Consider the following 130,384-nt stretch of genomic DNA (forward strand, 5'->3'; position numbering starts at 1 on the left):
ATAAAAGGTTATTCTGGAGGGAGAAAAGTTTAACATTGATGCTGTTCATTTATTGGCAAATGTTGGAAAGGGGAATCCTGCCATTATCCAAGATGGCAGTGAACACAACTGGAGAAAGTCCATCACCATTTCGAGATGTCTGCTACTCTAGTTACATATTTGTCTTTTGTGATGGATGTTAGCACAGAGTATGCTGAAATAAAACTTGCTGCACGGTGACTGATGAAAATTGACTCCAATGGATGTGTGCATGCAACACATGGAGTTCATTTTTACCACACGTATAATGACGCGTTTCCATTAGTACCTACTCAGCACGGCTCGACTCAGCACATGGACAGACGCAAGGATATTGTTGGTTGCACCTTCATGCAGTACAGAGGGGATATGTAGAGCACAAAACACAATAAGACAGCTGTTTCATACCCAAGGCATTTTGTAGAGGGTATAGCAGCCATGGCAGTTGCTTGACTTGAAATGATGACTTTTTTCTTGAAATAGTATTTTGACTTTTTTCTCAAAATAATATTTCTACTTTTTTCTCAAAACTTTGACTTTATTCTCAAAATGAACAATTTATTTCTTTTTTTCTTAGTGTGGCCCTAATACTCTGTCGTACAAAGTGTTTCGATATTGGGCATTTATTGATGGCTGTGGCTCAGGAGGTAGAGCAGGTCACCTACTAATGGGAAGGTTGGCGTTTTGATTCCTGGCTGCTCCGGGCTGCATGCCAAAGTATCCTTGGTCAAGACACCAAACCCCAAGTTGCGCTCTGACGCAAGAGTTGGAGTGTGAATGTGTCTGAATATTAGACAGTAAGTGCTTAGCTACACATGGAAGTGCTTGTGTGAATGGGTGAATGCAAACGTGTTGTATAAGCACTTTAAGTGCTCAGTTAGAGCAGAAAAGTGGAATATAAGAGCAAGTCCATTTATTTAAGTTCTTATGAGAATTCTGCCCCAATCTGATCCAAGAGGACCCAGAGCATCAGACGGAGAGGTAACAACAGCATTTGTACAATCCCTCATGTTTTTTGGTGCAAAATTGACCACAGCACTTCACATTACAGTGCTGCTGAAAACATTATGTGGCTACTGGCCCGACTCTCTCTTTAAAAAAAGAAAGAAAAAAGGGAGGGGGGGATTTAGCTGTTACACCCGCTGAAAACATTTGCCTTTTGTCACACCCATTGAAAACATTTGCCTTTTGTCACACCCACTGAAAAGTTTTTTTTTTGTCACACGCGCTGCAAACATTTGCCTTTTCATATAAAGAGCATTCATGCATAACCCATAGCCTGTACGTTTTGTACTCATGAGTCATGAAATATGTGATTTCAGCTGTTGACTGACATTTGTCATGTTTAATCAAGGGAGATGAACTGCAGCAGACAGAGAATTTAAAGACAGTTTTACAGATTACACAAGTTTGCTAGTTGTGTTTGATTTAAAATCATACTTATTTTAATGTGAATGCAAAGAAAAAGAAGAATGCCCTTAAATATTTTTGCAGGATAATATCAAGTAGTTTTCATTTATGCAATTTGATCATTTGAGTTATTTGATTAGATGTGCGTGGATTGTGATACCAAAAATAACTTACATTATATGTAAAGGCTCAAAGGCCTTCACAAGCATGAAAACAAATTTTAAAAAAGAAATTAATTAACATAATAAAACAGCTACAAGCAAACAATCAGAAACTTAAAAATTTTTTTTTATAAATTTGTTATATAAAACAAAACCTACTTACCCTCCAAATTTCTTTTAAACTTCCACATGTTTTTGTTCCAACTATCTGTAAATAAATCAATCTGAAAAGACAATAAATTCTGTAAATTCTTCTAGAAATTAAAATCTTTTTTGTGGACACGTCCAAACCAGGTTGTAGAGATGAGTCAGTCAGACCAAACCCAAAACATTTTGTCTGCCTGCCTATATAGATAGAAGGCACTTGAACTATCTGATAATAGGCCTTTAATCGTGGGTTTTCTACAGTATTGAATTTAAACACAGTGTTAGCGTACCTGACTGTCCAGTTGTGTTGTGAAGTAGGTGTCTCTCTGCTGTTGTCTCCACTGATGGAGATTGTGTGTGACATTATAAACATACTTTCAGTTTTCTTTGGGTCATGTGATTTTTATGAACGTCCCTATATCTAGTTTGCATAGCATCTTAATTTGCATATGCCACATACACATATTTCTTAAATAAAAATATTGATTAAACACTGGCTCCACAGACATGCAGTAATAAATGACTAATGCAAAGAATTACTATGCTGTATAGAATGCCTGGTTCTAAATTGTCAAAAGTAAAAGAAATCATATGTAAACATGAGTTGTTTGTAATTCAGTGTTTGCATATGTAGTCTGCAGTACTGCCATGAACAAAGGTACAGATTTGTGAACACGTTTGGTTGCTAACAAAACTGTAGAGTTCAGTTATTTGAACCAAAACTGCAAAGAAGGCTGCAGAAAAAAACTATAACACAAAAAAGAAAGTTACCCCCTGCTTCAGGATTTGTGGCTCTTTCTTGGTCAGCAGTATCCCATGTTAGATGTGATTCATTTTTCTCGCAAACAATCCAGCACATTTCCAACATTACCTAGAAAATCAGTGAACTGTGATACTTAAATTCAGCCTTTAAAAAACAAAACAAAAAACTTGTTGCTGGAAAAGAAACTCTAAAGTAGACGTCTTTGAGCAGTCTTGTACGAATGGGGTCTAATAGACACGTTGATGGTTTTGGATGAAGTAACTGTTGAAGTCAACTCAGATCCATCAGAGAGAAAGAGTCTAAGTAAATATCAGCAGTAAAACCAACTGAACATAAAGATATGTCTTTGAGATGGTTATGAATAATTTTGTTTGTGAAGAAATTCATGAAGTCATTTCTAGGTTAAAGTAAGACTCGGCTCAACAGAGCTCTGACTCTGTCAGTCTGGCTACAGTGATGAAAAGAAACTTGAGGTTGTTCTTATTATTCTTCAATTAGTGATGAAGATGAATGATGAAGTAAGATGTCCCAGTTTTTTTTAAATAGAGCAACACCTACTAAATTAGTGAGATGCCATTTCCTCTCTAGCTTGCAGGGTATCTGCTTTAAGCTGCATGTTTGTGAGTTATACCACGGAGTCAGTGTCAAGCTCCGTTAAACCTGGAAACAGATGCAGAGCACAGTGGAAATGTTGAATGTATCTTTATTGTCACACAACAGTCTTAGTGGCAGGATTTGATTGTGGTGGAGGGAGGGGTCACCACACGTCTCTCTCGCTCTCTCTTCTTTCATGCTTCATTGTGAGTGTGTGTCCAGTCTCTGAATCAGAGTCAGCTGCTGGTGTGCTGAAGCAGGGAGAGAAACAGGTAAGGTACCGAGAACACAATAATCCAAATAATAAGAGGGTTTAGAGGAGCTGAGCTTGCGTTACTTGCTGTGCAACAATCTGGCATTGTCTTAGGGGGAAGCTCCAGGCTTTTATGGTTTGGGTTTAATCACTACAACAGCACACAGGTGAGTGATTAGGTGCAGGACCAAGACCTTTGATTATAGAGACCTCTTTCAGGATTCTGCCTCTGAAACACAAAACAAGGTCTCTCCTCATGCCCACACACACACACACACACACACACCTATACACACACACACATACAGTGGTCCTGAGTCAGAACCAACCGGCCCCATGTGGGTAACTGCTGCTCCCCCACCTGAGCGCCCTGGGGGATCCTGGGGCACTCAGAATCCCAGAATGCCAGCCAGACACCCCGACGTGGGCCAACCCACCCCGCATAGCGACGTGCCCAAGGGGGCACAGATCCCTCCAGCGCAGGGAGGGGCCCAACCGGGAAATGGGCCCAACCGGGAAATGGGCAACCCTGGGCACCAGGGCCCCAGACCCCGCAACCTGGCCCCCGCAGAGGAAGCCGGCCACCCGGACGGGGCCAGCACCCACCACCACGGGACCCCCAGCTCCACACCCCAAGACCATAAAAGCTTCCATCCAAGCCCCTACCACCAACAACCAGGGCCCGGACACAGAAAACACAAAATGGCAGCCACCATCTCCAGGCTAAGAGCCATCAGACACCCGAATCCCCCTGGCCTACCCCCAGCCACCTACCGGGTATGCCGTGAGACAAGACCACAGCGGGTCACCCCCATCAGTTGGTTTTTAGAGGTGGCAGAAATTCTTTCCAAACTAATGTGGTCTAAAAGTAGATTCTTATAGTGAGTAATGCATAAATCACCTTTTGATTTCCAATTCATGAGGATAGTTTTCTTAGCAATGCATAAGGCAGTAAGAACTATGTGTGATATATTTGTTTCCATGTTTAATTCCCTTAAATCACCTAGAATGCACAATTTTGGTGATGCTGGCATATCGCAATTAAAACATTTGGATAAGTATTCACATATCCTCTGCCAGAACCTCTGAAAAGGTGTACCAGACCAAATTGCATGCATATAGTTTTCAGTATGGTTGCCTGAACAGTGGGTGCATATATTTGTGTCTCTGAGGCCCATTTGGAACATTCTGTATAGTGTATTCTATGGAGAGTTTTGTATTTTATAAGTTGTAAATTTGGACTTTTAGTCATTTTGAAAGTGTTTAAACATATCCGTGTCCAGAAGTTTTCCTCTGGGTTGATGGAAAGATCTTCCTCCCATTTTGTAGTTGGGAGGGATATTGAATCATTAATTTTTAATAATAACTTATATATTTTTGATAATAATTTAGGGGTATAAAGATTTAGAAATTCTGTTACCAATACAGGGGTTTCTAATTTTAAATTATTTAAATTAAACCATGCCTGTATGATGGACCTCAGCTGCTGGTATTCAAGAAATTTGCTATTGCTAATTTCAGGTTTTGAAATAAGTTATTCAAATGAAATAAAGGTCCCATTATGAATAACATGTTCTAAATTCTTTATTCCTTTCTCCTGCCATGTTGAAAAATTCAGTACTATCTTTTTCTGACATATATCTGGATTGTTCCAAATGGGTGTCAGTTTACATGGGATAAGTGAAGACTTAGTTATCTTTAAAAATTCTCACCAGGCTGTCAGAGAGGTTTTTATGTTAAGACTTTTAAAGCAGTTATGCTGTTTAATACTGAAGCTAATGAAAGGGAAGTCAGAGATTTTCACTTTTCCACAGAGTGTTTGTTCTAGATCCAGCCATGGGCTGTCCAAAGGGCTTGATTTGATCCACCTTGAAATATACTGTAATCTATTGGCTAAGAAATAGTGATAAAAATTTGGAAGTTCTAGACCACCATTGCATTTTAGCTTTGTAAAGTTTTTAAACTTATTCTGGAGGTTTTATTTTTCCATAAAAATTTTGAAATGTTTGAGTCTTGTGACTTAAACCAAACAACAGAAGGTTTATTAGAGATCAGTGAAAACAGATAATTGATTTTAGGCAAAATCAACATTTTTATTGTGGCAACTCTCCCCATGATAGATATAGGTAGAGAGTTCCAGTGTGTGAGATCATCCTCTATTGTTTTTAATAGAGGAATATGATTCAACCGTACCAGGTCTGACAGCCTGGGGGAAAAATTAACACCTAAATATCTAATGTTGCCAGATTGTAGTGAGGTGGTCGTGGTGTTCTGAAAATTACAATTCAGAGGTAAAACGGTTGATTTACTCCAATTGATGGAGTAGTCGGATATAGATGAGAACTTATCTATAAGTGTGATTGTCTTCAGAAGAGAGGTTTGTTGGTTCCCAAGGAAAAGTAATACATCATCAGCATAAAGGCTTATCTTATGGTCTGTGTTTTCTGTTTGAATTCCTTTAATATCTACATTTTGTCAGATTGTTGCTGCTAGTGGCTCAATGAAAATGACAAAGAGTGAAGGAGAAAGTGGGCAGCCCTGTCTGGTGCCCTTCTGCAGATTGAAGCTTTGGGAAATAAGATCGTTTGTTCTAACACGTGCATTTGGAGAGCTCTATAGTGTTCTGATCCAGTTTATGAACGATGAACCAAATCCAAATTTGTGTAGAACTGCTAACAGAAATTTCCAATTTGCCTGATCAAATGCCTTCTCTGCATCTAAAGAGACAACTGTGGTTTCTAATTTATTAATAGAACAGTAATCTATTATATTTATCAGTCTGCGTGTATTATTGGCAGAGTGCCGACCCTTGATAAAACCTGTTTGGTCTGGATGTATAATAGATGAAGTCATTTTTTCTAACCTTCTGGCAAGGACTTTCCAAATTATTTTGAGGTCTACATTAATAAGAGAGATTGACCTGTAGCTGGATGGGAGTGTGGGGTCTTTGCCTGGTTTAAGAAGTAGACTAATGTTGCCAGAATTCATGTTTGGAGAGACCGTGTGATTGCTCTTAATTTGAGTCACCATTCTGAGAAAAGAGGGTTTTAGCACAGACCAAAATTCTTTATAAAACTCTGCTGGAAAACCATCTGGGCCTGGGGCTTTATTATTTGGGAGATGCTGTATTGCGTCATAAAATTCAGATGATGAAAAAGGCGAATCAAGAGTCGCGGCCTGTTCATCGTTTAGTTTAGATAGATTTATATTATTAAGATATTCTTCAATTTCAGCATCAAATGAATTAATCTGTGATAAGTATAAGGCTTCATAGAAGCCTTTCAAAGAGTTATTTATTTGTTCTGGGTCATGAGTAATGTTACCAGTCGAGTCTTTAATAGAATAAATAGCTGATTTTTCTTTATTTAGTTTTAACTGGTTAGCCAAGAATTTTCCAGATTTATTTCCATGTTCGAAGTTTTCTAAACACAACCTCTGCAACATGAATTGTGTCCTTTTATCAGTTATTTCATTTAACTCCAGTTTTAGTTTCCTCACGTTGTTAATTATATGTTCTTGTGGTGAAGCAGCATAGGCAGTTTCTAAGGATTTAATTTTTTGTTCTAATTCTAACACAAGTGTTTTCTCTTTATTTTTCTTATGCGAGCAGTAAGATATTATTTTGCCCCGCATTACTGCTTTTCCTGCTTCCCAAAGAACACATGGTGATATTTCAGGAAGATCATTATTTTCTAAATATGGTAACCACTCCTTTTTGAAATAATTAATAAAATCTTGTTCTTTAAGTAATGATGTATTAAATCTCCAGTTTCTGATTGGTGGTGTGAGTCTTTTCTGTGTCAGAGACATAGATGCCGGTGCACGGTCACTGATAGTGATAGGTGTGACCCCTTTAAGTCAAGTCAAGTCAAGTCAAGTTTATTTATAAAGCACATTTAAAACAACTACGTTGACCAAAGTGCTGTACAAGATCTGTAACCCCAAGGACTATACTAAATAAAAATAAAAATATATAAATAAATAAATAAAATAATAAAATAAAAATAAATAAATAAAAACATTAAGAACAATAAATAACATAAGAAAATTAAAAATTAAAACGTTTAAAACAAGTACCATAAAATACCATAAAACAATCATCTAAAAGGAGGTAGCACTGCAGCCAAATGCCAAGGAAAAGAAATGTGTTTTTAATAGAGATTTAAATGCGTGTATCATCTGAGCTGTGCGGACATGGAGAGGTAGATCGTTCCATAGCTTTGGTGCTGCTGCTGCAAAAGCTCGATCACCTCTCTGTTTTAGTCTAGTTTTAGGCCTCTGTAAGAGCAGCTGGTTCGATGACCTCAGAGCTCTTACAGGGGTGTGACAGTGAAGCAGCTCAGACAGATACAAAGGTGCCAGTCCGTTTAAGGCTTTAAAAGTAAGCAATAAAATCTTAAAATCGATTCTAAAACGGACAGGGAGCCAGTGAAGGGATGACAGGACTGGGGTAATGTGTTCATGCTTTTTTAAACCGGTTAAAAGACGAGCTGCCGCATTCTGGACTACCTGCAGGCGGCGCACAGATGATTGATCTATGCCAAAGTACAGAGAATTACAGTAGTCCAGGCGGGAAGTAATAAAAGCATGAATAACTTTTTCCAGGTCCTGCTGCGGGAGATAAGGTTTTACCTTGGCAATGACTCTGAGTTGGTAAAAACTGATTTTGGTAACAGCACTTACTTGCTTCTCCATTTTAAAACTACTATCTAAAATGACACCCAGATTTTTCACAGCATCACGACAGTGAGGAGCCAAATGACTCGGAGTGCCAGAGGAGTAGCTTGAGGGGTCAAATTTACCAAAGCATATGACCTCGGTTTTGCTTTCATTAAGATTTAGGAAATTGTTTCTCATCCAGGACTTGATGTCACTTAGACAGTTCAGCAGGGGTTCCCATGGATCTCTGCTGTTCAGTTTGATGGGCATATACACCTGGATGTCGTCAGCAAAACAGTGGAAACAAATATTATGTTTCCTAAAAATCGACCCTAGAGGCAACATATACAATGAGAAAAGAATTGGGCCCAGAATGGACCCCTGAGGCACTCCACAAGAAAGCTTTGCTGTGGTAGAAAAACAGTTTCCTAGATGGACAGAGAAACTTCTATCAGTAAGATAAGATCTGAACCAAGTCAGAACCGTGCCTTTAATGCCAATTTCATGTTCTAGGCGGGATAGAAGGATCTCGTGGTCCACAGTGTCAAAGGCAGCTGACAGATCTAGAAGTACTAAAACTGCAGGACTACCAGAGTCCACAGTTAAAAGCAGATCGTTAAAAACTCTTAAAAGAGCCGTCTCTGTGCTGTGACGCATTCTAAAACCTGACTGAAACTTTTCCCACATTCCATGTTCACTTAAAAATGCTTGAAGTTGCTTAAAAACAACTTTTTCAAGAACCTTGGATAAAAATGGTAATTTAGAAATTGGTCTGTAATTTGAAAGAACATCAGGGTCAAGGTTCTTCTTCTTGATTAGAGGCTGTACAACTGCATGTTTAAAGGCAGCTGGAACACAACCAGATGCAAGCGCACTGTTAATCAGAGCGAGGATAGTTGGTCCCACTGAATCAAAAGCCTCTTTAAAAAGGCGAGACGGAACACAGTCTGTGGGAGAGTTTACAGGTCTCATATTCTGAATCACCTCCTTTAGTGTGGAGAGTGTGACAGGCTCAAACTGCTCAAAGACAGCTCTGCTGGGAGGAGGTGCAGATGAGTCTGTTTCAGCCTGAGGTGATGAAGGCCTGAGGGCAGAAATTTTTTCCACAAAAAATTTCTTAAAGTTTTCGCACAGTGCAGGACAGACCTTGGCTTGGTTTACATTACAGCGAGGATCAGCGAGTGAATTAAAAACACTAAAAAGAAAATGAGGCCTGTGACTGTTACTTGAAACAATGTTAGAGAAATAAGCAGACTTTGCATATTTTACTGCTTTCTGGTATTTCAATAAACAGTTACGCAGGATCTCTAAGGAGACATGGAGCTTATCCTTTTTCCACCTTCTCTCAGCGCGTCTGCACTCACATCTGAGAGCGCGGGTTGTCTCATCCAGCCAGGGCTGGGAGGAAGGTTTGGTGCGTTTGGTTGTAAAAGGGGCAATACAGTCCAGTACAGCAGTACAAGTAGATATACAGATGCAGCCACCTAATGTTGCCGCATCCAGCCAGACGTCGGCCAGCTGAAGTCCAGCCCCCAGCTGGCCGACGTCCGGCTGTCGTCGGGCTGGAAGTCCCCCTCCTTCTCCTGGGCGTATCTACTTTCCAGCATGAACACACCCCTTTCCCTCAATTGTAGACTGTCACCAAAAGGTGGCGCCTTCTTAACAAAAACGTTGAGTTCTGTGATTCAAAAAAGTTTTGGTGAAGTATCAAGTTTTGAAAACCTAAAATAGATGCCTAAAATTTTTGTCAGTATGACCTTTCACACATTTCCATTGCGAATCACCAAAAGATTCCTTTGTTTCACTTCATCTTTTAACTAAATAAGTAAATAAATACAGTAGGTTAAAAAAGAAGCGGTGCTGCGCTGAGCCAACCCGGTCTCACGGCAGTTCGTGCAGTAGTCACGAAATTTAATCTATTGATTCGTGCTCATGAACACGAATTCCCTCTTTTTTTCGTGTTACTCGGCACGACTTCTAACCTGCCTGAAATGCAGTGGGATAAAGTTCGTGCCTCTGAGCACGGCTTCTAAGCTGCAGTATAGTTTTTTTTTTTTTTTTTTTTGCCCCCTGTCCCCCTTTTTTCCCCCCTTTTCTTTTGAACTGGAAGCTCAGAAGCTGAATTATGCCTTTAATTGCGATCCTTAACCGCCACTTTTCCTTTTGACATGAATTTCTCCTCGTTTCATTTAATGTGGGGTGCTGCTTATGGTTGTAACGATGACATTTGTGGGGCTTTTTAGGTCTAAATTTATATTTACGTGTTTATGGTTAGTGCTATATTCGGTGTCCAATTTTTTCTGTGAGTTCCGTGGTCTGAAGCCGTTTTCCCTCTGTGTTAAATCCATGAACCAACGATGAATAAATAAATGAACTACAGTACCCATCACCCCATCGGCCGTAACCATGGTCACGCGTATTCCCGTTGCTGTCCAGCTAATTGCATTAGTTCACCCGCTTCGGGTGTTATCAGGTAATTACTGACTTTATTAGCGGTTTTCAGGCCTGTAAATATGGGCCAGCAAGGGCCGTCTGCACCTCGTAGTCAGTCGAGAAAGTAGTTATCGTTCTAACGGAGGATCACTGACAGAGAAGGACTACAGACGAAGGACTACAGAAGAAGGACTACAGAAGCCATGCTCGCTGACTTCCGGCGGATGCTGCAGTGTTCAGGTAAGAGGATTTCAATGGACAGCGTTTATATAGTGATATTATTACGGCCGTGAGTTCAATAAGCACTTGAAATTAGATTAATGTGGTGTAAGAGAGCGCTGATATCCCAACTCTGAGATGCATTTGTAGAGATTATTGCGGGTTTTGCCGTCTTTGAGACGCTAGCTTAAATTTTCTGTGCAAATGTTAGCGGATATCGTAGGAAAGCGTTCACTATTTAAACAATGTTATGACAGAAATATGAGCTTCTGGACTTACTAGTTAAGTAAAATGATTATTTTCAGCCACAGATTCCAAATAAATATCCTGATGAGCTTCAGTGCATCCATATTCAATATCTGCGAGTACAGTGCTTCATTTAATCTGCACTGAACTGACCCAGGCTTATCACAATGTAAAATAAAATGATACTGGTCTGAACACAGTTGCTGGATCAGGTGACCCTGAAGCCTCTCTTAGTTATGCTGCTATAGGCCTAGACTGCTGGGGAGGTTCCCGTGATTTCTTTATATTCACTGTAAACAAACCTTATATTTGCAAGTTTCTTATATTCAATATTTAAACAAAGAGCAGTCTGTTTATACTTCAGACTGCTGGCTTACTTGTGGTTCCTATGATACTTAAGAGTAGAATGGGATGCAGAGCCTTCAGCTCCTCTGTGGAAAGAGCCTTGAGGTGACTGTTGTGATTTGGCACTATACACATAAAACTGAAAGTCTGGCTGCCTTTAATCCTCTGTGACAAACACGAGGATCCATGAAACCTGCCAGCACCTGAGAATGAGCTGAAACTTGCAGTGTATTACATTCCCATCATGGAGAAGCTTCCAGACTCTGGGAATCCTGTCAGTGAGCAGGGACTGATTCACTGTCCTCAGCTTTAAACAAACCCAGTCTCCATCTCAGGTTTTGACTCAGCCTGCTTTGGAGTCACTAATCTAGAATCATCAGGCTACTTACTTTCAACACCATAATTTTGTTACTGATTCAGTTTATAAACCTGTTTTGTGCTGCAGCAACAATCAAACATGTCCAGTTCATACATCATTGTAGTTTGTGTCTTTGCTGTTTCAGAACTGAATTGGAAATCCAAAGGTGCTGGAAAGCTTCTTCTCCAACCCTCAAAGTCAAACTTCACCCATGAGAGCTGACAGCATGCAATCATTTTGAGAAGTGACACTCTCATAAATAAAGGTGAGCAATGATACTTAATGTGTACTTTTTGATTATCATGTTTAAAGGTTTGTCATTGCTCACAGTGGCCTTGTATTCATTAGGCATTTCCAGAATAGTATCCAGCAGTTTCTTGTGAGCTGAGCTGAATCATTTTTCTTTTAATACATGTTTAACATTCACTTGAGTATTACTTGTTATACATAACTGTGGCTCTGAAACAAAGGCTCTCCTGAAGGAGAAGAAGAGAACCTTTAGATCAGGAAATAAGGAGGAGCTGAGAGCTGTGCAGAAGGATCTCAGAAGGAAAATCAGGGATGGAAAAAACACCTACAGAAAGAAGATGGAGGACCAGCTACTGCAGAGCAACACCAGTGGAGTTTGGAGAAGCTTGAACTCAAGTTCAGGCCACAAAGCAAGCCCACTCTGAGACTTAGAGTAGAGTGGGTGAACAACTTGGACCACTAGAACTACCAGCATTTTCACACTACTCCTTTTTCTACCAAGCGCCTCCAAATGGCAGTTTACATCTCATTAGGCCACCTTTTGTTATGTACACGGGGCCAGTAGATCGGAATGTGTGTGGGATGGGTGTGGGGGTGGGGATGGGTTACCACTGATGACCCAGGGTCGCCAGGTGTATAAAAAGCCAGGTCACAACACATATTTCACCTTTAATAAGAACAAATTTGTAATTGAGATCCCAGATTTGGAAGAGATGTTTTGTGTTCTCCGTGCTTCAGGTTCACAGCAGATGGAAGGAAACTCAAACAGCCACTAATGTAGCCTTTGTGCTGACTGTAGACTGAGGGATCTCTTCAAATTGTTGTATTCCTCCTCTTCCTCGTCACCCACTGCTTCAGATCTCGCTGTCACCATCAGACTGCAGCAGTTATGTTATTTAGCCATGAAACATGTCGTCACCCTCCCTTGATTTTTTTCAGGCTTTTCAGAAAACACAAAAAACTGAACCGAATGTTGAAAATTTAATTTAGACAAAAATAAAATTTTAAAAATGTCTTTGACCATTTTTTTAGGAGGGTGACGATATATAACCTTGTTCAGCCTGTTTAGGAATGCACTGAGATCAATAACCTAATTTCCAACGCAGATCTGGAGAAACAGCAAAAACCAACAGGACCCTACACAGCCACAGATGATGCTCCAGAGCTAGAAGTTCTAAACCATAAAGACCAACCTGGGAAACTTGCTAAGTGTGACAGGTCCAACATAACCCCAGATACAGCCCAGCCACAGGGTGAACCAAATCTTTCAGATAATGACAACAGAGAACCAAACGCACCTCCCTCCTAAACTCACCAGCCTGCACCAACCTGACATTTCTCCTCCCTGAGTTAAATAGATGAATGGAAGTTAAGTGGTTACAAACATAAAAACCACGGGTCCACAGACAGGAGCAGTGAGCTGAAATCAGCACAAAGCTACCTGAGAGGCTGTATTGAACTACTATATATAATTTAATCATTTGTCCTGACTGGTTTCACCTCAGATGTTCTTTCTCCTTTTGGTAGATTTCTCCCACCTCTGTTTTGATGCCAAGAAGAAGAAGAAGCTGCTTCAGAGAAGTGGGCTTCATGGTCTCAGTGCACAGCAACATGTGTTTTCACTGCCACAATCAAAACATTGAATAAAATCTATGTATTGTTGTTTGGAAACGTGTCATATTACTGCATGCTAAGGTGTGTTATTAAAGAAAAAAATGAGTTCTATATTTCTGGTTTGATGATATCCGAAGCTTTTGATTCAAAACGTTTATTTTCCACTGCACAAAATATTTACTGTTGCACATTTATTTCTCATAGGGATTTTTTTTTTCTTTCCATATTTCAGTCTCTGGTTCTTGAGAGTCATGGCTCTGTCTGGTCTCTGACAGAGATCCTTAAAAATATTATTGGAAAGTACCTATAAATTTTACTTTCAAACAGCTTTATGTGAATGTTATCTTTTCATTTATAATTTTTAATATATTGATCACAGTGTAGTGTACCGTAGAGGCATCCAAAAATGATGAGACTGGGCTGCTTGTGTGTGATTTGGAAGGTTTGTGTCTGTCTGTGACTCTGCAGAGGTTAAAGCTGTGATCCAGTCTCAGTCTCTGACTGAAGGTTGCTGAGACTCTGATTAGATACACAATGTGAAGTTCACAATTCTCTAAACAAATAAAATGGTAATGACAAACATGAACATCTGTACTTATTTCAGAGACATGAATGTTTACAAACATAATATTTATTTTAAGGATTGGACTTCATAAAGCGCACTGATGTTAGAGTGTGTGTTCATATTTAAATCATTTTGTAGGCTGAAATTGTAACGGTGGACCTGAGATGGTCCAGAGAAAGTAAACACATGTTAATTAGAATAATAACAACAACAGACTGAGACAGACAGCTGTGAAATGCGCACACAATGACGTCACCTCATTCACTGCTAGCTACACTGCTAGCTACATCGTATCATTCATGATCATCTATGTAAACAACGTTTAAAGAAGCCGCCACAGCTCTGCGGCTGTAACTGTTTCAAATCATATATTTTTGCTCGTTTGAACTCTGAGGATGTTTTTAAAACGGTCTTAAAAGGCTGTTTCTATGGTGGTTGTCACGGACGCCTCAGTAGCTTCTTAGGCTAACCTGGCGCGTCCGGTTCCTGCTGCTAGCTGTCTGCCGCAGGAAGGCTGCGTCCCATTTCAAAGAGCCGCCGCTCCGTCGTAACTGTGGCTCAAACACCACTTTATCCTTTAAGAAAAGGCCTTTTATAGCCATTTTGGTCGCAGTTTTGATTATAAAATAAAAGGGAAAATATAAACAAACAAAAAGCTTAACATTGAGAAGACTTGGAAGAACAATGTGACACTGATGAGAGGATAAGGCTTCCCAGGTCATTGCCAGGCCAAACCGGCTGGTGATCAGAATTATTTTAATTATTTTTTTACCCAGTTTCGCTGGCGGTGCAGCGCTCACAGCCTGTCCGAGGTCCCGGGCTGAACTTCAAGCCCAGCCCGTCCCTCCAGACAATACTCACCGCTCCACTATAATGACCGCTTTACTCTCATCTTTCTATTGTTTTTAATGGACAGTTCCGCTTACAATTACAGTTCAATGATGTGAGGATCCTTGGTACAGTATACAGCGGGCTGCTAATGAATGCGCTTCCACTATTACTGCTCCTCCTGGTGGATAAACAAGACATTACCACCATTTTCCCCAAATGCTGCTTAGGGGCGTTCCCACCAGTGGCCGGAATTCCTACGTCATTAGCGGGGGATCGCGTTTAGGCCGAGGTTCGGCCACGAATCGGCCAAGGACCGGCCAAGGTCGCGTCACGGATCGGCCGGAAATTTTCAGTGGCTGCATCTGTAAAAGAGTTAGTGAAGTCCTCGGTATTCAGGCTCAAGCAAAAATCCAAATTGCTTAAGTCAGAGTTTTTAAAAGCAGCTGCAAAATCAGCAGCGCATGAAGAGTTAACCAAGCGCACACGACGTGTAGAGGATACTCTATTTATCCCAGAGCTGGGGAGCGCTGCTGTAAATAAAACAGGAAAATGGTCCGATATACCACAGTCACGTATCCCTGTGATGCAGACTCTAAGTCCATAAGACAACACCAGATCCAATGTGTGACCTTTTTCATGAGTGGGACCACACACGAGTTGTGTTAAGTTAAAAGAGTCAATAAGCGAGGCAAATTCTTTAACCAGTGGACCACTCTCACAACACACATGAATATTAAAGTCGCCAACAATTAAAATACGGTCATATTTTAGTATGAGACCCGTCAGCAAGTCAGCAAAGTCACCGATGAAGTCCTTCGTGCACTTCGGTGGTCGGTAAATCACCGCGCAGAGCACCGAGGGGGAAGAGTTTATCTCCAACAGCTGCAGTTCAAAGCTGGCGTACAGGTCTGCCGAGACCTGACGACAGCGAAAACTGCATTTAAATATTGAAGCAAGTCCTCCACCTTTTCCAGAGATCCGCGGGGAGCTGAAGAAAGAACAGCCGGGAGGTAAAAGTTCGGAAAAAGGTGCAGACTCACCAGCATGAAGCCACGTCTCAGTCACAAACATAAAATCCAACTGCTGTGCGATGAAAAAGTCATTGAGAAGGAAAGTTTTGTTGGCTAACGATCTAGCATTTAGTAGGGCCATTCGGATGTCCAGATCCTTGTTAGCTGAGGCCGGGGCCCACTTCAACAGGCGAAGGTTAGCATGGTTTACGCCGCCTCCACGATCCCGCATCCTGCGCCAGGACGAGGGACGCCGAGTCTCCAGGATGACAGGTGGGACAATCGGCCTGATCCAGCGACGCCCGAAATCCACAGGCAGCCCAACAGCCTTGAGGCGGCAAAGACCACCATCCAGGGGGTAATGAACAGACAAACCTAGGAGTCTCAGGTAAGTTTTGACCCGCACCGCGATACCTCCACGCTTTCCGCGTCTCCTCTGGCGTTTGTTGGGGACCGGAGCACTGGGCAGCCGGCGCAAATACTCAGGTACATCCGATAGGTGTGGAGGAAAAATCGTTGAGTTTTTCTTTACAGTATATGCTGGTACCAAAACAAACTGGAGGTTTAGAAGTGTCTGCCGATCGTAGGTGATCAAAGCGGAGACATCTGGGCAGATGACTACCAGGAACAGAGCGACAGCAAACAATACACAGAACAGCTGACGGCAGCCCGTACACAGTGGCGCCATCTTGGTCAGTAAGCTTTAAGAGGGAGAAAGCAGTGTGACGTGTGTGTGTGTGTGTGTGTGTGTGTGTGTGTGTGTGTGTGTGTGTGTGTGTGTGTGTGTGTGTGTGTGTGTGTGTGTGCATAAGGACAGCAGAGGGTGTGAATGTGTGGGAATTCAGATACTAGTCAAAGTAAGCCTGAGTGAGACTATAGAAAACGTGATAAAAGACTGTTTTTATAGTGTTGGGCAACTATGAAATAAAGCCTGCTGCTCCAAGACACAGTGGTGTCCTGTCTGCTGTTTCCACTACCAGAAACAAGGGAGTTAACCCCAAGGTACTCGTCCCTGGAGAAGAGGAAATCTCACAGTTGAAACAGTCGCTTCCTGGACAGTGGGGATAATGTACCAAGCCATTGCCCATGCTCCCCTGTACAGAGTCAACAGTATGCAATGTTGTCACCTACTGTCACCGTTATAACTCCAGACTCCAATCTGTTTTCTCAGGTTTACCAAGATAGCTTCACCCAGTGCACCCCTGTCCCTTGTATATCCCCCTGTCCTTCCTGCAGTGGACTGCACACGCCCATCTGTAACCCACCAGAGGAGACGCTTCTTGCTCCAGCCTCTGACGGGGACGGTCGCATTCTATCTCTCTCCCTGCCCTCCCTATCTTTCCTGCTTGCTGCTTGCTGTGAGAGCGTCTCTTGCACACTGTTCGAATAAGAATAAGATTGAGAGCAATATGGATTTGGCAAACTGGGCCTTCAAGACCATGGATCGAATTTTTTCCACTATGAGATCTGGGAAAGGGGAGCCTGCGTGTCCGAGTGGAACAGACCCGGTTGGATACGTCATCGACTCTTGGAGCTCGTGGAGACCTGTGTGCTTCTCGGCCCTAGAGGTGGAAGACGTGGAAGACGCTTACATATTTGGCTATCTGGTAGCGGTATCTTTTCTGTTTGGGCTTGGAGGATACCTGATTTACCGTGAAATCAAGAAAACCTGGACGGCAGTTCGACATCTGCAGAGGCTGCCGACCCAGGTGGATGGGCTGACCAGAATGGTACAGACTCAGACTCAAAGCCTGATGAACCTGAGCCGTAGACTTGGGGAGTAGCAGGTGTGAGGGGTTCGATCTGGAGATAAGGTACGGTTCTGCTCAGTGAGGACGGTAACTAATGAATTTGGATTATTGGATTTATTGAATGGTTTCCCAGTGAGACTGAAGGCTGTTGAAAAAACAAGCAGCCTGTTCCAAAACAACACCTGCATTATCAGAATTCGGCTCCCTAGCCGGCCTTGGCTGGCAATCATATCTCTCCAGAACTATGTGTGAAGGCCGCTATCCCCCTCAGCCCTCTCTGTGATTTGTGAAGCTGGATCTGGTGTACCAAGGCTGCTGATGAACTTCCATCACTATCAGCAAACTGTTTGCCTGGGAGCTGGCATCTGGGCTCCACAATGCCCCCACCCTCTCGTCTCCGTCTGCGTCCCCTCCTGACCCTGACCCTACCCACCATACTGCTATCCCGGCTTTATATGTGCAATATGCTTTTTGCTGAGGTGTTTTTTGGAACCTCGTAAGGTGTTCTTTATGAACACAGTATGAGATGATTTTTTTGAACCTAACTATCCCAATGTATCTCTTTCTGTCTCTCTGCTAAAGGTAGCGCCGTTGTGAAACGGTTGCATGACCTCAGACATCTGTCCCCCCCTGTCTGTGTTATGTTTTTGTTTTGGATGGATGTTCTGTTAACTGCAATTTCCCCATTTGTGGGACTAATAAAGGCATTCTTGATTCTTGATTCAACAATTAAAAGACCTTCAAACCAAATGTATTCAGCCCATGTCATAGATACAACAGCCCTCCAGTATGTACAACCAACCTTCATCTGAGAGTGAGGACGACTATGATCACAGAGAGTTCCCACCTTAAGGTCCGGTCAATACAATGGCACCACTCTGTGGAAAGAGTTCCTGGACAGGTTTGAGAGCTGTGAAAAGGCTAATAATTGGTCAGAGAAGCCCATGGCAGTCCAGCTAAAGTTCCACCTGGTGGGAGCTGAAGGAGCAATCATCCACAGGAACCTTTGGTCCTTAGAGTGAGATTGCTACTGCCTGGGGGAAGAAATTAAATCTGCATATGGCCCTTCTTCAGAATTTGCAGCTATAGTGACTATGGAGCTGAGACAATGTGTCGCCCAAGTGGGTGAAGCCCTACACCAGGGTTTTCCACACTTTTTTCAAGGAGGGCCAGATTCGACAATGTGAAAGTGCCCGAGGGCCAACAGTCCCTGATGACATTATTTTAAAGAAAAAAAGATTCATACAGTATATGTTACAGGCCCCAGTGATGGTGCAACTATAACAAAAATGAAATCCCTGCAAATACAAGTAATCTTCAGGAGCAATGAAGACACTCAGTGCACTCAGTTCAACTTCCAGAATGCATCTGAATAGTGGACAGAAGTCCACCCCCTAAACCAACTGGGGTGGATCTGCCCTGAAATCAACAGTTCCACCTGTGGTGTTGCTCCAACTTTACTGTCCTTCTGTGTGTAGTCCATGTTGCACAATAATACATCACAAATATTGGTCATGTTTCCAAAATTATATTAAGTCATTGTTGTTGCTGAAAATAAGTAAATTAAATAAATTAAATGGAAAGTTTAACACAAAAGTGGCCACAAATTTTGGGTGTGCAGAATAAACATTCTTGTTGTTTAATACTTTCATTTCCATGCAGCAAAAAAACATGAAGTAATCAAATGTAGAGCATAAAAGCTCTCTGAATTTCCAACTGAAATTTATAACATATAGAAACTGTAAAATGCTGCTGTGTTATTCTGATAACAGATCAGCAGGTAAGCTACTGACACTAATGTGAAGGGGACACAGGTACACATGGCAGGTCTGGCATTTTTTTTTTTTGGCAAATACCAAAAATCACTTTTTGGCACGACACCAGTAAAAAGGTAAGAGGCAGATGCTGGTGTCACTGTCACACTGAAGTTCAGTCAGCTCTGACTGCAGGTGCAGCTGAGGTGAGGTGAAGCATCATCCAGGCAAAGTCCCAAAATGGTCATAACTGCTGTACATCACTTGGAAAAATTGCACGAAGTCACTGGAAAATTTCTCACTAGTTAATTTTGGAAAAAAAAAATGTAGGTGGGGTTCTGAAAAGTCACTTAGTTATCAACACTGTGTGTCATCTATGACACCCACCCAGAGCCATGGCATCACACAGCATGGGCTGTGATTGGTTAATCATTCAATTGTCTTCTTTTTGAGGTTTTGAAGCAATTATCAGACATCTCTTACATGACACTGCCTCCATGAGTTAAAAAGAGGAATTGCATGCTGAGTTGTATTCATTGCTTGGGTCAGCTGGCCAAAAATAACACATGTACAGACAAGATGCACAGGTCAAATAAAATCTGAGCTCGGGCCATGTTTGGTCCACAGGCTGTAGTTTGGACACCCCTGCCCTACACATTCTTTTTTTTTTTTTAAGCCTGTCATGTCTGGCAGATTTTGCAACCAGAATTGCAATCTGAATGCACTGTTGTGCCAGACATATTTACCCTTCCAAGATGAGCTCTATAGATTCTCTATAGGCTCCTCTGGTTAATGTTTTTCCTTTTATTAAATTTTATTTTATTTGTTCATTTATGTTATTTTTCCCATACAGATGTGTCCCATACATGTGTAATTGTAATGCCAGAGTTGACAGGCTGAGAGAGAAGAGAAAAAAAAAAAAGAGAAAGGGGAGAAAATGGGAAAAGGGGATAGCAAATAAACCATAATGGTTCATCAACTGCTGCACTTGTAAAAAAAATAAAATAAAATAAAATAACATACAAAACAAACAAACAATACCTGTAAAAATAAATTTATAAGGAAAAAAACAAAACAGAAACAAAGCATGGCTGCACAAACCAACAAGAAGTAAGGGTCCGTACACCAGCAAAGCTCCTTAATAATATTTATTAGGGACAAACCTTACACGGGAGTGACGTTTTGGGCCATAGATTGACCTTCCTCAGACTACACAAACAAACATGACCACCCCAGCAGACGGGAGAAGGAAGTCCCAGATGAAGCCCCTCCAGCTGAGAGGCAAGGACCCCAGAGAACTTGAGGCAACAGGAAACCAGCAAAGCCCCCCCCCCCAAAAAAAAGGCCAGCCCCCTGCACAGGCTGGCAGGGGGACCCCATAGCCCCACGCGCCCAAGAGCCACCCGACACCCCATCCTGAGCAAGGTGTAGGGAATAGGGGTATAGGATGACCCACACACGCTAAACTTTGAAGGACAGAGGATTAGCCTGGTTTGGACTTGTATGTCTTCCTGGGTGTGTCTATGGGTTTATAACCTCTATGGCATTAACAACAGATTAATAAAATACATGTGAGTTAAAAACATACCTTAAAAATTTAAATAATGAGCTGAAAATAACTATTTAAATGTTATTTATTATGATTATTTACCTGAACACACTGGAGTTACAAAGATGAACTACAGAAATGTCAATAATTGCCAACATTATCAATGTTGTGTTAACATTATCAGTGATGATGAGTGAATAAACACACACTCTCTGGTCAGTCATCATCATTTTAAATGAACAGATTTAATTAAAATTCTGGTAACAAGAAACAACAGATCACAATCTGCCTGTAGTCCCTCTAAATCAGCACATCTGCACTGACCCTCCATCTGTGCACGTGTGTCTTTTTAGCTTTGATCTTCTCTCAGGAACATTTGGGTTCACTGTGTTAATGCACTGATTCAGAGAGGACAGTCTTAGATCGAAGGTTACAATGACAGAGCAGAGAGCAGTTTACATGCATTCATCAGTAATTCTTCCTGATGATGACACTTTGAACACAGAACAAAAGGTACATATATTGATTGTTTCTTTTACAAATATTGTCAATCAAACTTAAGATGAAAACTTTTTGGTTCATTGTAATTAAGTTTGCAAAGGGAAAAAGTTATGTAAAATAAGAAGCAGACAAAATCAGTATCATAAAGGTTCTGATTAAAATAACACGTTGTTGTGATTGTAACTAATACAAGCCAAAATCACCTGAAGAGTAACCGTAGCTACTTACATCTTCATTTTCTATGCACTTCAGTTGGTTATAGTTCAGAAGTCTAAGTCATTCAGGTAGTCCTCTCCATAGTCGATGATCTTTCTCAGTGCACTCAGTATCAGTGAATCCATGTTGTTATTCGTCTCAATTCCTGTGTGGTAGTTCTTCACGAGAAAGATGCAGTTCATCGGAAGAACCAGGTCTGTGCTCACTTTTTCCATCTAAGTTTAAACAATATTACATTTAATAAAACTGAAACTGTGTTGTTGCATTAGTGCAGTGTTTCTGTGGGTCATGATATACAATGACATACAATTATAAATTAGTTATTGACTTATTGAATTAATTGTAGTGATTCCAACTGAGGTTTCTGTACAAATGTAGTGAAATGTGCAGCTGAATTTCAGATGTTACATTAATGTACAACCTGTCTACAAGCTCAACAAGGTACAAGTTACTTCTTGGAACATACCTGCTTAATCAAGTACTTGCTCTTGTAGGCATTCTTTATGTCTTTTTTGACTTCAAGACAGGCTTCATCGATTTTAGTGAGCAGAGCTATTTGTGGGATCCCTGCAATACAGAAACCAAAGCAATAATTTTATCTTATGTTTTTCTACTATTTGAAATTGTGACATAAAAAGTGCTCTTTGACCAACATCTGCTCTCACCTTTGTCACGAGCTGCTAATCTGACATCATTCATCTTCCTCACAGTTTCATCTTCGATTAAGCTGACTGTGTTGGCGGGAACAATGAAAACCAGAATGTGGGTTTTGTCATTTATAGTTGGGGAACTGTTGTAGGTAGGATCAGTTTCAGGTAAGGGAGATTTGGGATTGAACTGGGAAAAAAGCAAACTCAGTGAAACCTTTTTGAATTATGCAGTTTCTGTATCACAGCCCTGTAACAATGATCTGATGAGGAGAAAGAATGCAGTCATACCCTGTAACCATCTTTTAAATGTCCACTAATGCCACGTTTGATTTCATCAACTTGAATTCCTCTGTTAGTGCTCTTCTCAAGGCCCATGGTGTCAGTGAAGACAAAAGGGTAAAAAGTTCCTGGGTCTCCTTTTTGAATCTTATATGTTTTGCACTGTAAATAAAAAATGTAGTGTTATATTAGTGCCATAAACTAACCCCACACAGTTTGAATTATTCACACACTCGTTGTACCAGCTATTTTTTCTAGTTCAATGTCAAACAGTTACCACTGCAGTGCAGTGGAGATATGTTTTCATGCAAACAGTGACTGTGAAAAGAATGGCTGTATCCTCAGGTAATACATACCTCAATGGTGAAACTGTCACCAAAGTTGGTCGCTGCCAGAGCGCGAGTTGTGATTTTGCCTCTTAAAGCACTGTCGACAGAGTTGATGAAGCTGGACTTTCCAGCACCTGGTGGTCCATGAAGCATAATTCTGAGATGCTCGACATCTTTGTGAGGCTGATAATCTCTCACAAACTGCAGGTCTTTCTCTCTCTGACTGTTCATTAAGCAGATTACAATAGGTTTTAGTGTGCAATTACAGCTTAACATTACACAACAGTGGTGTGAACAAACACAAAATAACACAACAAACTAAACACTTCAGAGGTGTTAAAAAACAAGATTAACACAGTCAGGTTTGTGTTAGCTGGTTTGATAACACCTAAAAACACAGTCACAGTAAATTAGTAAGATGAATAATTTAGATATCACTGATAACTGAAGCTTTCTGCTTGTGGGGTTACATAAAAGAGGACATTTGACATGTAATGTAACTCCTTGGACTGATTGTCAGAGACATGAGAGGAAAGATGTCAGGTTCAGCACTGTGGTTTATTTTTAACAGCTGCACATTAACGGTGTGAATTTTCTGCTCATACATTTACACATTATGTGCTGCATCGTTGTTCCATATATTGTTCCATAGCCTAATGACAACCATGTGAAAATCACATCAGCCACATCAAAATTAAACCAACTGGACTGACTGGATTCTCTGTAACAAATATCCAAATAAACCAGTTTTCTAATCTTTCTTCTACCAGCTGCAATTTCAGCCATGTGAAATTACAAATAAGCATTTCTGCATCACTGTGTGAATTATGCAAATTCCTGTGACATTATGACTCAGCAGTCGGTGCTGTTGTAACTTTAGCGCACAGTTATTACAGCTCAACAAGTTGTATGTATGAAATGTAGAGCTTCAGCAGAGAATCTGTCACACATACTCAGAGCATTTTGTCAGGAAGTGAATCAGTAAAGTGTGACACTCACAGATGATTTTAAAGCAAAGGTCTGAACATTAAACTCGAGTAAACACAATGATCAAACCAGGTAAAAAGAGACTGAACTTCATGATACTGAACACTGTGACTCTAACATTAACATAGAGTTAGTGAGATTAATGGGTTAGCCTTTGCTAATTCTAGTACACCTCTTTAAGGAAGCACACACTTAATACTCACTCCCATTGTATGTTCCTCAGTGGTGCCTCTAAAACTGTAAAGTGAACATGTTAACTGTATGAATCACACTGGAAGGGTAACATTTTAAATTAATTATACATTATTATGTGGGGTTTTTTTTATCTTTGAGGTTGAACAATTTTGTTTAAAATTTTAAATATCTTACGAGGAGATGGAGGAGGACCTGCACCTGAAATAAGACAAGGTAGCAACATGTTAACAACAGTTTTCAGTATTAGTTATATTATAATATTAGTTATATTATTCTTTGCTTTAAGACAAAACTACATATATGTCCATCCTTTTCCACTTATCCTGTTCAGGATCGCGGGGGGACATAGGGCAAGACGCAGGGTACACCCTGTACAGGTCGCCAGCCTGTCGCAGGGCTAACACAGAGGGACAGACAACAGACAACATTCACACTCATATTCACAACTATGGGCAATTTAGAATCACACACACACACACACACACGTTTATATAGGTGGCAGTAAACACAACTGGAGGAGGTCTGTCATCATTTCGAGATGTCCGCTAATCCATCTGAAATGTACTGGTTACATACCTATCTTTTTTTGTGATGGATGTTAGCATGAAGTATGCTGAAATAAAACTTTCTGCGCTGTGACTCATGAAGCCCGACCGCAATGGATGTGATCACGCAGCCCATGGAATTATTTTTACCACATGCATTAGTTGCGTAGGGGGCAGTTCTGAATTTTCCTAAATTTGGTAAGTATTTTTTTTAGTTTAACGCATGAAAAAACAAACAAAAAACAACATTGCCAACGAAAGTGATGCTGTTGTGTAGATCGGGAAACCAAAGTAAAGCAGGTGCAGTCAAAAATGTAGGCTTGAAGATGTGTAAATTCGATCATAAATTTTGTCTACAACTTCAAATTCAATAGTTTTTTTTGGGGGGTCAGGCACACAATAGTGGGACATGCTGCTGTTAACTGTAGATCTGCCTACACTGTCACATGTACTTACGTGTATGTAGTTATGTGCACAGATAGACCCCTAGTGGTAAATGGTAAATGGACTAGTTCTTATATAGCGCTTTTCTACTCAGTCAGAGCACTCAAAGTGCTCAAGCACCTGCCCTTTAGCCCTGGATGAGACAAGAGCCCTTTCTGCCCTCCCCAAGAGTACGTGGCTGCAGGCAAGAGGGCGGCCAGGTACTCCATTCTGCTGGTGCCCAATTTTTTTCTTCATTCATCAGTCTTTACAAGTAAAAATGATCCTCTCTGTCATCAATTCCCCCAAAAGTGTTTTGATATCGGGCATTTATTTAAGTTCCTGTGAGAATTCTGCCCCAAATCTGATCCACAGCGAGCATAAGTTCCTGTTTTCCCCCTCCACCCTCCACCTCGGGTTAGCGCTCTTGAAGCACTGCTACACACTTCTGCTCTGACTCGCAGCATCAGACGGACAGATAATGACAGCGTTTGGGCAATCCTTCACGTTGTTTGGTGCAAAACTGAACACAACATTATAGTACTGCTGAAAACATTACATCGCTACTAGCCAGCACCCAGAAAATTTAAAGACAATTTTACATTTTACAAATATGACAAGTTCACTAGTTTTGTTTAATTTAAAATCTTACTTATTTTGATGTGAAAGTCTTTTTGCAGGAGAATATCAAGAACTTTTCATTTATTTATTCAATTTTGATCATTTCAGTTATTTGATTAGATGTTTGTGGATTGTGTTAACAAAAATAAGTATACAAGTTAAATATCCCACATTTTTTAGGATTTTTTTTTTTGTAATTTATTATTTTCTGAATAATTTTGGCGAAGTCTGCCCTTTGTTTTGGCTTGAGCACCTGCCCCCAAAAATGTCTGTGCATGTGCCTGCGTGTATGCTTATGTGCCTGAGCAGCTGTGCATGCAGTGTACCCACTTCGTCCTGTTTCTCTTACCAAGAACTGTTTACATTCGACAGTCACCTGAGCCATGAAAAGTTTTGATTTGTACAAAATCCAAATCAGAAATTTGAGGAAAAATGATGGAAACAGTTTGTCCTACAGTAGAGCTTAAAATGAATGACTGTAGCTTCAGTTTCAAAAGTAGTTCATCAAGGAAGAAAGTAATTTGGACCAAAATTCACTCCTTGACTCATATGTATATAGTTAGTCGCGTGCACTGAAAAATTTCAGTGGTCAAACCAGCCACCGATCAGCCGTAGCTTAAATTTTCTTGCGCTTCTACCAAAAGTTTTACAGTAGTCCAAAAAAAAACCTTTGATGATTTTATTTATATATATCATAGTTATGTAGGGCACTATGACTTATCTCAGATTTATCACATTATGCATTTGTCAGAAAACCTCTTCTTTAGTTATCAAATAATCAGGTAAATGGACTAGTTCTTATATAGCGCTTTTCTACTCTGAGCACTCAATGCTTATACAGCACGTTTACATTTACCCCATTCACACAAGCACTTCCATGATTAACTAAGCTAAGTCCTTTTATTATCTAACATTCATATTCCAAAGGTTGTGTCTTGCCCAAGGATGCACTGGCATGCAGCCTGGAGTAGCCAGGAATCGAACCGCTGACCTTCCAATCAGTAGTTGACCTCTGCTTATCTAATTCAGGGTTGTGGGGGGCTGGAGCCTATCCCAGCCACCTTAGGGTGAGAGGCAGGTCCACCCTGGTTGCCAGTCTGTCGCAGGGCCAACATCCTGCTTGTCTTTAAACTTGCATCAGGAAGTCGTCACCAAAGTTGAACTCCTCGCCACTCTCAAACATGGATGAAGCAGGAAGCAGGGGGTGGGGTCTGCTGATTATGCCAGAGCACGACAGATCAGCGGCTCCACCTAAAGACTGAGTCTGTCCACAAACAGCAGGCTCCTCCTCCTGCACCTTAAAATCAGGGCTGAGGAAACGAGACCAGCTCCCGTACTAGTAAGAGTTTCATTCTTGCAAGAGGAGCGATGGCTCTCAGCTCAGTTATCACCGGGCCGTCCCAGCAAGTCACTCTTTACACACATAGAATGCATACTATAAAACTGCCAAGCCTGAGAGCCAGGCAGAGACAGAAAACAGGCTCCGTGACTTCTAATGGAACTGGAATGTGGTGTTTATGTCTCTGGAGATGGGAACAGTTTAAAGGTGGTTTACTTCTCACTAGTCCTCCAACAGGTTCAATAGTTCACACTCCTGCTTACTCTGAGATCAGGACAAAACACCTCCTGAGAAGTCATACAAAGGTTTCCTCTTTATATAGACACATCTCTTGTTCACATAACAACTTATACAACAATTTATAAAAGCGTGATAATTATAATTAGCACAGAAACAATTTTTCTAACAGCATTTTATGACAGTTAGTGTGTGTGTGTGTGTATGTGTGTGTGTGTGTGTGTGTGTGTGTGTGTGTGTGTGTGTGTGTGTGTGTGTGTGTGTGTGTGTGTGTGTGTGTGCGTGTGTGTGTGTGTGACTTTGATTAAATTAAGAGAAATAAAGCTCCAGTAGCATTTTTTAAATCAAGATGTGCTCCTTTATCATTCTTCTGAATTTTGATGGTAATCCACTTCTTTATTCATGATTCACTTGGAATAGAAATTCTATCAAATCTTCAGCGTGATCTGCTCTGCATCCCTGCTTATTTTTCATTTGATGTGTGTCTAGTATGTATGCAAAAAACTGATACATTAAACAAAATAAAGCATGATTTATTGAACTGTACAACTGTAATTGTAAATGAAAATTCTGATCCTATTGAACAAAGTCAATCCAATATGATGATATATTTAAAAAAAAAATCATAAAAAATTATCCTTGGTAGTTGACATGAAATTCTCAGTGCATTCATCTGCTTCATAAACTCTAACTGCAAAGTTTCCTCTGAAGCAGCTCCAGGATTCCAGAGAAATTAAATCTTATCAAGCTCAACAAGCTTAATGCAATATGATAACATATTTAAAAAACCCATAAAAATCAGCCTTGAATAAAGGAACATCTTGATTGAAAAAAATGCAACTGGAGTTTTATTTCTCTTAATTTCTTCCTTCCTTCTTTCCTTCCTTACAACCAACCAACCAACCCCAACCACCCACACACACTAACATAATATAATAAATCTAATTGTGATATGTTATAGTGCTTTACAAAACTATGACATACATTAATAAAATCATCACAGGTTGGTTTTTGGTCCATTGAACAGGAATCATAAGCAAACAAGGAGCACTGTCATAAATTTTGGGGTAGAAGCGCAAGAAAATTTAAGCTGCAGCTGAGCAGTGCTGGTTTGACAGGGCCTCAGAATTGAAGGCTCACTTGACTGCAGTAAGTTGTAGGTAACACAGGGTGGTACACATTGGTGTCTACTATCATGACTTGCTTGGGTATATTTACATTTTTCTCTTTGCATAAGCAAAACAAACAATACCACTGAAACTGTCAGACATCATTAAGCTGCTGCCTTCAGTGATATTATACTAGGTGTGTAATCAAATAAGTGAAAATAGTCATTCTCCGCTTTCATGCTTTTATACATTTAATGCTATATTTATGTTCCTGCCCTGCAACTATCATTTCATTACTGACATCATCAACTGACAACCGTTAGCAGGAAGGGTGCTGTCTTGTTTGTGCGCACACTCCAAAAGCTATTTGGTGAGTTGTATTATATGTAAAGGCTCAAAGGCCTTCACAAGCATGAAAACAAATTTGAAAAAAGCAGAAGAAGAAATTAACAAACATAATAAAACAGAGCTACAAGCAAATGATCAGAAATACTTAAACTACAAATTTGTTATATAAAAACAAAACCTACTTACCCTGGAAAAGTTTTTTAAACTTCAGCATGTTTTTGTTCCAACTATCTGTGAATAAATCAATCTGAAAAGACAATAAATTCTGTAAATTCTTCTAGAAATTAAAATCTTTTAGCAGACACATCCAAACCAGGTGGTAGAGATGACTCCATCAGGTCGAGTCTAAAACATTTTGCCTGTCTGTCAATATAGATAGATAGGATTTTCATCTATTTGCCAAATTGCATTTAATCATGTGTTTTCTACAGTACTGAACTGGTAACACAATGTTAGTATACCTAACTGTCCAGTTGTGTTGTAAAGTAGGTGTCTCTCTGCTGTTGTCTCCACTGATGAAGATTGTGTGTGACTATAAACATACTTTCAGTTTTGTTTGGGTCATGTGAGTTCAAGGAATTTATGTGATATGTACACGTATTTCTTAAAATACATGTCTTAAAAAGTCTTCATAGACTTGGTAATTAATGACTAATTCAAATAATTACCATGCTGTATATAATACCTAGTTCTAAATGTAAGTCTTCCACTACTGAAAAGTGAAAGAAACAGTATAGAAACATGAGTTTATTAACTTCCTGTACCAGCAGTTGACAGTATCGCGGTGAGCAGAGGGGCAGCCACATTTTTGGTGGCTAACCAAACCAGGAAGTTCAGCTGTTTGAACCAAAACTGCAAACAAGGCGGTCACAACAAAGCTATAACACAAAAAAGTATATTATTATTATTATTATTATTATTATTATTATTATTATTATTATTATTATTATATATTTATACACACCTAAGCCCCATCTCTTTTCATTGTAGTGTAATTTGTGGTGGATGGATGGATTTTTTTTCCAGATCAATGAAAATGCCAAATATTCTCTAGATTAACTGTTGCATAAAAAGTCTAATTCTGCAGCCTGAACTAGTAAGCGATCCAGGGTGTAGCCCACATCTATGACAGATGGCATAGGCTCCAACACCCCTGTGACCCTGAACAAGTGGATGAAAATGGAAGGATAGATAAAATGTATAAAAAATACAGTATAAGAAATGTCAGTTATTGCATTGCAAGGTGACATATTTTACATACAGTATTTAATTAGTTAGTATTAGTAACTCAGTATTTAGAGCCAGAAGTGATCTTATTTGGAAGAGAGGAAGTTTGTTGTTAAGACACAGAGACACACGTCTGTGTCAAAAGTCATAAAATAAAACACTTAATTTTACTCACCAAACCAAAAACATCTTGGATGGTTTTTATCACAAATTTTACAGATTAAATCTCCCCAAAAGTCACCATAATGAAAGACATAGACAGGTTCAGTTTAATGACTCCAGTTAGCAGAGGTGAAGCCTAGCAGACATCGATTGGCTACAGCTGGCTCTATCAGGACACGTCACTCTGTAAGTGGTCACGCTCCTAACTCTTGTGTCCAGGAGGATATAGAGTTATAGAAAACCTCACCTTCCTTATACTTGCCATGGAGGAAACTGTCCAAGTTGTAAACATGCTGTTTACAGCTGTAAAATTAGACAATTTTGGAGCAAGCCTCAAGTGGTCACCGGAGGAACTGCGGTTTTATGCACTTTGGTATTGGCTTTATTTTTCAGCTCTATAGGTCGCCTCTGACATTTATTTTAGTCACTAGATGTTTGTTTCTTAGTATTCAATTTTTACAGTTTTATATGAGGTTAGATATTATAAATGTATGTATATTAAATTTTGAATTAACTTCTCTTTTCCCTTATTTGTGCTGTTATTTAATTTAAAATGACTTATTTTCTCACTTTTGCTTTAGCTTCTGCACTTTTTTTTTTTAAAATCTAAAGCTTGCCTGCTTCACAGAAAAGAAAAGAAAAGAAAAGAAAAGAAAAGAAAAGAAAAGAAAAGAAAAGAAAAGAAAAGAAAGTCGATTTCTACAGTGCAATTTACTTCGAGGACACGTAAACAGGATGGATAAAACCACACTGCCAGCACAGTCATAGCTGTATTTTCAAACAAAATGCACAGGAAGCAGCTTGTGTGTGTGCTAACAGGAATATATGCTGCACTGGTTATACTTATTTTTCAAACTGCCCATCCTCCTTAAAAGATCTTTTATCAACACAAGCCTGTAAATACATATGACCTATAACTACACCTACACTAACTTGACCAAAGGGGGCAGTAATATATTAGCTCTTGTACTATAAACCTCCCGAGACTGAGACTGATGTGCAAAAGTCTTATTAACAGTACAAGCTGCATCCACACAGACAGGGATTTACTCATCAAGCATTATTTTAATGCTTAAAGTCGGTCTCTTGTAGACTTTCCAGGCTTCAGTTGCAGTGCTCTCACTGGTTGTTGCTTCTATCACTCACCTTGAAGTTTGTTTTTTTCTTCCGTAGCTGCTTTACATCATTGATGTTGTTTGGTCTGCAGCTGCTTCCTGTGTGAATGCAGCTTTAGTTGTTAAAGGAAAAAGACTATATCAACTGGTTTCTCTGGCTTTGTGGGTGACAAAGCAAATAAGCTCAGTCTGCATGCAGTAAAGGCAACAAGTCTATGTCTCCTTAATTGAATCTGTGCATTTCATTGTCATTTCTGATTATTTGATAAACAACAGTATATATACTTGAATAATTAAACCAAAAACAATAATTGAACCAACTGAACCAATAATTTTCCTTTAGCTCATGATAAAACAGCTTTTTGGGCAGAATTTCTCCATGCTGGAATAACGCTGATATAGTAAGTACTATTTAAAAAAAAGACAGAAAAAAACACTTCCCGAATCAAATACATATATAAAGTATGCATTATGAGTCTGGACTTACATAAATCCTTTCCCTCTCTTTTCACTTTCTGTTTTTTTTTTTTTTTTTTTTTTTTTCTTGGCCTGTCATGTGTGGCAGTTTTTGCAATCAGAATGATGATCCGAATGCATTTTTGTACCAAACATATTTGCTTTTACAAGTTTTCTATAGGCTATTCTTGTTAATGTTTGTATTTTTATTGTATTTATTCTTGCCAGATCTGACAGGCAGGAAAGAAGAGAAGAGAGATAGAAAGAGAAGCCAAAAAAATGGAGAGAACAGAAAAAAAATAGAAGATAGACAGATGTATATACATACACATTCACACACACACACACCCACACACACACATATATATGTATATATATATATATATATATATAATATATATTATAATATATATTATATATATATATATATATATCATATATAGTATATATATTGTATGTATGTATATATATATATATATATAGACTATATATATATATATATATATATATATATATATATATATATTATATATATTATATATCATTATATATTTTAAAAAAATCTCTAAAATTATATCTATGTCTGTATGTATATATAGTATATAATATACTGATACTATATATAGTATATATATATATATAATATATATATATACATACACACACATACATACAGTCTTGCTGTAGTTTGTAGTAATGTGTGTTCCTCTGTCATGGAACGTACTCAATAATGAGGGCAAGAAGCCACAACAGCCCCCATCTGTATCCAGAGACAAGCAGGGAAAGACCCAGGGGACCCAGGCCATCCACGGCCCACCAGGAGCTCAGAAGACCCGAGACCACACATCCCGATGGCAACCGTGCGCACACCCTAGAGGAGGAAGGAGGGAGACCCCAGACAGAGCTCCCATGGTCAATGGGCAAGAGTCCAGAGAGCCAGAGGCAATGAGCAGCCCACCCCCCCCCCCAGTAGGCTGCCCCCCCAGCATGAGCCGAGAATGCCGCTCCGAGGCCCCAGGTGCCTGGGAACCGCCCAACACCCAGCAGAGCCCCCCCCATGCCAAAGAGGCCCGAGCCAACAGCCACGCCAAGACATCCGCCCATGCACCCCAGGACCCACAGGCACCCACATCCCAGGGGCAGCAGTGACGATCAATGGGGAGCAGCGGGGAGCAGTAGGAAGTGGTAACTCCCGCCAAGGCAAGCCACAGACCCAGGCCCAGCTGTCCAGACATGCATATACACACACACACAGATATATGGCAGTCGCACGCGCACACACACAATCACACATACACGGACCTTAAATGTACACTAAGTGTGGGTGAGTGGGTACTTTCTGGTTTCTTTACAGGTGGTTTAACAGTAGGCAGGCATGTTGATTAAAGTAAGATTAAGGCTGATTTAGGTTAATACAATATGTAATACTTGCCTATATGAAAGCAGACAGCATGTCTAGAACACCCCCTCCCCATGCTTTAATTGCCCCATTGTGGGTTTCTATCAATATATTTGATATTTTAGTTTTTACGTGTTAAGAGGTGGTTCTGTGTTCATCCCAATCTGCCATTGTCCAAGGCCCTGATTACCCTGGTTTGGACTTGTATGGCTTTGTGGGTGTGTCTATGGGTTTATAACCTAAGTCATTATCAATGGCTTAATAAAAAATATGCCTAAAAGAAAAAAGGAAGGACATGCACATCCAAAGATAATTGAAGGCTGGGTGCTGGGCCAAAAAATATAACCAAGAAACAGAGAAAAAGGTCCACACACCGACTGATGTTTTGGGCCATAAATTACCCTTATTTAGTTTGAAGAAGGGTAATTCGTGGCCCTGAAACGTCACTCGTTGTTAAGGTTTGTCTCGAATTAACCATTATTCAAGAGCTTTGCCAATGTGCAGACCTTTTTCTCTGTTTCTTGATAAAAAAAAATGCAACTTAAAAATGTACCTTAAAAAAGAAAATAATGAGCTGAAAATAACTATTTAAACGTTATTATCATTGTTTGTTGTGATTTTATTTACCTGAACACACTGGAGTTACAAAGATGAGAGAACTACAGAAATGTCATTAATTTACCAATATTATCAATGTTAACATTATCAGTGACGATGACTGAATAAACACACACTGTCTGGTCAGTCTTCAATGTTTAAATGAAAAGATTTAATTAAAGTTCTGGTAACAAAAAAAAAAAATTTAACAGATCACAATCTGCCTGTAGTCCCTTGTCATGGTGTGTGTGTGTTATTTTTTATTTGTGAAGGAAGACACCTAAACCTTTAAACTTTGGTTTAAAAATAAAACATTTTTTATTAAAGAATCAGAGGATAACACATGTGCATGGGCCATTTGGTTCAGGCAGACACAGGCCATCCCAGCAGTCTGACTGTACTCCCCTCGCCACACAGCAAAGATCCTAGGCTAAACATAACATTTTATACTACCACTATCTGCAAGCACTATCAGTTCAAAAAAACAGATCGAGAGAGCCGTGGTTTAGACTTGGCCTTCTCAGATTGGTTTGTCCAGTGGTTGGTTCCGGCATCATGACACAAGCTTCTCCAATCAGCAATAAATGCTTCTATAAAAGAAACACATCCCTTCCTGTCCTCACATATTCCTAATCATGACTTTGCAGTTTTATTCTCCTTAGCAACAGGGAGCGGTGACCTACACACACCCTTCCCTCCTTAGACACAGATGTACATGTTTTGGCAAAACCTTTAAGGATAAGATAAACATATTCTTCCCCAACAGCCGGAAAGCCATAAATAAGATAAACATGTCGCCCAAAGGCCGTGAAGTTAGTCTGGCGACCACTGGCCTCCCAACTGTATGCTCTTTAACTAATGCTTTATTTAATTGTCCATTGTTTGCTTCAGCCACTATTTAGTTATTTTAATTCAATCACTATTGATCATTTTAATTTGACTACTGATTAAACATTATTTGATTCAAGTATTAATTTATCATTTAATCAACTACTATTTAGAATTTTGAGTCAACTGCTAATTATTCATTTAATTCAATTATTATTAATTTAATCATCTAATTCATTCATTTATTTAATCATTCAATTAATTAATTAATTCTTGGATTTTTACCCTGAAGTATTATACTTTTGTTCATAATGTAAAAAGAGTAAAAAAAAAAAAAGACCCAACACCCTCTAAATCAGCACATCTCCACCGACCCTCCATCTGTGCACGTGTGTCTTTTTAGCTTCTGATTTTTTCTCAAGAAAATTTGGGTTCATTGTGTTAATGCACTGATTCGGAGAGGACAGTCTTACACCACAGGTTGCAATGAATTTTTTGAGTTACAGAGCAGAGAGCAGTTTACATGCATATATTAGTAATTCTGCCTGCAGATGACACTTTGAACATAAAACAAAGAACAGGAAGTACATGTAATGATTTTCTTTTAGAAATATTGTTACTCAAACATCAGATGAAAAACTTTCAGTTTAATTTAATTTAGTTTGCAATGGGAAATAAGAAGCAGACAAAGTCAGTATGATTAAGGTTATGATGAAACTAACATGTTGTTGTGACTGTGATTGTAACTATGGCAAAGCAGAAACACCTGAAGAGTAACTGTAGCTTCATTTTCTATCCTCCTCAGTTGGTTCTGCGTCTAAGTCATTCAGGTAGTCCTCTCCACGGTCAACGATCTTTTTCAGTACACTCAGTATCAGTGAATCCATGTCGTCATCCGGCTCAATTTCTGTGTGGTAGTTCTTCATGAGAAAGACGCAGTTCATTGGAAGACCCAGGATCATGTTCATTTTTTCCATCTAAGTTTAAACATTGCATTAGTGACAGACAATTATAAATTAGTTATTTAATTATTTGTAATGATTCTAACTAAGGTTTCTGCACAACAACAAGCTACAAGTTACTTCTTGGAACATACCTGGTCGATCAAGTACTTGCTCTTGTAGGCATTCTTTATGTCTTCTTTGACTTCAGGACAGGCTTCATCAATTTTAGTGATCACAGCTATCTGTGGGATCCCTGCCAATATAGAAATCAATGCAATCATTTTATCTTGTGTTTTTCTCGTGTTAAAAATTGTAACATAAAAAGTGCTCTTTGAACAAAATCTGCTCTCACCTTTGTCACGAGCTGCTAATCTGACATCCTTCATCTTCCTCACAGTTTCATCATCAATTATGCTCAGTGTGTTGGCGGAAACAACATAAACCAGAACGTGGGTTTTGTCATTTATAGTGGGGGAACTGTTGTAGTTAGGATCAGTTTCAGGTAAGGGAGATGTGGGATTGAACTAGAAAAAAAAAATAAAGCAAACTCAGTGAAACCTTTTTGAATGATGTAGTTTCTGTATCACAGCCCTGTGTACAAGCATCTGATGAGGAGAAAGAATGCAGCTGTCATACCCTGTAACCATCTTTTACATGTCCATTCATGGCAAGTTTGATGTCGTCCACTTGAATTCCACTGCTGGTGTTCTTCTCAACGCCCATGGTGTCAGTGAAGACAAAAGGGTAAAACGTTTCCGGATCTCCTTTCTGAATTTTATATGTTCTGTACTGTAAATAAAAAATGTAGTGTTGTTATATTAGTGCCATAAACTAAAGACCCTACAGAGTTTGAATAAGTTATACACATTCAATGTCTATCAGCCAGTTACTGCAGTGCACTCCTGTGGTCCTAGAACATTTTATAGGAAATTTGTGGAGATGTGCATTTTGATGCAAACAGTGACTGATCAGAATGGCTGCATCTTCAGTTAATACATACTGCAATGGTGAAGCTCTCCTCAATGTTCGCTGCCAGAGCACGAGTTGTGATTTTTCCTCTTAAAACACTGTCAACAGAGTTGATGAAGCTGGACTTTCCAGCACCTGGTGGTCCATGAAGCATAATTCTGAGATGCTGGACATCTTTGTGAGGCTGATAATCTCTCACAAGCTGCAGGTCTCTCTCTCTCTGACTGTTTATTAAGCAGATTACAATAGGTTTTAGTGTGCAATTACATTACACAACAGTGTTGAGAACAAACAAAATAACACAACAAACAAAATACTTCACGAGTGTACTACCAAGCAAGCTCAACTCAGGTTTATACATACTTAGAGCATATTGTCAGTAAAAGAATCAGTAAAAGTGTGGCACTCGCAGATGATTTTAAAGCAATTCTGAACATGAAGCGTGCGTTAACAGAATGATCAAACCAGGTAAATAGAAACTGAATTGAAACATAGGGTTAATGAGTTCATTGGGTTAGCCTTGCTAATTCTAGTACACCTCGTTAAGGAGCCACACTCTTAATACTCACTCCCATTGTATGTTCCTCTTTGGCACTTTTAAAACTGTAAAGTGAACATGTTCATTGTATAAGTCTCACTGGAAGGGAACATTTGAAATTAATTACACATCATTATGTGTTAGTTTTATCTTTGGGATTAGACAGTTTTGTATCATATTTTAAATTTCTTACGAGGAGGTGAAGGATGAGGTGGAGAGGGAGTATCTATAATGAAAATAAAACATAGCAACATGTTAATATTTTTCCATATTCAGTATCAGTTACATTATTCTTTGCTTTAAGACATCGTGTGTGTGTGTGTGTGTGTGTTATACAAGTGTGTATATATATATATATAAAAATTCACATCACAGTTTTTCCTAAAAAATATTCAAATTTTCATCAGCTTGAAATATTTTTATTTTGTCTGATGTTATTTTTGAAGAAAAATATAATTTTATGTTTCTTTTAATGTGTGAGGAAAAAGTTGCTGTATTCTGGCCATACAATTTCATATTGCTGATTAAATAAAAATTTTTTTTAACCCTGTTCGGCCCACAACTCAGTCTGCGTCTTCAGTTTTGGCCCGTCCTATGATTGAGTTTGACACCCCTGCCATATACTATGCCAGCCACTTGGTTATAGCAATCAATGTATGCCCTGCCTGGTAGCATCTTGCATCCTGCTGTTAAGGGTGCTAAGGGACTGTGCAGACCAACTCTCTGCAGTGCTGACGGACATTTTCAACACAAGCAGCTGTCGCCACCTCCCTGCAACTCTGAGAGCTGGCTAACTTCCCTCTGTGCTGCCTTGATCTTATAGGGTACTGCTCCTTATTGATGTTCATCTTATAGCCAAGCATGTAAATGATCACTGCTGCCATGTTATACATCAGCTGATTGTTTCAGTGATAGTAGTGGTAGGGATTGTCCATAGTGCTGCATTCGCAAATTCTTGTAGATCTTCAGAGAGTACTTCACGTAGTATTGGTAGTTGGCATCAGAGGGTCCAGTTTTCCTTCTTAGCCATGATCTTGTTTTTCAGGTCAGCTGCTCTGGTATTCAGTGTACTTGCTGTTATTATTAGGGCTTGGTACCCAATCTCGGAGTGTGGGGATGATGAAATCTCCCCCCTGACCTGTCGTCCTGGCTCCCCCTTGCCGTAGCATTTATGTTGTACCTCGTCAATCTCTAGCTGCGATAGCAGTTGCTTCCTTTGTATGTTGGAACACTGAGTCACAAGTTGTTTCGCTGCCAGTTTGGATGTTGGGTTTCGAAGAATCCATAGGTCCCACATCCTCTTCATGTAACCCCTCTCATTGGGATTACGTGTAGTAGCATTCCAATAGTTCCTGGTTCTCTTCTCGCGTCCACTTATGCCGTGACCTTCTTGTTCCAGTAGCCCACTTATTGTCAGAATGCCCTGGTTGCTCAATACCAGACCTGGACCTTGTTAATCCGGGCAACGTCCGAGCCAGTATGGGTCATTCCATATGAACTCAACCAATGGGTCCCCAGGTCACGACTCAGATTTGAATTAAAATTATTTTTTTTGTCAAAACACCTTTTTCAACCTTTATGATTCAACCTTAGATGAAATTAAATGAATTTCTTTAGCAAATGGACACATATAGTGCTTTTCTACTCTGAGCACTCAAAGCACTTATACAACACGTTTACATTTACCCATTCACACAAACACTATCTAAGCTAAGTACTTTTATTGTCTAAAATTTACACACATTCACACTCCAACGTTTGCATCAGAGAGCAACTTGGGGTTCAGTATCTTGTGCAAGGATACTTTGGCATGCGGCCCAGAACAGCCAGGAATCGAACCACCAACCTTCCAATTGGTAGGTAACCTGCTCTATTTCCTGAGCTACAGCCACCCGAATGCAAGGTCTGGAAATTGTGTATTGGTCACAATCTTTGAATTATGCTGGAAAAAGAGCGATAATAGAAAGAGCTTTTGGCCCCAAACACCTATACTTCAAATGATTATAAAACAAAGAAGGAAATGAGAAAACAAGTAGAACTTTTGAGGAAATGTAGTTAAGATATATAAAATATATATATATATATATATATATATATATATATATATATATATATATATATATATATATATATATATATATATATATATATTAGGGGTGGGACTTTAACGCGTTAATTTCGATTAATTAATTACGGGGAAATTAACGCGTTAAAAATTTTAACGCATTTTAATCGCACTTTGCACCGTGGAACGTTTCTCAGTGCACGAGTTCCCGGCATACAGATTATATCGATGCACAATGTCCAAATTAGGGGCCGCATCCTGCGAAGGACCCGGCCCACGTCTTTCGCAGCCCACGAACACCACAAAGGCCGGAAGTGAGCGGCTAGCCTTCATATCAGCTGCCGTCACCTCTGCGTAGCTCATGTCGCCTAGCAACCGTGAGTGCGAAGGACAGCTGTGTAAAAACAGCTGGTTAAACGGAGAACGAACTTTTTCTCCTTTTTGTGGTTTAATTTTAAGTCTTTAATTCAAAATAAGCTGTTAAAACAAGCGTAACACATTTCAACATCAAGGAATACAGCTGAGAGAATGATTAATTTCCAACTATAACAAGTGAGACATTAATGTTGAATAAAACTATCCAGTTATGATGCTTAACTTTAATTTCAGGTGTTTGCTTATCACAGGAGCACTTCCACCCTTCATTGGTCTGTGTAGTAGACTGGTGGGAAAATAAACAAAATTTTGAAGTTTAAGCTTATGTATATTGATTTATTCATCAACTTAAATTAATATTTCTCATGTCAAATATTGAAATGCGATTAAAATGCGATTAATTTCGATTAATTAATTACAAAGCTTGTAATTAATTCGATTAATTTTTTAATCGAGTCCCACCCCTAATATATATATATATATATATATATATATATATATATATATATATATATATATATTAGGGGTGGGACTTTAACGCGTTAATTTCGATTAATTAATTACGGGGAAATTAACGCGTTAAAAATTTTAACGCATTTTAATCGCACTTTGCACCGTGGAACGTTTCTCAGTGCACGAGTTCCTGGCATACAGATTATATCAATGCACAATGTCCAAATTAGGACCCGGCCCACGTCTTTCGCAGCCCACGAAGACCGCAAAGGCCGGAAGTGAGCGGCTAGCCTTCATATCAGCGTCACCTGCCGTCACCTTTGCGTAGCTCATGTCACCTAGCAACCGTGAGTGCGAAGCACAGCTGTGTAAAAGCAGCTGGTTAAATGGAGAACGAACTTTTTCTCCTTTTTGTGGTTTAATTTTAAGTCTTTAATTCAAAATAAGCTGTTAAAACAAGCATAACACATTTCAACATCAAGGAATACAGGTGAGAGAATGATTAATTTCCAACTATATTAAGTGAGACATTAATGTTGAATAAAACTATCCAGTTATGATGCTTAACTTTAATTTCAGGTGTTTGCTTATCACAGGAGCACTTCCACCCTTCATTGGTCTGTGTAGTAGACTGGTGGGAAAATAAACAAAATTTTGAATTTTAAGCTTATGTATATTGATTCATTCATCAACTAAACTTAAATTAATATTTATCATGTCAAATATTGAAATGCGATTAAAATGCGATTAATTTCGATTAATTAATTACAAAGCTTGTAATTAATTCGATTAATTTTTTTAATCGAGTCCCACCCCTAATATATATATATATATATATATATATATATATATATATATATATATATATATATATATATATATATATATATATGCCAGTCTAGTAGGTGTTGCATTCTTACACAACACGTCATAACACAGAAAACCCTAAAAAGGTCTGGGCCTTTCTAACAAATATATTCTTTCCTATCTATTAAAACATTGTACTGCACTACATGTATGCAAAATCTACACGCTGCCACACAGTGCCAATGGAATAATTTGTCATCTGAACAGCTGGTCTGTGCTAAAAAGTGATTTCTGGTATTTGCCAAACAATTTATTGCTGATATTTATATTGTTGTAAATGACTTGTTGACCTATAATCTGTCAAGTATATCTCAAACATTATCCCACCCTGAACTCACACACTCACTAACTCTGCAATACCCACATCTGTGTGCAATATTATATCATTCAAACTATCTATATCTGTATCTATCATACATATCTATCACCCCTATATTGTGTAATATCCAGTATTCATTCACTAGTGCAATATTGATTCACCAAGTGCAATACCCACCATCTTCATTATTATATGTATATACTTATTTTTTTCTACAATGTATATATTCTTCTAGATTCTGTTTTATTTTACGTATATTTTTTATACATTTTATTTTCTGTATACATTTTTATACATTGTTTTGTTTTGTGTATATTTTAGAAAGTTTCACTTTCAATGGCATGGCACTGATAGGAGTGGCCCTCCAATCTCATTGTACATTCAGTATAATGACAATATTGGCATTCCATTCTAGTTCTCATGGATGATATCAATTCATTTTGAGTTATAAAAAAAATCTCTGTCATGTGGTAGAAGCTGCAATTAGTTTTGGCAACACCGACTTAGTGACTTTGTCACAAGGCCTTTTCAGACCTCCTGGTGACTAACACCTCACTATTACTACTGACATGTCACCCCACCAATATTGGAGACTGGCGCATTTGTCCCACTCAAAAAAAGGAGTGCTTTTATTTTGAAGGCGCAACACAGCGTCGTGTCACTGCGCACCCACCGGTGGTTTGGTGGTTCAAGATTCTGCTCCTACATTACCAATGCAGGACCAAGTTTTAACTGAGTCTGAGTCAGATAAATCTTGCGCTATTCTCCTTGCGATGGATGTGATAAAGAGCTGTAGGGAGCTTGCAATAGCCAGTGTGGTGTCTGTACTGCTCTGTTAAACTCTATATATGCATATATGGTCTCTTTCCTTTAGGCCTTTATTGATTTGTGTAAAAGGAGTAACCTGAGCTTTAACATAAAGGTTTGGCCTCAGCTCAAAGGGAATGCAGAGAGGGCCTCTTCTAGCTCTCTGGCCTTCCATATAAGGAATTGACCATATGTTCAGATATAGGATGAAGCTGTTTTCATAGCCATATATGGAAACACGGACTTTCAACTCCCTCCACAAATTTTATGTGGGATTGAGGCCTGAAGACTGGCTAGGCCACTCAAGGACCTTGAAATGCTTCTTACAGAGCCACTCCTTCGTTGCCCGAGCAGTGTGTTTGGGATCACTGTCATGCTGGAAGACCCAGCCATGTCCCATCTTCAATGCTCTCACTGATGGAAGGAGGTTCTGACTTAAAATCTCACGTTACATGGCCCTGTTCATTTTTCCCTTAATTGGTTGCCATGAAAACATGCAGAAAAACAGCCCCAAAGCATGATGTTTCCACCCCCATGCTTCACAGTAGGTATGGTGTTCTTGGGATGCAACTCAGCATTCTTCTTCCTCCAAACACAACGAGTTGAGTTTTTACCAAAAAGTTCTATTTTGGTTTCATCTGACCACATGATATTCTCCCAGTCCTCTTCTGGATCATCCATATGCTCTCTGGCAAACTTCAGATGGGCCTGGGCATGTACTGGCTTAAGCAGGGGGACACACCTGGCACTGCAGGATTTGAGTCAGTGACAGTTTTTACCTTGATAAAAAAAAAAACTAAGCCATTTACAGCCATTTAAATGCATGCAATCATTTTCTGGCAATTACCAAAAATCAATTTTGGTTACAACACCGGCATCACCCCCCGTCTCAACATAAAAATGACAACCGTGAAACGAGGGCGAGTCAGTCGTGTTTAAGGGCAGCATTTTCTCTACTACATACTGTGCGACCAGCTTCTTCAGCTCTCCCCCTCTTACTGGTTTGTACCGAAGTCCAGCTTTTGTTGTTTGGGTGCTGGGGGGCCTCCTGCATTAGCCGCAGCTTTGCTTCAGCACCTGGTGGGACTCGCTCTGTAAGAGTGACTGCGCCGTGACTCTAGATGTTTCTTCAAATGTGAGGTAGTGTTTTTGAAGCTAGATAGCACTTGTCGCCAGCACAAAGTGCACAACTAACATTGATATTGTCATCTTTAGCTGACACAGACTCACAATAGTGCCTGTATTTCAGCTAGAAAACGCACATCTCTCTTCCCTCCATTGTTTATGTTTGTGTTGCTGTGTTGTTATTGTCCTCATGCTGAAAATGGGACGCAATTATTGCATAGGTCAGACGTCGATCCCCGAGATGCAATAAAGCAAAAATATATCGTTTAACTGAGGAAAATGACAAAAAAGTAATGCACAGTGACTTGGATAACTTTAATCTGATTACTGGACTGCAAATAGTAATGCGTTAGATTACTCGTTACCAAGAAAAAGTACTGACATCACTGAACATCATATAGTGACTTTTAGGACAGCCAATAGCTACTTTCCTTACTGAGGAGTTGGCAACAGTGCGGTATTTGCACAGACATGTCTGCTTTCCGATTAACAGGTGTCATGTCCTGGGGCCGGTGGCCCAGTGTTTTATGTTTTCTTGGTATGGTTTCCGTTTTCTCAGGTTGTTTTGTTATCTGTTAGAGTTGCCCTCAGTTATTTCTAGTCCCTCGTGTCTCTCTGTATTCTGTGTCAGGTTTGCGTCTCTGTTCCCTTGTCATACTTCCTGTTTTATTTTGATATTCGTCCAGCCCCTGTCTGTTGTATTCAGTTTTGCTTCCCTCTGGTCTCGTCTTAGTTATCAGTGTCACCTGTGTTCCCACCTGTTTCCTCTTCCCTCATCAGCCCTTCTGTATATTTAAGTCCTGCGTTTTCTATGCCTGTTGTCGCGTCGTTGATGTTGTGTGCCCGTGTGTTCCCTGTGTCTGCCCGTCGTCTCCCTTCCAAGATTTTTGTATTTGTTTTTCCCTGCTTAAATAAATCCCTTTTTTTAGTGATGTTTACCTCTGGTGTCCTGCGTGTTTGCCCTTCCTCGCCCGTTTCCTCCCTTGGCATGACAGAACGACGCGACCAAACTATGGACCCCGCAGATATAAGGACCCTCTCTGAGCAAGAAGAGAAGATCCTGGAGCTCAAGGATTTCTCCGAGAAAATTGTTCAGGCCCCCACCAGTCACCACCGGTTAATACAGTTAGCTTTCTGTTGTGGACTTATTTCGTCCTCCACCTGGCTCCTCACCCATCCTGACACCGCTTCACTTGCCCATTCATTAATCATGCTCCGAAAGAACCTACAATATGAACTGCACAATATTGGCCGCCCAGTCCAGGGCAGGGACTCAAATTTTTTTCTTCAAGCCATCGCTAATGCACCTCTCCTGCAGCCAGACGGCTTATCCTCGTCTCCTCCTCTCCGTGGCACCTCATCGCCACCGGCACTGCCTTGCTCTCAAGCCCCGCCATCTTCCATTCCACTCACCTCTCCCCAGGACCCGAGCGGTATAACGCCGCGGACATTGTCACCGCTTCACGCACAGGCCACCACCTCCGTGAGTACCACCGGGCTCGATATTATTGCGGCAAGTGATGAGACATTTTCCCACTCCACCGTCGCGCAGCCAGACCTCTCTTGGCTGCCGCAAGATGTAGAAATCATTGATTCTCCTCTGCTAGTGGACATTCTGGATGCAGGGAATCGTGCTTCCCACTCTAACAGAACACGAAGGAAGCAGCGCACCCGGCGTCATCGTACACCGCCCCAGTCAGCTGTAGCTCCAGCTCAGTCTCAGTCGCAGTGTTCCCAGTCAGCTGTAGCTCCAGCTCCCCCTCAGTCGCAGTGTTCCCAGTCAGCTGTAGCTCTCCCTAGCTCTCAGTCGCAGTCTTCCCAGTCAGCTGTAGCTCCAGCTCCCCCTCAGTCGCAGTGTTCCCAGTCAGCTGTGGCTCCAGCTCCCCCTCAGTCGCAGTGTTCCCAGTCAGCTGTGGCTCCAGCTCCCCCTCAGTCGCAGTGTTCCCAGTCAGCTGTGGCTCCAGCTCCCCCTCAGTCGCATTGTTCCCAGTCAGCTGTGGCTCCAGCTCCCCCTCAGTTGCAGTGTTCCCAGTCAGCTGTAGCTCCAGCTCCCCCTCAGTCGCAGTGTTCCCAGTCAGCTGTAGCTCCAGCTCCCCCTCAGTCGCAGTGTTCCAGTCAGCTGTAGCTCCAGCTCCCCCTCAGTTGCAGTGTTCCCAGTCAGCTGTAGATCCAGCTCCCCCTCAGTCACAGCCCCAGACCCCTCAGTTAGCTCCAGCTCCCTCTGCTCACCCTGCTCCAGCTCCCTTAGCTCCAGCTCCCCCTGCACCCGTACCTGTTCCGCGGGTGGGGGCAGCCACGGACGGGCTGACCTCTGCACTCGCACCTGTTCCGCGGGTGGGGGCAGCCACGGACGGGCTGACCTCTGCACTCGCACCTGTTCCGCGGGTGGGGGCAGCCACGGACGGGCTGACCTCTGCACCCGTTCCTGCTCCGCGGGTGGGGGCAACCAGGTCCAAGCCTTCGCATCAGTTTTCAGCGTTAGCTGCAGCAGCAGGGTCTCAGTCAGCCTCGGTGGCTCTCCCTCGCCCTCAGTCAGCCGTAGCCCCAGCCTCAGCTCATTCCCAGCCTTCTCAGTCAGCTGTAGCTCAGTCCCAGTCTACGCAGCTCGGTCTCCCTAGCTCTCGGTCAGTTTCCACGCAGCCAGATCTCCCTAGCTCTCGGTCAGTTTCCACGCAGCCAGATCTCCCTAGCTCTCGGTCAGTTTCCACGCAGCCAGATCTCCCTAGCTCTCGGTCTGTTTCCACACAGCCAGATCTCCCTAGCTCTCGGTCTGTTTCCACACAGCCAGATCTCCCTAGCTCTCAGTCAGTTTCCACGCAGCCTGATCTCCCTAGCTCTCGGTCTGTTTCCACGCAGCCAGATCTCCCTAGCTCTCGGTCTGTTTCCACACACTCAGTTTCCACGCAGTCTGCTCCCGCAGAGTCAGCTCCAGTGTTAGCTCTCCCTCGCCTTCAGTCAGCTCCAGTGTTAGCTCTCCCTCGCCTTCAGTCAGCTCCAGTGTTAGCTCTCCCTCGCCTTCAGTCAGCTCCAGTCGCTCTCCCTCGGTCCCCAGTGTCAGCTCCAGTCGCTCTCCCTCGGTCCCCAGTGTCAGCTCCAGTCGCTCTCCCTCGGTCCCCAGTGTCAGCTCCAGCCGCTCTCCCTCGGTCCCCAGTGTCAGCTCCAGCCGCTCTCCCTCGGTCCCCAGTGTCAGCTGTTTCAGTGCCCTCTCAGTCAGTTCCCTCAGTCCCTGTCTTAGTTCCTTCGGTTTTGGTCCCAGTTCCCTCAGCTCCTGCTCTCTCTAGCTCGCAGTCTGCTCTTTCTGTCTCCCGGCCTGCTTCCACGCGGCCAGTCGTCTCCCGGCCTGCTTCCACGCGGCCAGTCGTCTCCCGGCCTGCTTCCACTAGGCCATTTTTCACGCACTCAGGCCCCTCTAGCCTACAGTCGGTTTCCCTAATGTCTGTTCACCCTAGCACTCCGTCAGTTCCTCCAGTGTCAGTTCCTCCAGTGTCAGTTCCTCCAGTGTCAGTTCCTTCCCAGTCAGGTTCCCAGTCAGCTCCCCGGTCACCATCCTCCTCACCGTCAGACTCACCCGAACTGTGCCCGGCAAAGCAGCCCCAGCCTGCACATCCAGTGTTCGTGCCGCCGGGGGTCTCCGCTCAGTCCGAGTGCTCCGAGCCAGAGGGTCCCGCTCAGTCCGAGCGCTCCGAGCCAGAGGGTCCCGCTCAGTCCGAGCCGTTGGGGGTCTCCGCTCAGTCCGAGCCGTTGGGGGTCTCCGCTCAGTCCGAGCGCTCCGAGCCAGGGGGTCCCGCTCAGTCCGAGCCGGTGGGGGTCTCCGCGCCACCCGAGGGTTCCCCACCTGAGCCCGGGGTCGCCCGTCTCCACCGCCGCATGCCCCGCGGTCGGCCTCCAGTGCCTGCTCCCCGTCGCCGCCACCGCATGCCCCGGGGTCGGCCTCCAGTGTCTGCTCCTCGTCGTCGCCGCCGCCGCTGGGAGCACGGTCGGCCTCCAGTGATTCCTCCTCATCCTCGTCGCCGCCGCCGCTGGGAGCGCGGTCGGCCTCCAGTGTCTCCTCCACGTCGTCGCCGCCGCCGCTGGGAGCACGGTCGGCCTCCAGTGTCTCCTCCACGTTGTCGCCGCCGCCGCTGGGAGCGCGGTCGGCCTCCAGGGTCTCCTCCACGTCGTCGCCGCCGCCGCTGGGAGCGCGGTCGACCTCCAGTGTCTCCTCCACGTCGCCGCCGCCGCTGGGAGCGCGGTCGGCCTCCAGTGTTTTCTCCACGTCGCCGCCGCCGCTGGGAGCGCGGTCGGCCTCCAGTGTTTTCTCCATGTCGCCGCCGCCGCTGGGAGCGCGGTCGGCCTCCAGTGTTTTCTCCTCGTCGCCGCCGCCGCTGGGAGCGCGGTCGGCCTCCAGTGTTTTCTCCTCGTCGCCGCCGCCGCTGGGAGCGCGGTCGGCCTCCCTCGTTGGGACTTTGTTGCCCTTGGCCTCTGCGGCCTCTTGGACTGTGGTCTCTGTTTTTGACCTTCCCCTGAACTCTCCTGAACTGTGGACTGTTTTTCCCCTGCAGTTTGCTGTTTTTGTTTTGTTTGACTCCTGCTCTGTTCGTGGACTTTGACCCTTGTATTGGACTTTGGAGCTCTCCAGCCTTGTGCCATTGCTTTTGTTTATTCTGTTCTTTTTGCTTGTTGTCTTTTTGCCCTCGTGTTCTAGGTCTTGCCCCTGTGCTTCCCCAGTGTTTTGGTTTTGTCCCTGGGCCTTCTTCCTTGTTGCTCCCTGCCTGGTTTTTGTTTTTTGTTTCGGGCCCTCCTTCCTGGTCCCCTGCCTCCCGCCCTGGTCTGGTTTTGTTTTCTTGTTTTGGCCGTCGGGAGCCGGCCTTTGAGGGGGGGGTTCTGTCATGTCCTGGGCCGGTGGCCCAGTGTTTTATGTTTTCTTGGTATGGTTTCCGTTTTCTCAGGTTGTTTTGTTATCTGTTAGAGTTGCCCTCAGTTATTTCTAGTCCCTCGTGTCTCTCTGTATTCTGTGTCAGGTTTGCGTCTCTGTTCCCTTGTCATACTTCCTGTTTTATTTTGATATTCGTCCAGCCCCTGTCTGTTGTATTCAGTTTTGCTTCCCTCTGGTCTCGTCTTAGTTATCAGTGTCACCTGTGTTCCCACCTGTTTCCTCTTCCCTCATCAGCCCTTCTGTATATTTAAGTCCTGCGTTTTCTATGCCTGTTGTCGCGTCGTTGATGTTGTGTGCCCGTGTGTTCCCTGTGTCTGCCCGTCGTCTCCCTTCCAAGATTTTTGTATTTGTTTTACCTGCTTAAATAAATCCCTTTTTTTAGTGATGTTTACCTCTGGTGTCCTGCGTGTTTGCCCTTCCTCGCCCGTTTCCTCCCCGGGCATGACAACAGGAGCAACGAACTGAACTTATAGGAGACAAACAAACTAAAGTATTTGATCCTATCCCACTAGTATGGTTCCAATACCAAAATGTTGTATTGATACTATCGATATTTTGGATTTACCAATACCAATTTTACCAATAGTTAGCTTATTTAGTCAGTAGGTGTGAATCATATCAGGGCCTGATGCTTTTAAGCTCTTCATATGTGAAACTCTGCCACTGTGATGGTAATTGGATCCTGTTCAGGGAGGTTGCTGTGGCCTGTTCTACAGCAGTACCATAAAACTTTGGGGAAGTGTGAAAAATTTGAATTTGACAGTCGCAGTGTCCTGATTTTGTCAAAGCCATTTTCCTATTTTATGTGTTTATACATGTAAAGCTGTATTTGTGCTTCTGCCCAGCAACTATTATTTTATTACTGATATCATCAACTGACAACTGTTAGCAGGATAGGTACTGATTTGTTTGTGTACACACTCCAAATTGCTGTTTGGTAAGTCAAGTCAGGTAAGTTTTACTGTATGTAAAGCTTCAAAGGGCTTCACAAGCATGAAAACACATTAGGGGCAATTTTTTAAAAAGAAATTAATGAACACATTGAAACAGAGCTACAAGCAAACCATCAGAAATGTTATATTAAAACAAAACCTACTTACCCGCCCACAATTTTTTTAGCTTCCACATGTTTTTGTACCAACTACCTGTAAATAAAACAAACTTAAGACAATATATTCTGTAAATTTTTCTTGAAATTCAAAGCTTGCTGCACCCAAACCAGGTGGTAGAGATGAGTCAGTCAGGTGGAGTTCAAAACATTTTGTCTCTCTATATAGATAGATAACACTTTGAATTATCTGCCAAATTGCATTTAATCATGGGTTTTCTACAGTATAGAATTGGTAACACAATATTAGCATACCTGACTGTGCTGTAAAGTAGGTGTCTCTCTGCTGTTGTCTCCACTAATGTGGATTGTGTGTGACTATATACATACTTTCAGTTTTCATTGAGTCATGTGATTTTTAAGGATTTCCTTCTCTTTAGTCCAGCTGTAGCTGCATAGCTGCTTAATTTGTATGTGTCGTGTGTTTCTTATAATGGTTGTTTTTGGTTTTTTTGGGTTTTTTGTTTTTTTTTTAGCACAATCGGTCACCAACTGCTGCATCTGTAACAAAACGCATTTTAAAAAATAAAAACAAAAAATGAAAAACAGCACCTGAATAGGAAAAAAACCACCCCACTGCAGCCCCCACCCCCCCGCAATGCAGGCACCCCAGGGCCCCAAAAGCGCAGACCGGATATCCAGACGCAGGCCAGGTCAACCCACCCCACCTGGTGGCGCGCCCGGGACAGCAGAGACCCCCCCCCCCCAAGCCAGGGGAGACCCACCGGGAGCCGGCATGGCCCCAGGGCCCGGGCCCGGCTCCCGGGCCCCAGACCCCAGCCCCTGAGCCACACAGGGAAGACCAGCCAACCGTCCGAGGGCCGGTACCCACCACCCCAAGCACCCCGGCCCACACCCCAGGACCGTAAGGCAGCACTGTCCAAGCCCCCACCACCATCAACTAGAACAGGCACACAGACATCATCAGAACGTCGCCCCAGGACTCCAGTCTCAGGAGGCTACCAGGTACACAGGCCCCCATAGTCCTCACCCGACTGCCTACAAAGCACATCAGGAGCAGAACCCACAGCCAACCACCCCCACTAAGTAATGGAGCTGATCAGTGGGAACCAAAGAGAGTCAAATTCCTCCAATTGATCTTTAGAAGAAGCAGACATTCTCGCTAAACTAAAATGATCTTTTAATAAATTTCTGTATTGAGTAATACATAGTTTATTTTTTGACTTCCAATTCATGAGGATAGTTTTCTTAGCGATGCACAAGGCGGTAAGAACAATGTGTGATATATTTGACTTCATGACTAATTCACTAACATCACCTAAGATGCATAGCCTGGGGGAAGTTGGGACACAACAGCTAAACCATGTGGATAGGTCTTCACATGTCCTCTGCCAAAATCTCTGAACAGGTACAAAAGACTACAGAGCATGTAGATAATTCTCCTCTGAATTGCTTGTACAGTGGGTGCATATGTTTGAGTGCGTAAGGCCCATTTGGAACGTCCTTTGTCCAGTATAGTGTGTTCTATGTAGAATTTTATATTGTATAAGTTGTACTTGGGGTCTTTTAGTCATTTTGAAGATATTTAAACATATTTCTGTCCATAAGTTTTGATCCAGGTTAACAGAAAGATCACGCTTCCATTTTGCAATTGGGAGGGAAACTGAATCATCAGTTTTTAGTAATAATTTATATAATTTTGACAATTTTGGGGTACAGAGGTTAAGAAATTCTGTTACCCATGTAGGCATTTCTAGATTCAATTGATTAAGGTTAACTCTTCCCTGTAAGATGGACTTAAGTTGTTGATATTCCAGAAATCTACCGTTGCCAATTCTATATTTTGATATAAGTTCTTGGAATGTAATAAGGTTTCCATCTTGGATAATATGTTGTAAATTATTTACACCCTTATCATGCCATAACGGAAAATTGAGCATTTTCTTTTTCTGACAAATATCTGGATTGTTCCAGATAGGTGTTAGTTTACAGGGGATAAGTGAAGACTTATTTTTTTAAATTCCCACCAGGCTGTCAGAGAGGTATTTATACTGAGGTTTTTATAGCAGTTATGATGTTTAATACTGGGACTAATGAAAGGTAGATCCAAGATTTTTATTTTTCCAAAAAAACGCCTGTTCTAGATCCAGCCATGGGTTGTCTAATGAATTGGATTTGATCCACTTTGAAATGTACTGCAATCTACTCCCTAAGAAATAGTAATGAAAGTTTGGTAATTCTAGACCGCCACTGTGTTTTGGCTTTTGTGCTTTGAACAGAACCCTGAGACTATCACAGAGCAGGTGCATTTATACGGAGACTTGATTACACACAGGTGGATTCTATTTATCATCTTCAGTCAATTGGGACAACATTGGATCATTCAGAGATCCTCACTGAACTTCTGGAGTGAGTTTGCTGCACTGAAAGTAAAGGGGCCAAATAATATTGCACGCCCCACTTTTCAGTTTTTTATTTGTTAAAAAAGTTTGACGCATCCAATAAATTTCATTCCACTTCACGATTGTGTCCCACTTGTTGTTGATTCTTCACAAAAAATTAAAATTTTATATCTTTATGTTTGAAGCCTGAAATGTGGCAAAAGGTTAAAAAGTTCAAGGGGGCAGAATACTTTCGCAAGGCACTGTATAAGCTTGATCATAAAGGAACGTTTTAAGCCTAATCTTAAAAATAGAGAGGGTGTCTGTCTCCCGAATCCAAGCTGGAAGCTGGTTCCACAGAAGAGGGCCCTGAAAGCTGAAGGCTCTGCCTCCTATTCTACTCTCAAGTATCCTAGGAACCACAAGTAAGCCAGCAGTCTGAGAGTGAAGTGCTCTATTGGGGTGATATGGGACTATAAGGTCTTTGAGATAAGATGGGGCCTGATTATTCAAGACGTTGTAGGTGAGGAGAAGGATTTTAAATTCTATTCTAGATTTAAAGGGGAGCCAATGAAGAGAAGCCAATATGGGAGAAATCTGCTCTCTCTTTCTAGTCCCTGTCAGTACTCTAGCTGCAGCATTTTAGATGAGCTGAAGGCTTTTCAGGGAGCTTTTAGGACAGCCAGATAATAATGAATTACAATAGTCCACCCTAGAAGTAATAAATGCATGAATTAGCTTTTCAGCATCACTAAGAAAGGATGTTTCTAATGTTAGAAATATTGCACAAATGCAAAAAAGAGATCCTACATATTTGTTCGGTGTATACATTGAAGGACAAATCCTGGTCAAAAATTACTCGAAGATTTCTCACAGTGTTACTGGAGGCCAAGGTAATGCCATCCAGATTAAGTATGTGGTTCGACACCATGTTTCTTAGGTTTGGGGGGCAGAGTACAATGTCTTTAAGACATTCCTGCAGTTTAACTAATTGATGTGTGTCATCTGGCTTCATTGATATGTAAAGCTGAGTATCATCTGCACAACAATGAAAATTGATGCAATGCTTTCTAATAATACTGCCTAAGGGAAGCATGTATAATGTAAATAAAATTGGTCCTAGCACAGAACCCTGTGGAACTCCATAATTAACCTTAGTGTGTGAAGAAGACTCCCCATTTACATGAACAAATTGGAGTCTATTAGATAAATATGATTCAAACCACTGCAGTGCAGTACCTTTAATACCTATAGTATGCTCTAATCTCTGTAATAAAATGTTATGGTCAACAGTATCAAAAGCTGCACTGAGGTCCAACAGGACAAGAACAGAGATGAGTCCACTGTCAGAGGCTGTAAGAAGATCATTTGTAACCTTTACTAATGCTGTTTCTGTACTGTGATGAATTCTGAAACCTGACTGAAACTCTTCAGATAAACCGTTCCTCTGCAGATGATCAGTTAGCTGTTTTACAACTACTCTTTCAAGAATCTTTGAGAGAAAAGGAAGGTTGGAGATTGGCCTATAATTAGCTAAGACAGCTGGGTCAAGTAATGGCTTTTTAAGTAGAGGTTTAATTACAGCCACCTTGAAGGCCTGTGGTACATAGCCAACTAATAAAGACAAATTGATAATTTTTAAGATAGAAGCATCAATAATTGGAAAGACTTCTTTTAACAGTCTAGTAGGAATGGGATCTAATCTCCGATCTCCTAATCTCCTAATCTCCTAATCTCCTAATCTCCGATCTCCTAATCTCTGATCTCCAGGCATTGTTAGTGTGTGCAGTTGTGCATGAATGAGCCAATGCATGGAAGTGGGTGGACGGGAGCTGAGGAGGGCTTTAGTGCTAAATGCATCTGAGTTATGCAATCACATTTAATTGGACAGTCATAGCTGTATTTTCAAACAAAATGCACAGGAAGCTGCTTGAGTAGTGAATTGTGTGTGCTAAAGTAACCAGTGGCTTTTTCTTTCTTTCTTTGCATTGTGTTGAATAATGATGGGCTGGTCCATCGATGTATTTTCGAGGGTTCTCCATTTAAAGCTGTCAAAGTTGTAATAAAACAAAATTTCCGGTAAGCGATGGATCACTCTAAGCCTTCTCTCACCGAATGCAACAGGAAAAGGGCGGAGGGTGAAGTGCGAAACTGCTCCATATAAAGGAATTGTTCCAAAAAACCAAATGTAGGGGTACAGAAGACAATAGCAAATGAAAGGTTCTGCACATCAGCTGGAGTTATCCAAATACATCAGGTAAACTAACAGGAATATCTGCTGTATTGGCTATACAAAATTAACTTATTTTTCAAACTGCCCATCCTCCTTAAAAGATTTCCCATCAACATAAGCCTGTAAATACGTATGACCTGCAACTATACCTACACTTACTAGACTAAAGGCAGCAGTAATATGTTACCTCTCATACTACAAAGCTCCTAATGTTACACAGGGCTCTGGTTTTCTGACAATTTTTTGTCTGGAGAATGGTTTTCTGTGTGGAAATAAGCTCATTATCAGAAGTTCCACATTGCTGGTGAGTTTCACATCTGCTTTCTGAAGCTCAGACATGCATCTTTTCAATCATTGAGGTCAACTGCAACCTCAACACACTTCATACTGAAAGTTGAAGAGCTGCAATAGTGAAGAAAGAATAAGGCAATTGGCCGTGAGCAAACAAATGGTGACTGCGAGGAGGAAGAACTCGTTCCTGATAGCTGAAGGCTCTGTCTCCCATTCTGCTTTCAGAAACTCTAGTAAGCCTGCATACTGAGAGAGAAGTGCAAAGGTATTATTAACAGCTCAAGCTGCGTCCACACAGAAAGGGATTCACTAATCAAGCATTACTTTAAAGCTGAAAGTCAGTTGCTAGCAGACTTTCTAGGCATTTATTAGCAGGCCATGTGCCACTCAGTGTTCGCCTGTGCTCTCAATGTTAGTTGCTTTATTGTTCACCTTGAAGGACTTTTTTTTTTCCCATAGTTGCTTTATGTCATTAATGTGATGTGGTTTCTGGTTGCTGTGTCTCTCTGAGCTGCTTCCTTTGGGAATGTCATGTCCTGGGCCGTTGGCCCAGCGTTTTGTGTTAATAGTTTATTTCCTGAGTTTGTCCTCCCTGTATGTTTGTCATGTTCCCAGTGTTGTGACTTGTCTGCGTTTTCCTTGGTTTATCACTTCCTGTTTTATTTTGCCAATGTGATTTCCTTGTGCTTTGTGTTTAGATTTGCTTCCCCTGTGTAATTAGTTTCATTTGCCTCACCTGTTGTTCCCTGCTGTTTCCTCTTCCCCTGATTACCCATTGTGTATTTAAGCCCTCAGTTTCCATGTGTTCTTTGTTGCGTCGTTGACGTTGTGTGCCCGTGTGTTCCTGTGCTCCCTGTGTCTGCCCGTCGTCTCCCTTCGTCCCCCTTCCAAGGTTTTTGTATTTGTTTTTCCCTATGTAAATAAATACCCTTTTAAGTGATGTTTACCTCTGGTGTCCTGCGCGGTTGCCCTTCCTCGCCTGTTTCCTCCCCGGCCATGACAGGGAATGCAGCTTGAGTTAAAAAAAGTCAAGTTTGGACTTGTATGGATTCCTGGGTGCATCTATGGGTTTAAGCCATTAGCGATGGCTTCATAAAATAAATGTGACTCAGAAGTAGTGTTGTAGTCAAGACCACCTAACCCGAGACCGAGACAAGACCAAGACCAGAGTGTACCGAGACCGAGACAAGACCAAGACTTTTAGGGTCCGAGACCAGTCGAGACCAAGACCAGTGCCTGATGCTACATGACCCAATAAAATGTGAAACATGATCAAAATCACTTCTCAAATTGATCTGAAAAATCCACATTCCCATAAAATTATCCTGATATTAAACACTCACAGCTCAAATAAATATAACCATCTTTATTTAATACTCCTGGGTGACTTCCATCATTTATCACAGAATGTAAAACAATTATTCATAGTTCATCACAATAGTCTTAACTTTTCTCTGCCTTTCATAAACAATGCATAAAGTTGTGTTGTTTTTAAACCAACAATCTTTGTAAAAATGGGTGCTTTTTCAAAACCACATAGCTAAATGTGTAAAACTAAAAAAATGGCAAACAATCATTGACAGTAAGAACTAAAGCCTTTAATCTTATACAGATTAAAGCTGCAGTATGTAACTTTTATAAAAAATCTGGTTTTTGCATATTTGTTAAAACCGTCATATCACGACAGTATGAGACTGATAATCTGCAAAAAAAATGGAGCTCCTCCACCCCCTCCCTGAACCGCTCCCAGTCAAAAACAACCAATCAGAGCCAGGAGGAGGGTCTTAGCACTGTCAATCACTCCTCGTGTATGCTACTCAATGTAGTTGTGTGCGATACTTCAACATTTGGTATCGATCATATGCCAAGTAAACACAGGGCCATTATCACCGATACCGATACCAGTACTTTTTAATAATTATGAAGAATTTCCATGAAGTTTAACTGGTTTGAGATTTTTTTTCCTTTGGATCATTAATTAGTTAAAACCCAGGATAGAACTGGGCAAAGTTTATATGTAAGTAGAAAATACTTTATCAAAATAAAAGTTATTGTTCTGAAACAATAGAACGTTAACAAAACAATTTTCCCCATACATTGATGTCTGGATTTTTTTTCATAAATGAAGTGTACAAAATCATCACTCAAGAACAAATGCTAACTTTTTTTCCAGGTAGATCGTTCAGAAAGTGTTATAAAAAAAAATTAATGTCCCTTCATTCACTAAACTACAAAGTTAAATTTAAATTTGATTTAAATGTTTCATAGCAAAATCTTTTTTTTTCCCAAATAAAATATGTTATGTGTCACATGACAGTATAACAAACCACTGTGGGGAGGGGAGGAGCAAAGTGTGCCTGCTCTGTGCTGTGACAGGAGCGACACTTAGACAGTCAGCTCGCATCTTTGACGAAACCGCAGCACTGCATACAGGAGAGAAACTGAAGCCAATGTATCGATCTCATTACACTGATACTGATCAATACCAATACCAACGTTGGCATCCATATTATCGATATTAGGATCAATCTGCCCACCACTAGCTTAATGTACTAATGGCGGAGAAACAACTGCCATAGGCATTAAAGGTACTAGACTACAGTGGTTTGAATCATATTTATCTAATAGACTCCAATTTGTTTATGTAAATGGGGAGTCTTCTTCACACACTAAGGTTAATTATTCCGCAGGGTTCTGTGCAAGGACCAATTTTATTTACACTATACATGATTCCCTTAGGCAGTATTATTAGAAAACATTGCATAAATTTTCATTGTTTTGTAGATGATACATGTCTGTATCTATCCATGAAGCCAGATTACATACATCAATTAGCTAAACTGCAGGAATGTCTTAAAGACATAAAGGGCTGGATGACCTCTAATTTAATGCTTAAAACTGAAATTCTTGTACTCTGCCCCCCAAACCTAAGAAACATGGTGTCGAACCACATACTTAATCTGGATGGCATTACTTTGGCCTCCAGTAACACTGTGAGAAATCTTCGAGTAATTTTTGACCGGGATTTGTCCTTCAATGTATACACCGAACAAATATGTAGGATCTCTTTTTTGCATTTGTGCAATATTTCTAACATTAGAAACATCCTTTCTCAGACTGATGCTGAAAAACTAATTCATGCATTTATTACTTCTAGGGTGGACTATTGTAATTCATTATTATCTGGCTGTCCTAAAAGCTCCCTGAAAAGCCTTCAGCTGATCTAAAATGCTGCAGCTAGAGTACTGACAGGGACTAGAAAGAGAGAGCAGATTTCTCCCATATTGGCTTCTCTTCACTGGCTCCCTGTTAAATCCAGAAATGAATTTATAATTCTTCTCCTCACATATGAGGTCTTGAATAATCAGGCCCCATCTTATCTCAAAGACCTCATAGTACAATATCACCCCAATAGAGCACTTCACTCTCAGACTGCTGGCTTACTTGTGGTTCCTAGGATACTTAAGAGTAGAATGGGAGGCAGAGCCTTCAGCTTTCAGGCCCCTCTTCTGTGGAACCAGCTCCCAATTTGGGTTCGGGAGACAGGCACCTGTTCTATTTTTAAGTTTAGGCTTAAAACTTATAATTAGGGCTGAATCAGGTGACCCTGAACCATCCCTTAGTTATATTGCAAAAGGTTAGGCTGCAGGGGGTTCCTATGATGCATTGAGTGTTTCTTTTTCATTTACCTCTTTTCACTCTGTTTCTACACCACTCTGCATTTAATCATTAGTTATTATTAATCTCTGACTGTCTTCTACAACATTCCTTTTGTTATGTTTCCCTCCTGACAGGTTGTGCGATTTGTTTGCGAAGGAAGACACCTGAAACACTTTAATTAAAATGATAAAAGAATCAGAAGATTTAACACATGTACATGTGGGCAAATTTTGTTGAGAGAGACACAGGCCTTCCCAGCCAGCTGCCTGTGCTCTGTCCCCAGAAGAGCACTACTCTAAGCTAAACATAACAATTTAATACTGCAAACACTATCAATTCAAAAACAGTTGGAGAGAGCCATGGTTTAGACTTGGCCTTCTCAGATTGGTTTGTCCACTGGTTGGTTCCGGCATCATTGCACAAGCTTCTCCAATCAGCAATAAAAGTTCCAAAAAAGACACACACACTTCCCCTCTCACATGTTCCTAATCATGACTTGGCAGTTTTATTCTCCTTAGCAACAGGGTACGATGACCTACGCACTCCCTTTCCTCCTTAGACACAGATGTACATGTTTTGACAAAATCTTTAAGGATAAGATAAACATATTCTTCTCCGAGACGAGAAGGTCAAATAAGATCATCATGTCGCCCAAAGGCCGTGAAGTTGGTCTGGTATTATCTATCTGTCACTCTCTGTCTAATGTATTATTTAATTATCTATTATTTGCTTCAGCCACTAATTAATTAATTAATTTACTGGAGTTTACTTTTAAACATTTGACTATACAGTATTAAATTATTTTTCAAATTGTTCAGGCTGTAATGGCAGGTGTGGTTCATTTTTGTTCATGGTTCACCACTAGATGTAGCTGTGGTGCTGTTAATGCCATGGAGAAAGTTTATATATCACATTTGTTTTTGAGTGCTTTGTTTTCTATTTTCAACATTTTCCTGGCATTTATGAGAGCAAAGGACTGATAATATTTGATACTTAAGTGGTAGTAAAATGGCAATCTTGATAAGTTTAGTTTAAAGTGACAGTGACATCACTTCCGGTTCAAAAGGGCTCGTTGCACTAAATCTAACGTGCATTGTGTTTTCTTAAACTGAGCTTATGTGTGCTCTTACTGGTTTCAGAGGGGAGAAATACAGTGATAGGCTGAGGTGGTATGTTACAGCACAGGCTGACCACCGCAGTCAGAGTAAGTCATTGACTGTTTCCTGGCGTTATGACCATAAAGTGTTATGTCCTGTTTTGCTGTAAAACACTGTTTAGAGCAGGGGTATTCAAATAAAATTTAAAGAGGTCCAGTCAGACAAAATTTCATGAGGCCAAGGTCTGGAAGTCCAACTATTTAATCTGATTATTTATATATATATATATATATATATATATATATATATTTATATATATATATATATATATATATATAAAGGTTTTGTTAGTTTTCAGAGCATTAGTTTTTATATTTGGTTTCATGCTTAGTTTTAGTTTAGTTTTCATCAGTTTTAGTTTTTCATACTTTGTCAGGTGCAGAGTGACTATTGTGTAATAATAACTCCACAAAAGATACTGTTTAAAAAATTGCATTCAACAACCAACTGTTCACAAAATAGCAGCATTACGTTTTTAATGTGTGTAATATTAAGGAAACACATGAACATCAACAAGGAGAAACATAAAGAAAAACATGAACTCCAAAACTGAATAAACTCTACAACAAACTTCAGCGTCAGTGCAGAACACGTGGTGTAAAACATCAGAACACAGCGAATGTTGGACAAAAACAAACTGAACTCTCTGAAGGAATCAAAGCTCAAATCCAGCTGCATCCAGATGTTCTCACCACATGAAGCTGCTTCTGTTTTGGAGCTGCTCGGAGAGCTAGCTTTGCGGCCTCTGTATACAACCCGCTTAAGTGGCCAACCATTTACGCTTGTAAAGGTATGTGTTAATAGTGTGTGTGTTAATTACCTTGCGGTCGCGTGCTGCTGTTTTATATGAGGTGCCGGCTGGGACTTTTTTTGGTCCTTGCTCTTTGTGCTCAGTTTTTTGGCTGCAAACACATTTGTCCCTGTTTGTCCACTTTCTTCATTTCCTCACATCCATTCCGACAGTTCCAGCAGTCTCCCTCCAGGAATTTGCTGACATTTGTGAGTCTATTGATGCTTTGATTATTATTCCTATTCCTTGAATTCTATGAGGGGCCGTTAGGGACATTATTACTGAAACGCACTCACACATACTACTGACACGCTCTCACACACACACTACTGACACGCTCTCACAAACACTACTGAAACGCTCTCACACACACTACTGACAGGCTCTCACACACACTACTGACACGCTCTCACAAACACTACTGACATGCTCTCACAAACACTACTGAAACGCTCTCACAAACACTACTGACACGCTCTCACAAACACTACTGAGACGCTCTCACAAACACTACTGAAACACTCTCACAAACACTACTGACACGCTCTCACAAACACTACTGAAACACTCTCACAAACACTACTGACACGCTCTCACAAACACTACTGACACGCTCTCACAAACACTACTGAAACACTCACAAACACTACTGACACGCTCTCACAAACACTACTGACACGCTCTCACAAACTACTGAAACGCTCTCACACACACCACTGACACGCTCTCACAAACACTACTGACACGCTCTCACAAACACTACTGAAACACTCTCACAAACACTACTGACACGCTCTCACAAACACTACTGAAACACTCTCACAAACACTACTGACACGCTCTCACAAACACTACTGAAACGCTCTCACAAACACTACTGACACGCTCTCACAAACACTACTGACACGCTCTCACAAACACTACTGAAACGCTCTCACAAACACTACTGACACGCTCTCACAAACACTACTGACACGCTATCACAAACACTACTGACACGCTCTCACAAACACTACTGAAACACTCTCACAAACACTACTGACACGCTCTCACAAACACTACTGAAACGCTCTCACACACACCACTGACACGCTCTCACAAACACTACTGACACGCTCTCACAAACACTACTGAAATGCTCTCACACACACCACTGACACGCTCTCACAAACACTACTGAAATGCTCTCACAAACACTACTGACACGCTCTCACAAACACTACTGAAACACTCTCACAAACACTACTGACACCCTCTCACAAACACTACTGCAACACTCTCACAAACACTACTGACACGCTCTCACAAACACTACTGACACGCTCTCACAAACACTACTGAAACGCTCTCACACACACTACTGACACGCTCTCACACACACTACTGACACGCTCTCACACACACTACTGACACGCTCTCACACACACCACTGAAACGCTCTCACACACACTACTGGCACGCTCTCACACACACTACTGAAACACTCTCACACACACTACTGGAAACCAATAGGATTCACACCTCCACCAGTCCCAACTACAATACAGCCAACACAAATATTCACCCCCCAACCTCCCCCACTCCCCACACCTCAGAGAAGCCCACATCATCAAGGACTCCCACCCCAGAGTCCCCCTCCTCCCCCACCCCCACAGTCTTTTGTATTCAGGAGGACCAGGTGCTAAAGCAGTTCAGGAGTGTCAAAGCTCGCAAAGCTCCAGGTCCAGATGGTGTCTCACCTGCCACACTGAGACACTGTGCTAACGAGCTTGCCCCATTGTTCACGAACATCTTCAACTCCTCACTGGAGGCTTGCCACGTGCCTGTCTGCTTTAAAACCGCTACCATTGTTCCTGTCCCCAAGAAGCCAAGGATCACTGGATTAAATGACTACAGACCTGTGGCACTGACTTCTGTGGTCATGAAGTCATTTGAGCGTCTGGTGCTGTCCCACCTCAAGTCCCTCACAGCCCCCCTTCTGGACCCCCTGCAGTTTGCCTACAGAGCCAACAGGTCTGTGGACGACGCCATCAACCTGACTCTGCACTTCATCCTACAGCATCTGGACTCCCAGGGAACCTACGCCAGGATCCTGTTTGTGGACTTCAGCTCTGCCTTCAACACCATCATCCCTGATCTCCTCCAAGAAAAGCTGTCCCAGATGAACGTGCCTGATCCCATCTGCAGGTGGATCACTGACTTCCTGACGAACAGGAAGCAGCACGTGAGGCTGGGGAAGAATGTCTCGGACTCCCGGACCATCAGCACTGGCACTCCTCAGGGCTGTGTCCTCTCTCCTCTGCTCTTCTCCCTGTATACCAACTGCTGCACCTCTGACCACCAGTCTGTCAAGCTTATTAAGTTTGCAGACGACATGACTCTCATCGGACTCATCTCAGACGGGGACGAGTCGGCCTACAGGATGGAGGTCAAACGTCTGGCGTCCTGGTGCAGCCACAATAACCTGGTACTGAACGCCCAGAAGACAGTGGAGATTATAGTGGACTTTAGGAAGCACACAGCCCCTCTACCCTCCATCATCCTGACTGACACCCCCATCACCACAGTGGACTCTTCTCGCTTCCTGGGAACTACCATCACCCAGGACCTCAAGTGGGAGCCCACCATCACCTCTGTCATCAAAAAGGCCCAGCAGAGGATGTACTTCCTGCGGCAGTTGAAGAAATTCAACTTGCCAGCAAGGACCATGGTGCAGTTCTATACTGCCATCATTGAGTCCATCCTCACCTCCTCCATCACTGTGTGGTACGCTGGAGCCACCACTAGGGACAAACAGAGACTACAGCGCGTTGTGCACTCTGCTGAGAAGGTGATTGGCTGTAACCTCCCATCTCTCCAGGACCTGTACACCTCCAGGACACTGGGGCGTGCAGGTCGGATCACAGCCGACCACTCTCACCCTGGGCACAGACTTTTTGACCCTCTCCCCTCAGGCAGGAGGCTACGGTCCATACGGACCAGAACCTCCCGCCATAAGAACAGTTTCTTCCCCTCTGCTGTTGGACTCATGAACAATTACCCTAAGACTGTTACCACCACCCTCCACAAACGCTGATGACCCTATGTCTATGCACCTGTCTGACTGCACTGATGTACATATTAGTGGAATATAGTCTACATTCTTCTATCTTTTAATTAGTCTCTGCACTGTATATTTTGTAATTTTGTAATATTGTGCTATAGTTATAGCTCTAATATCTCTGTATATTTGCAATTTGTATACTTGTATATTGTCTTATAGTTTTTATACTTATTTGTTTTTTTCTGTAAGCACGAAGTACCGCAGCAATTTCCTAATGCTGTGAACCTGTTCACCCATATGGCAATAAAAACCTTCTGATTCTGATTCTGATTCTGATTCTGATTCCGTGTGAACAGGAAGGGGTTTGTTGTGAATATATATAAAGAAAACAAAAACATTATGACATATAATGCTTTGCTACTTCTGGGCCATGTGGTGGTGGCTTTCTCTCAGAGCATGGTCCAGCATACAAACACTTATGGTGCACAGTGTTGTATTTAGGGTGAGCTTCTAGTCTGTCTTGCAGTTTGGCTCAGAGGTCACTGAGCTCCTGGCTGGGGAAGCTTGGGGGTCTTAATCCAGCCCGATACGCCCCCTGAGACGCCATCCTCCTCATCCAACATGAGGTCAGTGGTGACACCGTCCCAGAAGGCAACCTCCTTCACTGCCAGGACACTCGCCCTCGCCTCCAGCAGCTGTTGACACAGAGCACACATTAAGTCATTATGAAATAATATGAAATATTGTGAAAAATCAGGAAACTACACTGAAAGTTTGAGTCTCTTGACCTTGACACATACTGTAGCAGATAAGTCCCTGAATGCAAAAAAAAAATTAATTAATCAGCCCATCTTTGTCATCAAAAACAATGGTTATCTGACAAAGTACCAACTCCTGCATCCTGTGAATAAAAGACAAATGAACAAGTACTTTGAAAAAATGTAACATTGATAAAAGTACTTCAGTGATTTTGGTCAGTAACCCTTGAGGCACCTTTAAACTGATTATACACTTTTTATCTTTTAGGTCCCAAAATGTTACAGCTGCTGAAACTATAAACATTCAATGTTAATTATTTTCACCTGCACTGCATCACCAAAAAGGTGATGCAGTGCAGTGGTGGGCTGTCAGGGCCTGCAAGGCCTTCTCTGCTGGCCTAAAAACTATCTGAATCACAGACTGATGTTAATTATATCTTGTCCATCAATACTTGTTAAATTATTCGAAATGGTTTGTACGGTTCCTTTCACAGCTTTTCCTGTGGTCGCGCTGTTTCCAGACGTGTATTTTCATATTAAAGCATTTAACCAATCACATTTCAGCCATCATTTGTTGCCAGGGTCAAAGAAATCTGCCTGGAGGCCTTCACAATCAGTTCTGCGGTCCCTGTAGCACAAAAATAAGTGTCGATCAAACAGTTTGATCAACCAATCAGATTATGAGTTGGCAACACCGAGGCCCTCTAGCAGGCGTACGGTAACGTCAGCATATTCATACACTTTGATTGGATAGTCAGTGTACTAGCCAGAGCTAGCAAACTGCATCTGTAGCCAGCTGCACAAGCAAAAATATGGTTGTGTTGATTTTATAGCTGTTTTGTCAACCCACAATGGCTGAAGGAGAAGAAATGGATTTGGTTGCAGATTTATTGTCAAAGCCATTTTCAAGACGGACTTCTCAAGAAAAGCTGGACATCATTAAGAAACTCCAAAGCTAGCAAGCCTGTCACAACCGGGAAAAGGATTTGTCCGCCACTTTCAGTCCACTAATTACGAGCGGTACCACTGGCTCACGAGGAACACTGCAAATTGTATTGCTGGGAGTGCTTGTTGTTTGCCACTGATCGACATGGTGTTTGGAGCCACACTGGGATTGTAAATTTGACTTGCCTAACCGAGGCAGCAACGAGACACCAAAGCACTGCCGGACACTTACAAGCAACGGTGCTTTCCAAAACAAAACATTCGGGGACACCAGAGCGGATCTACAGCTGAGCGAGCAAGTGCGCAGGGAAGCGGAGCTCCACAACATAAAGGTGAAAAAAAATATGGAAATCTTACAGAGACTGTTAGATTGTGTCTTTTTTGGGGGGGGCAAGCGGGAACTTTCATTTCGGGGACACGATGACTAAAATGTTTCTATATTAATAATAATAATTTTATGAGGTTGTTATCAGTGCATTTTTATGTGTCGCAGCTGTAGCGGCAGTAAAAGGAGACTTGTGCACCTTGGGTTTGTTTCTTCTGGCTACATGAGCTCTCAATCTGCGATGCAACGGCTCTTTCTACTGCATTTCTGCATAAAAAGATGTTTTTATAGCCATAAAATAGTTATTGAGGGTGGAGTGATTCAGACGGATCACTACTGAAGGCCTAGGTGTGAAATGCACGGCCCGCCACTGCTTTTTATATACATTTTGGGTTGTTCAGAAGAAGCCAGATTTTATATAAAGTTAAAAAAAACAATAAGTAATATTTTCCAAAAATAAAACTGCATTTACAAGCTAACTACTCAAATACAGCAGACCAACAAAACAATCCAACACGTCTTACCGGCTTCCTTCTTGCACGTCACCGGGCAGGATTTTTAATGGCTGCCGCCTTTTCCTGAACGTGAGGCTGACTGTAGCGGAAGCTGCGGCGAACCGTCTGTAGGTTTAACAAGAAGCTGGAAAACATTTTTGTACATTGTAAATAAAGAGCATAAACACAGTGTATACATAAACATATCCAGGCAAAAAACACACAAACAAACAACACCAATAGATACTTACACACAATTATATCACGGTCCACACATTAGGAACACTCACACTCGGGTTGTGAGGCGAACACAGTCTGTGGAAAATAAAGGTGAAAATAAATAAGAGTAAAAACATTTGAAGTTCTTCTCTCCTCCACACATTGAATACTGCTGCTTTGTTTCTGATTCTTACCTCTGCAGAGGATCATACTGGCTTTTATTGGATTCAGAGTTGTGCAGGAACTGCTTTCTATAAGATGAAACCAAATAAAAATAAGAAACAAAATCACAATACATCTGTCAGCTTACTGTGACCATTCCTCCACTCTTAGTATTTTTGTTTTAGAAACGACCGTCTTACCGCGGTTTTCGGATTGTGCTGCCGTCTTTTCTTTGTTAGAGTCCAGAGCATCAAGTCTCTACACAATAGACGCCATCTTGTCTTTAAGTTGCGAAAAAACAGGAGATAACCCACTCATTGCAGCCAGCAGTGTCTTCTCGTCTGCAGCGGGGCTGGTTGAAGCTGGCCGGTAGAGAGGCCCGCTTTCATGAGGAGCTTCTGGGGTGTTGAAAATATAGACGACGTCCTCCATTGTACCAGGAAAGCAGCGTAGACAAAGAACGCCATTCAGTTTAAACGGAAGAGAACGACCGCACTGATTGGTCATGCAGATCTTCAGTGTGATCCCGCACGTGATCTGTATTGTCCAATCACAGGCGAGGAAGCTGCTACACGGAAATCAATTCATTTCATTTCAAGTCAGTTTAATTTTATTTATATAGCACCAAATCACAACAAACAGTCGCCTCAAGGCGCTTTGTATTGTGGGTAAAAACCCTACAATAATACAGAGAAAACCCAACAGTCAAAACGAGCCCCTATGAGCTGGAAGACACACATCCACTGTCCGTTTAAGCAGGACAACTGAGAAGGTGACTGTTGCATTAAAAATTTTCCTTTTTTTTTTTTTTTTTTTTTTTTACATTTTACATTTACATTTTTCTCATGAAGGTTTTGCTGATATCTCTTATCCATGTATAGCAAAATAAAAGTTTATATGTTTTAAATGTTTATATGTTTTCTTATTATAGACAGTGTCTTCTCATCTGCAGCGGGGCTGGTTGAAGCTGGCCGGTAGAGAGGCCTGCTTTCACGAGGAGCTTCTGGGGTGTTGAAAATATAGATGACCTCCATTGTCGTACCAAAAAAGCAGCGTAGACAAAGAACGCTATTCAGTTTGAACGGAAGAGAACGACCGCACTGATTTCCTTTGGTCTTGCGAGACCTTCAGCGTGATCCCGCATGTGATCTGTATTGTCCAATCACAGGTGAGGAAGCTGCCACACAGAATTCATTTCATTTCAATTCAATTCAATTTTATTTATATAGCGCCAAATCACAACAAACAGTCGCCTCAAGGCGCTTTGTATTGTGGGTAAAGACCCTACAATAATACAGAGAAAACACAACAGTCAAAACGCCCCCCTATGAGCTGGAAGACACACATCCACTGTCTGTTTTTTTTTTTTTTTTTTTTTTACATTTTCTCATGAAGGTTTTGCTGATATCTCTTATGTACATCCATGTATAGCAAAATAAAAGCTTATATGTTTTATATGTTTATGTTTTCTTATTACCTTGGTAGTCTTTAATGTCTTGCCTTGGTAGTCTTTAATGTCATTAATGCATGTGAACATTCACTGAACGTTTATGGCAGCGTTCATGGGATGTTGTCTGAATGTTCAATGCTAGCTGGGAAGCCACTGCACAGAAGAGGATGATGGTGTGACAGACTTTTTGTTACAGTGAATTAGACTGAAAACTGAGTATGCTTTTCAATGAAAATAATGCTTGTAGTGTCACCAAAATCAAGTTATAGCCTTTGTTTATCTCCCTCAGTCCACTAAAGTTCAGGGTTCACAAAAAACTCCATGACAAAGGCTCACAGACAGAAGCTCACAGACAGAAGCTCACAGCCTTATTGGAAAAAGGGACAAAAGCTGAAAACGTCCAAAAGTATATTTCTAACTAGATAATACTAATTTATAAAATAGAATGACTTCTTCTGAGTTTAGTCTTGTTTGAATGTTTCGCTGTATAATTTATGTGTAGTCACATTGTAATGGAAAAAGGCTTAAAAGATGATAATGTAAATTTGATTATATATATCTCAAAATAAAAATATGTTACAACTGTTGGGAGGGGTAGACCTCTGGTGAGTACTGGTGACCCCTGGTGAGTACTTGATTTGCATTTCTATGACTCACAGAAACCTCCTTTACATGTTAGAGCCTGCCCTAGACCTGAGGAGAGGGGGGGAGCTCAGGGAGCACTGACACAGAGAGTCCACGGCAGTTTCCCTACAGTTCATTGTTCTGGCCAAAGCCTCCTGCTGAGAGTCCTAAAGCTCAAGGCTCGCGGCAATATTACATACAAGAAACTGTCGAAAAACCCACTTTTCATGCAGTGAGGGTAAAGTGTTTTTCCCAGTTTTTTTTTTTAAAGCCTGTCATGTCTGGCATTTTTCACAATCGGAATGATGATCCGAACGCACTGATGTACCAAACGTATTTGCTTTTACAAGAACAGATTGAAGAAAAGTAGATACACACACACACACCCAAGACCAAGGGAGAGCCCCAGGGGCCCAAGAATCACCTGATGCTGAGCAGACCCAGGACCAGCCATACCACACACAAACACACACACACGCACACACATAAAGATCATCCACATCAACCCATCTTCCGACGTGTGGGCGAATGAGTCCCCCCAGAGCCAACAGCCACCCCAGAATGCAGTCAGCCCAACACCCTAGCCAACCCCCGGGCTGGATGTAGGAAACAAGGGTGTGGAAAGACCTGCCTGCTCCCCTCCCCATTAATCTGGAAGGTGAAATCTTGGATGCATGCGTTGGAATATATGAGTGTATGAAGTGTAATAAATGAGTATGACTGTAGTATGAAAAATAGACTGCTATTAAAATTGAGGGGACAGATGCATGATGAGGATGAAGAGGAGCTGCAGACACTGACCACATTTTGATATTTGCGCACTGATTTTATCACAAGAAGGTAAACTTTGAAGGATAAAGGATTAGCCTGGTTTGGACTTGTACGACTTCCTGGGTGCGTCTATGGGTTTATAAACTCTATGGCATTAACAATGTATTCATAAAATAAATGTGATTTTAAAATATACCTTAAAAATGAAAATAATGAGCTGAAAATAACTATTTAAATGTTGTGTATTATTATTGTTTTTTATGATTGTATTTACCTGAACACAGAGTTACAAAGATGAGAGAGCTACAGAAATGTCATTAATTGCCAACATTATCAATGTTGTGTTAACATTATCAGTGATGATGAATGAATAAACACACACTCTGGTCAGTAATAATCATGTTAAATGAACAGATTTAATTAAAATTCTGGTAACAAGAGAACAACAGATCACAATCTGCCTGTAGTTCCTCTAAATCAGCACATCTGCACTGATCCTCCATCTGTGCACGTGTGTCTTTTTAGCTTTTGATCTTCTCTCAAGAACATTTGGGTTCACTGTGTTAATGCACTGATTCAGAGAGGACAGTCTTACATCGAAGGTTACAATGACAGAGCAGAGAGCACTTTACATGCATGTATCAGTAATTCTTCCTGATGATGACACTTTGAACACACAACAAAGAACAAAAAGTACATGTACTGATTTTCTTTCAGAAATTTTGATAATAAAACTTAAGATGAATACTCATCAGTTAATTTTAATTTAGTTTGCAAAGGAAAAAAGTTACATAAAATAAGAACCAGTCTAAAGTCAGTATGATAAAGGTTCTAATGAAACTAACATGTTGTTGTGACTGTGATTCTAATTATGGCAAATCAGGAACACCTGGAGAGTAACTGTAGCTGCTTACATCTTCATTTTCCATCCTTTCCAGTTGGTTTTAAGTCTAAGTCATTCAGGTAGTCCTCTCCATAGTCGATGATCTTTTTCAGTACACTTAGTATCAATGAATCCATGCTGTCATCCGTCTCAATTTCTGTGTGGTAGTTCTTCACGAGAAAGATGCAGTTCATTGGAAGACCCAGGATCGAGCTCAATTTTTCCATCTAAGTTTAAACAATATTACATTTAAGAAAACTGAAACTGTATTGTTGCATTAGTGACATATGTAGTGTCTGATCGATCTGTGTGTTAAATTGTGTGTTAAACTGCATCTATGTATAGGTTTTCTTCTTTAGGATTATGGCCTTGAGTCAGGGCTGCTTTAGGAGTGAATGGTATGAGAGAGTGTAACCTTTTGATGCTCTCTCTAAAAAAGGAATGACCTCACATACATGCAGGAAACAAGCTATACCTGGTTATTCAGAAAATACTTTATGTAGTGTCTGTATTGTTCTGTTAAACTTTCTATGTGTATGCATATATGGTCTCTATCTTAAAGCCTTTATTGTTTGTGCAGAAGGGTAACCTGAGCTTTAAGTTCTGGCCTCAAGCCAGAAGGAATGCACAAAGAGGCCCCCTCTTCTACCTCTCTGGCTTGCCATATAAGGAGATGTCCATATGTTTAGCTGTAGGTTAGGAGGCTGAAGTTTGTTTTTATAACCATGTATGGAAGGCAGGATGTGGGGGTTGCTAACACTATATAATGTCTGTCTCCCTTTTGTTCTGAGAGCTAGGGCCATTAGAGACATACCCTCTCCCAGGTCGCAAAGGAAAGCGCCTGTTTTGACATTGTCTTTTTGTAAATAAACTCTATGTTATACATTAAGACTGTCGGCGAAGGATTTCTTCAACCACATCATGAAACTACAATTTTCACCCCCATAAGCTACACATACAATTATAAATTACTTATTGAATTATTTTTACTGATTCCAGCTGAGGTTTGTGTACAAATGTAGTGAAATGTGCAGCTAAATTACAGATGTTACATTAATGCTCAAACTATCTACAAGTTCAATAAGCCACAAGTTACTTCTTGGAACATACCTGCTCATTCAAGAACTTGCTCTTGTAGGCGTTCTTTATGTCTTCTTTGCCTTCAGGACAGGCTTCATCGATTTTAGTGATCAGAGCTATATGTGGGATCCCTGCCAATATAGAAACCAATGCAATCATTTTACCTTGTGTTTTTCTAATATTTGAAATTCAATTCAGTTTAATTCAATTCAATTCAATTCAATTCAGTTCAATTCAATTTTATTTATATAGCGCCAAATTACAACAAACTGTCGCCTCAAGGCGCTTTGTATTGTGGGTAAAGACCCTACAATAATACAGAGAAAACCCAACAGTCAAAACGACCCCCTATGAGCAGCACTTGGCGACAGTGGGAAGGAAAAACTCCCTTTTAACAGGAAGAAACCTCCAGCAGAACCAGGCTCAGGGAGGGACAGTCATCTGCTGTGACCGGTTGGGCTGAGGGGAGAGAAAGACATGCTGTGGAAGAGAGCCAGAGATTAATAACAATTAATGATTAAATGCAGAGTGGAGTATAAACAAAGTAAATAAGGTGAATGAAAAGAAACAGTCTATTGTGGGAACCCCCCCAGCAGCCTAGGCCTATAGCAGCATAACTAAGGGATGGTTCAGGGCCACCTGATCCAGCCCTAACTATAAGCTTTATCATAAAGGAAAGTTTTAACCTAATCTTAAAACTAGAGAGGGTGTCTGTCTCCCGAATCCAAGCTGGGAGCTGGTTCCACAGAGGAGGGCCCTGAAAGCTGAAGGCTTTGCCTCCCATTCTACTCTTAAGTATCCTAGGAACCACAAGTAAGCCAGCAGTCTGAGAGCAAGGTGCTCTGTTGGGGGTGATATGGGACTATGAGGTCTTTGAGATAAGATGAGGCCTGATTATTCAAGACCTTGTATGTGAGGAGAAGGATTTTAAATTTTATTCTAGATTTAACAGGGAGCCAATGAAGAGAAGCCAATATGGGAGAAATCTGCTCTCTCTTTCTAGTCCCTGTCAGTACTCTAGCTGCAGCATTTTGGATCAGCTGAAGGCTTTTCAGGGAGCTTTTAGGACAGCCTGATAATAACGAATTACAATAGTCCAGCCTAAAAGTAATAAATGCATAAATTAGCTTTTCAGCATCACTCTGAGAAAGGATGTTTCTAATTTTAGAAATATTGCGCAAATGCAAAAAAGCGGCCCAATATATTTGTTTAATATGTACATTGAAGGACATATCCTGGTCAAAAATGACTCCAAGATTTCTCACAGTGTTACTGGAGGCCAAAGTAATGCCATCCAGAGTAAGTGTCTGGTTAGACACCATGTTTCTAAGATTTGTGGGGCAGAGTACAAGAATTGGAGTTTTATCTGAATTTAGAAGCAGGAAATTAGAGGTCATCCAGGCCTTAATGTCTTTAAGACATTCCTGCAGTTTAACTAATTGATGTGTCATCTGGCTTCATTGATAGGTAAAGCTGAGTATCCTCTGCATAACAATGAAAACTGATGCAATGCTTTCTAATAATACTGCCTAAGGGAAGCATGTATAATGTAAATAGAATGGGTTCTAGTACAGAACCCTGGGGAACTCCATAATTAACCTTAGTGTGAAGAAGACTCCCCATTTACATGAACAAATTGGAGTCTATTAGATAAATATGATTCAAACCACTGCAGTGCAGTACCTTTAATACCTATAGTATGCTCTAATCTCTGTAATAAAATGTTGTGGTCAACAGTATCAAAAGCTGCACTGAGGTCCAACAGGACAAGCACACAGATGAGTCCACTGTCAGAGGCTCTAAGAAGATCATTTGTAACCTTCACTGATGCTGTTTCTGTACTGTGATGAATTCTGAAACCTGACTGAAACTCTTCAAATAAACCGTTCCTCTGCAGATGATCAGTTAGCTGTTTTACAACTACTCTTTCAAGAATCTTTGAGAGAAAAGGAAGGTTGGAGATTGGCCTATAATTAGCTAAGACAGCTGGGTCAAGTGAGGCTTTTTATTAAATTTAAAATTGTGACATAAAAAAGGGCTCTTTGACCAACATCTGCTCTCACCTTTGTCACGAGCTGCTAATCTGACATCCTTCATCTTCCTCACAGTTTCATCATCGATTATGCTGACTGTGATGGCGGGAATAACAAAAACCAAAACGTGGGTTTTGTCATTTATAGTGGGGGAACTGTTGTAGTTAGGATCGGTTTCAGGCAATGGAGATGTGGGATTGAACTAGAAAAAAAAGCAAACTCAGTGAAACCTCTTTGAATGATGCAGTTTCTGTATCACAGCACTGTGTACAAGCATCTGTTGAGGAGTAAGAATGCAGTTGTCATACCCTGTAACCATCTTTTACACATCCACTAAGGGCAAGTTTGATGTCGTCCATATGAATTCCTCTGTTAGTGCCTTTCTCAACACCCATGGTGTCAGTGAAGACAAAAGGGTAAAAAGATCCTGGATTTCCTTTCTGAATTTTATATGTTCTGTACTGTAAATAAAAAGTGTAGTGTTATATTAGTGCCATATACCAACAACAACCAAAGTTTGAATAATTTACAGACAAATTGTACCCATTATTGTTTCCTTTTTTTCAGTGTAGTTCAGTGTAGTTATTTTGATGCTAACAGTCACTGTAATAAGAATGGCTGCATCTTCAGGTAATACATACTGCAGTGGTGAAACTGTGACCAGAGTTGTTCGCTGTCAGAGCGCGAGCTGCGATTTTGCCTCTTAAAACACTGTCGACAGAGTTGATGAAGCTGGACTTTCCAGCATTTGGTGGTCCATGAAGCATAATTCTGAGATGCTGGACATCTTTGTGAGGCTTATACTCTCTCACAAGCTGCAGGTCTCTCTCTTTCTGACTGTTCATTAATAAGCAGATTACAATAGGTTTTAGTGTGCAATTACAGCTTAACATTACACCACAGTGTAAACACAAACTAACACAACAAACAAAACACTTGAGGGGTGTAATAAGAAGCAAGGTTAACATAGTTGGGTTTATGTTGGCTGGTTTGATAACATCTAAAAACACAGTCACAGAAATTAGTATCATGATTAATTTAGTTATTATGGATAACTTAAGCTTTCTGCCTCAGTGTGTAGGTTACATAAAAGAGGACATTTGACATCTAACCCTTTTAGACTGAGGAAAGGTGAGGAAAGGTGATAACGATCTATAAAGATTTTAAGACGTATGACAGCCAGAGGCATGAAAGAAATGGCAGCAGAAAACAATTAATCTTTGGAATTCATAAATTAATATTATCTGTATTTCTAATATGACAGCTGCACATTAGAGGTGTGACTCTTTCTACTGATACATTTACACATTATAAGCTGCATTGTTGCTCCAAACATTGTTCCACAGCCTAATGAGAAGCATGTGGAAATCACATTATCCACAACAAAGTTGACTCACTGGATTTTCTGTGACAAATATACGAAGTTCTGAACATTAAGCATGCATTAAGACAATAATCAAACCAGGTAAAAAGAGACTGAACTTCATGACACTGAACACTGTGACTCTAAGATTAACATAGAGTTAGTGAGATTAATGGGTTAGCCTTTGCCAATTCTAGTACACCTCTTTAAGGAAGCACACTCTTAATACTCACTCCCATTGTATCTTCCTCAGTGGCTTCTCTAAAACTGTAACGTGAACATGTTAATTGTATGAATCACACTGGAAGGGTAAAGTTTTAAATTAATTATATATCATTATGTGTTTGTTTTATCTTTGAGGTTGAACAATTTTGTTTCATATTCTAATAAATATCTTACAAGGTGAAGGTGGAGGAGGAGAGGGAGGAGGAGAAGAACCTGCAATTGAAATAAGACAAGGTAGCAGCATGTTAACAGCAGTTTTCAGTAGTTCAGTATTATTTATATTAAAATATTAGCCTTTTGTCACACCCACTGAAAACATTTGCCTTTTCATACAAAGAGTATCTGTGTCTAGCCTACAGGTTTTGTACTCATGAGTCATGAAATACGTGATTTCAAAGCCTTGTCCAGCTGTTTCCTGACGTTTGTCATGTTTAACGAATTTCTGTAATTTCTGTGCACGTGTTTGCATGAATGTGATGGTGGTGTGTGCTTAGGTGCTTGAGCAGCTGTGCATGCAGTTTATCCAGCCCGTCCTGTTTCTCTTACCAAGAACTGTGTACATTCGACAGTCATGTGAGCCATGAAAAATTTTGATTTGTACAAAATCAAAATTCAGAAATTTGACAAAAATGATGGAATCAGTTTGTCCTACAGCAGAGGTTGAAATCTGACTGTTTCAGTTTCAAAAGGAGTTTGTCAAGGAAGAAAGTAATTTCAACCTATATTCACTCCCTGACTCATAGGTACTTTGTGTGTGTGTGTGTGTGTGTTACTTTGATGAAATTAAGAGAAATGAAGCTCCAATAGCATTTTTTTTTTTAAATTAAGATGTGTTCCTTTTTTCTATTTTTGCTGGTAATTCCTCTTCATTCATAATTCATTCATAATAATGGAGTGGTGGCCTAGGGGAGAAGAAGAGGGTTCATCACTGAGAGGACCCTGGTTCAAATCCTCAGGCTGGCATCACTGTGGGTACCTGAGCAAGCCCACCCCCCCAGGTTGCTCCCTGGGCACCCTTTGGCTGCCCCCTGCTCCATCCTGTGCTGTGTGTACTACATACTCCATGTGTGTGATGGGTTAAATGCAGAGAATGAATTTCACTGCATGTATATGTATGTGACAAATAAAGCTCTAAAAAAAAAAAAAAAAAAAAAAAATTCACTTTGATCAGAAATTCATTCAAATCTTCAGCGTGACCTGCTCACATTCCTGCTGTATGGTTGCAATTTTTTTTACACTAAACTGTCACGGTCAGGGGCTGTGTGGAGGAAGGGGTGGACCCAAACGTAGGACGTGGGAGACAGAATAAACTAAAAACTGCTTTATTCACAGGAGACTTAATTAACACAAACACCCAAAATCTCCACCAGCGCAATAATGAACATGAAGCCCGGGAGAAACAAAACCAAACTAGAAAACACACAGGTAGGGGAACCACTGAAGGTAAGAAAGATGACAACACAACAACAAACCGAGGAAAACTAAGAGCTTAAATACACACAAGGGGATTAGGGCAAGTGAACACAACAGGGGACGACAGGTGAACCAAATGTACCTAATGACAAAGGGGAAGCAAAACTAAACACAAAGCGCAGGGAACACGAGACTGTCAAAATAAAACAGGAAGTGACAGAAGGGAACAGAGATGCAGACCCGACACTGAACACAAGGAACTAGACAATCAAACAATCAAACCCCACAACAAAAGAAAAACCCCAGAACAGACAAATTAAAACCAAACCAAAAACACACAGGGTCTAACGGACCCCGGACCATGACATAAACAAAATCAAGCATGATTTGTTGGACACTACATTTGTAATTGTAAATGAAAATCCTGATCCAACTGAATAAAGTCAATCCAATGTGATGATTTGATATTTAAAAAAAAAAAACAATTATACTTTATAGATGGCATGAAATTCTCAGTGCATTCATCTTCTGCTTCGTAAACTTTACATAACTGCAAAACCACTGCAGGATTCCACAGAAATTAAATATGTTCAAGCTCAGCAAACTTAATGCAATATGATAGCATCATATTAAAAAAATCATAAAAATCAGCCTTGAATAAAGGAACATCTTTATTGAAAAAAATTCTACGGGAGTTTTATTTTTCCTGGCACCACAGTGGCGTGGTGGTTAGCACTGCTGCCACACAGCAAGAAGGTCTGGGTTTGAATCCACCTTGGCCCGGGCCTTTCTGTGTGGAGTCTGCATGTTCACCCTGTGTTTGTGTGGGGATAACTCCAGTTTCCTCCCACAGTCCAAAGACATGCAGTTAGTGGCGTTAGGTTAATTGGTGATTCTAAATTGCCCATAGCTGTGAATGGCTGTCTCTCTGGTGACCTGTACAGGGTGTACCCTGCTTCTCGCCCTATGACAGCTGGAGTAAGCTCCAGGAGTTTCATTTCTCTTAATTTCGTCAAAATACCCCCCACACACACTCACACACGCACACACACACACACACACACACACAAAACATAGTGCTTTACTTAACTATGACATATAAATGAAATCATCACAAGTTGGTTTTTGGTCCATTAAACAGCAATCAGCAACAGAGGAGGAGCACTACCATAAAATTTTGGGTAGAAGTGCAAAAAATTTAAGCTGCGTCTGAGTGAGGCTGGTTTGACTGAGGCTCAGAATTGACGACTCACTTTACTGCAGTAACACAGGGCGGTACACACTAGTCTCCACTTTCAGGACTTGCCTGGGTATATTTAAATTTTTCTCTTTGTATAACCGGAACAACAATGCCACTGAAACTGCCAGGCATCATCACCATGCAATGTGAAAAATTTGAATGACAGTCACAAGATCCTGATTTTGTCAGTCATTTTCCACTTTCGTGCTTTTATACATGTAAAGCTATATCTGTGTTTCTGCCCAGCCACTGTCATTTCATTACTGGCATCATCAACTGGCAACCGTTAGCAGGACAGGTGCTGACTTGTTTGTGTGCACACCCTAAAAGCTATTTGGTAAGTCAGGAAAGTTGTATTATATGTAAAGGCTCAAAGACCTTCAGAAGCATTAAAACAAATGTATAAAAAAAGAAGAAATTAAACGGACATATTAAAACAGAGCTACAAGCAAACAATCAGAAATTCTTAAACTACAAATTTGTTATATAAAAGCAAAACCTACTTACCCTGGCATTGTTTTTTAAAACCCCACATGTTTTTGTTCCAACTATCTGTGAATAAATCAATCTGAAAAGACAATAAATTCTGTAAATTCTTCTAGAAATGAAGATCTTTTAGCAGACACATCCAAACCAGGTGGTAGAGATGACTCCATCAGATCGAGTCCAAAACATTTTGTCTATCTGTCAATATAGATAGATAAGATTTTGAACTATCTGCCAAATTGCATTTAATCATCGATTTTCTACTGTAGCGAATTGGTAACACGATGTTAGCATACCTGACTGTGTGGTTGTGCTGTAAAGTAGGTGTCTCTCTGCTGTGCGACTACAAATATACTTTCAGTTTTGTTTGGGTCATGTGATTTCAAGGCATTTATGTGATATGTACATGTATTTCTTAAAATACATGTCTTAAAAAGTCTTCATAGATGTGTTAAGTACTGTTACTCACTGTAACTATTGCTATTATTGAATGACTAATTCAAATAATTACCATGCTGTATACATTTTGTAGTTCTAAATGCAGGTCTTCCACTATTGAAAAGTGAAATAAATGTTATATAAATACGAGATGCTTGCAGAGTTTGCATATTAGCCACTCAACCAACTTGCTCGGCCAGTATTGGACAGTACCTCCATGAGCAGAGGCACACAGAGGCAACAAAACCAGAAAGTTCAACTGTTTGAACCAAAACTACAAACAAGGCAGCCATAACAAAACTATAACATAAAAAAGAAAGAAAGGTACCTCCTCCTGTAGAATTTGTGACTCTTTCTGCAGATTTCCCAGCAGCACCACAAATTCTAGTTCAAATTGTTTTCAGTTCTGGTGAACTTTCTGAGGAGAAAGGGTGTTGAGTGATGGGATACCTGGTAGGAAGTTGGAAGAGTGAACAAAGTATCAATAAGGTTAAAGAACTGCAGGATGGGTCAGTTGAACTGCTGGCCAGAAAGTGCGCTTAAGAGACAACCAATATTATTGAGTGATACAAATTAAAATTTGTATCACTCAATAATTACCAAAGCACACAATATAGATGCACTACTGAGCTATACACATCAGTTGTATGTAAAGGTAAGGCTTGCATGGTTATAAAGTGAAAGTAAAACAATTTTTTAAACTTATGGTTTACATACCACCCATCCAACATGCTACAGTACAGGTGATACAGGAGCATTCTCATTCAACTGACATATTAAATGGCAAATTAGTTGTTTTTGTGTCAGACCCTTAAATTCAGAGTGCAAGTGAGCAAGATATATGTGTCCAAGTGACAATAAGCAAATAAGGGTGTTACCAAAAAACAAACAAACAAAAAAAGTCTTTTGGACTAGAAATGATAATAATGAAGCTTTTTATTTATTGACGCTTGAGTTTCATCTCTTTTATTGTAGTGCAATTTGTGGGGGCCAGAGGGATGGACAGATGATCTGTATCACAGAGCAAGCCACATCATGACAGATGATTCCATTAAGATGCTCCAAAAGGCACCATAATGAAAGACATAGTAGAGAGGCCCAATTTAAAATTCTAGTTAGCAGAGATACCTTGATCATCCCAAATTGAGATATTCTATGCAAATTATGTTAAATATAGTTATTAGAGGTCATTACTTTCACAGAAGATTGTTGTTAAATTTCAAGAAAAAGTTTCTATGAGAGACTAAGTTTTAGTGAAACCTTAAAAAAGAAACATTAGAGAAAAAAAAAGAAAATAGTGCGTGTGAATACAAAGTGCTAAATGTTGAGCTGCTGATCTGCTAAAAAAGCAAAACATACAGAACTAAAAACCTGTTTATGAAAGTATGTGATAAAGTAAAGGTACCTGATTTACACTTTTGTGCATTTACATTTATTTATTTGGCAGATTCTAAGCAGTTAAATCTGTGTAGAACTGGCTGTATAGTTGGAGGTAAAGTTGTAAACCACTTGATGTATGCTGACGATGTAGTAGTTTTTAATCCAAGTTCAGCTGGTCTTCAGAAGCTGCTTAATGTGTGTTTGACATACAGTGAACTACATGATATTAAATTCAATCCATCAAAAAGTGTAATTATGATATGTCGCACTAAAGAAGACAAATATAGGGTTTTCCCTGTTTTTAAGTTGTCTGGGATTTTGTTGAACATTTCAAATGAAGTAAAATATCTTGGTCATGTGCTGACAGACCGTTTATCAGATGATGAGGACATTTACTGCCAGGTTCGAATGTTATATGCTCAAGCTAATGTTTTATTTCGGAAATTTGGATATTGCTCTGATGAAGTTAAACTGAACATGTTTAGATCATACTGTGCCTCACTGTATACGGCACACTTATGGCGCACTTATAAAAAAGCCAGCCTTCAGAGACTGAAGGTGGCTTATAATGATGCATTAAGACTTTTATTAAAGAAGCCCAGATGGAGCAGTGCCAGTGAACTGTTTGTGTCAGGAGGTATAAGGTACCACCTTCTGTCAAATGCATGTCAAGATCTTATCAGTAATAGATAAAGATCTATAGCATAGATAAGATAAGCAATTTTCATATAGATGACGTCATATTTTTAATTGAATGTAGATTATAAAAATTGATAATATTATGTAAGGGGTATATGGAAATGAATGTCAGGGTTGGTGCTTATGTGTCACTATAGGGGAGGTGGGTGAAAGTATACATAAATATATATATATATATTTATATATATATATATATATTTATATTTTTATTTTAATTGGGTATTTTCTTTTTATTTTGTAAACATAAATAAATAAAAAGGCACAGGACTTGTCATTTCATTTGTGTGAGACATTACAGCATGTATAGTTTGTTTTTTTTTCTTTTCATTTTTCATTCAGCTATGACTGAAACATTTTGCTGTGGACCACATTGGAAATCTTTACTTAATTTTATTTGTATATGTTTAATTCCGTCTAAAAAAAGTAATGAAATCAAGATTCGTTTTACCCGATTTTTGCAAAGAAGATAGCACCAGGACACCGTTAGTGAGCCTACTGAGACCTCTGTGTGCCACCACGAAAGTGATCATAAAATAAGTCAGACAGAAAGGTCGGCAAGCCTGAACTTTCGCCCCCTCCTCCCTTCCTCTCTGCCCCCGCCTCTCTCTCTCCTGCTCCTCCTCCTGCTCCTCCCCCTGCTCCTCCTCCTGCTCCTCCTCCTCCTCCTCAGTTAGGGTTTTGTGTTTAATTCTTCTGAGGAAAAAGAAAAATTAAAAAATGAAATTGTAAATTAAAAAATATAATTGAAAATAAAAGCAAATAAAATAAAGAAAAAGAAGAAAAGCAAATGAAAATATATAAGCAAAAAAAAATAAAAGTAAATGACAAAAACTAAAAAGTAAATGAAAAACAAAAAAAATGAAAGCAAATAAAATTGAAAATTAAAAAATAAAATTTGAAAATAAAAAAATAAAACTGAAAATTAAAAAATAAAATTGAAAATTAAAAAATGAAATTGTAAATTAAAAATAAAATGTAAAAACTAAAATGTAAAAAATACAATTGAAAAAATAAAAGTAAATGAAAAAAAATGAAAGCAAATGAAATTGTAAATTGAAAAAAATAAAATTGTAAATTTAAAAATAAAATTGTAAATTAAAAAATAAAATTTAAAAAGTAAACTAAAAATTAAATTTTTAAAAAGTAAAATAAAAGTAAATTAGTGAAATCATCTGTTTTTTTTTTTAAAAAGTTTCTGTTTTCTAGTTCCACTGACCTGTAACAGAAAATAGACACTAAAAATCTCCCCTCCCTCCTCCCTCCTCCCCCCTATGTTGAGCCTCTTTGAGATCTTATCCACCTCTCTGTATTACAGTGTATTACGGTATTGAAAAAAGAAAACCAATAATTTAGACTTCAGTGGGGGCCACACCTATGCCCCCTATTCAGGGCCTCTCTTTTCACGGTAACACCTCTGTTTGCTTTAGGTAAGATACAGAAAAATAACGGTCACCGAACCTCTTTAGCTTGCTGGACACATCTGTTTTTGTAAGATAAGAACCCCACACCCCTTTTCCATAAAATTGAAAATTAAAAAATAAAATTGAAAATTAAAAAATTAAATAGAAAATTAAAAAATAAAATTTTAAATTTAAAAATAAAATTACAAAGTAAATAAAACTAAACTAAAAATTAAATTTTTAAAAAGTAAAATAAAAGTAAATTAGTGAAATCATCTGTTTTTTAAAAAAGTTTTCTGTTTTTCTAGTTCCACTAAAAAACCTCCCCCTCCCTCCTCCCTCCTCCCTCCTATGTTGAGCCGCTTTGAGATGTTATCCACCTCTCTGTATTACAGTGTATTACGGTATTGAAAAAAGAAAACCAATAATTTAGACTTCAGTGGGGCCCCACCTATGCCCCCCTATTCAGGGCCTCTCTTTTGACAGTAACACCTCTGTTTGCTTTAGGTAAGATACAGAAAAATAACGGTCACCGAACCTCTTTAGCTTGTTGTACGCATCTGTTTTTGTAAGATAAGTACCCCACCCCCACCCCACCCCTCTTCCGATCAATCAGTTTCGTAAATGGTCCAGACTTTTACCGTGAGCACATCAGAGCCTGTCTCGTTTATGAAAAAAACAACTGAACCTACTAAATAGAATAGAATAGAATAGAATAGAATGCCTTTATTGTCATTATACAGGATGTACAATGAGATGGGAGGGCCACTCCTGTTCAGTGCCATACAACAGAAAATCAAACTCTCTAAAATAAAAATAAAAATATTATAACCTAGTATAATCAAGAAATATACAGAAAAGAAAGAATGTATAAAATATACAAAAAATAGAATGTATAAAAAATATATACATACATTGGTGCATCTGTACATTGTAAGAAAAGTAAATAAGTGTATACATATAATAATAATGAAGATGATGAATATTGCACTTGGCGAATGAATATTGCACTAGTGAATGAATACTGGATATTACACAATATAGGAATGTTAGATATTGTTCAGTATGAATAATCTAATATTGCACAGAGATGTGGGTGTTGCACAGTTACGGTGGGTGAGTGTGAGAGTTCAGGGTGGTGATTGCTCTGACGAAGAACCTGTTCTTGAGTCTGTTTGTTCTGGCAACCGTGTAAAACAAGTGATTGGCAACTTTAGTTAAGGTAAGTTACGCTTATTTCCCCTTTGTATGTATAGTTCCAGCCTCATAACTCAAAAAAAAAAAAAAAAAAAAAAAATATATATATATATATATATATATATATATATATATATATATATATATATATATATAGGTTATTATAGATCACAGACCTGCCTTAGAAAGAAGAATGATAAAATCTGCCATTTGGGTGTAAAAGCTAACTGTCAAACACACAAACCTATAAAGAGCCTCAGTGTAAATATGTTGTTAGTTTGTTCCTCTAAATGTGACTCTTGGACGGTCGCTAGGATTTTTGTAAAGACATGGTTTATACAGGTATATCAAACTCTGTTTTTAGGTTGTAGGTCATTTAAAAAATACTTTCTACATTTTTTTTTTTAACTTTTGTGTTAGATCACACGCTCATGGGCTCCATTTCAGATACAGATGTCAGTAAGTTTTTTTTTTGTTTTTTTTTCACGGCATGTCTTGATGAATAAGAGGGTCATAGAACTTTTTTTTTTTCTTCAGATGCTGGATTGATTGGGGAGGCGGATATTGGTATGTTTTGGGGTTTTTTGAGGGTTTTTTTTTTTTTTTTTTTGGTATTTTTGTTTTTCAGACAAAAAAAACAAAATGCTTTAAAAATAAGAAACTTTTTAAACCATTTCAGACATATTTGAGTTAGACCTCTATCTTCACTTTCAAAGACCTTTGTCCCCTCAGTAACAGGACTGGGCTCAGCTTCTAAGGGCAGCAAGCTAGTGGAAAGCCAAAGATAGAATCTCCGTGGTGCAACCTCAATAGGAAAACATCTCACAGTTGACAGAAGTGACAACCCTGCCCCAAATTTTGTCACATAAGTTATTAAAAATAGGTGAGTATGTTTACTATGTTTGTTTTATTAATTTAAAAAAATCTGTCTTTCAGGAGGTAAAGGTGTTATTGGAGCTCGCATACCAATACGCAGAAGGACGTGGAGAAATGAGAGGAGGTGCAGGGGCCTATACACTAGGGTTCTTTTGTAAAACATTTACACCTGTGTTAGAATTATTAACCTTAATAAAACATTTACAGTTGTGTCAGAGTTATTGACCTTAATAAAATAAGTTTTTTGTTTTTTTTAAACTGGATTTTATTGAACAATAAAATGTCTAGTAATGATTATTTTAGAGATTTAAATGCAGCTTTAGCCTTGTTAGAGGGTGAAAATAGAGAGAACGCCAGTCAATCCAATCCTGAAATCATCTCTTTGACTCCTGTTATTGATGCTGTGAACTCTTTCAACTGGCTACAACTATTGGACCCCCAACTCTCCCCGTGTTGATAATACATGAGATAACCCTATTGAACCCCCTCAAAATCAGACACCCAGTCATGATACATTTGATGTTTTTGATGCTATCGATAATGTTCTAGCTCAATTACAGTCTAACCAACAACCTATACCGTCTGAATTAATAGCCTGTTAAAGCAGAGACCCCGTGAAAATCCCTGTCCTTACTGTAAGGACGGCAATTGCAGTGAGATCAGCAAATGCACTGGGCTTGACATGCATGGAGTTCTGCTCCTGATTTATACTGTGTGTAGTTAAGTTATAGTTTTATTAAAAAGGCCCATCAAGGCCAAACTGTTATAATCTCTTGTGGTTTTCTGTCCTACTCTCTTACCTCTGCTGATTTTACTAGTACAGTCTACTATATTGCAATGAAATGCAGTATATTCTTTCATTTGGGACAGATCACATATTTTTAAATGACTATGCATAGTATATTTACATATTTGGTATTGCTGGATTTAGAAAATAAGCACATTAATTCAACAAGCCTACTGTGTTATATGACAATACATGCGACATAATAAAACTTGGGACTGAAGACTCAATTTTGTCAATACTTTTCAGTTGGGGCACTTCATACATTAAGTGACCTAACACCCTGATTATGCAGGCCATATTTACATATGTATTGATGGATTCAGCACAACCTCATCTTTCCAACAAGCCATCATATATGTTTCTATGACAAACCCTGGCAAAGCAATTACAAAGTAAATAAAAACATTTTGCATAGATATATTTTTTCCATGTTTGCCTATTTTAGGTATGTGTTCCAAGGTCTCTATCTACCATACTTTAAGATATTTCCATCCAGTTTTTTCTAGTGGGTAAAGCAAAGTCCTGACTACATACATGTCTATTCTGAAAGCTCTCAGGCCTTATGTTATTAATCTACATCAGTTTTGGGGGTTAACCCCATATGGACAGGCTGTACTTGAGTTCTTTTTTAGTTTTGGGTATATAACAATATCTATCAATTTAACCATCTTGGCAGTAAAATATTTTTGGCCAAGAATCCATTTCGTATAGGGAAGACATCAGAGATGAGGAAAAACATGGTTGGGTTTAGTTCTACCTCCAGTAGGTGTATGTCAAAATTTGGGGGGGGGCATTGTCACTAGCCTAGTGGATACGACGCCACATTGAGTGGGTGGGCCCCGTTTCTGTGATACGTCAGTGTATATGTCTATGGATTTACTGAGCTAGCGGAAATCCTGCTGACTGAAGGATGGAAGTTTGTTCATTCAGTCTGTTTACATGTTTTGTTATCTTACACAGGAGGAAGCACTTTTGGTGAAGTCTACTTCACTGCAGACTGTCTTTTTAAAGAATAAGTCAGCCTTTAGCTGTTTTTGCTCTGTATCTTTTCTGTTTACATTTTAATAGCACAGCTGTTAGTCTTTTCTTATGAAGGAAAAAAGCATTAATTTATTTGAGGAGCATTATTATTTAAATATGCCAGTGGTTTATTTTTCAGCAATCCCTCATGCACATCTACAGCTGAATGTTAATAAAAGTGTCTGTGTGACATTTGGGACATGTAGCTTTGACTCAGAAGTACCTTTTTGTTTATACCTTTGGGAAGAAAAAAATATCAAGATATATTTCTTATATTGCCATTCAGATAAAAAAATTTTGAGATATTATTTTGGTCCATATTCCCCAGCCCTAGTAGTTCTAAACATATTTAGGGTGTTTTTTCTTTACTTTTTGTCTCTTTTTCTTTACTTTTTGTCAGCTGGTTTACCAAAAGAAGCCATCTCATGCCATGATATGAGCTGTAAGAATCCTCAACATAGCGCTGAGTTATGCACTATGTATGAGAATGCTGTGACGCCCCTTCTTACCTCAAGTAAGCCTCTGTATAAAACCAGCTCACATGGTATCAAGCCAGGCTGGAATGACTATGTAGGAAAGCTTCATGGAGGGTCCAGAAGGGCTCTTAAAGCATGGGTTGATTTGGGTAAACATAGACATGCCCCTTTGTTTGAGTATTAAAAAACAGGCAAATGCAAATTTTAAATATGCTTTAAGATTTATAAAGAGAAACAAAAACACTATGAGGTCTGACTCTTGCAAGAAAGTTAAAAAATAATGTCTAGGACTAGAAATTAAGAAAATAAATAATTGCAAAACATCACTTCCAACTACTATTGATGGTGTCAGAGATGTAAAAGAAATTACTCAGTTACGGCAGGAACACTACACTGAGCTGTTTAATTGTGTCAAAAGTAACGCTTATGTGGCGGGTGACATACATAGTAATGAGAATGTGATTGTCTCCCCTCAAGAAATACATAATGCAATCATGACACTGAAAGACAATAAGGCATGTGGTATGGATAACATTTGTACTGAGCATCTGAAAAATGCAAGTAGAAAACTCTGTCCACTACTTTCTATGTGTTTCACTGGCCTTTTAGTCTCCAAAGATGATATTCCTTTCCCCCGACAGCCTTGATTGCAACTACATGCAAATAATCAATTATGCACATTAGGTGATGGCGTCATATAGCAACTTCTAGGGGATGCTGCTTGGGCTGCTGCACCTACAGCAGCATCCCCGACATCACCGACATCACCGACATCACTGTGGCATTACTACAGTAACCAAACACATTTAACCAAAAACATGAGGTCCTTTATTAAACTGGAGAAGAGGAGAGTAAAAAAAGCTGTGAAGAGGATGAGAACAAGAAGGGATGTATACAAGAAGGTTGGAGCTTCCCTCATGGCCTCTGTAGATTGAGGCCAGAGCTGGTTCAGGCCTTCACCCAGCTGCCTACTGGTCCCCCACTTCTGTAGGAGAGGAGACGAAGAAGTAGTCAAGACGGCGTGGCCGAGGGTCTGGGGCATCTGAAAGCGCTCACAGGGGCTGAGCTGTGGAATCTGGTCTGCCAGGATGCTGCTGAAACCTAGAACGTCTCTGACAGCCTGGGGTGAGGACATGGCTTTTGTTGGTTCTCACCATGTTTGTTATGTGATAGAGGGTCGATATAAGGACAACCCCTTCCTTTGCCCCTTTTTTTTTTTTTTTTTTTTTTTTGTGGAACAGCTCTGGTCCAAACCACCTGGTGGAGCTCTGCGGCCTCCAGAAACTCTCCTTGCTCAGAGAGTTCTGTTTAAAGACTGGCGTACAGGTAACAGACACCCCAAATATGCATTTAGTATTAAATTGGCCTGTTTAAATGAGTCCGTCCAAGTGTAAGACATATTATGTAGTTTAAGTTGCAGAATTAGCTCTTGAAAAAGCACTTTTTAAATCCTGTGTCCACACTAGTTGAGACTGAGAGACTATTACTTTGACAACCAAAGCAAAGTTCCTGTTGATCCAGATGACATCCTCAACATTCTCCCTGTTAAGCATGTTCACATGCCAACTGTGAATGCCTCAAAAGCATATCACGCTGCACAGACCTCTATTGAGAAGGGTAGGTCACCAGACTGCTAGTGATTTTTAGCAGTGTGAATTGATTTGAAAAATAAACATTTAATTTGTGTGATTCTGATTGCAGGTCTGCTGGATCAGGCCCATGAGCAGCTAAAAGAAGCAGTCTACCTGTATGGTAGGGTGTGTGATGATCTTCACCCTGGGGCGGGTTATTGCCACAGCTTGCTGGCCAAGGTGGCTTTGCTCCAGGAGAAGACAGCTGAGGTAGGCTGAGCACTCAGCAACCCTTCAGTGACTCTGTGAGCTAGAAACATTATAACATAGCTTTGAGGGGAAACTGAACCTTTTTTAGACATTCATACAGTACTTGATTACTGTAATACTTAACTGATTACTTACTTTAATAGTTTAATGGTAACCTCTGCACTCACAGAGAAATCAAAATCAGTTCTTCCTTAAGAAGAGTTCCAGTGATGTAGAAGAAATAAAGTTCTATATGAGGCTGATGATTCACACACTAACATGGAAGCAATGAGCTGCTGGAAGCTTCTTCCTGTCACTGGCTCAGCTGAGGAATCACCAGATCACCATCACACAGACGGATGGACGAGTGGACCGACACTCAGCATCATCCCAGCACTTTTTATCTCTACATCAAACATCGGCATCTATGTTTTCCACTTCTTTTATATCTTTAATCAGCAAATATAGATGTGCTCTTTGACCTCAGTGATTCATTAGGATGCAGTGCTGCTCGCCACCATGGTTGTTTGGCTCTCCAGGACAGCAGTTAGAAAAAGGCGTAAATGTGCCGTCACTCCAGAACCAAGAACCTTCCTGGAAACATCAGAAAATCATGATGTCACAATTTGATGAAAGAGCTTTTGAAGTAGTTGTCAGGTTCTAGCTGACATTTATAGCTCTGCTGCCTCAGAGCCTCCGATCCATGTTAATGGAAACCTGTGAGTGTGACTTTTTAGGAGGGTTTGAATTTCAATGGATTCTCCCAAACTGTGTATATGAAGATTAGCTCCCATAGAAAGAGTCAGCAGGACTGATGCAGACCACACACACACACACACACACATACACACAAACAGCACAGAGCCTTGGAAGCATTAACAGCTGCAGTCAAACATCTGTATGACCTGGAAGCTGAAAGCACTGAAACTCTTCACTCAGCATTAGATTTGTTCTTGCTCTAAACAAAAACATTGGGCCACACTTCTTAATCTTTGAGTTCAGGTGTGAAGAAGCAGTCACGTGATTTCAGGAAACGGCGCCTCGTTTGGCTTTTATAACGTGAAATTGTGAAAAACGATTCGGACCTCCACACAGACTTGATGTGAAAACGCCCCCTTTGCTCCACACAGACCTCGAGGCTTTAGTATCAGATGGAACATCACTAATGTTTCCCTGTTTGCAGTCTCCAAAGGACGACCGCTCACCTGCATAACTCACCTGCTGAGTCTGCTCCTCTTCATCTACACTCTCTGGTCCAGTGGCGGCTGGCCAGTAGGGGGCGCTTGGGCGCCGCCCCCTTTAAATTGTTTAGATAATAAATGATTTCTGAACTGCAAAATACTTAGAAATGTATTTATTCATACTGTGTGTCCAATAGACATGTTAGAATTTATTAAAATAGTAAATACATAATTCTATTTAATTGCTCACATTGTGCACACTTCCTATCCTATGTGCAGGGCGCCGTTCTAATGAGAGTGTATGTAGGCGCATCAACTTTTGGCAAGCAGGTGATCTGAGGCTGACTTTTGATTGGTTATTTAAGGTTTTCCACAGGGCGCAGCGCTCTGCGTCCCGGACACACCCATTCTGTTGTGTCATTACTGGTAGAGTGTCAGTACTGGCTAATTTTTTTTAAAACATTGTGTGATTGGACAATCCCCGATTCGACTCATTAGCGCAGCTGCAGTTCGTTAGGTCATTCACGTTTACGTTTGCAAAGTGGAGTAGTTTCAAAATGAGAGAAAATTCTGTTTTGTCTTTACAAAAAAATGCTTTTACAAAGCGTTCACTTGAAGAAAAAAACAGGATAAAGGAGCTTGGACCGGATCGTCCCAATTTACAAATTCAGCAGCAGGCAAGTGATCGTGGACGATCCTACACGCGGGCTTTTTCCAGCTCTTCTTATGACAAGCGGAGTTGGCTAGCTGGATGTGATGTAAGCAATGCCTTTTACTGCTTTCCGTGTTTGCTATTTCAAAGTTCTGGCACGGAGGCAATGTGGACAACAACTGGGGTAAGAGACTTAAAACATCTTTCAGAAAAATGCAAACGGCACGAAAACAGCCGCAGCCACCTAGACAATGCAATGAAGCTAAGTTTTTGGGGGAAACTTAGCATTGCTCAACAGCTAGATGAAGGCTACAGGATTGCTGTTAGAAGGCACAATGAAGAGGTGACAAAAAATCGGCACATCCTTTCTAGAATAATAGACTGTGTTAAGTTTTGTGGAGCCTTTGAGCTGGCCTTGTGTGGTCATGACGAAAGTAAGAGCTCTGAAAATCCCGGGATCTTTCGTGGGTTGGTTGATTTTGTTGCTTCTCTTGATGGAGTACTAAAAGAGCACCTTGAGAATGCTACTGTGTTTAAGGGAACTTCGAAAACTGTGCAGAATGAGCTACTGGACTGTATGTTTTCTGTTCTGAAGGAGCATATAATCAAAGAAGCACAGAGCAGTGATTTTCTTTCTATCCAGGCAGACGAGACTGTGGATGTTGCTACGCAGTGCCAGCTTGTGCTTGTACTACGCTATATCGATGCCAAAAACACTGTGCAGGAAAGGTTTTTTGAGTTTATCCCTCTGCAGTCGGCTACAGCTGATTCCATTGCTACAGCCCTAAAAGAACGTCTTGCAACTATTCTTCCTGAGGATCAAAAGGCTAAGCTAATCTGTCAGGCATATGATGGAGCCAGCGTGATGCGAGGTGCCACTGCAGGTGTTCAGAAGAAGATACAAGATGTGTACCCAAATGCCCACTACATCCACTGCTATGCTCATCAGCTCAATCTAATAATGCAACAGGCCACTTCTCACATAACCAAAGTTAGAATTTTTTTTTCTAACCTTAGTGGATTTTCCAGCTTTTTTTCCAGATCATCCAAGCGCACAAGCGTTCTTGATAAAGTTGTGGCCCACAGACTACCAGCATCCAGCAATGTCAGATGGAACTTTCACAGCCGTGCCATCAATACCGTGTTTGAGCACAGAGAGGACCTCATCCGCTGTTTCCAAAGCATACAAGACTCTGGTGACTTTGACCCCATTACCGTCAGAGATGCTGGAGCATTTGCCATGCTACTGGAGGATCAGGATTTTAAGTTCTTTCTGCAACTTTTCCACCATATCATGCCTCATGTGGACCTTCTCTATGCCAAACTCCAGAAGAAGGTCATAGATTCAGTCTGTATCCAGGAGAGCATCCAACAGTTCCAGCAGGACATTCAAAAGATCAGGTAATTGTTTAAATAGCTGATTTTTCTTTTTCTTCTTCTTCTTCTTCATTATTATAATATTGCAAGTATTTCTCTTTGGCAGAAATTCTCTCCACTCCATGGTTGGACAAAGCAGTGTAGGTAGTAGTCAGCCAGTGAAGAAGCGTCGGAAAATCACTGTTACACTGGTTTATAGTAGTGTTATTTAATATATTAGGAAGATGTGCGTTGTAGTTAGAAATACCTTTAGTTGTGTCTATGCTGTGTAGGTATGTTGATGTAATGTTTGTCAGCAAGATATTTTATTATTTAAGTTGTACTGAAGTTTATGGGTAATGGGGAATAAAACATTTGGTTACTGAATTTTGTATAATCTTGTCCCACAAAAATGCTGTAACACATTTCATAACACAGCCTTAAAAAATGGCAGCAAATGTTATTAAAATCAGTAAGTTTATAAATAAAATGTGTTCCTTCTTTCTATGACTTAATAGAAAGGACAAAATAACATTTCATATTTAGAATGAAAAATGTGATTATAAAATCATAATCTTCATGTTTGTCCTTCTCTCTTAAGGTCTGTGATATCATACTGGGACACACCAGGGAGCGCTTTTCTTTCACAAACCACCTTGTTAGTGCCACACTCCTGCAGGGGGACAGATTTGAACAATACAACACAGCATTTCCTGAAGATGCACTGAGCAACACCTTAAAAGCCTATCCAGTGCTCAATCGAGGTAAGCTGAAGACAGAGCTTACTCTCATCTACAGCAAGGAAGAGTTCAAAGCCTGTTGTGGTGCTGTGGGCCTACTCCAGCTGTTTATGGAAAACAATCTAGAAGAAGTCTTTTCAGAAACTGTCACGCTCTTGAAGATCCTCATCACCACACCCATGACCACAGCAGAAGCTGAAAGGTGCTTTTCAACTCTGAAAAGAATCAAGACTTTTCTGAGAAACTCAATGACTCAGGACAGGCTGAATGCATTGGCCATGTTGTCAATGGAGAAAAGACTAGTCACAGAGATGACTGACTTTAACAAGAATGTAATTGAGAAATTTGCAGGGCAGAAGGAAAGGAGGGCAAAATTCATGTTCATATAGTGCTATTTTTTAAGATTTGTTTTGTTTGTTTTTCATTTGTTTGTTTGTGTGCGCCCCCCTCAGTTTTTTTAGCACCAGCCGCCACTGCCCAGATATCTGAACTGTTTGAAATGGTTTTATTAAATTTAATAATTGGACTCCTTATTCTGTTTGTTTTGTGTCATTCCTGTTCGATAAACGAACACGCAGAAACCTAAAGGCTTAAGCAGCAGCACACACACTTATTATTTAACTTCCATACTGCAGTTTTTCCCTGTGTGACACAAACAGGGTGGATGGAGCAGCTACAAAGTTCTCTTTTCTTCACCTACTGATCAGGTGGTTGATGAAGGACCTCCAGCTGTTTCCCAGTAAAGGTTTAATGGTGGTTACAGGGGGAAAAGCTTAATTTAGAAAAATATTTCCTTCCACTCCATCTGAGCTCACTATCTCCGGCACCGGCTCCGCCTCTTTGCGCTTGTGCAGACGGACTTTTACGAACTCCTCATCCCCACTCCATTCCAGTAGGTGGCGGTAATACAGCTCTAAGCTAGTTTGGTCAACCGCAAACCCACAAGAAGAAGAAGACAATGGCGAACTGTAATACAGCTAATGTGAGGGAAACGCTCACATTAGGTGGATCGGATCAGATTGCATCTTTTATTTCTTTCCGATATCCGATCCAGTAATTTAGGTCAGGATCAGACCGATACCGATACTGAATATTGGATCGGCGCATCCCTAGTATAAATGGTGCCATTTTATTAAATGTCGCTGCTGCAGTGACACTTGAATTAATCACTTTTTCTTGGCTAATTTTATAGGAGAGGCTGACACAGGTGCAGGAGCCAATGGGCCGGCCATCACTGAAGCTAATCCAAGAAGCGGATACATGTTGGAACAGCACGTACAACATGCTCCAACATGTTTATGACCTCAGAGAACCTCTAGGAGCAGCTTTGGCAGGCCTACATCCTGACATCACCCCACTTTCATCAGAACAATATGACATTATTGCAGACTGTTTAAAAGTGCTGTCCCCATTTAATGATGCCACAGTTGAGCTGTCAGAGGAGAAGAGAGTTTCAGGATCAAAGGTCATTCCCCTTTTATCAATGCTGCACCATGCACTGGAGGAGGAAGACCTGGGAATGGTCCAGACTCCAGAGAGCACAGCAATGGCTGATAGTCTGAGGAGTCAGTTAAGGGAGAAGCTCTCTGCTTTACAACCAATGAGTGTCATGTCACTGGCAACACTGCTTGATCCCAGGTTTAAAAAGATAGGCTTCTTTAGCCCCAATAAAGCAGCAGATGCAGAGAAGAGGCTCATTTCTGAATGTGCTGCTGTCATACGTAACTACGCCTCTTCCTCATCATCACAACCGCACATATCAGAAGCTTCTCAGCCTGTGACTCAAGGTAAATGGATACATTCTAATTATGTCATTGCATTTATGTACTTGTTATGTACCTTGTCACTTACAGCCTGTTTGTCTTAGGTAGCAAACTGTGGCATCGTTTGGACACCACAATCCTGTAGACGAGGACCCAAAATGTCACTGCAGAGGCAACGGTGGAGGTCCAAACCTGGCTGAACCAAACGTTGGCAGATTGGAGAACCCCCTAGATTATTGGGAAGCAAAGATAAAGGATATTTTCTAAAGCAGACGAGATCATCTCTAACAAAAGAACCTGCCTGAAGCCCAGCACTGTAGTTGCTTGTAGCTACTGTAGCTTTTATTTCTAAATAAGAATGAATATGAATAAATAAAAATGAATAAATAAAATGTCCGTTGTGTCATGAGCAGTTACAAACCAAGTAACACAATCACATTCACATCACAACCCTCTCCCCAGTTTATTTCCACTTTCCCTCTTTACCCCAACATTGCATCATAAAGACAGACACCATATTAATTATTTCAGGATTTATTTATTGCCATCATACAATTCATTCATTCATTTATTCTGTTCAAGGCTTCACACACTAAAGCCACTTTGTGATTATAATCACCTGTTTTACAGTTACTGTCCTCTTGATGGCGCAGTAGAGTAAATGAAGCACCAAGAAGCTTCGACCCATGGGTTCGCTGAGTGAATGGAAAGCTTCAAAGCTTCAGCTCGCCATCACTACTATTGGGCCCTCACCAACACACTCTGCCTGTTATGCCACCGTCTGTCAGGAGCATTGACCCAGGCTTACCAAACCTAAGCCCCTCCCCCAGAATAAACCACACGAGAATTCAACAGTTAACTCTTTCAATTAGTGATTTCTCTACCTATGAGCAAACAAACCATCCCAATTACCTCTTCTAAAGCTTTGGCACAAGATCGTAAATACATTAGTTTGTTTACAGTGTATCAAAGACTACTTCACAAGAAAAGAGTGGTAAATTCCCCCTTAATATCTGTGTATCATCTTTAGTCATGCAAGTGTCAAAAAGAGTAACTGAAGACACTTTAATATACTATGGTAAAAAGTTGATTATTGAGAAGAAAAAAAAGAGAAAAGTTTCAATCCTCTTACAGAGTCAGTATTAAGGTAAAATCTTCATCCTCCCACTCTCTATAATCTCATTCTGTCCTTGTTCATTAGATCAAATTACATCAGGAAATACTGGAAGAGGTTCTAATTTTACAGCAGTGACTTTGGAAAACTCGATTACAACTCTTCATTAGCTTTGTGTTCATTTTTCAGCTCTTCGATTGGCACTGGTGCCATCTCCTACTCCATTTATAGCTGTGGCTTTGCCTCCTGTTCCGCTGGCTGCAACTGACTTTGAAACATCTGCCCACGTCACTTCACTTCTAAGCGCCGAAGGGCTTGCAGTGATGTCCATCCTTCCATTTAGTTCACCTGAGCTCGACTGCATCTCATCGTTTCCTCCACCTTCAGGTTCCTTCCCACAGGTTTCTTGAGCTGAACTTTTCCCTCCTTCATTCACCGTCACGGAAGCAACGTTAGGAAGTTTAAGTCCCAGCTCTTTTGCCACTGCAGCCTTTAGGTTCCAGGTGTTTCTGCTTGTTCTCCTGGAACCTATCACTGTGAAAACACAATCACATCATAAGTGGGCTTCTACATCAGAAAAATATTGAAATAGGCTAAATACAATGCCACAGGATTTAAAAACACCTCAGTTTGGTTTCACGTACACAAATATGAAAATTAAAATTCTCTAAAAACTAGTGTCTAAGTTTAATGTATTTAAAAATCAAAAACACATTTGGTTTCATTGGGTGGTTATTATTCAGATGTTCAAAAACATATTGAGCTTTCTAAAATTGAACAGATTCTTCTTAGATTAATTTGTGAGGTGGTTTTTTTTTTGTTGTTGTTTTGTTTTGGTGGTTTTTTTCCAAGAGAAATGGCACAAAGCTATCCAGCAGAACACACACACCAGAAGAAATGTACAGAAATGCCAGGTTTAGAAACAGTGTTCCTATTACAGAGTTTATCCATTTTAGTTTAATGTCTATACCAGATAAGTTAGGAACTGTAATTGAAAAACCACTGTACTGGTGTACAAACAATCAAGATGTGATTGAAACACAGACTTAAATTCAAGGCGTTTCAGAGGCTCAAAAGTAATTGGACAAACTAAGAATTTTAAATACAAGTATTGTTTTTAAAACTTTTAAAACACCCCAAAGACGTGTGCTCAGGGTGAACCTGCTGTCATCTGTGAAAAGCATGGGGCACCAGCGATAGACCTGCCAATTCTCGTATTCAATGGCAAATGTCAATCAGCCTCCACAGCAGTGAGGACAGACACTAGAGGATGTCGGACCCTCAGGCCACCCTCATGAAGTCTGTTTGATTGTTTGGTCAGAGATTTTCATACCAGTGGCCTGCTGGAGGTCATTTTGTAGCTCTGGCAGTGCTCATCCTGTTCCTCCTTGCACAAAGGAGCAGATACCGATTCTGCTGATGGATTAAGGACCTTCTATAGCCCTGTCCAGCTCTCCTAGAGCTCTCCTGTCCTCTAGAATCTCCTCCATGCTCTTGAGACTGTGCTGGGAGACATATTGATGTGCCATCTTGGAGGAGTTGGACTGCCTGTGCAACCTCTGTAGGGTCCAGGTATTGCTTCATGCTACAAGTGACACTGACCCTAGCCAAATGCAAAACTAGTGGAAAAAAACACCAAATAAAAACAGAAAAGATGAGGAAGGAATAAATGTCAGTGGCATCCACCTGTAAAACCATCCCCATTTTGAGGATTGTCTCATTGTAGCCTCTAGTGCACCTACTGTTAATTTCATTAAACACCAAAGCAGCTGTAACTGACTAACAACCCCCTCTGCTAATGAACTGACCAGATCAATAACCCAGATGTTTGACTTGAAGCTTTACTTTTTTTTTCTTTGTTCCTTTCATTATTGTGAACAGTGCATTTATTCCACTTAACCAAAAGAATATACAATTACACCTGGATTAAACTATGTTACTATTATATTACTATTATATTACGTTCAATATTACTATTGAACGTGCTTAAAGTATTAAAGTAAGTAATAAGTATAAAAGTAGTAAAGAAAATACATAGTAAAAAAGTAATAAAGTAATCAACTAATAAAGTAATCAAGTATTAAAATAAGCATTAAAGTCTTATATTAAAAAAGTGCAAAAGCAATAAAGTGTTGAAGTAATAAAGTACATGGTAAAGAAAGTATTAAAGTAAGCAGGAAAGTATTAAAATGATAAAGTAATCAAGTATTAAAATAAGCATTAAAGGAATAAAGTAAGCAGTAAAGAAATTATTACAATAAGCATTACGTATTAAAGTGTTAAAGTAATAAAGTGTTAAAGTAATCAAGTAATCAAGTGTTAAAATAAGCATTAAAGTCTTATACTAAAAAAGTGCTAAAGGAATAAAGTGTTAAAGTAATCAAGTATTAAAATAGGCATTAAAGTATTAAGGTAATAAAGTGCTAAAGTAAGTAGTAAAGAAAGCATCAAACTATTAAAGTAAGTATTAAAGTAAGCAGTATCAAAGTAAAAGTGTTAAAGTAATTAAGTATTAAAAAAGCATTAAAGTATTAAAGTAATAAAGTGATAAAGGAATAAAATATTCAAAAATACTCGATTACCTTCAAAAATACTCGATTACTTTCAAAAATACTCGATTACTTGCAAAAATACTCGATTACTTGCAAAAATACTCGATTACCCCAGACAATACTCGATTACTTGCAAAAATACTCGATTACTTTCTAAAGTACTCGATTACTTTCTAAAGTACTCGATTACTTTCTAAAGTACTCGATTACATTCATACTTTTAATACTTATTTTATATAGTATTAAAGTATTGAAGTATTAAAGTAAAAAAAGTATTAAAGTCTTGAAGCATTAAAGTATTAAGTATTAAAGCATTAAAGAATTAGGTATTTAGTATTAAGTATTAAAAAAGCATTAAAGTATTAAAGTAATAAAGTGATAAAGGAATAAAATATTCAAAAATACTCGATTACTTTCAAAAATACTCGATTACTTGCAAAAATACTCGATTACTCGCAAAAATACTCGATTACTTTCAAAAGTACTCGATTACTTTCAAAAGTACTCGATTACTTTCTAAAGTACTCGATTACTTTCTAAAGTACTCGATTACTTTCATACTTTTAATACTTATTTTATATAGTATGAAAGTATTGAAGTATTAAAGTAAAAAAAGTATTAAAGTCTTGAAGCATTAAAGTATTAAGTATTAAAGCATTAAAGTATTAATTATTAAAGCATTAAAGAATTAGGTATTTAGTATTAAGTATTAAAAAAGCATTAAAGTATTAAAGTAATAAAGTGATAAAGGAATAAAATATTCAAAAATACTCGATTACTTTCAAAAATACTCGATTACTTGCAAAAATACTCGATTACCTCAGACAATACTCGATTACCTCAGACAATACTCGATTACTCGCAAAAATACTCGATTACTCGCAAAAATACTCGATTACTCGCAAAAATACTCGATTACCTCAGACAATACTCGATTACCTCAGACAATACTCGATTACCTCAGACAATACTCGATTACTTGCAAAAATACTCGATTACTTGCAAAAATACTCGATTACTTTCAAAAATACTCGATTACTCTCAAAAATACTCGATTACTCGCAAAAATACTCGATTACTCGCAAAAATACTCGATTACTCGCAAAAATACTCGATTACTTTCAAAAATACTCGATTACTTGCAAAAATACTCAATTACTCGCAAAAATACTCGATTACTTTCAAAAATACTCGATTACTCGCAAAAATACTCGATTACTTGCAAAAATACTCGATTACTTGCAAAAATACTCGATTACTCGCAAAAATACTCGATTACTCGCAAAAATACTCGATTACTCGTAAAAATACTCGATTACTTTCAAAAATACTCGATTACTCGCAAAAATACTCGATTACTTTCAAAAATACTCGATTACTCGCAAAAATACTCGATTACTCGCAAAAATACTCGATTACTTTCAAAAGTACTCGATTACTTTCAAAAGTACTCGATTACTTTCTAAAGTACTCGATTACTTTCTAAAGTACTCGATTACTTTCATACTTTTAATACTTATTTTATATAGTATGAAAGTATTGAAGTATTAAAGTAAAAAAAGTATTAAAGTCTTGAAGCATTAAAGTATTAAGTATTAAAGCATTAAAGTATTAATTATTAAAGCATTAAAGAATTAGGTATTTAGTATTTATTAAAAAAGCATTAAAGTATTAAAGTAATAAAGTGATAAAGGAATAAAATATTCAAAAATACTCGATTACTTTCAAAAATACTCGATTACTTTCAAAAATACTCGATTACTTGCAAAAATACTCGATTACCTCAGACAATACTCGATTACCTCAGACAATACTCGATTACTTGCAAAAATACTCGATTACTCGCAAAAATACTCGATTACTCGCAAAAATACTCGATTACCTCAGACAATACTCGATTACCTCAGACAATACTCGATTACTTGCAAAAATACTCGATTACTTGCAAAAATACTCGATTACTCGCAAAAATACTCGATTACTCGTAAAAATACTCGATTACTCGCAAACATACTCGATTACTTGCAAAAATACTCGATTACTCGTAAAATTACTCGATTACTCGCAAAAATACTCCATTACTCGCAAAAATACTCGATTACTTGCAAAAATACTCGATTACTTGCAAAATACTCCATTACTCGCAAAAATACTCGATTACTTTCAAAAATACTCGATTACTCGCAAAAATACTCGATTACTCGCAAAAATACTCGATTACTTGCAAAAATACTCGATTACTCGTAAAAATACTCAATTACTCGTAAAAATACTCAATTACTCGCAAAAATACTCGATTACTTTCAAAAATACTCGATTACTCGCAAAAATACTCGATTACTTTCAAAAATACTCGATTACTTCCAAAAATACTCGATTACTTGCAAAAATACTCGATTACTCGCAAAAATACTCCATTACTCGCAAAAATACTCGATTACTCGCAAAAATACTCGATTACTCGCAAAAATACTCGATTACTCGCAAAAATACTCGATTACTTTCAAAAATACTCGATTACTCGCAAAAATACTCGATTACTTTCAAAAATACTCGATTACTTTCAAAAATACTCGATTACTTCCAAAAATACTCGATTACTTCCAAAAATACTCGATTACTCGCAAAAATACTCGATTACTTGCAAAAATACTCGATTACTTGCAAAAATACTCCATTACTCGCAAAAATACTCGATTACTTTCAAAAATACTCGATTACTTTCAAAAATACTCGATTACTTGCAAAAATACTCGATTACTTGCAAAAATACTCGATTACTCGTAAAAATACTCGATTACTTGCAAAAATACTCGATTACTTTCAAAAGTACTCGATTACTTTCTAAAGTGCTCGATTACTTTAAAAAAATACTCGATTACATTCATACTTTTAATACTTATTTTATATAGTATGAAAGTATTGAAGTATTAAAGTAAAAAAAGTATTAAAGTCTTGAAGCATTAAAGTATTAAAGCATTAAAGAATTAGGTATTTAAGTATTAAGTGTTAAAGTAATAAAGTAGTAAAGAAAGCATTAAACTATTAAAGTAAGTAATCAGTTAAGTATTACAGTAATCAAGTACTGCATGCATGTCTAAAAAAGGTTCAGTTTCCCCTCAAAGCTATGTTATAATGTTTCTAGCTCACAGAGTCACTGAAGGGTTGCTGAGTGTTCAGCCTACCTCAGCTGTCTTCTCCTGGAGGAAAGCCACCTTGGCCAGCAAGCTGTGGCAATAACCCGCCTCAGGGTGAAGATCATCACATCTTATGGGCCTGATTCAGCAGACCTGCAATCATAATCACACAAATTAAATGTTTATTTTTCAAATCAATTCACATTGCTAAAAATCACTAGCAATCTGGAGCAGCTAGTCTGGTGGCCTACCCTTCAATTTATTTTCAGGAGCTAATTCTGCATCTTCAAGTACATAATATGTCTTACACTTGGACGGACTCATTTAAACAGGCCAATTTAATACTAAATTCATATTTGGGGTGTCTGTTACCTGTACGCCAGTCTTTGAACAGAACTCTCTGAGCAAGGAGAGTTTCTGGAGGCCGCAGAGCTCCACCAGGTGGTTTGGACCAGAGCTGTTCCACAAAAAAAAAAAAAAAGGGGGAAAGGAAGGGGTTGTCCTTATATCGACCCTCTAAAACTGTTCAAAATAACTCAAAAATTAACTAAACCAAAGGCTAGGCCCATGGCTATTGGGTCCTCACAAACACACTAGGCCTCTCTCACTGTCAGGAGCATTGACCCAGGCTTATAAAACCTAAGCCCCTCCCTCAGAATAAACCACATGAGAATTCACCAATTAACTCTTTCAATTAGTGATTTTTCTACTTACGAGCAAACAAACCATCCCAATCACCTCTTCCAAAGCTTTAAATACATTAGTTTGTTTACAGTGTATCAAAGACTACTTCACAAAAAAAGAGTGGTAAATTCCCCCTCTGCATTCTTACTCACATATTGAGCTCCAAATCTCCCCTCACTATAAAAAGATTTGGAACCTTCCACTAGTGATGGTACGATGAGGCCCCGTTTAACAGCTCATTCAGGAGTGCTGACATCTGCTGGACGTTTGACGTACAGCATTCCTGCTGTTCTGGTGGCTGCTGGATCTTTTAGCATAATTATGCAATTCTGTCCAAAGCTCCACTTGCGGTATTGTAAAGCAAGATGAAATAAATCTATGCTGATTGTGGTATATTAATAAAATATAAGATAAGATAAAACTTTAATGATCCCATGATGGGGACATTTGCATTACAGCAGCTAAGGTACAGGAGAAGGCTGAAATTAAATAGCAAACACTATCTAAAAATATATATATATCAATACACATACACTTTAAAACACTGTATACAGTATAGTATAGAGACAGTGTGTGGTGTGTTTGTGGATAAACAGTTACAGGAAGTGCTTGGGTGGAGGTGGAGGTCCTTTATTAATTTTTATTCATGAATAAAAAAGGCGATACATTTTCGGTATAACGTCCACAGCCGTGGAAAACACTCTCACAGAAGACTGAAGAAACAGGGGTGCAGAAACTGAAGTTCTAATGTGTACAGGATCCAGGTGATTCTGATTATGCTGCTATAACAGCGGATCAGACTCAGGTCACCCAGAACACTTCCTATATTTCCCACGTCTTTGTCAGCAACTCCACATAATGAAGCAGTCACATGATTTCAGAAAACGGGACACAGGCTTCATTTGGACACGTCCCCTTTTGCTCAGCGCAGGCCTCTGGGCTTCAGTACAAGACATAACATCATTAGTGGAGAGTTTGCTGCTGTCCTGTGAATTGTGTAATTAAGATGCAGTTGAATATGTGGTTCTATTTTCTGTCTCTTGCTGCAGGCCAGGGCCTACCACATGCTGCAGCCTAAAGGCACAGTTTGCAAGCTGAGACTGAGGTGAATGCTTCATACATCCAGGTGGGTCTGCGAGGACGACTGCTACTTCCTGTCGAAGTAGTCACTGTGTGTAGTGTAGCTGATTGTGGCACTGTTGGCCCTGGCCTTTGTGTCTTTTATTCCTTTTACATGTTGGGACACTGGACTGTTTTATTCCTAAACTTTTATGTGATGCATATTGCAGCTGGGATTGTTTCCCACTGATCTGTGACCTGACTAATAAATATCTTTATTAGTCAGGTCACAGATCAGTGGGAATATCTTAGAATTTTACTGGTTGTCATTGTTTGCCCACGACTGAGGCTGTTTTTTAGTCCAAGAATCTGTGTGTTACACATCAACTTAAGTTAAGGCTGGGCTGCACTGTTGTGCAGTACCAATATCTACCACTAGATGATGCAGTGGATCAGTGTAATCTTTCAGCAAAAATCCCAGACAGAAGGCAATAAGCTTCTTGAGGAAATGAGGGTAGATTAAAATATATGAAAAAAAAAGTTAAACAGGAGCACCAAAATGATAAAATGCTGCCCCCTTGTGGTTTAGTTAAATTCTGCAGAGGGTAATTATAAGAGGGACCTTTAAAGCACAACAGAGTCTGCAGAACAATTTTCTAACATGTTTGTGTGGCAATGGGAATATCCAAGAAACGCACACATGCACAATAAATCACTTCAGACTGACAGACACAGATTCACTCGCTTACTTTGACTTGACTTTGAATTATTTTGGAAATTTTTTTTGATCAATTCAAATGAAAAATCCAGAAGAAAAATCCAGTTGTTCCAAACAATCCCTGCAGCCAAAACAGAAAAATGATTAACACCAGTTTGTCCGTTTGCACTAAACCTGTTCCCATATTCTGGACTTTAACCAGCAAACATTCAGTGCATTTCACATGACCTGAATGGCGAGAAAAGCCTGATATATGATAGTTCCTGAATAATGCTCTCACAATAGCATCTGAACTATATGGCACTTAAGGCATGGTGGTGATATCATAGGCAACTCACAGTGCTCCTTCAGTGCAGTAAAGTTTGTTCTACATTCAAGCAAAGTGGAAGCACTTAGAGTGGACCTGTGAGCTGATGTTTGGGGGTTAAAATAGTTCAAATTAAAAGGAAGCCTAACCCTTTAACTGAAGCTATTTTTTAATTTGAGCCGCACATCAGCTAAAATAATAAAGACAAACAAACAAAGGCAGTTTAGTGTCCAGAGGATTGTGTGTTTACAGTAATAAATGCAACACAGTCAGTTATGACTATCACATTAATAGAGCAGTACTGAACATCTAAAGTGAAAACAATGCATAACATAACAAAACATAATAAACATATAAAGATAAATACATTAAAAACATGGACATAAAGGTGGAGCCACAAATGTCTTAATAAACATTTCAAAAGTTTTACAACCCTCCCAAACATTAAAATATTCATACAAACGTGCTGGATTTAATAAATATTTTCACCCCTGGAGATTTTTTGTTCACTTACAGACGGCCCACAAGTAACTGAGCCATCAGTTTGGCGCCCTCTTGTGGACAGACAGTGAATTCATACTGCGTCCAGCAGCAGCATGAAAATTTCCAGCATAGAGAAAATATCTGTACAAGAGCTCTAAATCCCTTAATGCCAAGTGTAGAATATTTCATACATGGGCTTATGTTAGTTTCTGAGACCTCTACAGCCTAAAAAAACTCACATGTGTAAAATAATTATCTTTTGGCAATTATTTCATGGTTCAGGAATGTAAGAATGCAGAGGGGGAATTTACCACTCTTTTCTTGTGAAGTAGTCTTTGATTCACTGTAAACAAACTAATGTATTGACGATCTTGTGCCAAAGCTTTAGAAGAGGTGATTGGGATGGTTTTTTTGCTCGTAGGTAGAGAAATGACTAATTGAAAGAGTTAATTGGTGAATTCTCATGTGGTTTATTCTGGGGGAGGGGCTTAGGTTTTATAGGCCCGGGTCAATGCTCCTGACAGTGAGAGAGGGTGGCATAACAGGCCTAGTGTGTTGGTGAGGGCCCAATATGGGCCTAGCCTTTGGGTTTCTTTGGTTTAGTTAATTTTTGAGTTCTTCTGAACAGTTTTAAGTTTGTTTTTGTTTGGTCATATCACCAGCCTGACCTGCCTTGTAAACAGCACTTGTAAATAAATTGCACATCGGATGAAGAGAATTCAGGCCTCCAAGCAGGGGCGGGGTGGCCATCGGGAGGTTCGGGAGGTTTCCCGAACGGCCGGTCGTTTCCAGGCCGAACTGGCCGGTGATCAGAATTATTTATTTATTTATTTATTTTTAACCCAGTTAAGCTCAGCAGTGCTCGCGCGGCCGCAAGTGCAGACAGTGATGGTCGGCTCTAAGAGCTGGCTCTTTTTTCATCAGGAGGGGCTACTATATTTTCGTCATAGTTTTCGTTAATGGCCCTTTTTTTCATGACGAAAAGGAGACGATAACTAAATAAAAACTACCCAAAACGATATAACCGATGACGAAATCAATTGACACTTTTGTCAACGAATGAAAACGAGACGAAAATGCTTGATGTGTAAACTATGTAGGGCGACTATCTCGGGTAAAAACACGACAAATCTTAAGTGACTTCCGCGAACCAGTCACCCAGATCTCCATGCAAAGGTCAGCATTTTAATGTCATGCAGGGTAAAGTGTTTTTCCCAGTTTAGCGTTTGTGTTTAGAGAAAATCTCCACACCGCGGTGGATTAGCCTTTCCTAATCTTAGTCCTGAACACTGCCCTGTACCTTTCAGAGCGTCCTGCTGTAAAACGCTCGTATTATCTCAGTAAGGTGGTGTTAATGATCAGGTGTGTGGGAAGCAGGTGAAACGCTAATGTTAACATTATTAATAATATTGCATAACTTTTAATAAATGTTTAATTTAATGTAAGTGTGTATAATGACTAATTCAAGGGAACTGAAGAAAAAGCATTTAAATTTTACACCCTTTATATTTTAGTCGACTAAATCGACTGTAGATTTAGTCGACTATATTCTTACGATATTTCGTCGACTAAAACTAAAACTATTCACATGACTAAGTTATGACTAAAACAAAATTACATTTTTGTCAAAAGACAAAAATGTAAACTAAATCAAAATTTGCTGTCAAAATTAACACTGCAGCCCAGCCAGCACATTATTAGGAGAGGTGAAGAGTGAGACACCAGCTAAGGGGAGGGGGGTTTAACTTTTTCCCCTTTTGCTGCTCCGTTGTACGATTGGATAAAAGGCCTTTCCAAACCAAGCTCCCGGGCTGAATTTAAACCTTAGCCCGCCCCTGCCTCCAAGTGTGTTTCCTCACAGCTGTGGCATTACTACAGTAACCAAACACATTTAACCAAAAACATGAGGTCCTTTATTAAACTGGAGAAGAGGAGAGTAATAAAAGCTGTGAAGAGGATGAGAACAAGAAGGGATGTATACAAGAAGGTTGGAGCTTCCCTCATGGCCTCTGTAGATTGAGGCCAGAGCTGGTTCAGGCCTTCACCCAGCTGCCTACTGGTCCCCCACTTCTCACCCACTTCTGTAGGAGAGGAGACGAAGAAGTAGTCAAGACGGCGTGGCCGAGGGTCTGGGGCATCTGAAAGCGCTCACAGGGGCTGAGCTGTGGAATCTGGTCTGCCAGGATGCTGCTGAAACCTAGAACGTCTCTGACAGCCTGGGGTGAGGACATGGCTTTTGTTGGTTCTCACCATGTTTATGTAATAGAGGGTCGATATAAGGACAACCCCTTCCTTTGCCCCTTTTTTTTTTTTTTTTTTTTTTTTTTTGTGGAACAGCTCTGGTCCAAACCACCTGGTGGAGCTCTGCGGCCTCCAGAAACTCTCCTTGCTCAGAGAGTTCTGTTTAAAGACTGGCGTACAGGTAACAGACACCCCAAATATGCATTTAGTATTAAATTGGCCTGTTTAAATGAGTCCGTCCAAGTGTAAGACATATTATGTAGTTTAAGTTGCAGAATTAGCTCTTGAAAAAGCACTTTTTAAATCCTGTGTCCTGACAAAAGATACAGTTTAAAGAAATATAGTCAACAACCAACTGTTCACAAGACATGCTAAATTTGTGTAATATTAAGGACACACATGAGCATAACCAGGGAGAAACAAAGAAAAACATGAACTCCCAAACTCAATAAATTCTACAATAAACTCCACAATAAACTTCAGCATCAGTGCAGCAGATTAATAACGCCTACATGTGGTGTTAAACAAAAACAAACTCTTTGAAGGAGTCAAAGCTCAAATCCAGCTGCATCCTGATGTTCTCACCACCTGAAGCTGCTTCTGTTTTGGAGCTAGCTTGGTTAGATGCTCGCTGATTAGACTTGCAGGGTCTTTGCGGCCTCTGTACACAACCTACAGAAGTTGCCGACCTCATGTCCGCATTTATGCTTGTGTAGCTGGATTGTGTGTGTTAATTACCTTGTGGTCGTATGCAGGTGTTTGTACTCAAAGAACCTCCATACGGGACTCGGCAGACCGCAGCCATTACTTTGCGGACCAGCGCGGTGAGCGCACGCACATGCGCACTCACACAGTTGTCCTGTGGCGCTCCCAGCTTAAACTCGGAGAGCGGAAACAATGATTTCATATCAATCCACAAGGCTTAAAAAACCCCCCAAAAAAACAAGTAAATGAAAGTAAGTTTATCGATTATTTCAGTTAGTTTTAGTTAGTTTTGTAAACTCACAATTCAGTTTTAATTAGTTATCGTTTTTTCCTTTTAATTATAGTTTTTATTTATTTCAGTTAACGACAATGTTTTTTCAATTTCAGTTTTCGTTATTTCGTTCGTTTTCGTTAACTATAATAACCCTGGTCCACACTAGTTGAGACTGAGAGACTATTACTTTGACAACCAAAACAAAGTTCCTGTTGATCCAGATGACATCCTCAACATTCTCCCTGTTAAGTATGTTCAGATGCCAACTGTGAATGCCTCAAAAGCATATCACGCTGCACAGACCTCTATTGAGAAGGGTAGGTCACCAGACTGCTAGTGATTTTTAGCAGTGTGAATTGATTTGAAAAATAAACATTTAATTTGTGTGATTCTGATTGCAGGTCTGCTGGATCAGGCCCATGAGCAGCTAAAAGAAGCAGTCTACCTGTATGGTAGGGTGTGTGATGATCTTCACCCTGGGGCGGGTTATTGCCACAGCTTGCTGGCCAAGGTGGCTTTGCTCCAGGAGAAGACAGCTGAGGTAGGTTGAGCACTCAGCAACCCTTCAGTGACTCTGTGAGCTAGAAACATTATAACATAGCTTTGAGGGGAAACTGAACCTTTTTTAGACATGCATACAGTACTTGATCACTGTAATACTTAACTGATTACTTACTTTAATAGTTTAATGGTAACCTCTGCACTCACAGAGAAATCAGAATCAGTTCTTCCTTAAGAAGAGTTCCAGTGATGTAGAAGAAATAAAGTTCTATATGAGGCTGATGATTCACACACTAACATGGAAGCAATGAGCTGCTGGAAGCTTCTTCCTGTCACTGGCTCAGCTGAGGAATCACCAGATCACCATCACACAGACGGATGGACGAGTGGACCGACACTCAGCATCATCCCAGCACTTTTTATCTCTACATCAAACATCGGCATCTATGTTTTCCACTTCTTTCATGTCTTTAATCAGCAAATATAGATGTGCTCTTTGACCTGAATGATTCATTTGGATGCAGTGCTGCTCGCCACCATGGTTGTTTGGCTCTCCAGGACAGCAGTTAGAAAAAGGCGTAAATGTGCCGTCACTCCAGAACCAAGAACCTTCCTGGAAACATCAGAAAATCATGATGTCACAATTTGATGAAAGAGCTTTTGAAGTAGTTGTCAGGTTCTAGCTGAGATTTATAGCTCTGCTGCATCAGAGCCTCCGATCCATGTTAATGGAAACCTGTGAGTGTGACTTTTTAGGAGGGTTTGAATTTCAATGGATTCTCCCAAACTGTGTATATGAAGATTAGCTCCCATAGAGAGAGTCAGCAGGACTGATGCAGACCACACACACACACACACATACACACAAACAGCACAGAGCCTTGGAAGCATTAACAGCTGCAGTCAAACATCTGTATGACCTGGAAGCTGAAAGCACTGAAACTCTTCACTCAGCATTAGATTTGTTCTTGCTCTAAACAAAAACATTGGGCCACACTTCTTAATCTTTGAGTTCAGGTGTGAAGAAGCAGTCACGTGATTTCAGGAAACGGCGCCTCGTTTGGCTTTTATAACGTGAAATTGTGAAAAACGATTCGGACCTCCACACAGACTTGATGTGAAAACGCCCCCTTTGCTCCACACAGACCTCGAGGCTTTAGTATCAGATGGAACATCACTAATGTTTCCCTGTTTGCAGTCTCCAAAGGACGACCGCTCACCTGCATAACTCACCTGCTGAGTCTGCTCCTCTTCATCTACACTCTCTGGTCCAGTGGTGGCTGGCCAGTAGGGGGCGCTTGGGCGCCGCCCCCTTTAAATTGTTTAGATAATAAATGATTTCTGAACTGCAAAATACTTAGAAATGTATTTATTCATACTGTGTGTCCAATAGACATGTTAGAATTTATTAAAATAGTAAATACATAATTCTATTTAATTGCTCACATTGTGCACACTTCCTATCCTATGTGCAGGGCGCCGTTCTAATGAGAGTGTATGTAGGCGCATCAACTTTTGGCAAGCAGGTGATCTGAGGCTGACTTTTAATTGGTTATTTAAGGTTTTCCACAGGGCGCAGCGCTCTGCGTCCCGGACACACCCATTCTGTTGTGTCATTACTGGTAGAGTGTCAGTACTGGCTAATTTTTTTTAAAACATTGTGTGATTGGACAATCCCCGATTCGACTCATTAGCGCAGCTGCAGTTCGTTAGGTCATTCACGTTTACGTTTGCAAAGTGGAGTAGTTTCAAAATGAGAGAAAATTCTGTTTTGTCTTTACAAAAAAATGCTTTTACAAAGCGTTCACTTGAAGAAAAAAACAGGATAAAGGAGCTTGGACCGGATCGTCCCAATTTACAAATTCAGCAGCAGGCAAGTGATCGTGGACGATCCTACACGCGGGCTTTTTCCAGCTCTTCTTATGACAAGCGGAGTTGGCTAGCTGGATGTGATGTAAGCAATGCCTTTTACTGCTTTCCGTGTTTGCTATTTCAAAGTTCTGGCACGGAGGCAATGTGGACAACAACTGGGGTAAGAGACTTAAAACATCTTTCAGAAAAATGCAAACGGCACGAAAACAGCCGCAGCCACCTAGACAATGCAATGAAGCTAAGTTTTTGGGGGAAACTTAGCATTGCTCAACAGCTAGATGAAGGCTACAGGATTGCTGTTAGAAGGCACAATGAAGAGGTGACAGAAAATCGGCACATCCTTTCTAGAATAATAGACTGTGTTAAGTTTTGTGGAGCCTTAGAGCTGGCCTTGTGTGGTCATGACGAAAGTAAGAGCTCTGAAAATCCCGGGATCTTTCGTGGGTTGGTTGATTTTGTTGCTTCTCTTGATGGAGTACTAAAAGAGCACCTTGAGAATGCTACTGTGTTTAAGGGAACTTCGAAAACTGTGCAGAATGAGCTACTGGACTGTATGTTTTCTGTTCTGAAGGAGCATATAATCAAAGAAGCACAGAGCAGTGATTTTCTTTCTATCCAGGCAGACGAGACTGTGGATGTTGCTACGCAGTGCCAGCTTGTGCTTGTACTACGCTATATCGATGCCAAAAACACTGTGCAGGAAAGGTTTTTTGAGTTTATCCCTCTGCAGTCGGCTACAGCTGATTCCATTGCTACAGCCCTAAAAGAACGTCTTGCAACTATTCTTCCTGAGGATCAAAAGGCTAAGCTAATCTGTCAGGCATATGATGGAGCCAGCGTGATGCGAGGTGCCACTGCAGGTGTTCAGAAGAAGATACAAGATGTGTACCCAAATGCCCACTACATCCACTGCTATGCTCATCAGCTCAATCTAATAATGCAACAGGCTACTTCTCACATAACCAAAGTTAGAATTTTTTTTCTAACCTTAGTGGATTTTCCAGCTTTTTTTCCAGATCATCCAAGCGCACAAGCGTTCTTGATAAAGTTGTGGCCCACAGACTACCAGCATCCAGCAATGTCAGATGGAACTTTCACAGCCGTGCCATCAATACTGTGTTTGAGCACAGAGAGGACCTCATCCGCTGTTTCCAAAGCATACAAGACTCTGGTGACTTTGACCCCATTACCGTCAGAGAGGCTGGAGCATTTGCCATGCTACTGGAGGATCAGGATTTTAAGTTCTTTCTGCAACTTTTCCACCATATCATGCCTCATGTGGACCTTCTCTATGCCAAACTCCAGAAGAAGGTCATAGATTCAGTCTGTATCCAGGAGAGCATCCAACAGTTCCAGCAGGACATTCAAAAGATCAGGTAATTGTTTAAATAGCTGATTTTTCTTTTTCTTCTTCTTCTTCTTCATTAACCCTAGGGTTTGCACACACAAGATGGCGGCGCGCATAGTCGCAGCGGCTCAGTGCTCTCCTTTTCGGTGCTCTGTGAAATTGTGTATGTTGTTATGTGTGCTTCAACTGTGGCTCAACACATCACCATTATGTCGGGCGGACATTATAACATACAGACGGCACGAACTCCTACATATAGGAGCACAAAGTGAGCAGGCGGTTATGGCTGACTTCCTCCACTCTCACAACATCCCGGTGGACATCGCCAGACCACCTGGCTCTTTGTGGTTCATCATCCCTGTGAGGGGGGGTCGCAGACGGAGACGGCGCAGAGAAAGGAGGCAGAAAAGAGGCGGCAGAGCTGGCGTTTTGGAGAGGCTACGTAAACGGCCTCATAGACCTCCGTTACCCAGTGTTTTCCTCGCCAATGTAAGATCACTCCCGAATAAAATGGATGAGTTGAGACTGCTGGTGGCTACAAACAGGACCGTGAAGGACTGCTGCGTTTTGCTCTTCACTGAGACCTGGCTTCATTCATCCATTCCTGATGCAGCCATCGAGCTAGCCGGCAGGACAACGCACCGGCATGACAGAATGCGGACCTCCGGTAAGAGCAGAGGAGGGGGTGTGTGCTTGTATGTAAACAACAGCTGGTGTACAGACAGTATGACTGTGAACAGCCACTGCTCTCCGGACCTGGAGTACATGACTGTTAAATGCAGGCCCATCTATCTGCCCCGTGAGTTTACAGCTGTTTTGATCACTGTTGTTTATCTTCCCCCTGATGCTAATGCTAACTCGGCTGTTAGTCTCTTACATGACACGGTTTGCAGTCAACAGAGCAGATATCCTGAGGCTGTACACATCATTGCAGGAGACTTTAACCATGTCGATTTAAAGACTGTTCTACCCAAGTTCCATCAGCATGTTAAATGCCCTACAAGAGGGAACAGCACACTGGATAAAGTCTACTCTAACATCAAGCTGGGTTTCAGGGCTGTGCCACTGCCACATCTGGGCCAGTCAGACCATCTGTCCCTGCTTATGATTCCAGCATACACCCCCCTCAGCAAAACTGCTCTTTCTACATCTAAGACTGTTCAGACCTGGCCTGAAGGTGCCTCTCAACAGCTGCAGGACTGCTTTGAAACAACTGACTGGGACGTATTCAAGCACCAGGACCTGGAGCAGTACACCTCGGCTGTTCTGGACTACATCAAGTTCTGCACCGACACTGTAACTGTGGACAAGAATATCCGGGTTTTTCCAAATAGAAAGCCATGGATGAATGGAAAGGTGCAGAGCTTACTCAGAGAGAGGAACATCGCCTTCAGAGCTGGTGATGGGGCGCTTTACAGCGCTGCCAGAGCCAACCTGAAGAGGGGCATCAGGGAGGCCAAGGCTGTGTATAAGAGGAGGATTGAGGACTGTTTCCAGAGCCACGACTTCAGGCAGGTGTGGCAAGGGGTTCGGCATATTTTGAACTACAAACCCAGCCTGTTAGTTGATCAGCGTAACATCAATCTGGCAGAGGAGCTGAACAGCGTCTTTGCACGCTTTGAGGTACAGCAACCAGAGACAGCCATCCAACATCCATCAGCAGGCAGCAGCAGCATCCTCAGGCTGCAAGAGCAAGAGGTGAGGCGTATGCTGGAAACTGTGAACCCCAGGAAAGCTGTGGGGCCCGATGGTGTCTCTGGACGGATACTGAAGGTCTGTGCAGCTCAGCTGGCTGGTATTTTTACCAGCATTTTTAACCAGTCCCTGAGCCAGGCTGCTGTCCCTTCCTGCCTGAAGTCCTCCATTATCGTCCCCATCCCCAAGAAGAACACTATCAGAGGTTTGAATGACTACAGGCCAGTAGCACTCACACCAATTGTTATGAAGTGCTTTGAAAAGCTTGTCCGGGCTCACGTCATCTCCAGTCTCTCTCTCTCTCTCTCCCCCAGACTAGACCCCCACCAGTTTGCCTACAGAGCCAACCGGTCCACAGAGGACGCCATTGCCACGGCCCTCCACTCTGCCTTCTCTCACCTGGAGCAGGGGGGGAACTACGCTCGGCTGCTCTTTGTGGACTTCAGCTCGGCGTTTAACACCATCCTTCCTGGCAGACTGGTGACTAAACTGTCAGATCTGGGGATACCACGCTCCACCTGTCTTTGGATCAAGGACTTCCTGACAGACCGTTCCCAGAGGGTAAGAGTAGGTCCCCACCTCTCTTCAGCCATCAGCCTCAGCACCGGCTCTCCACAGGGCTGTGTGCTGAGTCCCCTACTCTTCACCCTCTACACACATGACTGCACCTCCATACATGCCAGTAACTGCATCATTAAGTTTGCGGATGACACCACTGTGGTGGGGCTCATATCAGGCGGGGATGAGTCAGCATACCGGGACGAGGTGCAGCGGCTGTCAAGGTGGTGCAGTGAGAATAACTTGATCCTGAACACCACTAAGACAAAGGAGATGGTAGTAGACTTTAGGAGGACAACACATGTCATTCAACCTCTGTTCATCGAGGGGGATGAAGTGGAGCTGGTTTCAGATTTTAGGTTCCTGGGAGTACATCTGCAGGATGATTTGACCTGGAGTATCAATACGACCAGCATTGTCAGGAAGGCCCAACAGAGACTGCATTTCCTGAGGGTTCTTAGGAGCAACCATCTGACCCAGAATCTGCTGGTGTCCTTCTACCGTTGCTCTGTAGAGAGCATCCTGACCTACTGTCTGTGCGTGTGGTTCAACAGCTGCACAGCAGCAGACAGGAAAACACTCCAGCGAATCATCAACACGGCTCAAAAGATCATAGGCTGTCCCCTGCCCTCCCTCCAGGAACTGTTCAATGCCCGCTGCCAGAGGAGGGCACAGAACATCCTCCAGGACCCCTCACACCCTGGACACTCCTTGTTTCAGCTACTGCCATCAGGCAGACGTTTCAGGACAATGAAGGCCAGAACAAACAGACTGAGGAACAGCTTTTATGCCAGGGCTATCATTGAACTGAACTCTGTGTGGTTTGGACAGTGATGTGGGGTGGTAGTGCTGACTGTGTGCGTGCGTTGGTGTGTATTGGGGCTAGATTCGTCTGTTTACTATTGTGCACTGTATTTTAGTAATCATTTTTATCACTCATATTTTTATTATTTTATTATTTATTGTCTGAGGCACCTAGAAAGGAATGCATTTTAAATTTCGTTGTGCAACTTCTGTGTACAATGACAATAAAGATTCTGATTCTGATTATTATAATATTGTAAGTATTTCTCTTTGGCAGAAATTCTCTCCACTCCATGGTTGGACAAAGCAGTGTAGGTAGTAGTCAGCCAGTGAAGAAGCGTCGGAAAATCACTGTTACACTGGTTTATAGTAGTGTTATTTAATATATTAGGAAGATGTGCGTTGTAGTTAGAAATACCTTTAGTTGTGTCTATGCTGTGTAGGTATGTTGATGTAATGTTTGTCAGCAAGATATTTTATTATTTAAGTTGTACTGAAGTTTATGGGTAATGGGGAATAAAACATTTGGTTACTGAATTTTGTATAATCTTGTCCCACAAAAATGCTGTAACACATTTCATAACACAGCCTTAAAAAATGGCAGCAAATGTTATTAAAATCAGTAAGTTTATAAATAAAATGTGTTCCTTCTTTCTATGACTTAATAGAAAGGACAAAATAACATTTCATATTTAGAATGAAAAATGTGATTCTAAAATCATAATCTTCATGTTTGTCCTTCTCTCTTAAGGTCTGTGATATCATACTGGGACACACCAGGGAGCGCTTTTCTTTCACAAACCACCTTGTTAGTGCCACACTCCTGCAGGGGGACAGATTTGAACAATACAACACAGCATTTCCTGAAGATGCACTGAGCAACACCTTAAAAGCCTATCCAGTGCTCAATCGAGGTAAGCTGAAGACAGAGCTTACTCTCATCTACAGCAAGGAAGAGTTCAAAGCCTGTTGTGGTGCTGTGGGCCTACTCCAGCTGTTTATGGAAAACAATAGAAGAAGTCTTTTCAGAAACTGTCACGCTCTTGAAGATCCTCATCACCACACCCATGACCACAGCAGAAGCTGAAAGGTGCTTTTCAACTCTGAAAAGAATCAAGACTTTTCTGAGAAACTCAATGACTCAGGACAGGCTGAATGCATTGGCCATGTTGTCAATGGAGAAAAGACTAGTCACAGAGATGACTGACTTTAACAAGAATGTAATTGAGAAATTTGCAGGGCAGAAGGAAAGGAGGGCAAAATTCATGTTCATATAGTGCTATTTTTTAAGATTTGTTTTGTTTGTTTTTCATTTGTTTGTTTGTGTGCGCCCCCCTCAGTTTTTTTAGCACCAGCCGCCACTGCCCAGATATCTGAACTGTTTGAAATGGTTTTATTAAATTTAATAATTGGACTCCTTATTCTGTTTGTTTTGTGTCATTCCTGTTCGATAAACGAACACGCAGAAACCTAAAGGCTTAAGCAGCAGCACACACACTTATTATTTAACTTCCATACTGCAGTTTTTCCCTGTGTGACACAAACAGGGTGGATGGAGCAGCTACAAAGTTCTCTTTTCTTCACCTACTGATCAGGTGGTTGATGAAGGACCTCCAGCTGTTTCCCAGTAAAGGTTTAATGGTGGTTACAGGGGGAAAAGCTTAATTTAGAAAAATATTTCCTTCCACTCCATCTGAGCTCACTATCTCCGGCACCGGCTCCGCCTCTTTGCGCTTGTGCAGACGGACTTTTACGAACTCCTCATCCCCACTCCATTCCAGTAGGTGGCGGTAATACAGCTCTAAGCTAGTTTGGTCAACCGCAAACCCACAAGAAGAAGAAGACAATGGCGAACTGTAATACAGCTAATGTGAGGGAAACGCTCACATTAGGTGGATCGGATCAGATTGCATCTTTTATTTCTTTCCGATATCCGATCCAGTAATTTAGGTCAGGATCAGACCGATACTGAATATTGGATCAGCGCATCCCTAGTATAAATGGTGCCATTTTATTAAATGTTGCTGCTGCAGTGACACTTGAATTAATCACTTTTTCTTGGCTAATTTTATAGGAGAGGCTGACACAGGTGCAGGAGCCAATGGGCCGGCCATCACTGAAGCTAATCCAAGAAGCGGATACATGTTGGAACAGCACGTACAACATGCTCCAACATGTTTATGACCTCAGAGAACCTCTAGGAGCAGCTTTGGCAGGCCTACATCCTGACATCACCCCACTTTCATCAGAACAATATGACATTATTGCAGACTGTTTAAAAGTGCTGTCCCCATTTAATGATGCCACAGTTGAGCTGTCAGAGGAGAAGAGTTTCAGGATCAAAGGTCATTCCCCTTTTATCAATGCTGCACCATGCACTGGAGGAGGAAGACCTGGGAATGGTCCAGACTCCAGAGAGCACAGCAATGGCTGAGAGTCTGAGGAGTCAGTTAAGGGAGAAGCTCTCTGCTTTACAACCAATGAGTGTCATGTCACTGGCAACACTGCTTGATCCCAGGTTTAAAAAGATAGGCTTCTTTAGCCCCAATAAAGCAGCAGATGCAGAGAAGAGGCTCATTTCTGAATGTGCTGCTGTCATACGTAACTACGCCTCTTCCTCATCATCACAACCGCACATATCAGAAGCTTCTCAGCCTGTGACTCAAGGTAAATGGATACATTCTAATTATGTCATTGCATTTATGTACTTGTTATGTACCTTGTCACTTACAGCCTGTTTGTCTTAGATAGCAAACTGTGGCATCGTTTGGACACCACAATCCTGTAGACGAGGACCCAAAATGTCACTGCAGAGGCAACGGTGGAGGTCCAAACCTGGCTGAACCAAACGTTGGCAGATTGGAGAACCCCCTAGATTATTGGGAAGCAAAGATAGAGGATATTTTCTAAAGCAGACGAGATCATCTCTAACAAAAGAACCTGCCTGAAGCCCAGCACTGTAGTTGCTTGTAGCTACTGTAGCTTTTATTTCTAAATAAGAATGAATATGAATAAATAAAAATGAATAAATAAAATGTCCGTTGTGTCATGAGCAGTTACAAACCAAGTAACACAATCACATTCACATCACAACCCTCTCCCCAGTTTATTTCCACTTTCCCTCTTTACCCCAACATTGCATCATAAAGACAGACACCATATTAATTATTTCAGGATTTATTTATTGCCATCATACAATTCATTCATTCATTTATTCTGTTCAAGGCTTCACACACTAAAGCCACTTTGTGATTATAATCACCTGTTTTACAGTTACTGTCCTCTTGATGGCGCAGTAGAGTAAATGAAGCACCAAGAAGCTTCGACCCATGGGTTCGCTGAGTGAATGGAAAGCTTCAAAGCTTCAGCTCGCCATCACTACTATTGGGCCCTCACCAACACACTCTGCCTGTTATGCCACCGTCTGTCAGGAGCATTGACCCAGGCTTACCAAACCTAAGCCCCTCCCCCAGAATAAACCACACGAGAATTCAACAGTTAACTCTTTCAATTAGTGATTTCTCTACCTATGAGCAAACAAACCATCCCAATTACCTCTTCTAAAGCTTTGGCACAAGATCGTAAATACATTAGTTTGTTTACAGTGTATCAAAGACTACTTCACAAGAAAAGAGTGGTAAATTCCCCCTTAATATCTGTGTATCATCTTTAGTCATGCAAGTGTCAAAAAGAGTAACTGAAGACACTTTAATATACTATGGTAAAAAGTTGATTATTGAGAAGAAAAAAAAGAGAAAAGTTTCAATCCTCTTACAGAGTCAGTATTAAGGTAAAATCTTCATCCTCCCACTCTCTATAATCTCATTCTGTCCTTGTTCATTAGATCAAATTACATCAGGAAATACTGGAAGAGGTTCTAATTTTACAGCAGTGACTTTGGAAAACTCGATTACAACTCTTCATTAGCTTTGTGTTCATTTTTCAGCTCTTCGATTGGCACTGGTGCCATCTCCTACTCCATTTATAGCTGTGGCTTTGCCTCCTGTTCCGCTGGCTGCAACTGACTTTGAAACATCTGCCCACGTCACTTCACTTCTAAGCGCCGAGGGGCTTGCAGTGATGTCCATCCTTCCATTTAGTTCACCTGAGCTCGACTGCATCTCATCGTTTCCCCCACCTTCAGGTTCCTTCCCACAGGTTTCTTGAGCTGAACTTTTCCCTCCTTCATTCACCGTCACGGAAGCAACGTTAGGAAGTTTAAGTCCCAGCTCTTTTGCCACTGCAGCCTTTAGGTTCCAGGTGTTTCTGCTTGTTCTCCTGGAACCTATCACTGTGAAAACACAATCACATCATAAGCGGGCTTCTACATCAGAAAAATATTGAAATAGGCTAAATACAATGCCACAGGATTTAAAAACACCTCAGTTTGGTTTCACGTACACAAATATAAAAATTAAAATTCTCTAAAAACTAGTGTCTAAGTTTAATGTATTTAAAAATCAAAAACACATTTGGTTTCATTGGGTGGTTATTATTCAGATGTTCAAAAACATATTGAGCTTTCTAAAATTGAACAGATTCTTCTTAGATTAATTTGTGAGGTGGTTTTTTTTTTGTTGTTGTTTTGTTTTGGTGGTTTTTTTCCAAGAGAAATGGCACAAAGCTATCCAGCAGAACACACACACCAGAAGAAATGTACAGAAATGCCAGGTTTAGAAACAGTGTTCCTATTACAGAGTTTATCCATTTTAGTTTAATGTCTATACCAGATAAGTTAGGAACTGTAATTGAAAAACCACTGTACTGGTGTACAAACAATCAAGATGTGATTGAAACACAGACTTAAATTCAAGGCCTTTCAGAGGCTCAAAAGTAATTGACAAACTAAGAATTTTAAATACAAGTATTGTTTTTAAAACTTTTAAAACACCCCAAAGACGTGTGCTCAGGGTGAACCTGCTGTCATCTGTGAAAAGCATGGGGCACCAGCGATAGACCTGCCAATTCTCGTATTCTATGGCAAATGTCAATCAGCCTCCACAGCAGTGAGGACAGACACTAGAGGATGTCGGACCCTCAGGCCACCCTCATGAAGTCTGTTTGATTGTTTGGTCAGAGATTTTCATACCAGTGGCCTGCTGGAGGTCATTTTGTAGCTCTGGCAGTGCTCATCCTGTTCCTCCTTGCACAAAGGAGCAGATACCGATTCTGCTGATGGATTAAGGACCTTCTATGGCCCTGTCCAGCTCTCCTAGAGCTCTCCTGTCCTCTAGAATCTCCTCCGTGCTCTTGAGACTGTGCTGGGAGACATATTGATGTGCCATCTTGGAGGAGTTGGACTGCCTGTGCAACCTCTGTAGGGTCCAGGTATTGCTTCATGCTACAAGTGACACTGACCCTAGCCAAATGCAAAACTAGTGGAAAAAAACACCAAATAAAAACAGAAAAGATGAGGAAGGAATAAATGTCAGTGGCATCCACCTGTAAAACCATCCCCATTTTGGGGATTGTCTCATTGTAGCCTCTAGTGCACCTACTGTTAATTTCATTAAACACCAAAGCAGCTGTAACTGACTAACAACCCCCTCTGCTAATGAACTGACCAGATCAATAACCCAGATGTTTGACTTGAAGCTTTACTTTTTTTTTCTTTGTTCCTTTCATTATTGTGAACAGTGCATTTATTCCACTTAACCAAAAGAATATACAATTACACCTGGATTAAACTATGTTACTATTATTATTTGAACGTGCTTAAAGTATTAAAGTAAGTAATAAGTATAAAAGTAGTAAAGAAAATACATAGTAAAAAAGTATTAAAGTAATCAAGTAATAAAGTAATTAGTAAACTATTAAAGTAGTAAAGCAGTAAAATTTTAAAGTAATAAAGTATTTAATAAAAGTATGTATTAGCGAAAGTATTAAAGTAAGGAAGAAAGTATTTGAGAAAGTATTAAAGTAATAAGAATTAAAGTATTTCGTAATACTTTTAATACTTACTTTGAGTAATAAAGTATTAAAGTAGGCAGTAAAGTAATAAAGTGTTAAAGTAATAACATAGTAAAGAAAGTATTAAACTATTAAACCATTAAAGTGGTAAAGTAGTAAAGAACGTATTAAAGTAATAATCAAGTATTAAATATTAAAGTAAAAAAGTTTCAAAGGTCAGAAGACCCTTATGAGTGAAAAAACAAGGGAACAGTTTACCCTGCCCGGGATAGGGTTACCGGGGCCCCACCCTGGAGCCAGGCCTGGGGAGGGAGCTCGAGGGAGAGCGTCTGGTGGCCAGGCATTAGCCCGTGGTGCTTGGCCGGGCGCAGACCGAAGAGGTTACATGGGCCCGCCCTCCTGCAGGCCCACCACCTGCAGGAGGTGTCGTAGGGGTCGGGTGCAGTGTGTGTCGGGCGGCGGCCGAGGGCGGAGGCCCTGGCGGACTGATTCCCCGGCTATCGAAACTGGCTATTGGGACATGGAATGTCACCTCTCTGGTGGGGAATGAGCCTGAGCTAGTGCGTGAGGTTGAGAGATACCAGCTAGATATAGTTGGGCTCACCTCAACGCATGGCCTGGGCTCTGGAACCAGTCTCCTGGAGAAGGGCTGGACTCTGTTCCAGTCTGGAGTTGCCCTCGGTGAGAGGCGGCGAGCTGGGGTGGGTATTCTTGTATCCCCCCGGCTTGCTGCCTGTACGTCGGAGTTTTCACCGGTGGACGAGAGGGTAGTTTCCCTGCGCCTTCGGGCTGGGGAACGGGTCCTTACTGTTGTTTGCGCTTATGCGCCGAATGACAGTTGAGGGTACCCACCCTTTTTGGAGTTGCTGGGCGGGGTGCTGGAGAGTGCTCCATCTGGTGACTCCATAGTCTTGCTGGGAGACTTCAACGCTCACGTGGGCAATGACAGTGAGACCTGGAGGGGCGTGGTTGGGAGGAACGGCCTGCCCGATCTGAACCCGAATGGTGTTTTGTTATTGGACTTCTGTGCAAACCACAGTTTGTCCATAACAAACACCGTGTTCGAACACAAGGATGTCCATAAGTGCACATGGCACCAGGACACCCTAGGTCGCAGGTCGATGATCGATTTTGTAATCGTATCATCAGATCTGCGGCCGTATGTTTTGGACACTCGGGTGAAGAGAGGAGCTGAGCTGTCAACTGATCACCACCTGGTGGTGAGTTGGATCAGGTGGCGGGGGAAGATGCTGGACAGACCTGGCACACCTAAACGTATTGTGAGGGTGCGCTGGGAACGCCTGGCAGAAGCCCCAGTCCGGGAGATCTTCAACTCCCACCTCCGGCAGAACTTCGACAGCATTCCGAGGGAGGCTGAGGACATTGAGTCCGAATGGACCATGTTCCGCACCTCCATTGTTGAGGCTGCTGCTCAGAGCTGTGGCTGCAAGGTGGTTGGTGCCTGTCGTGGTGGTAACCCCCAAACCAGATGGTGGTCACCGGAGGTGAAGGGAGCCATCAAGCTGAAGAAAGAGTCCTATCGGGCTTGGTTAGCCTGTGGGACTCTGGAGGCAGCTGACAGGTATCGACAGGCCAAGCGGAATGCAGCTCGGGTAGTGGCCAAAGCAAAAACTCGGGTGTGGGAGGAGTTCGGTGAGGCTATGGAAAAAGACTTTCGGACGGCATCGAAGCGATTCTGGCAAACCGTCAGGCGACTCAGGAGGGGAAAGCAGTGCTTCACTCACACTGTTTATAGTGCGGGGGGGGGGTGCTGCTGACTTCAACTGAGGCTATAGTCGGACGGTGGAAGGAATACTTCGAGGACCTTCTGAATCCCACTGACACGCCTTCTGTAGTGGAAGCAGAGTCTGGGGATGAGGGGGATGACTTGACCATCACTGGGGGTGAGGTCACTGAGGTAGTTAAACAACTCCTTGGTGGCAGAGCCCCTGGGGTGGACGAGATTCGCCCCGAGTTCCTGAAGGCTCTGGATGTTGTAGGGCTGTCTTGTTTGACACGCCTCTGCAACATCGCGTGGAGATCTGGGGCAGTGCCATTGGATTGGCAGACCGGGGTGGTGGTCCCCATCTTTAAGAAGGGAGACCGGAGGGTGTGCTCCAACTTTCGGGGTATCACACTCCTCAGCTTTCCCGGTAAGGTCTATGCCAGGGTGCTGGAAAGGAGGGTGCGTCCGTTAGTCGAACCTCGGATTCAGGAGGAACAATGCGGTTTTCGTCCTGGTCGTGGAACGCTGGACCAGCTCTTTATCCTCTCAAGGATATTCGAGTGTGCGTGGGAGTTTGCCCAACCAGTCTACATGTGCTTTGTGGACTTGGAGAAGGCATTCGACCGTGTCCCTCGGGGTGTCCTTTGGGAGGTTCTGCGGGAGTATGGGGTGTCTGGCCCATTGTTGCGGGCCATTCAGTCCTTGTACAACCACAGTGAGAGCTTGGTCCGTATAGCCGGTAATAAGTCGGATTCGTTTCCTGTGGGTGTTGGACTCCGTCAGGGCTGCCCTTTGTCACCGATTCTGTTCATAATTTTTATGGACAGAATTTCTAGGCGTAGCCAGGTGGCGGAAGGCTTCTTCCTTGGTGGCCTCAGAGTCTCATCTCTGCTTTTTGCAGATGATGCGGTTCTGTTGGCTTCATCAGGGGGGGGCCTCCAGCTCGCAGTGAAACGGTTCGCAGCCGAGTGTGAAGCGGCTGGCATGAGAATCAGCACCTCTAAGTCTGAGGCCATGGTCCTCAGCCGGAAAAGGGTGGAGTGCCATCTCCGGCTCAGGAACGAGTTCTTGCCTCAAGTGGAGGAGTTCAAGTATCTCGGGGTCTTGTTCACGAGTGATGGGAGAAGGGAACGGGAGATCGACAGGCGGATCGGGGCTGCTTCTGCAGTGATGCGGACGCTGCACCGGTCCGTCGTGGTGAAGAGGGAGCTTAGCGTAAAAGCGAAGCTCTCGATTTACCGGTCGATCTACGTTCCTACCCTCACCTATGGTCACGAGCTTTGGGTAGTGACCGAAAGAATAAGATCGCGAATACAAGCAGCAGAAATGAGTTTCCTTCGAAGGGTGGCTGGCCTCTCCCTTAGAGATAAGGTGAGGAGTGCGGCCATCCAGGAGGGGCTCAGAGTAGAGCCGCTGCTCCTCCACATCGAAAGGAGCCAGTTGAGGTGGCTCAGGCATCTGATTAGGATGCCTCCTGGCCGCCTCCTGGGTGAGGTGTTCCGGGCATGTCCCACCGGGAAGAGGCCCCGTGGTAGACCCAGGACACGCTGGAGAGATTATGTATCTCGGCTGGCCTGGGAACGCCTTGGGGTCCCTCCGGATGAGCTGGAGGAGGTGGCTGGGGAGAGGGAAGCCTGGGCTTCTCTGCTTAGGCTTCTGCCCCCGCGACCCGGCCCCGGATAAGCGGAAGAAAATGGATGGATGGATGGAGTTTCAAAGGTATAAAGTAAGCAGTAAAGAAAGTATCACAGTAAGCAGTAAAGTTTTAAAGTGTTAAAGTAATAAAGTAATCAACTAATAAAGTAATCAAGTATTAAAATAAGCATTAAAGTCTTATATTAAAAAAGTGCAAAAGCAATAAAGTGTTGAAGTAATAAAGTACATGGTAAAGAAAGTATTAAAGTAAGCAGGAAAGTATTAAAATGATAAAGTAATCAAGTATTAAAATAAGCATTAAAGGAATAAAGTAAGCAGTAAAGAAATTATTACAATAAGCATTACGTATTAAAGTGTTAAAGTAATAAAGTGTTAAAGTAATCAAGTAATCAAGTGTTAAAATAAGCATTAAAGTCTTATACTAAAAAAGTGCTAAAGGAATAAAGTGTTAAAGTAATCAAGTATTAAAATAGGCATTAAAGTATTAAGGTAATAAAGTGCTAAAGTAAGTAGTAAAGAAAGCATTAAACTATTAAAGTAAGTATTAAAGTAAGCAGTATCAAAGTAAAAGTGTTAAAGTAATTAAGTATTAAAAAAGCATTAAAGTATTAAAGTAATAAAGTGATAAAGGAATAAAATATTCAAAAATACTCGATTACCTTCAAAAATACTTGATTACTTTCAAAAATACTCATTACTTTCAAAAATACTCGATTACTTGCAAAAATACTCGATTACTTTCAAAAATACTCGATTACCCCAGACAATACTCGATTACTTGCAAAAATACTCGATTACTTTCAAAAGTACTCGATTACTTTCTAAAGTACTCGATTACTTTCTAAAGTACTCGATTACATTCATACTTTTAATACTTATTTTATATAGTATTAAAGTATTAAAGTCTTGAAGCATTAAAGTATTAAGTATTAAAGCATGAAAGAATTAGGTATTTAGTATTAAGAATTAAAAAAGCATTAAAGTATTAAAGTAATAAAGTGATAAAGGAATAAAATATTCAAAAATACTCGATTACCTTCAAAAATACTCGATTACCCTCAAAATACTCGATTACTTTCAAAAATACTCGATTACTTTCAAAAATACTCGATTACTTTCAAAGATACTCGATTACCTCAGACAATACTCGATTACCTCAGACAATACTCGATTACTTTCAAAAATACTCGATTACTTTCAAAAATACTCGATTACCTCAGACAATACTCGATTACTTTCAAAAATACTCGATTACTTTCAAAAATACTCGATTACCTCAGACAATACTCGATTACTCGCAAAAACACTCGATTACTCTCAAAAACACTCGATTACTTTCAAAAACACTCGATTACTTTCAAAAACACTCGATTACCTCAGACAATACTCGATTACTTTCAAAAATACTCGATTACCCCAGACAATACTCGATTACTTTCAAAAGTACTCGATTACTTTCAAAAGTACTCGATTACTTTCTAAAGTACTCGATCACATTCATACTTTTAATACTTATTTTATATAGTATTAAAGTATTGAAGTATTAAAGTAAAAAAAGTATTAAAGTCTTGAAGCATTAAAGTATTAAGTATTAAAGCATTAAAGAATTAGGTATTTAGTATTAAGTATTAAAAAAGCGTTAAAGTATTAAAGTAATAAAGTGATAAAGGAATAAAATATTCAAAAATACTCAATTACCCTCAAAATACTCGATTACTTGCAAAAATACTCGATTACCTCAGACAATACTCGATTACCTCCAAAAATACTCGATTACTTTCAAAAATACTCGATTACCTCAGACAATACTCGATTACTTGCAAAAATACTCGATTACCTCAGACAATACTCGATTACTTGCAAAAATACTCGATTACCTCAGACAATACTCGATTACCTCAGACAATACTCGATTACCTCCAAAATTACTCGATTACTTTCAAAAATACTCGATTACCTCAGACAATACTCGATTACTTGCAACAATACTCGATTACTCGCAAAAATACTCGATTACTCGCAAAAATACTCGATTACTCGCAAAAATACTCGATTACTTGCAAAAATACTCGATTACTCGCAAAAATACTCGATTACTTTCAAAAATACTCGATTACTTTCAAAAATACTCGATTACTTGCAAAAATACTCGATTACCTCAGACAATACTCGATTACTTTCAAAAATACTCGATTACCCCAGACAATACTCGATTACTTGCAAAAGTACTCGATTACTTTCTAAAGTACTCGATTACATTCATACTTTTAATACTTATTTTATATAGTATTAAAGTATTGAAGTATTAAAGTAAAAAAAGTATTAAAGTCTTGAAGCATTAAAGTATTAAGTAATAAAGCATTAAAGAATTAGGTATTTAGTATTAAGTATTAAAAAAGCATTAAAGTATTAAAGTAATAAAGTGATAAAGGAATAAAATATTAAAAAATACTCGATTACCTTCAAAAATACTCGATTACCCTCAAAATACTTGATTACTTGCAAAAATACTCGAATACTTGCAAAAATACTCGATTACTTGCAAAAATACTCGATTACCCTCAAAATACTTGATTACTTGCAAAAATACTCGAATACTTGCAAAATACTCGATTACTTGCAAAATACTCGATTACCTCAGACAATACTCGATTACCTTCAGACAATACTCGATTACTTGCAAAAATACTCGATTACTTGCAAAAATACTCGATTACCTCAGACAATACTCGATTACCTCAAAAAATACTCGATTACCTCCAAAAATACTCGATTACTTTCAATACTCGATTACCTCAGACAATACTCGATTACTTGCAAAAATACTCGATTACTGCGCAAAAATACTCGATTACTCTCAAAAATACTCGATTACTCGCAAAAATACTCGATTACTCGCAAAAATACTCGATTACTCGCAAAATACTCGATTACTTGCAAAAATACTCGATTACTTTCAAAAATACTCGATTACCTCAGACAATACTCGATTACTTTCAAAAATACTCGATTACCCCAGACAATACTCGATTACTTGCAAAAATACTCGATTACTTTCAAAAATACTCGATTACTCGTAAAAATACTCGATTACTTGCAAAAATACTCGATTACTTTCAAAAGTACTCGATTACTTCCAAAAGTACTCGATTACTTCCAAAAGTACTCGATTACTTTCTAAAGTACTCGATTACATTCATACTTTTAATACTTATTTTATATAGTATTAAAGTATTGAAGTATTAAAGTAAAAAAAGTATTAAAGTCTTGAAGCATTAAAGTATTAAGTATTAAAGCATTAAAGAATTAGGTATTTAGTATTAAGTATTAAAAAAGCATTAAAGTATTAAAGTAATAAAATGATAAAGGAATAAAATATTCAAAAATACTCGATTACTTTCAAAAATACTCGATTACTTGCAAAAATACTCGATTACTTGCAAAAATACTCGATTACCTCAGACAATACTCGATTACTTGCAAAAATACTCGATTACTCGCAAAAATACTCGATTACTCGCAAAAATACTCGATTACTTGCAAAAATACTCGATTACTCGCAAAAATACTCGATTACTTTCAAAAATACTCGATTACTTTCAAAAATACTCGATTACTTGCAAAAATATTCCATTACTTGCAAAAATACTCGATTACTCGAAAAAATACTCGATTACTCGCAAAAATACTCGATTACTTGCAAAAATACTCGATTACTTGCAAAAATACTCGATTACCCCAGACAATACTCGATTACTTGCAAAAATACTTGATTACCCCAGACAATACTCGATTACTCGCAAAAATACTCGATTACTCGTAAAAATACTCGATTACTTGCAAAAATACTCGATTACTTTCAAAAGTACTCGATTACTTTCTAAAGTGCTCGATTACTTTAAAAAAATACTCGATTACATTCATACTTTTAATAAGTATCAAGTATTAAAGCATTAAAGAATTAGGTATTTAAGTATTAAGTGTTAAAGTAATAAAGTAGTAAAGAAAGCATTAAACTATTAAAGTAAGTAATCAGTTAAGTATTACAGTAATCAAGTACTGCATGCATGTCTAAAAAAGGTTCAGTTTCCCCTCAAAGCTATGTTATAATGTTTCTAGCTCACAGAGTCACTGAAGGGTTGCTGAGTGTTCAGACTACCTCAGCTGTCTTCTCCTGGAGGAAAGCCACCTTGGCCAGCAAGCTGTGGCAATAACCCGCCTCAGGGTGAAGATCATCACATCTTATGGGCCTGATCCAACAGACCTGCAATCATAATCACACAAATTAAATGTTTATTTTTCAAATCAATTCACATTGCTAAAAATCACTAGCAATCTGGAGCAGCTAGTCTGGTGGCCTACCCTTCAATTTATTTTCAGGAGCTAATTCTGCATCTTCAAGTACATAATATGTCTTACACTTGGACGGACTCATTTAAACAGGCCAATTTAATACTAAATTCATATTTGGGGTGTCTGTTACCTGTACGCCAGTCTTTGAACAGAACTCTCTGAGCAAGGAGAGTTTCTGGAGGCCGCAGAGCTCCACCAGGTGGTTTGGACCAGAGCTGTTCCACAAAAAAAAAAAAAAGGGGGAAAGGAAGGGGTTGTCCTTATATCGACCCTCTAAAACTGTTCAAAATAACTCAAAAATTAACTAAACCAAAGGCTAGGCCCATGGCTATTGGGTCCTCACAAACACACTAGGCCTCTCTCACTGTCAGGAGCATTGACCCAGGCTTATAAAACCTAAGCCCCTCCCTCAGAATAAACCACATGAGAATTCACCAATTAACTCTTTCAATTAGTGATTTTTCTACTTACGAGCAAACAAACCATCCCAATCACCTCTTCCAAAGCTTTAAATACATTAGTTTGTTTACAGTGTATCAAAGACTACTTCACAACAAAAGAGTGGTAAATTCCCCCTCTGCATTCTTACTCACATATTGAGCTCCAAATCTCCCCTCACTATAAAAAGATTTGGAACCTTCCACTAGTGATGGTACGATGAGGCCCCGTTTAACAGCTCATTCAGGAGTGCTGACATCTGCTGGACGTTTGACGTACAGCATTCCTGCTGTTCTGGTGGCTGCTGGATCTTTTAGCATAATTATGCAATTCTGTCCAAAGCTCCACTTGCGGTATTGTAAAGCAAGATGAAATAAATCTATGCTGATTGTGGTATATTAATAAAATATAAGATAAGATAAAACTTTAATGATCCCATGATGGGGACATTTGCATTACAGCAGCTAAGGTACAGGAGAAGGCTGAAATTAAATAGCAAACACTATCTAAAAATATATATATATCAATACACATACACTTTAAAACACTGTATAAAGTATAGTATAGAGACAGTGTGTGGTGTGTTTGTGGATAAACAGTTACAGGAAGTGCTTGGGTGGAGGTGGAGGTCCTTTATTAATTTTTATTCATGAATAAAAAAGGCGATACATTTTCGGTATAACGTCCACAGCCGTGGAAAACACTCTCACAGAAGACTGAAGAAGCAGGGGTGCAGAAACTGAAGTTCTAATGTGTACAGGATCCAGGTGATTCTGATTATGCTGCTATAACAGCGGATCAGACTCAGGTCACCCAGAACACTTCCTATATTTCCCACGTCTTTGTCAGCAACTCCACATAATGAAGCAGTCACATGATTTCAGAAAACGGGACACAGGCTTCATTTGGACACGTCCCCTTTTGCTCAGCGCAGGCCTCTGGGCTTCAGTACAAGACATAACATCATTAGTGGAGAGTTTGCTGCTGTCCTGTGAATTGTGTAATTAAGATGCAGTTGAATATGTGGTTCTATTTTCTGTCTCTTGCTGCAGGCCAGGGCCTACCACATGCTGCAGCCTAAAGGCACAGTTTGCAAGCTGAGACTGAGGTGAATGCTTCATACATCCAGGTGGGTCTGCGAGGACGACTGCTACTTCCTGTCGAAGTAGTCACTGTGTGTAGTGTAGCTGATTGTGGCACTGTTGGCCCTGGCCTTTGTGTCTTTTATTCCTTTTACATGTTGGGACACTGGACTGTTTTATTCCTAAACTTTTATGTGATGCATATTGCAGCTGGGATTGTTTCCCACTGATCTGTGACCTGACTAATAAATATCTTTATTAGTCAGGTCACAGATCAGTGGGAATATCTTAGAATTTTACTGGTTGTCATTGTTTGCCCACGACTGAGGCTGTTTTTTAGTCCAAGAATCTGTGTGTTACACATCAACTTAAGTTAAGGCTGGGCTGCACTGTTGTGCAGTACCAATACCTACCACTAGATGATGCAGTGGATCAGTGTAATCTTTCAGCAAAAATCCCAGACAGAAGGCAATAAGCTTCTTGAGGAAATGAGGGTAGATTAAAATATATGAAAAAAAAAGTTAAACAGGAGCACCAAAATGATAAAATGCTGCCCCCTTGTGGTTTAGTTAAATTCTGCAGAGGGTAATTATAAGAGGGACCTTTAAAGCACAACAGAGTCTGCAGAACAATTTTCTAACATGTTTGTGTGGCAATGGGAATATCCAAGAAACGCACACATGCACAATAAATCACTTCAGACTGACAGACACAGATTCACTCGCTTACTTTGACTTGACTTTTTATTATTATTTTGGAAATTTTTTTTGATCAATTCAAATGAAAAATCCAGAAGAAAAATCCAGTTGTTCCAAACAATCCCTGCAGCCAAAACAGAAAAATGATTAACACCAGTTTGTCCGTTTGCACTAAACCTGTTCCCATATTCTGGACTTTAACCAGCAAACATTCAGTGCATTTCACATGACCTGGATGGCGAGAAAAGCCTGATATATGATAGTTCCTGAATAATGCTCTCACAATAGCATCTGAACTATATGGCACTTAAGGCATGGTGGTGATATCATAGGCAACTCACAGTGCTCCTTCAGTGCAGTAAAGTTTGTTCTACATTCAAGCAAACTGGAAGCACTTAGAGTGGACCTGTGAGCTGATGTTTGGGGGTTAAAATAGTTCAAATTAAAAGGAAGCCTAACCCTTTAACTGAAGCTATTTTTTAATTTGAGCCGCACATCAGCTAAAATAATAAAGACAAACAAACAAAGGCAGTTTAGTGTCCAGAGGTTTGTGTGTTTACAGTAATAAATGCAACACAGTCAGTTATGACTATCACATTAATAGAGCAGTACTGAACATCTAAAGTGAAAACAATGCATAACATAACAAAACATAATAAACATATAAAGATAAATACATTAAAAACATGGACATAAAGGTGGAGCCACAAATGTCTTAATAAACATTTCAAAAGTTTTACAACCCTCCCAAACATTAAAATATTCATACAAACGTGCTGGATTTAATAAATATTTTCACCCCTGGAGATTTTTTGTTCACTTACAGACGGCCCACAAGTAACTGAGCCATCAGTTTGGCGCCCTCTTGTGGACAGACAGTGAATTCATACTGCGTCCAGCAGCAGCATGAAAATTTCCAGCATAGAGAAAATATCAGTACAAGAGCTCTAAATCCCTTAATGCCAAGTGTAGAATATTTCATACATGGGCTTATGTTAGTTTCTGAGACCTCTACAGCCTAAAAAAACTCACATGTGTAAAATAATTATCTTTTGGCAATTATTTCATGGTTCAGGAATGTAAGAATGCAGAGGGGGAATTTACCACTCTTTTCTTGTGAAGTAGTCTTTGATTCACTGTAAACAAACTAATGTATTGACGATCTTGTGCCAAAGCTTTAGAAGAGGTGATTGGGATGGTTTTTTTTGCTCGTAGGTAGAGAAATGACTAATTGAAAGAGTTAATTGGTGAATTCTCATGTGGTTTATTCTGGGGGAGGAGCTTAGGTTTTATAGTCAATGCTCCTGACAGTGAGAGAGGGTGGCATAACAGGCCTAGTGTGTTGGTGAGGGCCCAATATGGGCCTAGCCTTTGGGTTTCTTTAGTTTAGTTAATTTTTGAGTTCTTCTGAACAGTTTTAAGTTTGTTTTTGTTTGGTCATATCACCAGCCTGACCTGCCTTGTAAACAGCACTTGTAAATAAATTGCACATCGGATGAAGAGAATTCGGGCCTCCAAGCAGGGGCGGGGTGGCCATCGGGAGGTTCGCGAGGTTTTCCCGAACGGCGGTCGTTTCCAGGCCGAACTGGCCGGTGATCAGAATTATTTATTTATTTATTTATTTTTAACCCAGTTAAGCTCAGCAGTGCTCGCGCGGCCGCAAGGTGCAGACAGTGATGGTCGGCTCTAAGAGCTGGCTCTTTTTCATCAGGAGGGGCTA

General features: G+C 40.4%; 4 protein-coding genes and 2 long non-coding RNA genes across 8 annotated transcripts; 2 read left to right on the top strand and 4 right to left on the bottom strand.

Annotated features, from left to right (window-relative positions):
- Positions 1 to 21,113: 21,113 nt before the first annotated feature.
- Positions 21,114 to 29,229, bottom strand: LOC115793090 (interferon-induced protein 44-like). The gene is made up of 9 exons (XM_030747852.1): positions 29,170 to 29,229; positions 28,895 to 28,955; positions 24,261 to 24,284; positions 24,095 to 24,128; positions 22,932 to 23,127; positions 22,585 to 22,737; positions 22,312 to 22,483; positions 22,113 to 22,213; positions 21,114 to 21,861 (listed from the first exon to the last, which is right to left on the bottom strand). Exons 2-9 carry the CDS (start codon positions 28,920 to 28,922, stop codon positions 21,694 to 21,696), a joined length of 876 nt encoding a protein of 291 aa, XP_030603712.1. The 5' UTR covers positions 28,923 to 28,955; positions 29,170 to 29,229; the 3' UTR covers positions 21,114 to 21,693.
- A 5,963-nt stretch (positions 29,230 to 35,192) lies between these two features.
- Positions 35,193 to 49,253, bottom strand: LOC115793097 (interferon-induced protein 44-like). Its single transcript, XM_030747864.1, has 9 exons — positions 49,233 to 49,253; positions 48,970 to 49,014; positions 37,137 to 37,169; positions 36,975 to 37,008; positions 36,437 to 36,629; positions 36,073 to 36,225; positions 35,789 to 35,960; positions 35,589 to 35,689; positions 35,193 to 35,469 (listed from the first exon to the last, which is right to left on the bottom strand). Exons 2-9 carry the CDS (start codon positions 48,995 to 48,997, stop codon positions 35,278 to 35,280), a joined length of 906 nt encoding a protein of 301 aa, XP_030603724.1. The 5' UTR covers positions 48,998 to 49,014; positions 49,233 to 49,253; the 3' UTR covers positions 35,193 to 35,277.
- Positions 49,254 to 68,719: 19,466 nt separating this feature from the next.
- LOC115793073 (interferon-induced protein 44-like) lies at positions 68,720 to 77,296 on the bottom strand. Of its 2 annotated transcripts, none has more exons than XM_030747819.1 (9): positions 77,261 to 77,296; positions 76,986 to 77,046; positions 74,000 to 74,038; positions 73,834 to 73,867; positions 72,879 to 73,074; positions 72,546 to 72,698; positions 72,268 to 72,439; positions 70,235 to 70,335; positions 68,720 to 69,351 (listed from the first exon to the last, which is right to left on the bottom strand). In XM_030747819.1, the coding sequence occupies exons 2-9, from the start codon at positions 77,011 to 77,013 to the stop codon at positions 69,160 to 69,162; spliced, it is 915 nt and encodes a 304-aa protein (XP_030603679.1). In that variant the 5' UTR covers positions 77,014 to 77,046; positions 77,261 to 77,296; the 3' UTR covers positions 68,720 to 69,159. The 2 variants fall into 2 exon arrangements, with proteins under 2 accessions (XP_030603679.1, XP_030603687.1); XM_030747827.1 differs by having other exon boundaries at positions 76,986 to 77,162; positions 77,261 to 77,295.
- A 4,664-nt stretch (positions 77,297 to 81,960) lies between these two features.
- Positions 81,961 to 83,976, top strand: LOC115793234 (uncharacterized). Of its 2 annotated transcripts, none has more exons than XR_004021096.1 (4): positions 81,961 to 82,103; positions 82,499 to 82,537; positions 82,616 to 82,645; positions 82,811 to 83,976. It is a non-coding gene; the product is annotated as an uncharacterized LOC115793234 (long non-coding RNA). The 2 variants fall into 2 exon arrangements; XR_004021097.1 differs by having other exon boundaries at positions 82,499 to 82,533; positions 83,015 to 83,976.
- Positions 83,977 to 86,972: 2,996 nt separating this feature from the next.
- On the top strand, positions 86,973 to 92,987 carry LOC115793113 (uncharacterized). The gene is made up of 3 exons (XM_030747890.1): positions 86,973 to 87,078; positions 92,179 to 92,773; positions 92,854 to 92,987. The coding sequence occupies exons 2-3, from the start codon at positions 92,206 to 92,208 to the stop codon at positions 92,892 to 92,894; spliced, it is 609 nt and encodes a 202-aa protein (XP_030603750.1). The 5' UTR covers positions 86,973 to 87,078; positions 92,179 to 92,205; the 3' UTR covers positions 92,895 to 92,987.
- A 342-nt stretch (positions 92,988 to 93,329) lies between these two features.
- On the bottom strand, positions 93,330 to 100,138 carry LOC115793244 (uncharacterized). The gene is made up of 3 exons (XR_004021098.1): positions 99,925 to 100,138; positions 99,601 to 99,705; positions 93,330 to 94,397 (listed from the first exon to the last, which is right to left on the bottom strand). It is a non-coding gene; the product is annotated as an uncharacterized LOC115793244 (long non-coding RNA).
- Between the last annotated feature and the right edge of the window lie 30,246 nt (positions 100,139 to 130,384).

Source organism: Archocentrus centrarchus, chromosome 2 (genome assembly GCF_007364275.1).
Source record: "Archocentrus centrarchus isolate MPI-CPG fArcCen1 chromosome 2, fArcCen1, whole genome shotgun sequence".
NCBI classification, from domain to species: Eukaryota; Metazoa; Chordata; class Actinopteri; order Cichliformes; family Cichlidae; genus Archocentrus; species Archocentrus centrarchus.

Excerpts from the sequence above, each read along its gene's own strand:
- LOC115793090 (XM_030747852.1), bottom strand. The coding sequence starts at position 28,922 with ATGCTGAAGTTTAAAAAACTTTTCCAGG. Across the intron at positions 22,484-22,584 it reads ATTTAAAAGATGGTTACAGG|TTCAATCCCAAATCTCCCTT; the intron begins GTATGACTGCAT and ends CTTTTTTCCCAG. Across the intron at positions 21,862-22,112 it reads GCAAGTACTTGATTAAGCAG|ATGGAAAAAGTGAGCACAGA; the intron begins GTATGTTCCAAG and ends GTTTAAACTTAG.
- LOC115793097 (XM_030747864.1), bottom strand. The coding sequence starts at position 48,997 with ATGTGGAAGCTAAAAAAATTGTGGGCGG. Across the intron at positions 36,630-36,974 it reads AAGAGGAACATACAATGGGA|TCAGAGAGAGAGAGACCTGC; the intron begins GTGAGTATTAAG and ends CTTAATAAACAG. Across the intron at positions 35,470-35,588 it reads GCAAGTACTTGATCGACCAG|ATGGAAAAAATGAACATGAT; the intron begins GTATGTTCCAAG and ends GTTTAAACTTAG.
- LOC115793073 (XM_030747819.1), bottom strand. The coding sequence starts at position 77,013 with ATGTGGGGTTTTAAAAAACAATGCCAGG. Across the intron at positions 72,440-72,545 it reads GTGTAAAAGATGGTTACAGG|TTCAATCCCACATCTCCATT; the intron begins GTATGACAACTG and ends TTTTTTTTCTAG. Across the intron at positions 69,352-70,234 it reads GCAAGTTCTTGAATGAGCAG|ATGGAAAAATTGAGCTCGAT; the intron begins GTATGTTCCAAG and ends GTTTAAACTTAG.
- LOC115793113 (XM_030747890.1), top strand. The coding sequence starts at position 92,206 with ATGGGCCGGCCATCACTGAAGCTAATCCAAGAAGCGGATACATGTTGG. Across the intron at positions 92,774-92,853 it reads TTCTCAGCCTGTGACTCAAG|GTAGCAAACTGTGGCATCGT; the intron begins GTAAATGGATAC and ends TGTTTGTCTTAG.